Source organism: Carassius gibelio, chromosome B2, assembly GCF_023724105.1.
Source record: "Carassius gibelio isolate Cgi1373 ecotype wild population from Czech Republic chromosome B2, carGib1.2-hapl.c, whole genome shotgun sequence".
Taxonomy (NCBI): domain Eukaryota; kingdom Metazoa; phylum Chordata; class Actinopteri; order Cypriniformes; family Cyprinidae; genus Carassius; species Carassius gibelio.
The window spans coordinates 29,220,915-29,365,093 of record NC_068397.1 but is presented as its reverse complement, the minus strand read 5'-3'; the positions used below and the strand labels follow the sequence as shown (position 1 = coordinate 29,365,093).

The window sequence follows — 144,179 nt, the reverse complement described above, 5'->3', positions numbered from 1 at the left end:
CAGGGCCGTGTTTTTAAAGGGCAGTTTATGCTCAAATTATGGGTCAGTGGGCTGCTCAGCTAGCCTACCATTGTCATTAGCCTAAGCTAACCTGTACTGTTTATAGACCTGTTGCAGTTTTAAATAAATTTATGATGTGACATATGGGTCTTCAGCTTTTAGACATGACTAATACAAGCACAACAAAGCACCCAACCCAATATCGCGTGATAATCGTGATCGTGTAAAAAGTCCACACATTTAGCATATTTTTACAATACTAGCCTAACTTTTGCTTGACCACGTCATGTGTAGCCAATACACACACAGTAACTACAGCATATTTACCATGCTTCTCCTACTGTAACCGTAGTTTTACTCTGGACTTTGTAACGCACATAACCACGACATTTACTATGGGTTTACCATAGTAACCATAGTTTTACTCTGGTATTTGTATTTACTAACACACAATAACCACGACATTTACTATGGGTTTACCATAGTAACCATAGTTTTACTCTGGTATTTGTATTTACTAACACACAATAACCACGACATTTACTATGGGTTTACCATAGTAACCATAGTTTTACTCTGGTATTTGTAGTTACTAACACACAATAACCACGACATTTACTATGGGTTTACCATAGTAACCATAGTTTTACTCTGGTATTTGTAGTTACTAACACACAATAACCACGACATTTACTATGGGTTTACCATAGTAACCATAGTTTTACTCTGGTATTTGTATTTACTAACACACAATAACCACGACATTTACTATGGGTTTACCATAGTAACCATAGTTTTACTCTGGTATTTGTATTTACTAACACACAATAACCACGACATTTACTATGGGTTTACCATAGTAACCATAGTTTTACTCTGGTATTTGTAGTTACTAACACACAATAACCACGACATTTACTATGGGTTTACCATAGTAACCATAGTTTTACTCTGGTATTTGTATTTACTAACACACAATAACCACAACACTTACCAGGATTTTACCACAGTAACTGTGTTTTTACTCTACACTATTTGTAAAGCACAGTAACCACTAAGTTTGCCATGCCTTTAATATCTTTTTGTGATGTAATTGTAATTCAGTGTTTTTTCTGTCTTGCAGTTACGTCGGATTACATACTCCACAATAACCTGTAATCCAGCAGATCTTTAAAGAAGCCATCTCTTGTAAAATCTCTCTCTCTCTCTCTCTCTCTCTCGCTCTGCTAGAATTAACAGGGAACTTCAACTCCACGCTCCCAATGCTGATATTGAAGAAGCTGTCAAGGGGGCTGAACAAGTCCTTCAAAGGATCAACCCTTCACAGGTAATGTTGAAGACTCTTAGTTATAACTGATTTGCTTTAATGAACGCATCCTTATATTATGTGTTAATCAAATATTTTGGTCACAGATCATTTTAACACACTGTCTCAACATGTTTATATTTCAGGAAGGCCTGTCATGAGATTTGAATTTGACCATCTTGTGCATTTATGAAGAAGACCAAAAGCTGCAAAGGCAAACACTTCCAATGGTACGTCAGATACATTTTTCTCAGCATTTGATGTTTCTTAAATTTTGGTTCACTTAGCCCATCAGGAAGAACACTCAACAAAGAGCATGTTGTAGTAGTAATAATTAATCCAATAATCATATTATATTGCACAAGCGTACTTGTACAAAATTCTACAACTTTTACTCCTACTGCTGTTATTGGCCATTACCACAGCTCCCATCAGATTGTGCCCATTGTAAGAGTGTTTATATCATGAAGTTTAAATGAAGTCCATTGTATTCTTTATTAATCTTTACAAATTGGTGCCGCCTCTTCCTCTTTCAACAGTACATGATATCTGTCCACACCTCATAGTCTGCCTTTCTTTCTATGGTGATGTTACTGAACACATCTGTCGTAGAAGCAAGAGAATGGAAATCCTAGTTTAACTTTTCAAGTGCTACAAATCAGATCTTCAATGAATTTGGGCAATCAGATCACTTAAAGTTGTTCACACAAAGACCAATAACTATAATGAGAAGTATTTTAGCATCCACACCAACAGACAATACTGTACAATTACTGCTATGCACACTGCAGTTACAGTATGTTGTATTCTGCCATTTGTTGTTGTCAGTGTTTTTGTTGTTCATAATGTGATAAATTATCTTTGTTTCTTCTTGCAGGATTTCTCACAGATTACTTAATCATTCTTCATCAGCTCTTCACAATATCAGCCCATTCAAAAGCTTCCAGATCTTCCTCTCTTGTGTGACACATCTGCTCTCAGTCCTTTACTGCCAACCTCTACATTCATCACTCCAATCTCTACTATAAGCACTCCTGTATATATATATATATATATATATATATATATATATACACATAATAATAATTATTATTATTAACCATTTATTTGTTTTGCATTTATTCACAATAGAAGCAAACAATGATTACAGGATATATGTTTTTAAAGGTGATAATTGTAAAATATTGGAGCATTGTTCTTAATCATTTTTGCCTATTTGGTTGATAAAGGGAAGAAAACAATATATTTTCAACTGTAGCCTTGATTATTCTTTGGCATCTTTTGTCAAGATTTCTGTAAACAAATTCCCTTTTTATTTTTGAATATTAAACTTATGTTTTTTGAAGGGAGTTTCTGTAGCTATTTTGTTTGTTTGTTTTCACTTAGTTACCTCTATGCATTTTTTTTTATCAACTTTTCTTTTTTTTTCATAGTGGAATAAACTGGAGAGAGACTGTTCTGGGCACTATGTTTATCTGCGAAAAGTTTGACATATCAATAAACACTGTAAAATGACTAGACAATGAGTGATTGATGTCATGATGTTTGTTTGTTTGTTTTCTATTCCTATAGTTCAACTGGTGGATCTAAGAATGGCAAGTTTTTAGGGTCCATTTCCATGAAACGTAGATGTGATAAATTGTTTACCTTTAATACACTATAAATACATTGTAAATATTACAGAAGGAAAATTGAGTAGTAGAAAAATATTGTGTTTAAATAATCTTCAGAGGTGTTTTTTTTTTTTGAGCAAATGAAACATTTTGACATTTATTTTTCACACAGTATATGCAAACTTTTGAGTTTAAGTACTGTACACTAATATTAGTGTAAACAATGTAGCCTATTCAATACAATGGGAATCATTATACCTTCGTTAAAACACAAAACAAAAAAACACCTTTAATCAACGTATTTCTTGCTGCATCAGGGTAACTGCAGCTTCTGTCCATTCACTACAGGAACCCGGAAGCTCCCGGCATAAATGACCATATATGTACAAGTTAGTGTGACGCCTCTGCTCAACTGGGTTGCCATTGGCTTTGACGTTCCCTTGGCTCTCGCAGAACTCGCTGTGATTGGACTATCTTTTAACCCAAATTATAAACCGCTTAATGTTGCAAAGTCCGTTTGACTGTAATTATTACGTCAGTAACACCTTCAGTTAACAATGCAGTGTTGCTATGTCGTGAGAAATTACCTCTTTACCGAAATCGTAACCCTAACCCTAAGCACAACTCCAATAAACTCCAAATACCAGCGCTAATATTACTCGCGTTCAAACGATAGAATGGCAGAGGCTTATGGGTAATGTAGTTTAAAATGTTTAATAATTAAAAAAATGGGAAAATGCAATCTTTTTTAACAAAGGGTCATCTAAACATGTTCATTGTGTAAACATTAATGACATATTTAAGAGGCAGGCTGAAATTCGATATTTTACTAAGTGCACTTTTTTAAACACCTTTATACCACCTTTCCATATATGTTTGAAAACTCTGTCCAACATTATTTAATTAGCATAGCATAAGTAGTTGTCCTGCCAATTTTTTCTTTGACACTATAATCAGACTTTGATTTACAGCCATTTGAAATTTAAATTTTTTTGCTCTTCTAAAGGACTCTACTGGGCCCTTGAAGATGGAAGGGCAGTAAAACATACACATACCTTTTCTCATCATGGACAACAGACTGTGCTGAGTCATAATTTTTAAGTTTTTCTTTTCAACAAATTGCCAATATGTAAGTTGTAAGTCATGTTTATCTTAGAATAAGAATAGAACCATAAAAATATACATCAGTGCCTATTTGGAATAGGCTCCAAATATTGAATTATATCAGGTGCAAGGATACAGTATTGAAAGTAAACAAAGACACTAATTTAAACAACCAATACATACTGTGACACTTCATTGTACTTTCACAGTGTCAATGTGTCATTCAGTAAGACAAGGTACAGAGAGTGTGTAGTTTATAGTGCAAAGCCATACAATTCATGCAATGCAAAGAATCATAATATTAAGAGCTAATTTGTGTCTCTGTGTAAAATACTCCTCATATTTGTCCTCCTCGGGTACTAAACATCAGTAATGTGCATGCTCATCTTGCTTATTATACAGTACTGGATTCATGTTGATCTTTCCCTTGTCCATCACCTTCAGTTGTGCATGAAATTCCTGCAGCATTATAGTCCATGCAGTATCTTCTAATGCAGCTTTCAGCCTGCCCTTCATCTAACTGAATGTCATTAATGTAACCAAATGTTCATTTCTTAATTAAAACACATTTATCTATTGTTTACAAAATTAAATGGTGTATTTACCAAACACCATTCTTAATATAGAATATTCACCCTACTTTATTATCCAACACCATGTGCAGTACTTTACTGGAGGATACAACATAAATACAACTAAAGTAGTGTATTAAGACAAATGATATACAATTTTTAACAATATTAAAAATGGGTTATGTTAAAACCATGTTTTTCTAATCAGATGAAGCCATGCAAATGCATGCATGGTGAAATGTCTTGAGCCCCAAAGAATCACATCAAGTTTTTAGAGATCTCCTGCTTTTCTTCCTCTTCTTGCTTGTCCATGTCCTGGACTTATCATAATCTTCCATGTCATACATTTTTTTTGCAGTTGTTATGCAGCACCCTACAGCACAACTGATGAACAAAAGACATGTAACTAATTTAAATCAAATATCTTTATTGTCACAATACAATGAACACAAGTATACAGGTGATGAAAGTCTTGGGTGCAGACTGCAGCGTGACAGTATGGATGACAAATGAATTAATTCATGAATATATATGAAATACAAATTCTGAATATATATATATGCAACACACATATATAAGGGACTCAATTCAGGTAGAGAACAATATATGTTAAAAATTATGCTATACAAAGAGCATGAATTGAAAACAATAATAATCACAGTACACATACATCTCTGCAGTAAAGCACGGTATGAATTAGTGCAAACAGAATGTCAGGGTGCATAATAATATTGAGTCCAGTCAGCATAACTGATAAGAGTGCAGGGCATATGAGGTTGGTGGGGTGTGTATGGTTTTACTGGTATGAGTTCAGTTCAGTCTGATTGCCTGTGAAAGGAACTTGTCTCACTGTCTGCTGGTGTAGGTTCTGTGATAACGTCTGCCTGATGGTAACAGTGAGAGCAATCCATGGCTCGGCTGGCTGGAGTCTCTGACGGTCCTCCTCACACTCCACCTGGTCTAGATGTCCTGGAGGGCCAAAACATGTATTTAGGTTATGGTAAATCAATAAACAATATATAGTATTTTTATTTATAATTGTTGCACTGGACTTAACATTGATTCTTGTTGGGGATATTGGCCAAAAGAATCCCACCACAACTAGCTCTCGTTGTTTAGCTGTGATGTTTACTTTTACAGGCCGTAACATCTGAGCTGTCGCAGTAGAGCGGTTTGTGAATGCAGTCTTCACAGCAGATAACTGATGGGTTCAGGTAGCAGTGATGCACTCGGTGGCCATTCAATTGATATCTTCATCAACTGGCTTCATCTTAATTCAAACAAACAGACAAAACAATAAGTCAGCAATAACAGCAATAACCATTCTAGAGTAATAGTGTTGGTGAATACAGTTGCAGGTGTCAGTACTCACCATATTCAGTCATTTCCTTCCCAAATCACAGAGATGATGCACAGCTTATTTGCTCATTTTAGGAGCTATAAAAAAGATGTATATGTGAAAAACTATAACTGCGGACTTGAAAAGTCTTTTGAGAGATCAACATCAATGTTGTACCACACATAACTGCATTGAATTCAGACATACAAATTGAAATGTGAAACTTTTCACCTTTCTGTCTTTTCTTTTGGGGCACAAGAAGTCCATGTTCATTCCTCATTTCTTTAGGACTGGTTTGACTGATTTTCTTTGCGTTTCTGGTCTTCAGCTGTAAAACAAGAAAATATTTATTGACCCCATGTTTAATCATTATTGTTGTTTTAAAATATAAATAAAGCAGATATAATTATATACTTCAAGCACAAGTTCCTTGGCAACTCTAGTAGGCTCCTGAGTTCATCTGTACACATCAGATTCAGCGTCTGAGAAAATACCATCATGCAAACTCTCAGTTTCTGCCTTACAACAGAGCATAAAAGAATGTGTGAGTGAGGGAGTACAGCATGAAGATGAAGTGAAAAAGGCAGAGAAAGGCAGAATTTTGTGTATAAATTTAACAGAATGAGGGGAACATTTAAGAGATTTAAGAGAACAGTATTGTCTGTTGGTGTGGATGCTAAAATACTTCTCATTATAGTTATTGGTCTTTGTGTGAACAACTTTAAGTGATCTGATTGCCCAAATTCATTGAAGATCTGATTTGTAGCACTTGAAAAGTTAAACTAGGATTTCCATTTTCTTGCTTCTAAGACAGATGTGTTCAGTAACATCACCATAGAAAGAAAGGCAGACTATGAGGTGTGGACCGATATCATGTACTGTTGAAAGAGGAAGAGGCGGCACCAATTTGTAAAGATTAATAAAGAATACAATGGACTTCATTTAAACTTCATGATATAAACACCCTTACAATGGGCACAATCTGATGGGAGCTGTGGTAATGGCCAATAACAGCAGTAGGAGTAAAAGTTGTAGAATTTTGTACAAGTACGCTTGTGCAATATAATATGATTATTGGATTAATTATTACTACTACAACATGCTCTTTGTTGAGTGTTCTTCCTGATGGGCTAAGTGAACCAAAATTTAAGAAACATCAAATGCTGAGAAAAATGTATCTGACGTACCATTGGAAGTGTTTGCCTTTGCAGCTTTTGGTCTTCTTCATAAATGCACAAGATGGTCAAATTCAAATCTCATGACAGGCCTTCCTGAAATATAAACATGTTGAGACAGTGTGTTAAAATGATCTGTGACCAAAATATTTGATTAACACATAATATAAGGATGCGTTCATTAAAGCAAATCAGTTATAACTAAGAGTCTTCAACATTACCTGTGAAGGGTTGATCCTTTGAAGGACTTGTTCAGCCCCCTTGACAGCTTCTTCAATATCAGCATTGGGAGCGTGGAGTTGAAGTTCCCTGTTAATTCTAGCAGAGCGAGAGAGAGAGAGAGAGAGAGAGAGATTTTACAAGAGATGGCTTCTTTAAAGATCTGCTGGATTACAGGTTATTGTGGAGTATGTAATCCGACGTAACTGCAAGACAGAAAAAACACTGAATTACAATTACATCACAAAAAGATATTAAAGGCATGGCAAACTTAGTGGTTACTGTGCTTTACAAATAGTGTAGAGTAAAAACACAGTTACTGTGGTAAAATCCTGGTAAGTGTTGTGGTTATTGTGTGTAAGTAAATACAAATACCAGAGTAAAACTATGGTTACTATGGTAAACCCATAGTAAATGTCGTGGTTATTGTGTGTTAGTAACTACAAATACCAGAGTAAAACTATGGTTACTATGGTAAACCCATAGTAAATGTCGTGGTTATTGTTCGTTAGTAAATACAAACACCAGAGTAAAACTATGGTTACTATGGTAAACCCATAGTAAATGTCGTGGTTATTGTGTGTTAGTAAATACAAATACCAGAGTAAAACTATGGTTACTATGGTAAACCCATAGTAAATGTCGTGGTTATTGTTCGTTAGTAAATACAAATACCAGAGTAAAACTATGGTTACTATGGTAAACCCATAGTAAATGTCGTGGTTATTGTTCGTTAGTAAATACAAATACCAGAGTAAAACTATGGTTACTATGGTAAACCCATAGTAAATGTCGTGGTTATTGTTCGTTAGTAAATACAAATACCAGAGTAAAACTATGGTTACTATGGTAAACCCATAGTAAATGTCGTGGTTATTGTGTGTTAGTAACTACAAATACCAGAGTAAAACTATGGTTACTATGGTAAACCCATAGTAAATGTCGTGGTTATTGTGTGTTAGTAACTACAAATACCAGAGTAAAACTATGGTTACTATGGTAAACCCATAGTAAATGTCGTGGTTATTGTGTGTTAGTAAATACAAATACCAGAGTAAAACTATGGTTACTATGGTAAACCCATAGTAAATGTCGTGGTTATGTGCGTTACAAAGTCCAGAGTAAAACTACGGTTACAGTAGGAGAAGCATGGTAAATATGCTGTAGTTACTGTGTGTGTATTGGCTACACATGACGTGGTCAAGCAAAAGTTAGGCTAGTATTGTAAAAATATGCTAAATGTGTGGACTTTTTACACGATCACGATTATCACGCGATATTGGGTTGGGTGCTTTGTTGTGCTTGTATTAGTCATGTCTAAAAGCTGAAGACCCATATGTCACATCATAAATTTATTTAAAACTGCAACAGGTCTATAAACAGTACAGGTTAGCTTAGGCTAATGACAATGGTAGGCTAGCTGAGCAGCCCACTGACCCATAATTTGAGCATAAACTGCCCTTTAAAAACACGGCCCTGTCTAACGTGATGCAGAAATACTGAAATAATTAAAACAATACGCTTAACCACGTGATATCATTACAAAAAGAAGAAGAAAAAAATATATTTACCCTTGCTTACCTGTTTGAAGGTGTACGCGCATCAGGTGAACTGAACGAGCCTCGCTGGTGACGTCACTGCCGCTGAAGATGATACATGTTATTTGGACGCATCTGCTCTCCACCGAAATTAATGGGAAGGATTGGCGTATCATATGCACGCAAAAATGGCATTTGGCGTATGCATTACACGCAAATAGAAAGTGTAAAGTCGTGTTATTTATACGCAGACTGATGAGAACGGGTTGAATATACACTGAAGAGACTAATAACAAAGTTTGAACATGTATCTTTAAGATACTAATATATATTATTTAGGGGTTAATAAGATTAAACCTTTTTAGCTTTTGTAGGGTACCACGCCAGCGCCAGCTTTGTACCAAGAATGACATACGAACATCAATAACCCGGTCTTCCTTTCTGGTGTTGTAGTACTTTTAAAGTTTTCTCGCTTGTGAATGACACATGATGTAGCCCAGCGGTTCCCATTTCCAGTGCTCACGCACATATTTTGTATGTCTCACTTAATTAACACCCGATTCAGATGACCGACTCGCGAGACAAATAAGCAACTGGAGCTTCAAAAACAAGCCCAAAACAAACCCAATATTATTTGATAATTTATTTTCCGCATTATCATTTATTAACAATAAATGAGCCTGCAACATATTAAACTGAAACCACTGCTTTATTAGAAAAGGATAAACTGAATAGGAAAAAAAGGATAAAAATAAATAAAAATCAGGGAACTGCAACAAAGCGGAGAGAACGCACTTTCCTAATCTCCGATCACCTGTGAGGCTGAATCGGATTGGAGAGAAGGAAAGGACAAAAAGACAAGAAGGGAAAGACAAGAGCATTAAGGGTAGCTGTAACATATATTTAGCTTAATTTAAAAAAAAAACGCAACCCGTGCTGTTTTAACGCGACTTACAAAAAAAATAAAAGCCCAAAGTCGCATATTATAAGCGGACTTGGCAACTATGCTCTGGTATTTTGGTCTGTGAGCATAAATTTGATCAGGGGGCGTGGCTTTGAACGGCGATCACAGGAAGGACGTTTGCTTTCAGTGCTATCACGCTAATGTTAGCACTTTCCAAGATCTCCTATTGCACCTTTAAATGACATTATAAAACTTTTTTTTATTTTAGTAGTTAACTAATGTTAACAAATTAAACCTTTTAAACTGTTACCAAAAGGGTCTCTCTTTTAATATCTTGGCAAAAATCACACTTGATAACAATGAAAAAACACACTCTTTACTGCAATATTTTATTTCAAGGAAAAACAAATTGAAAATAAAATTAAAATATTATTACAATTTAAAACATCAATTTTTTGTTTTAATGTATTTTAAAATGGAATTTATTCCTGTGATGAAAAGCTGAATTTTTAGCATCATAACTTCTAGCATCATTCTTCAGTGTCACATGATCATTTTATTATGCAGATTTGCTCAAGAAACATTTATTATTATGAAAACAGTTGTGCTGCTTCATATTTTTCTGAAAACTGTGAATATCCTGATTCAGTCAATTATTCATGTCAACTGAAGTAAAATGGGTTGCGAATGGAATTTCGTGTTAACGTTAAGAAAAACCAGCAAACAACATCAAAAGTCATAATTGGGTTCATCCAGGACAGTACGGCACAACTACAGCGCTTACAGAAAGAAGCCCAGCGTTAATTCTTTATACACCCGAGCATTACACGCCGGCTAATTTAAGATAGAGGCAGATAATTAGATTCAGGCAGCGTTATTCTGCACATTTGGTATCTGTGTTGTATCACGCTCGGATCAATACATTCTGGGAGCAGAAAATGATAGTCATCTCCTTATCATTTTCCATTAAAATCCCCTTTTGATAACATTTCATCACAGGCTGGAAGGAAAGAATGAGAGAGAGAGAGAGAGGGAGAGGGAGTGATAGAGAGATAAAAAGAGAGTAAAGGAAAGGTTTTTGTAGCTCCATAAAAACAGCTTTATCTCCTCTGTTTGCCCCCAAACGCTCCAAAAACAGACCGCACTGGATTATGGGCTATAAATTATATTAAAATCTCTCCGTTGTAGTAATTTCATTTTCTCTTCTAAAATAAATCTCAGCCCGACAAACACGAAACACTGGAAGTCAAACAGTTTTCTGGGAAACCTTCCTGAGGTTACTTCTGAATTAAACGACTCTATTGGCAATTATTTATGCGAGTTTTAACTCAACATGACTTCATTACATCCGAACGACTGCACCGTAAAACAGATTTAGGACTGGAACAAATTTAGATGAGGATTTTAAACAATGTGCCACATATATCAGCCAAAATCTAGATTGTTTGTGGTTTAAACCTATGCTTTATCACCAACCACAAATTTTCGCAAAAGCAAACTTCAACAAGACACGTGATTTTTAAAAAAAATGCACGTTATTCAACACATTAGCAACTGTATCTCACTATTTGTCTGAAGCATAATAAACTGTCCGCACAGAGATCATAAATGTGCTCAGAAATGTGGACTTCTCACAGGTTTTTGCATCAACACGTTAGGAAGGCAATAAATGCAATTACAGCTGACTTCCTACCCTCCATTACACTTACATTAAACAGCTATTATGTTATATGACTTTACCTTTTATATATAGCTTTTCTGTCTAAAAATGTAATTGTGACATCATTTCTCAGAGCCAAGATCTGCCTTCTTTTTCATCACCTTAAGGGCCACATTTGTACACATATATACGCTGTAATTAAACAAATTAATTTACTTGAAATTCATGATATTTTTATATTCAAAAGGAACGATTCTGGAACTGCCAGAAAAGAAAACTAATCTCACTGTTCTGTGAAAATAGTCAATTATATTCTACCAATCTAAATAAGTCTCTAAATTCTGCTCACCAAGGCTGCATTGTTTTAATTAAAAATACAGTAATATTGTGAAATATTATTACAATTTAAAATAGCTGTTTTCTATTTTAATGTATTTTAAAATGTAATTTATTTCTGTGATCAAAACTGAGTTTTCAGCATCATTGCTCCAGTCTTTAGTGTCACATGACCCTTCAGATATCATTCTGATATGCTGATTTACTGCTCAAGAAATATTTCCTATTATTATCAATGCTGAAATTAGTTGAGCCGATTCATATTTTTGTGGAAACCATGATACATTTTGTTTTTCATGATTCTTTGTAGTGTCATTTTTGATCAATTGTGGGTGCTTGCACAAAAATGTTTTGACAATATCAAAAGCACATGCAGAGAATCATCACATTATAGCAATCATCATAAGATATTAAATGCAAAAAAGTATTTGGTCCAATTGATGACACTATGCAGCAATTTTCATGCAGCAATCAAGTAAAAACAACTGACTTTCACAGTAGATACTAAATGATGTGAACGCTCTTCTATAAAGAAATCTTCACATGCACTAATAAAGCGTAAGCTCGCCATAATAACAGAGAAAGGATTACACCTAAAAATAAAGGAAAAAACTTTAATTTTTTTACTTTTTATCCTCTATTTCTTTAGAAAACCATCTGCTGGTGTTTTAAAGAGTCCAAAAAACATTTGAAGATCTGAAGGACCTATAATGGACCATCAAGAACTTTTAAACAATATAGCAACTTGAAAATCCCAAAGCTAAAAACGGTTCTTGATAAGAAGAGTCTTCAACCACTGAAGAACCTTTTGTTTTTAACAATGTACTTCATATTTTGAAGAATGGGACGTACTTTCAAATGGATGTAAAAGTTACTGTACTATAAAACAGATAGGCACAGAGTGACTATTATACTTCATAGTACAGCCTGAAGGTCTACAGCATGCAGTCCAGGTTCATTACCCACAATTCCCTTCTCAACAAAACCAATATTCCCTATAACATCTTTCATAATCTGACATCATGCTAAACAGTAATTACCTCAATGCTTCACCTCGCTCCTCTCTTTGCGCTGTCACTGAGTGCCGACGTTAGTCTGAATAACAAGCTTTCACGCACCTACTCTCCCGGCACGATCCAGGCACTTATTGACAACCCTGATTAAACGTGTGCATGTGAGCGCAGGTCAAAGGGAAGCCTGTAAACATGCTGCTTGGGATGATTAATGTTTACCACTGTGGCTCTCTTCTTAAAACCAGTTGATTTTGATAGAGTTCGCTGTAGCTTAGCTAACAAAATTATAATCCAATAAGCATAAATATGCATGAGACAAACAAATATGGTGTAAAACAGGTCTTTATAATTGCACACTGACCTATTTTATGGTCTGCCATCCTCAGATTGTTTGTTGATGTGCATTTTGAGATTGCCTTGAAGGGCACATATGATGCTGGCCTAAAATTTGGCCAAAGTAAGTTTCTTAGAAGCAACATAACCATACCTATTGGCAACAATATAAAGGATCATGGCTAGTAATACACACCATTTATAACAAGCTTTTCATTTGTATAATGCCTTAGAATGCTGCCTTTGTATAAAAATAAATCATCTTAAACAGCCTAAAGAGGTTAGTTGGTCTACCAATCCACCTACTGAAAATGACTAGACTGGTCTGTTTGGTTGGTTGGTTGGTTTTAGAGATATTTTACACACTTGGAGGTTTAAAAGATACTGAATATGTTGGGATGTTTCAACCCAACTTTGGGTCAAATATGGACTAACCCCATTGTAGGGTTAATGTTTTCAATTACATTTTGAGCCGAAAATTTGGGTTAGTCTGTATTTGACACAAAGTTGGGTTGAAACAACCCAGCATTTTTTAGAGTGTTGTATTTATTTTGGTGTGTGATGCTACTGGATGAGAACTAAATTGAACTAAATTGAGCTTGATAGTGACAACTGTTTTCTGTAGAGATGCTTTAAAGCTAAATAGAATTTGTTTCATGGCTAATGAACTTTGCAACAATGACACTGTTATTGAACTGATTTGAATCAACACTATTGTCTTTTGTAGAGCTCCTTTATAGCTGAAATTGTATTTATATAACTTTGCACTATTATTGAACTAAACTGAATCAACACTGAACTGAGCGGAGTAATCATACTATTAACCTATAACTAGAGCTGTGTTTGCTTCATAACTATTAACTTTGCTACATTCACAGATGTTGCACTGAATCTACAATGAATGAAATTTAGTTGAATGCCAACACTGTTGTCTTTTTAAATCTGCTTTACAGCTGTATTCATTTCATAATAACTGACGAACTTTGCAACATTAACACCATTATTTGTATGTTTATTACTGTGAAGATGATTTGATATGATCTGTATTGTATTATAAAGTGATATATATAAACAAATGTGTCTTGACTTGTCAGCTGGTAAGGTTGAGAGACCATCTAAACCATCATAAACCGGCTAAAGCCAGTGAGCCACATTAGGCTGGCTTTTGCTGTTCTTTTAACAGTGCTGTGAAAAAGAGTAATTGAAATGTGCATCTAATGCTGTTTTCCATCGATTTCACCCTCGGCCTATTGTGGCAAGACTTGCAAACTCATAGAGCACATTTCATAGCAGTAATTTAATGTCAATGTAAATGATAATCTAACAGCACTGTACTAATAACGTCCCACTGAGACGGCAGTCAACAGAGTGTGTGTGTGTGTGTGTGTGTGTGAGTGCATTTGTGAGTGTGACAGGCCTCCTACGCTGATTCATCCTCCCTCTCGCACCCTCCTATGGGCATAAACCATTATTCATTTGCGCGGTGTGTGCGTGAGCATGTGTGTGCCTCTGAGCGTGACAGAAAGAGGGAATATTTTGAGCAGAAGAGGGGGGGGGGGACGCAGATACTCACAGAGGAGTGTGTAGCTTTAAATGGGTTTTCAAGTTCAATTAACATGACGTTTTTAATGAATTAGACGACTAAGTTTTCTTTCACTAATAAATGAAATAATCATAGAAAACCTGGGCAAGAATCTGCCTGTTTAAAATGCATATGAAATATATTACATCTCTCCAGCGCTGCTCTCAAATCAAACTAGAGCTTCGGTCAAGTAAGATGACCTGCCTAAGACTAAAGAGAAATCCAGAAATATCAGCTCTTTTACTAATTACTTACAAATATTTACGAATATATATATTAATACTGTATTATACAATTAAGATTGGGTTTTGAACAACTAAAAAATGAGATTGCTTTAGTATCTCATTGGGATGAAATGCAAAATGAGACTTATCTCATCTCATTTTTATCCTGAAAAAAGACCCCATAAATCTCACATGCTTCTTCTAGAATTTTAGAATAGGTCTCATTATGAACTCAAACATTTCTCATCAAATTCTTCCACAACCAAATGATCTGAGATGCGTTCCACATGCATTTTATAGTTCTACACTCTAAAAAAATTAAGTTTCCAAAAGGTTTATTCTGTAGCGATGAAATAGAAAAAACATTTTTTGTTCACCAAAGAACCATTCAGTGAACAATTCTTAAAAGAACCATTATTTTCTTATTGTAAACAAAATAACAAAAATAAATAAAAAGAACCTTTTGTGCATTGGACAGTTTCCATGGATGTTCTTCATGGATCCATCGATGCCAATAAAGGACCTTTATTTTTACAACAAAAATATATTTATTTTTGTCTAGAACTATTATGCAATTTGATGAAATTGACCTTTCTTAAATTTTTATAAGAATCCATGCTAAACCACATATACTTCCTAAAGCATCATGTTCTGATTTCTCTTGGTGCATTCATTAAAAAAAAAAAAATGCATTCTTGCTCAAGTAAAGCACTCAAATGCCAAACAAAGAAATACTGAACCTTTAGTGGGTTCATGATTTCTTTAAATGCATAAATTAGCACGTAATGTAAGGTTCACATTTTGCTGTGAATGAGAAACCACACACCAAATGTTTAATTTGACATAATGAAGATGCACGTCGCGCATTGGGAGCTCTTAGTATGCATCATCTGTGCTCAAAGCGGGGCTGCCCTACTTCTGAGAGCACACACAAAAATACGAGGTGATACATAAGTGGGAGTGAACACGGTACATCTAGTATCCTTTTTAATGTCATGTCAAGCAGAAAAGCACAATGCAAGAGAAATAGAACGAGAGGTCTGACAACATCAGATGGGTCTGTATGACATCTGACATGCATTGATGGAAATCAGATGCAATCATACTGAGCGTGGTTCAATATAATGTGGTTCAATATAAGGTGTATAATGCAACAAAAAAATAAATTTGATGCTTATATTTTAAGTTAAAAAAAAATTAATAAATGCTAATCAGGTGCACAGGGTGAGCCCGCACAAACATACAATGCATCAGAGTACTAAATGAGAATTAGACCATGTTATTCGAAAAAGAGTGACAGAGGTAGGTTTGAATGGTATCTGACAGTATGTAGCCTACTGATGGAAATTAGTTGCAATAGTACTGACTGTGCTTAAAAACAGTGTGAGGGAGGGAAATGAGAGGATGAGAATACACAGTGTACATGATGAGTAGATCTATGTGCTACAGAAGTTAGGCTTTTATATTTACAGTAAACATTGAACATTTTCTTTCATTCCTTAAAATTGAGAGGTGGATTAGACTGACATCTAACATTATGCAATGATGAAAATTTGTTGAACCCATATCCAGTGTGCTTTAATATTGCATAAGTGAACGCAAAAAGTGAAAATATAAGAACTGGGCTATGCACAGTGTGTAAAGAACAAACGTGCATGTAATCTTATCTTTGTAAAGTCATAAATACCAATATGCAAAACTACAATGCATTAGTGCATTCCATGAAAAACAGATTATGTTACTCTTAAAAAGACTTTGGCTTGAATTCAATCAACGCATGCTGTCAGATGTCAATCGCTCGTTATCGTGCTGGCCGTCGTATAGGAGAGACCAAAATTAGAGCAAAAGACCACGCTCTGTGCGTAACGAATAAATATAAGCGCAACAGAATATATTAATGTTTAGAAGCAAGCAGTCGTGAACAATAACGAGGCAACGTATGTTTAGCCCAAGCCCAAACCAGCCATTCAAAAGCATCATTACCTTTGTGCATGCCTGTATAACGGTCCTTGAGGACAGTCAGTTCGTGGATCTTTCCAAACTGTTCGAAAAGAGGTTTGAGGTCCTTCTCCTCCAGGTTGCGCGGGATCTGTCCTATAAAGAGCTTGATGGCATCCTGGTCTTTCATGGTGCCGTTGTCGGGGTGGATGGAGATGGGCTCTGAGCCGTTCATGGGTTTGGGGAAGGTGATGTGCGCGTACTGGGGCTGGTGCGGGATGAGGAGCAGTGGTGCCGCTGCCTGGCTCGGTACCGCCCCCGGTCCAGAGAGGAGCAGGCTGGCGTGGGCAGGCTGAGGATGCTGCTGAGGATGCTGCTGCCTCCTCGCTTCAGTCTGGGTGAATCTAGCCATTCTGCGCGCAGCGGAGAGTGCGATAATAATAACAACATACACACGCACGCACACGCGCCGGGAGAGAGTACGCGCTCAGCTGGAAACGCGACGCTAGCAATCTATTCGACACATGCCACGCTCGCGCCCCCCGCACCTGACGGGAGGAGGAGATGAGAGCCGTGCGCGGTCACGACTCAAATGCGCGGGCCCGTAGCGCCACCTGCCGACCAATAGCCAACTACCCTACTACACAGACAGACTTTCTTGAAACAGTATTGTCTTGAAAAATAAAATTTTATGTATTTACAATTTGAAAAATCACTTGTGCGTCCAAAATACTAAATAAAATAGAAAAAAAACCCATCACCTGTCAGTGAGGTTCCTCAGGGATCAGTTCTAGGATCCCTCCTCTTCTCCATATACACTAGCTACATCACTGGTGCATGGTTCCACCTGCCATTGCTTCTCTTCTTCCCTGCCACTCCGACTCTACAGCATCAATTCAGATTCCCGTTAAATGATTTCCTCATCATGTTTGGTAAGGAATCTTGACTTGCTGCAATCTTTATTGACCAGCTGACTTTCAAAGACCAAATTACAAAACCGCATGATCATGCAGGTTTGCATTGCACAAAATCAGAAAGATCAGGCCATCCCTCTTGTCCCTTGCCCTTGTCATTTCTTGGACATTTCTCCCTCCTACTTCCACTCACTCTTACAAGTCTACATCCCCTCCAGAACCCTGAGATCTACAAGTGAATGATGCCTCATTTTACCATCACAGAGAGGCACAAGTTTCAGAACATTTTGTTCACTGTTCCTGGATGGTGGAATGATCTTCCGAATCCCATCCGGAATTCAGAATCCCTTACAGTTTTCAAGAGACATGCATATAAAGAGATGCAAAAGCCTCTAATTGCTGTCTGAAATTTCCTTCTAAAATTAGTATTTTATCAGGCTCAGTTATTTCACTTTAATTGTATAATTTCATATGTTGATGGATATTTTATTTTACAATGTAAATATGTTATTTCAAGCATTACTGTAAAGTTAAAATATAAACAGACCTGCACACACACATGTGTATATGTATGTATGTATGTATGTATGTATGTGTGTGTATGTAAATAGTTTTTTTTAAGATGACGTAAAGCTATATAAAAATAATAGTCCATGCTGCATACTCCGGTACAGAAGGTGGCGGTATGAACCTGACAAGGAATGATTGCAACTCGCCATTAAAATAAGAGAAGAATGGCGCTACTGGGCATGCGCACATCAATACAACGTATTATTTACCAGTGGACAAAAATAATTACTGTTTTTTTTTCATTATCGTAAGGGGTAGGTTTGGGTTTGGGGTATGTGTAGACGTTAATAAAATACAATCTAATTGGTCGAAAATTAATTTAATTTTTCGTTTCCCGTCGTAGCTGCATCCCGTCTAGACACAACCGAGCAACACACTAAACCGATTGAACGGTTTCGGAAGATCACAAACTCTTTCTTTGACTTGCTGAACTTACCCTTTAGCCAGAAAGTGAGTCATGTCTGTGAATTACGCCGCGGGACTCTCTCCATACGCGGATAAAGGCATCTGCGGCCTCCCAGAGGTGATGTTTACGTTTGTTGCCGTTAGCCTGCTAACTTAAGTTAGCTAGAATTAGCTTAATTTAGTGCACAATAGCGTCATATTTAATATTTGCCCTACGAAATGTACTGTTATTCCATATGTAAAGCTTTTCAGTCTCTGTAGACATACGTGTGTAAATATGATAACTGCACGGTTCATTTCGCTAACGTTACCAAATAAACCTAGTCAAAAATATTAGGCAGTCGGTGAATGAATATGCTAATTATAAAAACATGAATTCTGTACTTTGATTATACCACAGTGGAGGAAGCCATATGATAAAAACCACAGGAGTTACTGAATAATTTAATATATATTTTTTAATAACAATCATTTTAATAACAAAAGATTTTTTTCCCTGACAGGCAACAACTGTGTGACTGTTTATGGTTGCCGAGCAACGCCATTAATTTGAATCCAGATGAGCTATTATCGATTGATATAATGTTATAACTACAAAACAATAGTATACGTTTATTCAACGTATTTATAATATAAATGAGTTATGTGTGCATATTATATATTTGTATGTATATGTACTTTAAAAACAGTAAACCATGATAGATAGATAGATAGATAGATAGATAGATAGATAGATAGATAGACTCATGAGGACTCATGTCAGGATGGGGACATAAATTGGGGTCCCCATGGGTAAAAAAGCAGAAAGGCTCCTGTAGGTTTAGGTGTAGGGCAATAGAAGAAAGTACAGTTTGTACAGTAAAATCATTACGCCTGTGGGGAGTCCCTAGTACAAGGACAGCTGACCAGATGTGTGTGTGTGTGTGTGTGTGTGTGTGTGTGTGTGTGTGTTTGCAGGAGTTCGACAGCCCAGAGGAGCTGAAGACTAAAGTGGAGACACTGGCCCAGTGGATAAAGGAGTCACAGTACATGGTGGTGCATTCAGGAGCTGGAATCAGCACGTCTTCAGGGATCCCAGACTTCAGGTACTGCAGACAGACCTTCATTGTTAAAATCAAAGTTAATAATTTGAACTTTATTTTAAAAAATATTTTTTTTATATAAAGTGTATAGCCTGAATGCAATGTAAGTCGCTTTGGATAAAAGTGTCTGCTAAATGCATTAAATTTAATTATATATATATATATATATATATATATATATATATATATACATTTTTTTTTAAAATCAAAATACAAAAATGAAAATACCTAAATATATACAGTATATTGCAAATTGGCCAAAAATACAGAGAAATGAATTTTTACACACATACATATAATGTGCAAAAAAGGTTATAATCACATTTCATTCTAATTCTGTGACATTGCAATCTAAAATCTAAAATAAGGCTTTTAAAGTGGAAGTTAAATTCACTTAACTAAAAAGGAAAATAATTAAATAAATACAGTCAGTGCTATCATAAAAATAGACATAGTTAAAATTCTACATGTCACATTTACTGTCTAGCTACAAATATTTCAGCAAAAGGCTTGGAAGAGCAAGGACAATTTTTAATATAACTCCGATTGGATTATTCTGAAAGAAGACAGTCACATACATCTAGGAGGGTGACAAATGTACTTTGGGGTGAACTATAGTCTACTCTTGCTGTTCATCTGTTTTTTTGGTAGATGGCGCTCCAAACTGCAATTTTCAAACCATGAAAGAGGCTGATTGTGACTCTCAGAAAAAGCACCATAAAAGTAGTCAGTCTCACTTTTTTTTTTTGCTTTACATATAGTTCAGCAATTCACTGAAAATCGTGACTTCTTTATAGCTCTCATTTCTTTGTTACAAGTTTCTTTTATGTTCACAATACATGTAATAACTTCAGAAAATTGCACTTTTTTTATAGGCTTTAGTTAACTGAAAGTAAAATGAAAATGAAAGCTATACATTTATTTACTTAGAATACATTTAGAACATATTTACCTGTAATTAAAACTATATACATATTTAAAAACTAATAAAAATGGCTAGGACAAATCAAAATGAAAACATTATACAAAAAAAAAAAGAAAAAATATAGTAGCATTTTAAAAATTATAATAGCATTTAAATGATACTTAAAAAGATTGTTGGCATGCTATTCTGACCCCAGCCTGACTGTCCAATCTGTGAGATGCATGCTTCGATTCTGTTCCAATGGTGGCTTTGACGTCACAAAACCAAATCAAAAGAAAAAGTGAAATCGTTACTTTGAAAGAACACTCAGATAACCTTTTACACATCTGATAAAAGAATAAATGAATGATAATTCTACTCTCTGTGTTTTCTGTTCTTGGGCCGTTCCTGAGTAAGGCCTAAAGCGCTGTACTCTTGTGTTTCTTTCCTTTTCTGGACATTTTTATCCCCAGGTAAAAAATTTAGACAGACAGTTCTCATTGTCATTATGTGTATGGATTTTTGCTTGATTGTTTTTTTAGTAATTTTCTTTCATCTCAATGATAATCGGCCTTATTCTTGCAGTTTATCTTATATCCACAGTTGTTTTTACATATTAACAATTAACTTGAGTATTTCATTTATATTTTATTGATTCATACCAAAAATTGGGGATAATCTCCAAATCAGAATAAAATATAATAATGATAATAATAATAATAATAAACGTAATGTTTCTAAAATGACAATCATTTTGTATGCAGAATATTTAATTATTTTATTAATAAAAAAAAATTATAAATTTTTTTCCTATAAATTTGGGATGAAATATGGCAGGCGTTTTACATTGAACATTTTTTATTTCATTTTGTTTTTCATATATATTATTTTCTTACTATCATTATATATTCCATATGTCATATATATTTGCATACATGTATTTCAGTTAATTTTATTTTAGTACATCCAGTTAAGCTAAATATACAATTATAAATCTAGCCTCGACAACTAGCTTATAAAATCATATATTTATTATTTCAGTTAGAGTTTTTAAAAGGTTTTTTTTTCTTCAGTAGTGTGTGTAGTGCTTTTCCACACTGCTGAGCTGAGTTGACCTCGTTTCACTTTGGTTTACTTTAAGATTTGTGTTTGATGTACACATTTTTAATGTTCCATGAATTTCATGGATTCACCTTCTGCTAGTTTGTCATTGTAATTGCTTAAAACTGTGTGGAGGAGGTTTAATTTTAGAAGGTGCTGATGTCCCACTGAGTGACACCTGTTACATTTATTCTCCTCCTTTCACCCAGCTGCTTTTCCTTTCTTCCCCTCGTTTTCATTCCGTCGGCTCGTCTGACTCATTATCAGAAGAAACGTGTTTGATGCGATGGGCATCTGCATATTTTTCTCCTGTGTTCTCTCATATGAAATCTTCATAAGAACACCTGAAGACTTTACTGTCACTTTTAATCATTTTAATGTACCCTTGCTTAATAAAAGTATTGATTTAGGGAAAAAAATAACTAACCCTAAACATTTGAGAGGGTAATATTGATTCAAAATGTTTGCAAGAAATAAAATGCATAATCAATGCATGTTTTATAAAGTGTATTTCATTAAACAGAAATGCAATTAAATTATTGAACGATTTGGCACGATGTGAGGGTGAGTGTAGAATTTGTGTTTATAGTTGAACTATTATTTTAATATTCACACAGACACAGTCTCACTCTAGCCTTGCTTCAAGGGAACCGTTTGACACATTCTCATGGTTGAATGTTTTAACATTGTGCAGGCATTTTCATCTAAACAGCAGTGCACAGGAATCTCCTTTCAATTTCATACTGCATAGTGAAGAGTTTACTTGGGACATATGTAGACTGCGTGCCCAAGGACTGTTTACTGACCGCCTGCATATTGCATACAGAAAATGTCAAGAGCTTTCTCAAACGTTGATCTCCAATTTGATTGCTCGGCTTGACTCTATTTCAGAAAGTCAGTGCACAGGTTTATATCAGTGCACCGGGAAACAAAGTCATCAGAATCTAAGTTTTTGACATTGAGTCTTTGAAAGACCGTCAAAAGAGACACTTAGTGAGTAAGCAGACAAGATTCTCATCTGATTTCAGATTTACACTCCTCCAAATGCCACATTAATGAAAAGCTAATTGTGTTTGACGGCTAACATGTCAGTCAGACGCCCTCTTTCTGACTAAGTGCGTGATTCATGGCCAGAATAAGCTCTTGTGTACAAGACTTTGATCAATAGCCTAAAGTCTGGATAGGACTTATTTAGGGGTTTATGTAGTACTTGTAAGAGCTTATCCAAGTTTAGTAAGAACAGAAAACTTTTGATAAGTCGTGTAGGGAAAGCCGCTGCATGTGTGTAACTAGGAAAGCATGAAAAAGCAAACCAGATTTCATCAGAATTGGCTGTTGTGTGTGTGTGTGTGTGTCTGTGTGTGTGTTGATACAAATTCCCAAGTGCACAAGAGAGAGATTTCTGCCCGTTCAAGTGAACTTTTGTGTCATTCCTGTGGATAGTAACTCCATCCACAGTTATTGAGAGTGGGGAGTTGTCATCATGGTACAGAGCCCCTCCCCTCGATATCCCAAATCGATACGTGACTCCTCACTCTTATATTGGAAAGCGTAGTGAACAGTATGAGCTGCCGGCTTGCTTCTGGCAGAGCTTAATATTTCTCGTCTAAATCCAGAGGAGAAGCGCTGCACCACGTCTAGGACATCGCTAGGTATCGCACACCGGATGCTCACAAGCTCAATTTCCAGCTAATTTAATATAAAACTATGGCGATGCTGCTCTGTAGCACAGCAGGAATTTGAACAGCGTCCTGAGTCGTAGCTGGGCGCAGCGGACAGATGCTGAAACACCATAGAAAACAATGTGATCGAATTTTAAAGACGTGGCGCTGTGCTTCTCGTCCGGTGTGCGACATCCTTAAAATAAATAAGATTCTGGTTTTCAGGTTGGCTGTCATTTGTCCGTCCTCTTCCGATGTGGCCAATGTGTCGTCTTGAATGAGACGCAGCACAGGGAGAAGAGATGACGTGGTGATGCTGATCTGTGATTTTTAATTCTAGTGTATGCTTTCTTTTAAACTAAATCATTAATAATTATTATTTTAACTTGATCCAAATAAATATTTTAAGAAAAAACAAATACTTAAAAAATCAAAACGACAGTGAGGACGGTGTCACGGCTTTAAACCGGAAACACCGTCTATCACAGCAAGCCTACTCAGCAGTGCTCACTGAATCACAGAGGGAGAGGAGGATCAGACAGGAGACGAAGTCATTTAGTTCTTTCTTCCTGAAGTTCACTAGTTTCTTGCTCCAAAAACAGTTCTATATAATCATTTTCAAACCTGAAGCAACACAAGTATGCAATGTAATTCTAGAATAATTTGCATCTATGCATTTCATGGTTATTTTTATCCAAATGATCATGCATCGCATTTTAAAGTATGCATTTTATCATGTCTTTTGACTGGGAATCAAACCTATCCTATGACTGTGATGTTTCTGACACCATGCCCTATGTTTAGTATATAGTATCTATCCAGACCATTGTTCAAAAACTTGGGGTTGGTAAGATGTTTTAAATGTAAGAAGTCTCTTCTGCTCATCAGGGTTGCATTTATATGTTCAAATATACATAACAAAAAAATAGTAATATTGTTAAATATGATTACAATTTAAAATAGCTGTTTTCTACTTAAATATATATATTAAAATACAAGTCTTCAGTGTCACATGATCTTCAGAAATAATTCTAAAATGTTGATTTGATGCTCAAGAAACATTCCTGATTATTATCAATGTTGAAAACATTGTGCTGCTTACATTTTTTGTGTAAAATGTAAAAAGATTTTTTTTTTAAAGGATTCTATGATTTAAAAAATAATAATTAAATAATTTTTTTAGCATTATAGATGTCTTTACTATCACTTTTGATCAATTGAATGCATTCCTGCTGAATAAAATATACAGTTTGTAAGAAAAAAAAACATGATGCATACTTTTAAATGGTAACATACATTTGCATGTTAATATGATTGTGCACATATTTCAGAACTAGATCTTTTTTGTAGTTTTGCTTCGTTTATAGATTTTATCAATTTTATGATAGGAATTGAGTTTTTAAACTGACAGTATGATTTCAAAGTACATCAAGCCTTATATTTCAAAAGATCAAAAAGATTCGATTTTTCAGGATATGAGCCAGACTGTCTCTGTGCTGTTTGTGTTCATCAGAGGTCCTAAAGGAGTGTGGACGATGGAGGAGAGAGGCGAGACGCCTCACTTTAACACCACGTTTGAGGACGCACGTCCCAGCCTGACTCACATGTCCCTGCTGCAGCTGCAGAGGACAGGACACCTCAAATACCTCATCAGCCAGAACGTGGACGGCCTTCACCTGCGCTCCGGCTTCCCCAGGTAATGATGGATTTTACACACAAAAACATCCAGTCTGATTGGCTGGCTTCATGTCGTTCCCATGTCTCTCATACTGTCTTGATTTAAGTTCTGACCTCTGTCCTGCCTGTGATGTCAGATATGATATGTTAATTAGCTCTTTTAATTTTCTCTTTACACAAAAAATGAAATCAGCATGTCTTGTTCTAGGCAAATTACTTGAACTGTTAGTGTTGAGTTTAGGATATTGACATTTTATTCTGGTAGATGTAACTAAAAGCCCTCAGTCATAATCTAATGTATTGTTTTATTCTTTTGTTATTTGTCAGGCTTATTATTGTTAAATAAAACTATCTTAAGAGAAAACTTTAAATTACTTAAACATTAATTAATAAGAATTCACAGTAACTGAAAAAAGGAAAGGAAGGAAATATTTATTTTTTTATTCTAGTTGATGTTTAAAAATAACTAAAACTTTCATATTTTAAAACTTTATTAAATTAACAGAAATGACGTAAACAGAAATGACTAATTAATATTAATAAAACAGTATATGAAAAATACTTAACAGTGATTTCGAAATAAACTAGGCTTAATGGAAATGACAAAACTAATAGAAATTACAAAAACACAAATTACACACAAAAAAAAAAAATCTTAAAGAACACTTAAAAACTAATCCAATAATAATAATAAAAACTTTAAGGTTATATGAATAATAAAATAACACGGATTTGTATATAAACTGATCGAAATGTCATAACTAAAAGAAATGAGAGCACAAAAATGTAAATGAAAATATAAAAAGAACTAGTTCAGTTCTTTTATATTTTTCACTAAAAATAAAGTACTAAAATGATAACTTAGTAAGAATTAATAAAATAAAAAAAGAACGAACAAACTAATTACTAAAACTTTAAGTGAGTGAAGTGACATTCAGCCAAGTATGGTGACCCATACTCAGTATTTGTGCTCTGCATTTAACCCATCCGAAATGCACACACACAGAGCAGTGAACACACACACACACACTGTGAGCACACACCCGGAGCAGTGGGCAGCCATTTATGCTGCGGCGCCCGGGGAGCAGTTGGGGGTTCGATGCCTTGCTCAAGGGCACCTAAGTCGTGGTATTGAAGGTGGAGAGAGAACTGTTCATGCACTACCCCCACCCCCGATTCCGTCCGGCCCGAGACTAGAACTCACAACCCTTCGATTGGGAGTCCAACCCTCTAACCATTAGGCCACGACTTCCCTTAAAAAGAAATTATATAAAAATTTATAAAAATAAAAACTAATTAAAAATATGAATAAATCTTATAATATATATGTTATACTAAAATATTGATTTGAATTCATAGAAACAACCCTCATTCATTTGTGATCATTTTCTCATCAATTGCTTCTTTTTCTCTCATTCTTCTGCTCTGATTGGGTTTGTTTACTTCTCTCTGTATCTGCTAGGGATCGATTGTCAGAGCTGCACGGGAACATGTTTGTTGAAGAATGTGAGAAGTGTGGCAAGTATGTAATTGTTCTCTGAACGTGTTCGTGAAGTCTGTGTGCACACGTCAAGAGCAAGAATAACCACATCACCTGATGCAGTTTAACTAGTACACGACTTTCAGGACTGTTTTAAACTGGTTCCTGTGTTACTGGTTGCCAAGGGTTCATTACAGATTAAGCTCAGTCAAAAGCATTTGTGGATCATTACCACAAACATTATTTCCATTTGTCCCTGCTTAAAAAAAAAAAAAATCAATTAATTAATAATATTAATAAGAAGACAAAATCTGACTTCCAGTGGACATAAATGGGGCTAGTCTGTAAAGATAAAAATGCTTTGTTTCCTCATCAAAGCAGATTTGGAGAAATGTACTGTATCGTTCCATCAGCTCAGCAATGGATCCTCTGCAGTGAATGGGTGCCGTCAGAGTCCAAACACCTGAAAAAGACTTGATAATCCACAAGTTATCCACACCACTTGTGTTTGTGATGTTTTTATCAGCTGTTTATAGACTCTCTTTCTGACGGCACCCATTCACTCCAGTGGATCAATTGCTGATTTCTCCAAATCTGTTCCCATGAAGAAACATACTCATCTAGATCTTGGATTGTGTTTGCTGAAATATCTTCAAAGTTTTTATCAACTGTAAGACATTTTGACTTGGCGCTGTTTGAACACTTTCAAAACATTGCTGTTTATTTGTCAAATTCAGATTTAAAATCGAATCCCACACAAAATATAATCCCACCAGTTTTGAGCAGAAACGGGTAAATAAAGAAAACTAAATCTGTTTACAGAAAAGTCTTTGAATTTACAGTCTCCAAAAACATTGATTCAGGTTTATTTTTCTAGTGCACACTACATGTTTTACATTGAACGTGTGCATTATTGATTGTATATGAGCATCATAGCATTGTGTCTAACAGATAAAGTTGTTTATCAGTATTGATCACTCGCACAAATCTCTATTGAAGGAGGCAAGGGGTAGTGTGCAGGTACTGCCAATGTCACAGCGATAAGCACTTGTGCCCTGGGCTGTTTCAGGCAATATGTTCGGGACACTGTGATTGGAGTGATGGGTCTGAAGCCAACCGGACGCTACTGCGATGTCACGCGCTCAAGAGGACTCCGATCTTGCAGGTGATTGTGCCATTTTAGAGCAATGGATCATAACACGTCCATCATGATTTTAGATAATTGTGGGAGCCAGAAATTCATGCCATGCGCACACAATGTATTAGGGAATTTATCATTTATTTATATTATTTATAATAGCCCTGGTATTTACAAAAGACTGCAAGTCACTAGTCCAAACAGGTAATTGATATTGACATCGATGTGCTGGTTTCTTCTTAAGTTCACATACTGCCTTAAAAACACAATGTTCATGAACTGACGAAAACCGTACAACAAGATGAAACTCACAAAGACCTCTGTCTGATGTATCTGTACTTAAAACATTATTATTAATAGTAGGAAGCACGCACCCTGCGCTTATGCCCCTTCAGATTTCTATGCCTGTCCTGAGCTGTTCTGTGTGTGTGTGTTTCTGCAGAGGGAAGCTGATCAGCACGATATTGGACTGGGAGGACTCACTGCCTGACAGAGACCTGAATAGAGCTGATGAAGCATGTCGGTAAGGAAGAGAAGTGTGCTCAGCAATACAGCGAGACGGACATTATATAGCAAATCAAGATAAAGGTGCTTGTTAAAAACAAGACAAGTAGCAGTTACAGGTTTAAAATAAGATTTGTGATTGACAGGTGAATTAAGGAAATGCAAATCAAGGACTATTACTAACTTTACTATTCCTTTTATGTATAACTTGACTAGTTGATTGCCGGGGGGGATGTTTTTTGTTTGTTTGTTTGTTTGTTTGTTTTGGATTACTTGAAATAAAATGCACATTAACTAGACTAAAATACAATAACATGTATAGAAATATTTGTAAAAAAAAAAAAAAAGGTTCAAAACGTCAAATATAAAGTACATTATCAAAATGTATAATTCTTGTTTTACTGTGTTTTTATAAATTATTTATCCATCCATCATTATTCGTTTTAGCAAACAAAAAACTATTTCCTGAAGGAAAAAAAAAAAGGTAATTCAAGAAAAATCATAGTTTTACTCTGATAACGTCACAGCAGGAAAGAAACGATGATTGCGATTTCAGTTCCATGCCGATCAAGTCCCTGGGGAAGCACAGAGCAGTAAATCATGAGTTAAGAAATTGCAAAACTACCATGAATTATTGACATAATTTATACAAATGATAGATTATGGACTTTATATCAGTACATCAGATTGATCTCACTTCCTGTACAACGCTGTTGACCATCAAGCTTGTTGATGTGTTGCATGCAGATGGTTTAGTTAAACAAAATCAAAACTTTTAATGACTTCAAACTGCTTCAGTTTCAGGGCTAATAAATAGATAGAAGTGCTCAGTCTTGATCATTGTATCAACAGCACCAGATCCATCTTCATCATATTACAGCGAACCTACTGCAGTCTCAAAAGACTCGCACGCATACAAAACATCTCACAACACCTGCTGCACATCTGACCTGCCACTGTCCTCTGGGCTTCCACATGCTCTCGAAACCCACTGGAGCTTGAAAGAAGAGAAATGTGACCTTGGAAGTAGAAAGCGCTCTTTATTGTAATGCACAACAGTGACAATTTGAGTCCCTCCAGTGATTTTATTGAATATAATATGTTTGATCTTTGGTTTTAGTCTGTCAGGAGTTCAATTTATGACACAGTACTACAAAGCTGCTTGTTTCTCTTTCATTAATATAATATATTTCCTAGTTTACATTGAACATTGGAATGTGTGTTATTAAAGGAGTAGTTCACTCAGAAAGTGAAATGTACTCCCTCTCTGGCCATCCAATATGGCAAGGAGTTTGTTTCTTCATCAGAAAAGATTTGGAGAAATCTAGCATTCCATCACTTGTTCACCAATGGGTCCACTACAGTGAATGGGTGCCGTCAGAATGAATGGGTGCCGTCAGAGGCTAAACAGCTGATAAAAACATAATCAAGTCCACAATAATGCTTCAGCAAGAAATATGTATTTATTTAGAACCCTTTTGACTTGTAAACAGTGTTTGATCTGTGCATATTGCTCTCCTGATTGAGAAAATCAGAGAAAGCAATATTTGAAATAGAAGCAAGAGTTTGAATTTAAAGGGGGGGTGAAATGCTATTTCATGCATACTGAGTTTTTTACACTGTTAAAGAGTTGGATTCCCATGCTAAACATGGACAAAGTTTCAAAAATTAAGTTGTACGTTTGAAGGAGTATTTTTGTTCCCAAAATACTCCTTCCGGTTTGTCACAAGTTTCGGAAAGTTTTTTTCGAGTATGGCTCTGTGTGACGTTAGATGGAGCGGAATTTCCTTATATGGGTCCTAAGGCACTTCTGCCGGAAGAGCGCACGCTCCCGTATAGCAGAGCACTGAGAGCACAACAGACTTCACTGATCAGAGCGAGAGCGTCACGAAATGTCACAAAAGAAGTGTGTTTTTGGTTGCCAGGGCAAGACAACCCTGCACAGATTACCAAAAAAAAACAGCATTAAGGGACCAGTGGATGGGGTTTATTTTTACAGAGCATCAACGGAGTTGTGCAAGTGTTTGTGTTTGTTCCCTGCATTTCGAAGATGCTTGTTTTACAAACAAGGCCCAGTTTGACGCCGGATTTGCGTATCATTTATTTCTTAAGGATGATGCAATCCCAACGAAAAAGGGTCATGATCGTATGTTGGAACCGCAGGCGGTGAGTAAAACTGCTTCAAATATCTCTGCCTCCTTGTTAGTGCGTCCGCCTCCCATGCCAGAGACCCGGGTTCGAGCCCCGCTCGGAGCGAGTCGTTGCTGCTGCTGCTCTCGTTCAGTTTCAGCCTCTGGATCTGATTCTGGATCATAAATAAACGACTGAATCTGACTGTAAGCCATGGTTTGTTTGGGATGATGGTTTTTCCCTCACGGTAATGTCACAGCTTCCAAACGCTCTCAACGCAAAAGCCTACTGGCGCTCGTGATTCTTTAGCTCCGCCCATACGTCACGCCTCCAGCCGCTCGTGTTTTTCCGGGAAAAATCGGTACAGACTATCTTTCTCTTATGAATATAATACAATTAAAGACTTTTTGGAGTTATGAAGGATGCAGTACTACTCTATAGGTACTCAAGATTAACAGGATATTGAGTGAAAACGAGCATTTAACCCCCCCCCCCTTTAAAGACGTCTTAAAGGTGCAGTAAGTCATTTCTCAGAAACACTGTTCATATTTGAAATCACCAAAACAAACACGCCTCTATTTAAAAGGTCACTCCCCTATTTTGAAAGCTCCGCCCCAAATTCACAAACATGCTGTGCAACACAGGTACCTCCCCCACCACGAGTGGACACGCCCCTTATTGCTGATTGGCTACAAGTGTGTTTTGGTGCTCAGTCCGATCCACTTGCAACAGTGTTTCAGAATAGAAATCGCTTCCTGCTCATTAAATGATGGAGCAGTTTTGTTTCTTACAAACATGCTGCTTTTCACTTCACAAGACATTAGTTGATCGACTGGATAACTTGTAGATTATTGTGACATTATAACCGGCTGTTTGGTCTCTGATGCTGACAGCACCCATTTACTGCAAAGGGTCCATTGGTGAGCAAGTGTCATAATACTACATTTTTTTTTTCATTGGCTAATAAATTAATTGAAAGGTGACCACAGCTTTACAGATCTATCTTTTGAAATCGTTTTAGGTAAAAGTTGGTCTATAGGTTTCACAGTGGAGGCACAGCACACTGAGATTGATAGCGTGACACCGATGAGTTTCCCACGACCACATGACATTCGAAAACCAATGAAGCACCTACAAGCTCCAGTTCAGACTTAAAGAAGATTTCTGTTTCTCACTTTTGCTGTTTCACTCTTTCAATTTTCTCTCACAGTCTGAGGTCACTTGTGGTTTCTTTTTGTAGATGTCTCTTGCCTGCTGCAATCATTCACTTCTTCTGAATTTTGGATGCTGTGGTGAATCCCTTTTAGTCATGCATTTAGGAAGCTGTTCTTAGGTCTTAGCAGTTCATGAGGAATTAATTTAGCTTTTAGAGAAACAATTTCCATAATGTTGTGTGCAGGATAATTATCTCCTCACGTATAATCAATTAAACATAAGTATTGTTCTAGAGTATACTTTAAAGTTAATGATGTTCAGCTAAAAAGCGAGTTCAGACAGGCTTAGAAACGGTGATGGCAAAATGCAGAGCTTTGAGGCTATTACAGTTCATTTCAGGTCTGTGAATGTCTTACAGTCTTTTCTCCACCGCTGTTGCTATTCTGTGTTGTTTTCTGCAATGTCAGGATAGCAAACAGTTCAACACTTGTGAATGAAAAATTAAATAATAATAATAAAATCAACTAGCCATCGAACAATTGATTAGTCAACCATTGTGACCCATTCTGCTTATTTCAGACGTGTCTATATATATTTAATTCCAGTGACCAGGCCATTAATTAAATGTATTAATTTATTATTAGTAGTAATATTATACAAAACAAAAGTGCATCCTTTTATTAATTAAAGAGTATCGCAATGTGTGTATTTTATTTATGTAATTGTGTTCAGAATTTTTTTATTTAAAGATCAATCGCGATTAAATGCGTCCAAAATAAGTTTTGTTTACATGATGTGTGTCCTGTGTATATTTATTATGTATATATAAATACACACATATGCGTGTATATATTTAAGAAAATATGCTAAGTTTATACATTTAAAATATTTATTAAATTAATATTTATATATAATATCCATTTATATAAATATATACATGAAAATGTTTTCAAAATATATAATGAATTTCTGTCCATTTATATATACATAATAAATACACACAAAACACACAGGACCTATGTAAATTTATAAACAATATTTTGGATGTGATTAATTGTGATTCATCATTTAAAAGCACTAATTTAAGGTAGTATGTTTTGTGTGTGTGTGTGTGTGTGTGTGTATATATATATATATATATATGTGTGTGTGTGTGTGTGTGTGTGTGTGTGTGTGTGTATATATATATATATATGTATATACACACACACACACACTACATTTAAGTAAAATGCCATAAAAGGTGTAGTGTTGTTTTTTTACTATTAGAAATGTTTATCTGACATATAAATATTAGTTTAATATTGATTTAATTGCTAAAACTGAGCAAAAATAGAGCTGGATAGAGGCTGTATCAAAACTCCAAACCCACATTAAACATTTACAAAAAGTTTAGCTATAATGAAAATACAAAATAAAAGCTAATTTAATATATTAACAAATTATATGTTAGTACATAATGCTTAAATAACACTGAAAGGCTGTACAAAAAATATTACATGAGATACATTGTTCTGAATTGTTGTTACAGATATCAAATTTCGTTATTTATTTTGTGTAGAATTTCTTGTGAGGTGTAACTGAGACATGTTCTTGACAGGTTTTTGCATAATAATGATACAGATATGCATCAACAAAGGAACCATGTGATGATGACTGCAATCACTATGAACCTGATCGGAACAACAGGATATTTGTGATGAATGGTTTATTAGCTGTATAATGTTAGGGTTATAAAGCCTTTTATTGGTCCTAATGAAGCAGGAACAGAGCGTTAAAAAGAGCTTGAATGCAGGAGCTGACATTAATGTGTGCATTATGACTGTATGTGAACAAACTGAGGCCAAGACTCGTGTGAGCGGCACCTATTCACTGATTGTGAGAAAAGAACAACAGATCCAGAAGCTGATGCTCCACGTCTCTTTTCACAGGCGAGCTGACTTGGCCTTGACGCTGGGAACATCTCTTCAAATTAAACCTAGCGGAGATCTGCCTCTTCTTACCAAACGCTCGGGAGGGAAGCTGGTTATAGTCAACCTTCAGCCAACCAAACATGTACGTCTCACCAACACGCACGCCTTTCATGAAACGCTTCCTTCAAATTCATTTCAAATCTTTTTTTTTTCAGCATTAAAAATTGCTCAGATGTGACATTGAAGCAGCACAACTGTTTTCAACATTCCATTAACATTACAACACAACATGATGAACTTCATCGGTATATTAGAATGATTTCTGAAGGATCATGTGACACTTAAGACTGGCGTAATGATGCTGGAAATTCAACTTTGATCACAGAAATAAATTACATTTTAAAATCTTTTGCAATATAAAACAATTATTTTAAATTGTATTAATATTTAACTTTTTTTTTACTGTATTAGTAAATAATAAATGTAGCTTCGGTTAACATAAGAGCCTTCCAGAGCATCACAAATGACATGCAGATAAAAACATATTTATAACCAGAAATTAGGAATTTGTACCATAACATTCTATCAACATTTCCTCAACCATTTACAGTTGTTCCAAACCCGCATTCATTTCTTTCTTCAGTTTAACACAAGATGATGTTTTGAATAATGTAAGCAACTAAAATGTTTCTGGCCACATTGTTGTAATTTGTTCCCTATTGATTTAATTAAAGCAAAGGAACAAATTAGTACAACGTGGCCATCATTTACTAAAATGAGGGAACAAATTAGCACAACATGGTCACAATTTACTAAAACCAAGGAACAAATTAAGTTACAAACAAAGGAATTAACCAAGCAGTTGCTGGTCCCCATTGACTTCTACAGTATGGAAATACAATGGAAGTCGATGGGGACTACTAGTGTCTTTCTCTTAGTCCTGACCCACATGCAAACACAATTAGCAGTTTGAAATCTATGAACACAAGCTCAGATTAGTGTTACTCAAAAGCACAGCAGCGCTAAACCCCGTCTGACCATTCGTGCTTAGTATTAAAACAATTTTGATTAAGAAGCTTTGCAGCTTCATCAAAGGCTCGGCTGGATTTTCTCTTAAACTCGTCTGTCGTTTCCTTTCTGATCTCATCGTGTGGCTGGAATGTGTTTTAATGGATTCATCCTATTAATTTGTAGAAGTTTTGATATATGCCCATGTTTGATTCATTTTCTTCTGAAGGTTATTTTTGCCGCTTTTACCTCATTGCTTCTACTTCCTGTCAACTTCTCAGTTCTCAAATTGGATTAATTTTTTTTATAAATCTAGTTTCAAATTCAAAGCCTGACATGCATGCAATGTGATTTCTTCCACGTGTCAGATTTTTGGAGGGAGAGTTTATGGTATTATAAGCAGCTTAATTTGTAGAGAAATAGAATTTGACATTTATTGTGTTGTTTCGTTATGTGTCGGTAATCTGACTCTGCTGTGATTGATTAAAGTGTGCATTTATTCAAAGTAAATTAGTATTTCACGCAGACGGGAAAAAAGAAAAAAAGATGTAATTTTCAAGAAAAAAGTTTGGGGTTAGTAAGATTTTTAATGTTTTTGAAAGAAGTCTTTTCTGCTCACAAAGGCTGCATTGCTTTGATTAAAAATATAGTCAAAACAATTTCAATTACAATTTAAAATAGCTGTTTTCAATGTGAATATGGTGTAAAATGTTATTGAACGCTGATTTGTCAGCACCATTACTCCAGCTGATTTAAAAACAGTTGTGTTGCTTCATATTTTTGTGGAAAGTGTGATGTATTTCATTTTCCAGGATTCGTTGATGATTAGACAGTTGAAAAGCACAGTATTTATTTGAAATGGAAATCTTTGTAAAATTAAAAATGTCTTTTACTGTTACTTTTGATCCATTCATTCTTAAAAAAAAGAAAAAATGTAAACATTCACTTTTTTTCCCCTGTGATTTTTTTTCTCCTGTAAAATGCAGAAAGTAATTAAAAAAAGCATGATAAACAATAGTCAAGTAGCAGTGGTACATCTGGAGTCACACGATAGCTGTGTGATGGATTTCAGCGAATAACAGCTTGAAAACTCTTGTATTAGTTCAGATCTCTCATGTTGTTTTTGTAGGACAAACACGCCCACCTGCGTATCCACGGCTATGTAGACGAGGTCGTGGGTCAGCTGATGAAGCTGCTGGGATTGGAGGTTCCAGAGTGGGCGGGGCCAACGGTGTGTGAAAGCTCAGGCGGAGACCTGGACATCCTCCCATTCGGAGCCTGGAAAAAGGAAGTGAAGGAGCTGAAAATAGAGGAGAATAAACACGCCATTCCAAAAAAAAGAAAGAAGAAAGAGCAGGCTGGTGAAATAAACTGCAAGACCGATGTTAAAGTAGAAGAAGAGACCAAAGAAGAGGGAAAGGAGGCAGCGTTTAGTGACTCTCAACCAATCAAAACGCAGAAGTCGTCCTGTGAGGCGCATCCTTTAAACGGCTCCTCCCACAATCCTACAAGTTCTCCTGCTGTGAATGAAACGGGCGCAGAACCACACGAAAAACACTGAGCAGCCCTCTTCCTAGAGCCCTATCACAGTCAGACAGAAACTGAATCACAAATCTCAGGAAGTGTGCTCACCACCACGTACCCTGTGTTTACATCATCACGAGGAAACCTGGACTCAGGCCTGTTAGATGAAGTGAGGTGATGAAGCCATGTCATGTGTACCATTACAGCTAGTTAGTGGATAAATTAGGTCGATGTTTCTCTGTTTGTCAGCTAGTGTGTGGAGTTTTTCTGGATGGAGGTTTTGGAGAATCATGGTTTTGTACTGTAAAATAGATATATGATCTGCACTGCACAAAACATGTCCATCTTAATTCACCCTAAAATCAAAACATTATATTCTTTTTTATAATAGGCTGTATAACAAATACTACTATTTTTTTTATTTTGGGGGGTGGGGGGTTGCTTAATTGTCATGCCACATTGAAGAAAAAACATTTATGCAGAATTGTATTTTATTTTTTTCAATGTTTTGTTTTATTTGGGGGTGAAATAGGATCCAGGCAAGCTTTGTGAGGTTCAACTTTTAAGGAAAGAATGTGGATTTAGCTTTAGCTATTCATATTAACTGTGTAACATGTAATGCTTGGTAATGTCCACTTCTTTAGCCACTGTTTTTTTTCTGTTTTTCTACTTTTTTTTGTAAAGAACAACCATTGTATAAACAAGATGCTGAAACTGTAACCTGACTCTTATTTTATTTTAAGATGTAAAATATGTTTTCTGTCCTTGTCTTAAGGTACTGAAGGCACACTCCATTTCCAAAGTACCTCTTATCCAAATTAGAAAAACAAATGTGACCCTGGACCACAAAACCAGTCTTAAGTGACAATTCTTTTACATTTAAATGTATACATCATCTGAAAGCTGAATAAACAATCTTTTCATTGATGTATGGTTTATTAGGATCAGACAATATCTGGCCGAGTTTTGAAAATCTGGAATCTGAGGGTGCAAAAAAAAAAAGTAAATACTGAGAAAATTGCCTTTGAAGTTGTCAAAAAGAATTCTTAGCAATGCATATTACTGATCAAAAATGAAGTATTGATACATTTACAGTAGGAGATGTAAAAAATATCTTCCTGGAACATTTTTTATTTTGAGTAGATTTTTTGCATAAAAGAAACATTGCTACAAATATACCCCAGCGACTCAAGACCAGGGTCACAAATCTGAAAATGTCTTTTCTGAAAAATTATAGGGAGACTTAAATATAGGCCTGTGTGTGTGCAATAAATTATTAGTAATTCGTATAACTTGTAGACTTGCTACCTATTCAGAGCATTCCAAATACATTTTACATTTGGTAGATGCTTTTATGCACAAATAACTAAAGGGGTTTCATTTTGCTCCCTTAGAAGGCAGCTATTTGCACACGGCCTCGTCTATCATCTCACTGAACGGAGCAATGCAGAAAATATCACCGCAGCAAAGCAATGAATTCTCCTGACGAGCCTTTGAAAGAGCTGCATTAAATTACCGAGGAGGGTTTTGGAGACGGACAGTGACCGCCACGGCTGATGAGTGGAGGACAGTACAAGTCGAGCATACATCAGCTGCCGCAGAGACTATTAACACGTCCCTGAGGTGCCATCAAGACTCCAGCTACTTCTGAGACAACAACTGAAAGCTCTCTCTGTAACCCTCTCGTGTCTCTGGCTGTTCAAAAGCCACTCATGCAGAAAGGCCGAATGAAACGAAAGCTGGATAAACACAGAGCTCGTGTTCTGATCGCTCCGGGGACCAGAGCTGTTCCGGGGAAGTCAGCAGACGCTTCTCTTATGATCAAAGATGACTGAAAGCTGAACTGAGAACTACTAGAACAAAGTCCTGGTATGGACTGGATTCCTTCCAGAACTCTCTCGTTCACTGCATGAACCCTTGAAAGTCTGCAGAGATTATTTCGACAGCACCGAGCCTTTAGTCAACAATAGTTCTGACAAATTCCCTACAGAGACCATGAAAGGGGGGATATGCTGTCTTAGAAGAAGCCTTGTCTAGTTTATCCACTGTCGTCTAAATGAGCAGACGTCACAATCGACTAGTGATTATCAACAGATCCATATCATGTATGTCGGTCGGTTTCTGCTGTGCTGTAGGAAGCAAATTATTATAGTTCATACCGAGTTATTGTATTTCATACTGAAGCACAAATTAGTTTTGAACGTGGATGGTGAAGTGGTTTAATGCTTGAGGCTCAGAAAAGGCTGCTTGATCTGGATGATAAGAAATGCACTGCAAAACTTTTTCCCTCAGTATTTTTTGTCTAAAACATTCTTAAAGGAAAAGTTCACTCAAATGAAAGGAATAAGGAAACATAGGAAAGTTTCTTCATCGGAACAGATTTGGAGATATGTAGCTTTACATCAGTTGCTCACCAACTGATCCTCTGCAGTGAATGGGTGCCGTCAGAGTCCAAACAGCTGATAAATCATCACAATAATCCACAAGTAAATCATGCACATCAGTCAATCAGTTAATGTTCTTGTGAAGCCAAAAGCTGCATGTTTGTAAGAAACTAATACATCATTAAAACGTTTTTAACTTCAAACCATTATAAATCTCTTTTGCAGAATCTTGTACAGTGTGCCAGAAAATGACGCTGTAGAAATTGCTGGAACTGTTCTCTGTTGGCAGAGCCCTGAATTGCCATGTTTCAGATCAGACTGCCTGCTGTTGAACGGTCGGAGAGCTTGGGTCATTTTCCAATCAGTCCTGACCCCCTCCTCCAGCACATCTCAGTATGGACATCTGCGCTCCCCTCTGGACTGTTCGAGCATCCTGGTGCCTCCGCAGCATACTAACACCTTCCTGCTTTCTCAGCCAACAACCTCGTCAAGAGCTCTCATGGCCATCAGCAGAAAACTCTACGACTTCTGCCTCTCAAACCTGCTCCCTCAAAGTGGGATGGAAATTAAAGTCTCTGTTCTTGTGAAATATGTATACTTCAGTTGATTGCAACATTTGTTCTTAACACAAGACTTTGCTAGCTTTTATTCATTTATGTTGTTTTGCAGTTTTATATGAATCTCCTTATTATATCCCAAATTAACACCTAATCTCATACATGCATTTATCTTAACTGACACAGTAGAGTCTTTAAACAAAGAAGTCATATTTGATACATGAAGACGACTTAATTATAGATGATGTAAACTTTGCTGAAAAAAAAAGCATTTAATGTTTGTTTTACTGGTATAAAGATCGCATTGATTTACATAACAAGCTATTACTAAAATTACATATTGTAAGGTTTTATTGTTGTTGGTATTATTATTTTATATACTTATATTAGTATATATAAATATTACTAATTTATAATAGTAAAGATAATAGGTTAATTAATCTATTTTTATTTAATTCAGTTTAATTAGCTATATTATTTCATTTAAATATTTATCTATATAAAATGCCATATACTCATAGAAAACGTTAAAAACATATATTACTAGGTATGGCTCGGTAGGTTCGTGAAAACTTGGTTTAAATTATTAACAGTATAAAGTCTATTGTCTGTGAATGTGTTATTTTAAATGTAAAAATATAATAAAAATTCAATAATTTAGCTAACCCTCCTGTTGTGTTTTTTTTTTTTTTTTTTAGCACGGTACTAGTTTTTTGTTGGGGTCAAACTGATTGCTTCCATACAATTGGTCAAAAATCATAACTATGAACATCAACAACAAAATCCCCTTAAGATTCATGTAAAAACCAAACAGAAAACCTCTATCATAGCTGTCAGTCAGAGACCAAGAACTGACTGCATTACTACTTGTTGTGACCATTTGTACACCAATTTATTGCTATCTTCCTCTACCTTTGTGTGTGTGTGTGTGTCTGCCTCTCCAACCTTTGTGAGGGATAAATGGGTTTCTCGCTTCTTTTCAGAAGTGCAGCAGACTAATTGAGGTACTAAAAACAACCTTATTTTGACCTTTATTTAAATTTCATTTCAATTTGCATGGAAACCAATAAGGGCCAATGGAGGGGCCAATTTGAGCATAACATAAAAAGAACTTGTACAACCTTTCCAAAACACATTTATGTGTTGAGACGTAGGCCTATTTATAACCATAAATGAGAAATGGTCAAAGAAAAATAATATGACCATTATTTTGAGCAATTTGAAAATTGAGCTGACCCCAACAAAACTGGGGGGTTAACTAGCACAATACATTTTATATTATTTATTTCATATAATATTCTGTATTTATATTCATTTATACAAATATATGTAATGTACCCAATGTGCCCATTTATACTCAAATCCTCAGATTTGCATGACTGAAGTGTTGTCTCTATGATGTTGCTCCCCTGCTGAGTGTGTAGGAAGGTGTGTGACGTCACGATCACACTGCAGCACTCGTGGAGATGTGCACTGAAGTGATAAACATTCACTTTAGAACAAATGCAATGCAGTCTCTGAGTCAAAGCATAGCATTCTGCTAAAGAGCTGATTAGATTAGAGAAACACATCATGTGCATAAAAGTGGTCTCCGGGAGTGGCATCAGAAACACTGTGGCACACTACAAAATAAATCATCTGGAAATATAACAACAACACGGGCTTCAGCAAAGCACATCAGACGCCTCCCTGGCATATCCCATGATCCTTGGCATGGATGCAGTCACAGTCATTCGCTCTCAGCAACAGTAAGACTCAGAATCCCTTAAACCAATTGGGAAACCACATCACTTTTGTTGTCGCCAAGATGCCATGAGCCATAAGTGTGGCCATATCTCACAGTGAAAAAACCTTCCTCTGTGACAGCGGGACCCTCTACCTGTGGCACGCGGCCCCCAGACAATTCAAACTTCACTGAAAAGGTTCACATGATGTGAGAGCACAAAAATCAAACAAACAAAGCAACTGGAAAAAATATTGGAACAGTCTTGTGCTTCTTTAAAATGAATGACCTCTTCAGCAGAAGGGGTCTCTGTTGGGACTTCCTGCTTTCCTGTTTGGAAGCTGTTTGTGCAAATGCTTACAGTGCGATGCTGGTTGCAAAATACATAGGAACATTGAATATGGTGCTACCATTTTTTTAGGCAATCTTTACACGGGATGTCTTTTGATGAAATTTGCTGAGAGTTTCTGTATAAATCAATCAAGATAAAATGAACAATCTGGACTAAGTAAATGGGAAACAGATTGATTTTTATGTTGACGACTTTTCCAAATGCAGTTTTGGAGTTTAGAGTCAGTTTAACTATTGCAAATCTTGCCACGATATGACTTTGCTCATTTGTTACATCTGCATAATTTTTTTGCTATCAATTCTAACCTGTCGAAGCCAAATAGCAGAAAATGTTTTAGTTTCTCTAGTAAGCACAAACTTATAAATTCACAAACTTTCATATATATATAATCATGTTATAATCAGTATTCGAAAGGTACAGGATTCATTATCATCCATTTGATTCATTCACGTTTAATATTCACTTGAGTTTCTAAAGTGAATCTTTATGCCTGATAATCTTGTACTTTATGCCCAATTATGAATTTATCATGCCGTGATATGGATTTAAAATTGCTCACTTTGAGGCGTAATTCTTTATGACAATCGAAGGCACCAACAATTAACCCAGACTCCTTCCTTTCAAAGCTGCACATGCATTATCACCTGTAATTATGCAAAAAAGCTTAAAGCGGTTAAAATAGAAGATTGAAGGTGAGAAATGTCAGGCACTCATCAAGCTGCGCGAGCTGATACTGTGGAGGTGTTTAGCTCGGCTGAATATTCATGTGTTGTCCAAGGTTCATATTTAAAGTGGTTAGTTGGAGGTGGTTTTACTGACAAGTCCCAAAAGAGCACGGGCAGCTTTAAAAAGCCACACTTGGAGGGTCATGTTAGAATCAGGCCAGTCAAATCTGAGTAACTGAGCAGAGATGAGACTGTAAGTGCTGTCCACAAGATCAGCAAACGTCTCAGTGGCACACGTTGCAAGCTCTTTTACAGACATGATATGCCAGTTTTGCCACCGCTGGGACGATTAGCTCAACCCGTTCTGTCCCAAAACAGCAAGCTAACGGCCCCATTAACAGATGATGGCCTTGACGTGGACAGCGGCTCTCTTGACATCTGCAGAGAGGATGGGATGTTCTAGAAACTCAGTCTGGCAGGTGTTCTGTAGAGAGGGGATAAGGCTGAAATGTGCAGTGTTCCGATATGAGTCCCTAGAAACATGATTAAACAAATGACCTAGATGCTGTGAAAAAGATACAACAGCAAGGTTGCTTTAGGAAATAGATTTTTATCTCACTTTTTCTAACACCTTTAATTAGGTTTAGGTGGAACTAAGTACTCAGTATTGAACAGCACATATAACAAAACATTGTCACAGTCATGTTTAACTTTTAAAGGGGTCATCGGATGTAAAAGACACTTTACATGTTGTTTGAACATAAATGTGTGTAAGTATGTGTACACATCCACACCATAATGATAAAAATCCAACAAGTGTTTTTTTTAATCCCTATTTTAAAATCTCCTTTCTCAAATCAGGCTGTTCTGAGATTCCTGGCAGAATGACGTAGTTCTGCACAGGCCCCTCCCACAATAGTTGATTGACAAGGTCGTCTTACCTTAGACCCGCCTTGAGTGAGCTGTGAGCTGCTTCATCTACAGAAGAAGTGAGTATAACATTTTTTATGAATCTTTGCAAATCGCCTTCACTAATCATGTGCTAGTTAGTACGTTTCGCTGCTAAAGTTTAAAGTATGCTAATCATTTCATGGAAGAGAGGGGCGGGGTCAGCAGAGCTCATTACCATTTAAAGCAACATGCAACAGAACGGGTTGCTGTAAACAGAGCTGATTTTGACAAGGAACATTTTTTTTTTTTACACTACCATTGAGAAATCTTTTCCTTAAGAACCTAAAGATTCATATCAACTTCTGAAAAAAAGAAAAAAGAAAAAAAAAACTACATCAGACTCTCTGAAATACTGGAGTGAGACACTGTAAGTTTCATTATGTACACTGGCAAGAAAATTAACAAGATTCTTTTAAGAGATTTCCAGTTTACTTGAGGAGGTCAACTTGAAGTACATGTTTTCATGTTTTTAATCTTCTTTTGAAATTTAATATAACACCATCTATCAGTGAATCAAGCAGGACTTCATGTACTAGTGACACAAAACCGTTTTGTGAATCTGACACATCTGCTCAAATCAGAGTCAAAATCTTTTTCACATTCACTCTTATGTTGCATAATTGTGATAAAAGAAAACGATTTTGGTTTCCAAGGTTTAAATGTTTTATATTAAGATGTATCTGTTGGGAACATGATAATGACATTGACAGCTTCTTCTTTTGCTTTTCCATTTACAGATTGTAAAATTGGTATAAGGTAAGATACAATCTGATTTTAAGATACAATCTGTCTTTTTTTCTTTCCCGTCTTTCATTTCCTCAGTTCTTTCTCACAGTCGACTGATCTCACCTCTGCTTCTTTTTCTTCTCGTTTCTTCTCATCTGTCAGTCCATATCCTGCTCTTTTAAAATCATTCTCTATCTATCCATCTCTCACTCTCTGTCTTTTGTTAGTGTCTTGATCTGTTCATCTGCTTTGCTCTCTGTAATTCTACATAAACTGTGATTAGTTTTTCTTCCAGTGCATAATATTAGACGGTAAGACTCGGGGGCATTGTCATGATTTCATGTTGCTATATCATGAACAAAGCCACAATACTTACAGATGTGGGACTAACTTTGGCTGGAACTAATGAAAATGCTTTTGGCATATTCAAAGATGCATGCCTTCTTTTTTTTCTTCTTTTTTTTTTTGTGGCCATATCAACAAGTAAAGTATTCACATTTATTCACAAAAAATAAATAGATATTGCTTGCATGTGCACAGAAGCGTTTGCATTTTGCTATTGGAATCTCTTTAAATTAATAGTTTACAAAAAATGTAATTTTATCACTTTGTTTAGCATTACATCACTTGCTCACCAGTGCATCCTTTGCAGAACACAAAACAAAAACACAAAGCATTCTGGATAAAAACAACCATCTTCTTCACATTTAAATATATATTTATTGTGTAAACAAGCAGGTCTCACTGACTTTCAATGAATAACGAGAAGCCTTTATTTCAAATTATAGTGCAGGAATGAAATGTGAATCTATGGCTTTTTTTACTATTTAACAGATATAGGTTGTGTTTGACAGGGTCATACAAATCTCTCTGCAGGCATTTAATGAAAATGTGCATAAAGACTCATAGGCATCACCAGAAGAACATAAAGGAGCCGGTGTGCCATACACAAGAGTTTTTACAACACCATATTATCCTTAGTCGATACCAAACCAGTAAAATCATGATTTCAAAACCCATTTCTACAGGAATTCAGATATGAACATGCACAAGTGTTAAACATCATAAAAATGAATAAGTTCCTATACAACAAAGTCATGCAGGCTAGCTTTCATTTTTACATTTACTTAAGATGAACTAGCTTGGTTTGCGTTAATATTGCACATTCCAAAGACCACTTACCAGATACTTTGCATCTGGCCTATAGTGCACAGGAGCGTGTTTATATCCACACATTACATTCAGAAGCAGCCACCTGTCAGTCAGGCACAAAACTGAATTGCTACTTAGAGCAACTGGCCAACTGTGTGATCCTGTCGTGGGCTCTTCCAGTTAACAGCTCACTGGAGGGGAAGATTGTAAATGAATAATGCCTTACAGCTGTCATATGACTCTGAATATAGCACATACTGTATAGCACAAGTTATATGGACTACTTCTGTGGTGAGTTGCATGAAAATGAATCTATATGGGTTATAAATGACATGAGGGTGAGTAATTGTAAAATGTGTCCTTAAAATACAATGGAATATTGCATAAAATAATTACGGTGCCATGCATCATATTTAGTGAATGAAATCCAATACTTGTTCCATATTTATTTTAGCGTGCTGATTTAAAAAACAGTATCTGTTTTGCTCAAGCACGTCACGCTTTCTCACAAAATATGATGCCTTTTGTAGCACCTTTGCTTTTGACAATCATTTGTAAGGTGAAGAAGTCTAGTATTATTCCTTAATCACCAGAAAAATTGCCACAAAGACATGTCTAAATCTGAGCAAGATTACAACTATTTGTTGGGTGTTCATGTTTACATGTATGAATGATTCTGAAGATGTTATTTCATGCCTAATCCAGATTTCAGGGTTAAAACTGTGGTCAGAATACAGAATAGATATTTTCTGCTCCTTCTGTGAGTATTTTACTACATCCAAACTGCCAGAGATAATTACAGATTTTATAGAGGGAAAAAATGTATTAAATGCAATATTTAATCAGATTTGTCTACTCTGATACATTTTTGACTGCTTTTGTTATTTCTTATTTGTGAAACAGTACATTATGGAATGTTTTATTGATCATTTTGAACTCAGCATCACCAAATTAGGTAATATTAGGCCTTTTGGTGTGTATAATTGATTAGAATTCAGCATAATATTTTTTTTTTTTTTTTGTAAATGCAGGGCTGTGCTATCAACAGGTTATGCAAAATCAGCTGAATTAGTTATTTTTCCTTGTGATATGACTAGCGTTAGTGTGGTGTCGTCTGGTGTTGGTGTGTGCGTCACCTCTGCTCCGATGGCATGGATTGTGTCTGTAAATGTTTTCTTGATCTTTTCTCCCTGATGTGTGAACCTTCAGGCCCAGATGAAGAATCAATATTTGGCCAGCTTCTCTAGGTCACCGCCACAGAACGTCAGCAACAAGAGGAACGACAAAACAGTTTGTCTACCTGTGTAAGTTCACCCAAAATCAAATGGAAGCCTATTTCAATTTCTGTAACATGGATGCATTTTCCATTGAAATTAGATATATGGTGAATTCAGGTAAACTGGGACTCCCAATAAATCTCCCAGTTAACCAGAAGTCACCCCTATTTAATGAAGTATGAGTTCATATTCATTGGGAATCTGTAAAAAAATATGGTCTGTTTTGCTTCATTCCTCGAGTATTTCTCCAGCAACATTATGAGATTATATGAAATGCAAATTATGATGATGTTTCCCTCTTCTCAGATATTTCTCCTGTGAAAACTATCCAATCAATTTCAAATGTATCTCTTCTAGAGATCCAGAAGATGTCAACCATATAACAGATTTGCCAAGATGCTAAATGCACAAGTCATCAGAATGAACTCAAATATTTCTCATCAAATTCTAACACCTTTTTTTTTAAAGAATAGAATTAGAATAGAGAGCGCTAGAGTTAGAGGGTCAAATAAAGATGGAAGAGATGTGTTTTTAGCTGAGTCTTGAAGATGGCTAATGACTCAGCTGCTCGGACTTTGCTGGGATTATAATGACTATAATCAATGATAGTCAAGTTTATAATCTGATTAATAAATATTATTAAAAGTACTTTCTGAGTGACTGATACCATCTTTGTCATGGAATACACGCATCGAGTTGACAGTTTTAACATACACGTATGTACATTTATTTGATTTCCTTTTTATATCTTGCTTTTAGTATGGTTATAAATGCCACTCAAAATGATATTCAAACTCACATTAGACACTTTTAACATTGAATAAAGCACATTATAAATACTGAGATTATTATTGCCATAATTTGCATATTGATGTTCCATCGCAAAAAATAAAAAATGTTTCTAAAATAGAAACTTTGCGTGTGGCCACTGCGGCTGGTTAGGACAAAAACTCAGATTAACATGGAAAGATACCTTTCATCACATGTCGTTGTGCTCGTGGATAGGACAATGTTTTACACTATCAAATGTCCAAATTTTGTGTCCATTTGTACACAGAGAAAAAACTGAGACAAAGTCAATACTAAATTTAGACACACCTAAAAACTCCCTTTTTTCCTTAAATAATGTGGATGTGCTTTCTAAAAATACACCGCAGTTACTCCATACATGTGGAGGTCTGTAAATATGGGCCATCACCATGATTACACAATTGAAGCTTTGAAGGTTTTTGAAGCTTTTTGTAATGATGAATGTAAGAGAGCAGCCTTTGAATAAAAAAAACTTGTTTCTGTTTTTCATTCTCAGAAGTTGACAGATTTTGAGGTGGTGATGCTTTTCTCACAAATAAACTGGAAGCTACAATAACCTCTGCTGATTCTGTTTCTTGCCGGCTTGTTTCTATACTTTTAAATATTGTTTAGAGGATAAAAAGCAGTAATGTCATGTCCTCTGTATTTTTCACGATTGTGTGTGTTCACATTTTCCTGTCTTGATCAATGAACTATCTTCCTAACAGTTGGGAGCCACAAAAAAAGAGACATTTACTGTGTGACTGGGCCTGAATAGACAAAAGAGCGACTGCTGCTGGGCAGAAACAGACAGATAACACCGACAGCCATCAGAGAAAAACAGGTAGTGTGAAACCACAGGACTTTTCTGCCTCTCATCTGAGGAAATCAAGTGATTTTGGAGCTTTGTTGTGATGAAAGCTCATGTTCTTCAAACACTTGTCTGAAAGGATGGTGTTTTTGATTTCCCCTTAAATTATAGCTCTTTTTTAGTCCATCCACTGCTTTTATTCAATGGCTTCAGTGTGTTTAGAGAAAAGTCAGGTGGTTGAGGTTCATTTAGATGAAGACTGGACTGAACAGTTTTTAAAACACTATTGCAGACTTCAGAAATGATTACAGAGGAAAACTTCATTTCTACACTACCAGCCTTTAAAGTTGTTCAGAACCCTACAAACTCACACAAACACACGTGCATCGAGACAAAATGTGTAGCAGCAAATATTGTGTCTGTCCAGACTGTGAACCAGGTCAAAAGTGTCAGCCATATTCATATTTAGAAAATAAAATAAGGAATTATCTCACACTTTTCGACTTTTTTTTTTCTTCAGAATAAAAGTTTATATATTACAATTGCAATTACATACCCATCTTACAAATCTGACATTGTTCCTCTTATAAACCTGCAGTTGTGCATTTAAATCTCACAATTTCTATTTTTTTTTTTTTTTGTTCTTGGAAATCTACATTTATGTCTTGCAGTTTTTCTTTTTCTTTTTTTCCCCTCGACAGAGTTTAAATCTCGGAATTTTACCATTTTCTTTAAGATCTAAATTTACATCTCACAATACTGGCTGTTTAAATTTTTTAAACTTGCAATTGTGAGTTTAAATCTCACTATTTTTACTATTTCTGATAGTCTGAGTTCTCATCTGGCAATTTACATCTTGCCTCTCTCTCTCTCTCTCTCTCTCTCTCTCTCTCTCTCTCTCTCTCTCTATCTCTATCTTTCTCTTGTTGCAGCACAGAATAAAGCAGAAAACTTGTGAGATCAAAATAAGACAGAAAATTGTAACTTTTTTCACACAAATGAACTGCAAATAGTTATCTGTAGCAATTCTGAGTTTAGATTCTTGCAATTCTGTTTGTATCTCGCTGCTTTGTCTTTTTTCACTTAGAGATATATTTACATCTCACAAATCTGACCTGCAACTGTGAGTTTAAATCTCACTATTTTTACTATTTTCAGAAGTCTGAGTTGGAATCTGGCCATTCTGATATTTTATCTGAGAATTAGCAGTTTACATCTAACTCTATGTATTTTTTTAGTCACTGTAGGTGCGATGTATGAAAAGTGCTGGGCTGCTTGGTGTTTCAATGGATTCCTCGTCTATGGCTCCAACCTGTAATTGAATTAACTTTTGGGGGTACTGAAGTGTATTGAGTGGGAAGCATATAAAAAGGGTTTCTGTTGCTTTTGATATGATGGCAACGTGGCTTTGCATTTTTTTCTTTAAAAGGACACAATGGATAAAGCAAGGTAGAAAACGCATAAGTTTGTAACTTCTGAAATTGTGTTTGGGAACAGAAAGCGTCGCTAACTTGGGAGTGGTGTTATGAGTGATAACTGACGATGTGTGTGGATGTGGAAGCAGTGGTCTTAAAAGATTAGATCATGTTATCTTGGACAAAATGTCAGTTAGACGAAAGTGTTTAATTAAAAGTAAAACCATAAATGCTAATGTTACTTGAAATAAACATTCACATGAGTCTAAACTTTTTAGTAGGGTTCTAAATAACTAAAACTAAAGCTGACTCAGGACAGTGTAATTTGCTTGGCATGTTACTGCCATCATTGTTTTTTAATTTTAGCTGAATCATGAGACAAATATAGCCGCTTTCTTTGTCACGGCTGAGTTGCCAAAGAGAATGAAATCTCATGTGACTGTCCTGCTTGAAGAAAGGTTAAATGAAAATGAACTGATGTGTTTACAGCAGAAGAGCGAGAGAGCAGAGATGATCCGCTTTTCCATTCTGAAGTGGATTTGCCATTTAAAAATGACGCTCTTGCGAATCTGAAGAATGCAGCAGCTGTTTGATTAAATGAAGCTGTTGTCTTTGTGTTTTCTTTTTTTTCTTTTTTGTAAAGGTCATTGATGCTCTGCTGTCAGTTTAATCAGGAGCTCAGAATATCCTCAGGACATAGAAATATAACTATTATTCTGTGGTATGATTCGACAAGATGGTGAAGTACTGTTCAAGTATAATAACAAAAATAATATTAAAAAAATAATCAAGTAAATTATCACATTTCCAATTAGCAGCCAGAATGTTTTAACTAAATATAGTTATATAGGTATTAAATATATAGGTATAGTTAACTAAAAAAAAAAAACTTTTTGTTATTTGGAATAAAATTAGCTGTAATAAAAAATAAACCAAAATTACATTTATTTCACATTTCTTATTTTCATTTAACTTAACTTAACTAAAACTAAAAAGACAGACATTAATAAACTATTAATACAAAACCAGGGTTATAGTTTAGTATATTTATTATTTACCAATATATAAATATTATTGAAAAAATATTTTATTTTATACATTCAGTTTAAATGTATTTATTTAATTTTCTTTACATTTTTATTTTTATTTTTTGGGCTTTAATTTGAAGAGGGATCAATATCACAGCACTGTCAGTTCAGTAGCACCTGTAATATGCAACACAACAAACAACAAACACGATAAAAACAAATGACCTAAAAAAAAAAAAGCGTCTCTCATAATTAGGCAGAACTGAACATGAGACACGATCTATCTCTCTGCTGCTAATTAAAGTGAGGTCTAACCTTTAACATTATGAAGAAGCATGGAGTAGATCCTGCCACTGGCTTTGCAACACATGCACTTACTACAGGAAACATCGGTAACACTTTATAATAACTGCACACTATTAATCATTAGTTAAGCGTTAGTAAACAGATATTTCATAATTTATAAAGCATTAATAGACAGTAATAATCAGTTTATAAATGCAGATATAAATGCTTTATTCTTGATTTAAAAGCATATCTATAATGTGTAATTTCATACTTTATTCATGATCAACTTATCATTTCTCAATGAAGTATATAAATAGTTTATTAATCATTTACTTACAATTTCTAAGTGATCTTATGGACCACTGACAACTCCTTAATAACTGGTGTGTAAATAATGCTATGCTTAATTTAAAAATGATAAATTGATCATTAATAAAGTATGAAAAAACAATTATTAAATACATTATAGATATGCTTTTTTAAATCAAGTATAAAGCATTTATATCTGTATTTATAAACTGATTATGAATGTCTATTAATGCTTTATAAATGATGAATTAACTGTTTCCTAATGCTTAACTAATGATAAATAGTATGCAGTTATTATAAAGTGTTACCGAAACATCTGTGACTATAACTTGAATATGCATAAAAAATTAAATTTTTACACCAAATTATTATTATCTTTATCAATCATTATTACACTTGTACAGACTGTACATATTTGCTGCTTGTTCCAATTCCCGCAAATTCCATAAAGCGGTCACGTTTCTGCACATCACACAGGACGTCTCCTGAGCTCGTGTTGTGAGTTTCACACAGGTCAGGTGACGTCACACGCCTCTGCCCTCTCTCTGAAACTGGCACATGAAATACACAAATAATTGCATTTAAAGGCTTATCGTAATTGCTTCGTGTGCCCCGTCACACAGGTCAGGCCGTGACCTTTCCGTCTGGCCTGGCTGGATGATAGTGATCTGGTCAGAGCGGCTGGTTTAGCTCAGTCTTCCACAGCTCTGGACATGGCTCTTGTTTCCCCGCAGACGTCAGATCTGATCAACACACCTGCAGTCACGCAAAACACTGCCTGTCTGCTGGAAAACACAAAGGACAATCTCTTTCATTTTTCTGACAGTGAAACACCTGCGTTCTGAGAATTCACTGAGCACTGCTACAGATGAACAGGGTTTAACTTGTATCGAGATTGTTGTTTGCTATGATAAAACATTCAACTGATCACAGAACAACAGACGAACAGAGACCAGCCTTTTGCATTCAATCCATCAGCAACTGACAGTATATTGTTTTCTCTTCTGTTATTTTGGGTTATAAATGTCTACTGAATCTACTTCCAGATTTTATTCTCCACTAAATCAGGCATAGAAAGAAGTCTCTTAAGCTCACCAATGTTGCATTTATTTGATTATATACCGGACAAAAATACAGAAGAAAATCAGCATCATCACTCCAGTCTTCAGTGTCACATGATCCTTCCGAAATCATGCTAATATGCGGATTTGCTGCTCTATAAATATTATAATCAATGTTGAAAACTGCTTAATTGCTCGTTATTTTTGTGGAAACAGTGATTTTTACTGTCACTTTTGACCAATTGAATGCTAAACTAATTTCTTTCAAATAAATTCATCGTTTGTGCATCCATTCATCCATCATTTTGTCCAGAGTCTCTAGACCTGTCAATTATACATTTCTGGATTATTGGAAAGTTTGTTGCTATGCTGATGTTTCAAAGCTCAGGAGGGTTTATGGAGGGAGGATTTAATAATGTGTTATTTCAGTGCCAGATTTGTGTTCCTCCTGTAATTCGTTTGATAGACACAAATGAGGCATTAGCTGTCATACAGCAAGAGTACGGAGCTATGAAATGAATGTGAAGCAGCTCAGATCATTTGATCTTTCCTTTTTGACTGCATCCTTGGAAATCCTGGTTATCCTGAGTTTGAAATGTTGAGATAAATATGAGATTATTATGGCAGTTTTCTCAGTAAGACAATCCAAAAAACCAAGAGATTTGAATAAAAATCTCCATTTGCTCATTATTTATCTCACTGATGTCTAGGAGAAACAATTCAAATCCCAACATGTCAGTGAAAGATGGGAGACAATTAAGAAACACCTGGAATATTGCTTAATGCTAAGCAGATGACAACATCTGCTCAAACTAAAGTAAAACCATAAATCATATAGTAAAGTATAAATCAAATAGAAATTGGTTTTCAAATTCAATTGCCCTAATGGAAGCTACCTTCTGCTCTTCATCCACGAACACAATTTCTTCAGTGTCAGTCTGGAATAAGAAGCAACCAAAGTTCATTATATGAATTTTACCAAGCCCGCTGTGTTTTTTCTTTAAACGTCATGTAGGTTGTCAGTTTATGTTGACATATGCTATTCCTCTAATGCTATTCTTAAAATGGAAATAATTTGTGTCTGAATGGAATTATAGAGTGAGGGAATGCGAGATCATCAGCTGTGTACCACAGGATCAATGTTCATTTAGGTCTAACTAATGAAGCTGGATGTGTAAGCTATTCATAAAAAAAAAAAAAAAAAAAAATTTGCTATCTGTCTGTTCTGTAAATCAAAGAGCTGTTACAGCCAGGCTCATTCGTTAACACAAAACTTCTTCACTTGTTTGCAGAAACTTACTTCAAGTTTTCGGTTTATTCTGCTAAACCTTTGACTTGTTTTGGCTTCATTGAAATCAAATAATTTTCTTTGCTGAAACGAGGCCAGTAATTTCCAGTTCCCAGCAAGCACAGGGAGAATAAATCTTATAATGTTGTCATTGTAATTTCATGAGAAAATATTTCTTCAAAATATCTTCTTTTGTGCTACACAGATAAAAGTAACTCATACATGTTTGGAATGACAGGAAGGCCAATAAACGAAGACTATTCCATTTCCGATGCCCACATCAAATTAAGTTCTGCCAAGGAGTTATTATTGTTATTATTGATGTATTTAAATTAGCCTGGCTTGTGTCAGGTCTGCTGCAGGAATGGGAATGTGATGATGTAGTTTCTGTCACACGTTTCTCGCTTGATGAAAGCCATAAAGCTTCATGCACACAGAATAATAACACGATTCTGTTCAATGGTGTCCTTTTGGAGAAAATGTTCACTGCTCTATGCACAAGCATGCCCTTTTGACTCACCTTCATCACTGTGAGCTGTCAGTCTTGATTAAGTCTTGGCATGTGCACAAATAGATTTCATGTGAGAAACACGAATTTGGTTCATGAAGGGCTCTTTATTAATTATGTGTGTCAACTGACAATACATTTCTTCATCCTTGCATCCATTTTCAGTCATCTAGGTTGCATTTAAATCAGTTTCAGGTTTTACAGCTGTGACTGGAGAATAATACGCACATCTAACCCCTGAGACTCCAGTGAACTGGATCTTGTTTATATTTCAATTTCTTTTTAATTTAAATATTCAGATTGTGATTGTGCCGGTACATTTAAAACAGGTGGCATGGCATTGCTTCACAGCAGAGCTTGCAGCTGATTTGATTCTGTGGTGAATCTTAAATGTACTTGCATGTTACCTGGAGCTCTGGTCGAGATTGCTGAACACTCTGTGTTGGAAGCTTAACCTACATTTGATGAACTTCAGAATAAAGCAGCACAGCAAACGCACAGGCTTTGGTTTGATGCCAGTTAAACTAGAAAGCAGCACAGCTAATGTACAGTAAAAATGCCTTGCAGTTCCATTTTAGACATAATTACGTGTGACTGGGCTCTTTGTTTGTCACTGTGACATCTTGAATAAAAAGCAGTTTTAACAGCTTCACGCATTACGTTCTTTTCTTTACAGTCACCTTCTATTGTAATGGACCAGTAGAACAATTGGTAATTATTATTTATGTATCATATTTTAGCATTTTGAATTGAAAAGCAGCATTCTTTGTGTATCATAGGTGGGGAGTTTTTTTTTTTTTTTTTAATTTTTTTTTTGCAAGCTGCGTAGTGAACTGTTACCATTTTCAGGGCACCATTTATTTATGTATTCATTTGTTTATTTGTTTGTCTGCTGTCCACTTATTTAAAAATATTAAATACATATTCATGTTGTTAAATGTTTATCAGTTAAAAAACTGATTGTGGAATGCAAAGTCAATTCCTTGTTTAGTGTACACTAAATGTTTTAGCTAATGTTTTGTGTATGCATATGCATCCAAATAAAATAATCAGAAAAAAAAAACATTTGCCTTAAAAAATGTTTTAGTTTATTTACACTGAGCCATATACAATTCAACAAAGTGAACCATTGCACTTGACTCAGATGATGTGTCAAAAGTGGATTCATATGTGAGAGAAACCCTTTTTTTTTTCTTGAAAAGGACACATTGCTTTCAGTCTCCATCAAAAAGAGTTATTGTATTCAGCATCTGCATTCAGCAGCATTGAACTACATAGAACTGTACAAATGGATCAAGGACAGCCTAGAAAACACTTTCTCTCCTCATTGCTTTATCCTCTGAAGGTCCACAAAGTTCATTCAATATTTTTCTTAGCTTTTTTTCACAGAAAGAGAGAATAAACTCGGTCACATTGAGTGAGTTGCAGGCCTGAAGCTCAGCTTTTGGAAACACTGCATATCCATGGAGACGTCGGTTTCTTGAGATGTTTGGGAAGGTCTGAACAACAAATGCAGTTCCATGCAGTATCACGGTCTCATATCACACTAGCAGTCAGGAGTTTGGACACACCTTCTCGTTTCTTATGATCACTAATATCAGTATTTTGCAATAATGAACCCCACATGTTGCTCACAGAAGAAGGAGTCATCACAGCTGCTCTGAAAATAATGTGGCACAAAGTGCAGTGTCATAAATGTACATTATTTTAAATAGAAAATATAAACTAATTATAACAATTCTGGTGCAATCACACAGTGAAAAAGAGTCCATAGAGAAGTCATCAAAACCATGAAACACAAATGTGTGAATTATGTAATGAAGGACGAACATGTAAGATGAACACATCAATATCTCCTTCAGTTCACCCATTCAATAAAAATACATTCAAATAAATACATTTATTAAATTTTTAATCATTTTAATTACAAAATGTTAAAAATAAAAATGCATTTAAATAATTTTAAATAAATACATTTAATTTTTGTCAATATCTACTAATTTTCTTAATATTTTTTTGTTTAGCTAGTTTGCTTATTAAGAAATATTTCCTTTAACTTGAATTGAAAAAAAAAAAAAAAAACTATGAAATAGTGCTGAAAATAAATAAACTTGTAGGGAGTGGGGGTATTAAGCAGGGGCGTCGCTAGGCCCTTTTTAGGGGGGCTTCAGCCCCCCTAAACTTATGCCCAGCCCCCCTAAAAATTATTTGATTAATTAATTAGTGATCGCTTCAGTCCCCTTTAAAATCTCATTTGAGACGGTGGCAAGCTGCATCAAGTTCCGGCTCCTCCCCTTATCTGAGTCTGCATGGATTCAGCGCGTTTTTCAATCCACAGTGGCGCCGAGCAGAGCGAACATCAGAGAGTACAAGGTGTGTGTGTGCGTGTGCGCGTGTGTGTGCGTGTGGTGTGTGTGCGTGTGTGTGTGTGTGTGTGTTCTCGCATCCAATACCAGTACGTCTTCGCTGCGTTCACTTTCAGCCTTTATCACAGATGTGTGACAGATGTTTTTTCTTCCAACAAAAATGAAGCGATTAACACCCATGAAAACATACTTTAGAAAACAATCATGATTTATTTTAATTTACTTTTTGAAATTGAAAACATATTATTGTGTATTTCGGCATTACATTATGCAGCCATGCAAAATAAATTATTAACGACACACATCATTGTCTGAAAGTACTAAATGGCACAGAGAGAGAAACATCATGTGGAGTTATTTTGTTTTCTATTATTAAACATAATTTTGTATTAAGTAATAATTAATCATTAGTGTATCATGATACATATATTAGAGTAAGAGTAGGCTAAAGGGATCTGTGTTTTTTTTTTTTTTTTTTTTTAAGTAATTGATTTATAGAAGTGGCAAATTGATAATGATGTTATTTTTAATAAATATAAATAAATATAGAACAGATTAAACATATTGCCAATAGACAATTACATTAATACATGTTTTGTCTATATTCTTAATGAATATTAGCTGGTTAGTTAAATGATTTGAAATGAAATAAATGTTCAGGGGCTGACTTGATGTATAACCAACCGTATTGTTGATTATAAAGGCTAAAAAGCTAAAAATTAATAATAATAATAATAATAATAATAATAAAATATAATAATTTATATTTCATTGTAGATGGATATACAACATTTTTTTTGTCATGCGGGAGTAGGTCTGCAAATGAGCAACAGTCAGGTGAGAATAGAACAGACAGCCTCACACACACAATACCACTGTATTCCCAAGATTCATTGCAGTCATTGAACCCTTATGTTGTTTTAATTTTCTGCCAATTTCCACGTACATTTCATAAGAAAAAGCAGTGGTATCATCAAAGGATAAACATGAATGTCCTAATACTGAATCAGGAAGTCTTTATTGTAAAAAAAATAAAAAAAATAAAAAAATCTACATTCCCAATTCAAAATTTTCCAGTGACTGGTCACATGTAAAAAACTGTATTAGTTTTTTTTTACAGTGTTGTATATGGCTCAGTCAGTACTTATACTCCCATATATGAAATACAGGGAATACAATGGAATAGTGGATTGCAATAAGGTTAGTAGTATACAACCCTACCCTAATAGTCAAATAATATTTTTTAATCATACCCTTATTGGGGGCTGAGCCCCCCTAAAATCAAAATCTTAGAATCGCCCCTGGTATTAAGAAAAAAAAGTTTTGGAGACCGTGAGAAACAAGTGCGTCCAAACGTTTGTCTGGTAATGTAGATGTAACTATCATATGCGCCAATGCGATTCTATTTCAAGTCAGCAATGTCTGATATTTGCAAATCCACGTTGCTTAAGTATACGAAGATGTATTCAAAAGTTCAAACTAGTCTCAGTGTTTTTTTGTTTTTTTATCCTCGTTGGTAAGGTCACATCCCGATCTCCATCTGCACCACGGACACTGCGGGCGGAGCCTCCGCCACCTTCTTCCTCCGGTACACCAGCTTGGCCAGGTTCCGGATGGACGGAGTGGCTCTAAACAGCAGTTTCTTGAGGCCAGTGCGGTACTCCTGGCGGATCAGGCAGTACAGCACCGGGTTCAGGCAGCTGTTGGTGTGCGCAAGGCACACGGTGATGGGGAACGCGTAGGCCTGCGCGTTGTAAAACGCGTTGCTGAACGGCACCAGATCGAATTTGATGAGCACCCCCCAAAGGGTCAGCGCCTGGTTGGGCAACCAGCACAGAAAGAACGACAGAACCACGATGGTGACCGATTTGGTGACTTTGGAACGGCGCTTGTGCCGCCCTCTCTCGCTGTCCGAGCCGGGGATTCCACTGACGCGCCGCCGCAGAACGAAGCGCAGCAGGAGGAGGTAACAAACGCAGATGATGACCAGCGGAATCACGAAGCCCAGGAGGACCTTCTGGGTTTGATAGAGACCTAGAAGCAGCTGCGGGTCCCAGCTTCCGGAATCCGAGAAGCGGACGAGGCACAGCTCGTCGTCGGACACCTGTGCAGTGGTGGAGTAAACCGCGTGAGGGATGGTGGCCACCACGGACACGATCCAGATTCCCAAACTGGCCCACTTGACCTCAGCCGAGGCGGTTTTGGGACTTTGCATCCGCAGGGAAGAGGACAAGGAGCAGTAGCGCGCAACGCTCATGGCTGTCAAGAAGAACACGCTCGCGTACATGTTCATAGTGGTGACCGAGCTGATGATCTTGCACATCACCTTTCCAAACGGCCATCTGAAGTCCAAAGCGGTGTCCACGGCCCAGAACGGAAGAGTCAGGACGAACTGCAGGTCCGTCACGGCTAAACTCATGACGAAGCAGTTGATGGACGACTGCTTGAGTCTGTGGCGCGACTGGAGCAGGTAAAGCGCCAGCAGGTTCCCGACGAGCCCCAGCGCGCACACGATCAGGTAGACGAGCGCAATCACGACGCGCATGGCCACGTTCGAGCTGTCGCCGTAGAGCTCCGGCGCAGACTCTCTGGAGAGCAGCTGCAGCCAGCAGCGGAGAGACAGGTTGTGGAAAGCGGTCCGGTTCGACAGAGCATCGCCCTCGTCCAGAGACGGTCCACACGCGGCTAAACCCGGCTCCAGCGCGCTGCTGTTCCCTTGCATGGCACGGCTTTACGCACCCATACGATTTCAAGAAGATTCCATGTGCTACGCAAATGTGTACCTGAAAGGCATCCTACAGATGCAGCATGTGATCCTCATGCGCGTAAACTCTTTATTCCTATTTTTATGTACGGTTCTTACGTGTATCTGAGCCGCAGCCGCTTCTCTCTCCTCTGACTCTGCGCACCTGAATGAGCTCATGGATCATAACCGGCGTTTATATAGAGGAGACTGGCTGCTGGCAGATCGGGACGTTTTCACTTGCCATTGGGGGAAAAAAAGAGTAGTTTATTTTTATGTAACCTGAAAAGGCTGTAGACTTATAATTGGTTTTGGATAAAAACATCTTCCAAATGAATGCATTTATATTCCACAAAACTAAAATTCCACAAATACATAGAAAATGTACAGTGTAGCTGGCATAAAACACGTCTATTAATTAGCTTTATTTTACTTTTTGAGTTAAATTATATAGCGAGATAAATTATATATATACATACATACACACACACACACACATATATATAGATACTTTGTACATGCAAGGAGAAGAACAAAATTGATTGTCTTTTAGAATTGTTAGAATTGTCATTTTATTGTCATTACTGTTTGCAGTTTAATAAAACAATAAGAATGCGTATTCCAAATATTGTATACAGTAGAAAAAAAAAAAATATTCTGGTTAAAAACAAATAGTTTCAAATCCACTTAATTGTAAAAAAAAAAAACAAAAAAAAAACTAAAAAGCAAACTATTATGCATGATTTCCATCTAACATTGTATTCCCATGAGAAAATTTCAGACTCGTCAGTGAGATGGCATCTGACTTCGCCTGAGCTTGCTGGCCATCAATATCTGCATGGAAAAATGGGTCAGTATTCAGACTTCACAGCGTTAGAGAGAGAGATCTGAGGAGGCAGTGATTCTCCGCACGCTTTCAGCTCTTCTGTCCGTTCTCCTGCTCAACATGACTCTTTGAGGACGAGTCTGTAATCTAGAACACAGCACTCGCCCTGGGCTCTGAGAGACAGTGATGGATCATGGTAGAGGTGGAGGACCAATCAACTTCCCTCAAGGTGAGTGATGCGTTAATTGAGTTCATTCCAGGACAACTGGCTCCCACTGTACCGATACATTTAGTCCAGATGAACCCTGATGAGCATATTCTGAAGAATGTGAACAGGATCCTATTAAATAATCAATCTGAAGGATCCGGGATCAAACAAGAATCCTCCAAGTATCGAATTAGAAGTGGGTAATTACTACTTACTATAGTCAGTTGCCATTTTTACAGTCCCAAATTACAATAATTGAAAATATATTTGTTTTATGGTACACAAATGAGCTGACACCTCCCTGATGTAGATGAGCTTATATCTTCATGGGAACAGATATGGAGAAATGTAGCATTCCATCACTTGTTCACCAATGGATCCTCTGCAGTGAATGGGTGCCGTCAGAATAAGAGTCCAAAAAGCTGACAAAAACATCACAATAATCCACAAGTGATCCACACCACTGTGTGTTTGTACGATACAAATCAGTGCTGTCAAAATGAGCATGTTAACACAGGCAGAGAACATCTTTACGACCACATCAAACCGGAGACTTCTCAGACGCACACTTCACTTTGCCTTAGCGCTAGGTGTGAGTCAAACTAGCACAGAAATACTGCAGGTTAAGGAGGAACTTTAGTAGAACTTTAGTAGAACTGTGGCCAGATGTGATGTTGTCAGGCGATATGACAGTAAAAATTTACTTTCCTGTCTTGACGGCCGTTATACTGTACTTGTAGCACATGATTCTCAATTGCACAAACAAATACAGTGGTGCACACTGTGGCTTGTATCATTTCATATTAAAGTGTGAATAAAACTACGAGCATGCATGTCAGATCTGTGTCATGTTCAGCAGCAGCAGCTCTTAAAGAAATAGCAGCCAAATCTGCTGTGATGAATACTGTTCATCAGTAGAATTGGAATCAATGATACTTGCCTTCAAAAAAATACTTTATGTTCTTAATGTTGTTTCTACATTAATTTGAGGATTGAATGTGAAATCTGGTTATAAAATGAGAATGAAAAGATGAACGATTAACCTCTAAAGATGGATACCTTTTAACAAAATAATAAGTAGATCTCTATAAACTTCCTGCTAAAAGCCCAGGCTTGGATAAATAAAATAAATTGAGCTTTTGCGAAATTAAAAAATGATTGTTTATGTGATCCACTCGACCTGTGTCGATCATGAGCGTTTAATATCAATGTCAAGGAAACATCATCCAATGACACCGGAGGTTATTTAATTACACCTGCAAACATCTTAAAAATATAAAGAAATAGGAAATAAATACATACAGTTAAATTTAGTCAAAGTTTTACCATAATGTTGTACAATTTTAAAACCTTTATCTTTGGAAAATACAATTCCACTAACTCATTTATCTTTTACCAGTTGATCAGTACTATTCTCAAATATGTAGTTTGTAATGTAAAACTAATAATACACCAAGTAAAACAAAAATGTATAAGCCTAAAGGCAGAAGAAAAACAAAGCTGCTCATTCTGTCCAAGATTGTTCTGTATTTCCTGAAGCTCCACACGTTGTGCCAGCGGCCGCCTGCGGTGCAGTTTTGATGCAAAAGCACTGACACCGTGTGAAACCAGTAATTGTGATTCCTCGCCACCTCTCCTTTACCTCTAATGTGCACCACATCAGTAGCTGCACCTGAAACTCTGGTGCATGTTGGAGGGAACGCTGGTTTTTAATGAATGGAAAGCAGCATGTGCCCTTGACCACTCCTGATGCGCTGATGAACACTGAGGTCTGGAGATGTGCAATACTCCACGGGTCCAATTATACACATATTGTGATAGTCAGGCAGCAGCTGCCTGGAGGAAGAGGTGGAGCGAGAAAGAGCAAATACCTGATTGAACAAATGTTCACATTCATAGCCATTTTAGGGTTCATATCTGCTGCATGTTGCATGTAACACTACATGGTCTGTGTGTGTGGTTCATGGAGCAACAAAGGTTAAAGTTGTTTAGTATTCAAAAGCCGAGTCAAAACACTCAAGGGAGTTCTGTGCAGAACCAAATTAAAAAAAGAAACAACCCTTGAGATAAATATTTAGGGCAATAGATGCAGAGGAATGACTATGCTCACTCACTGATGCATATTGCACAGAAAACATCTTTCTTGTTGGTTTCATGCAGTTTATGCAATGAACGCTTGCAATAGTCATTTTGTGCTTGAATTGCCAGGTTATTTGCATTAGATCTTTGTACCATATACTGTAGCTTGTTTAAGGTATGTTTTTGCAAGTAAACTTAAGCATCCATGCAATATGTATATACATAATCATTATTTGTATTATTTTTCCATTACAGGCTTTAAAGACAAACCTGCAAAACTTTACACTATATTATTTTTGTGTGTATGTTTTCTGTACTATTTGTGTGTGTTATTTCCATAACTTTTTGTATGCTGCTGCATTATTATTTGCATTATTTTTCCAATTCTTGTTCGTTATAGTGGTGTAATCTATTTAGATAAAGCCACAATGAAATGGCAAGTAAATTAAGATGTTTACAGATGTTGATGAAATGAATGCTTGAGGATGAAATAATAACTAGATTTGCCAAAGTTTGCCAGGTTAGTTGCAACTCTTTGTACGATATTCTGTGTGCATTTGTGCATCTGTGATTTGTATTTTACCCAATTTGTTTAGTTTTCTGTACAACTTTTGCATGCTTTCCAGTTTCAATATATTGCTGCGGTTAGATAAACTCATACCTAAATGTTAATAGCAAAACATACTATTATACATACATACATACAACAAATACTGTGGTTGGCTGCTTTGCATGTCAATCAGATGGTCACTTCCTGTCTGTGGGTGTTTTTGGCCGGAAGGATCTGCGATGAAGTGGTCAAATATTTACAAATGCTGCTGCAATGAACACTTGAATAGCTACTAGATTAGCCATAGTACTTGAATCAGTTTATGTTAACAAATGTTCATGCAATGAACGCTTGAGGATGACACAGGCTTTAGATTTGCCAGATTACTGTATTTACATGACATTTGTACAGTACAGTTTAAGGTGCATTATTTTCAAGTAAACTGAAGCATCTATAAAATATGTACATTTTCGAAACATTTTACATTTTTAAAGTTCCATTCTGTAATCGCAGTGTAATCTCTTCAGATAAATCTGCAGCTAAATGGCACACACAAGCAAAACAAACAGCAGTTTGCTGCTTTGCATGTCTGTCAGACAGTAACTTCCTGTCTGTGGATGGAATGAGTGGCGGCGCCTTGGTCAAATGTCTGATAAAATGTTTGTCAATCCATGACATCACTTCCTGTCTTTCTCAGGATGTGTCATCCACCTCAGTGTGGCAGCGTGGCCCGTGATGGGATCTCTGTGATGATGCTCGCCATCTCTGTAGCTGTGGTTGTGATGTAGAGGGTCCATGTCGGCGTACTCGGGCCTGAGCCGAAGCTTGCCGTGGGTGGAAGACGACACGTCCACGTCCCTGTTGACTGAGTACACCTCCATCACCGAGCGCAGTGACCTGGACTGAACTGCAGGAGAAAGGGAAGAGTAAATCAGGCCTCGACACAGTGACTCATTGCTGCATGTTCAGTGCGTTCTGTCTCCAGGCTCCGGGGTTTTTCACAGTCAAACATGCACATGTCAGTAGTAAATCTTTTCCTTTGTATGTACATAGCATTAAACGCTTGCCCAAGAGTGGATCCATTATACTGTACATGAGTATAAAAACAGGACCTTGCCATATTAGCTTCATGAAAAAGAACATTATGTACCGTCATACATGCAGCACTCTTCAGGGTTATTTCTGTCATCATTCACATAACCTTCAGGGTCCGACCAACATGAGGATGAGTAAATGATTTGAGTGAAAATAAATTTTTAAGTATAATTTTCTTATCAAACCCCATTTTTGGCTGAATATTGTTCTTGCGTTGAGCTATGTGACATCACAGGTTCCTCTGATTTTTTTTTTTTTTTTTTTTTTTTGGTTTCTGGGTTCTTTAAAGCAGGGGTTTCAAACTCTTGGATGACACCGACTCCAAATATGGTGATCCTCTTGCTAAAATATATAACAGACTATATATTTTAATTTTTAAACACCCATGCATGAGAAAAATATGCTATTAATAAATTAATAATATGATATTTTAAGCATATTTAATAATAAATATGCTTAAAAAGATAAATATATTATTTTACTAAATTAAATAATATAAATAATTTTTTATAAAAAAACTATTTAAATATATGTGTGTGTCTGTACACAATTTAATTATACAGGTAATAATATCAAATATATTTATTATAAAATGTAACTATATATTCTATTTAGACCCTTTTCACAAACTGTGATGTTATTGACATTGTTAATCTAGAAAGTTTTTTTTTATACTATAATTTTTTTAAATACTGAATGTACATTTATAATAGTGTATATACATATATTTAAAAAAAAGTTAACAAGTTTGTATTTCTAATACAATGGCCGAGGGAGCAATGAAAATTGGGACATTTTGTACATTGTATTGTGTGATTTTAGTATGTATTAAAGTAGTATTTAATTAAAAGTTTAAAATATGTTCACATCTTATCAAGCTGACTGTATCCTGAAACGAATGTATCAGAAATGGAACCAAGCGGATTACGAGAAAGGTCAAACATGAGGAGATAAGAGAAAAAGTTGTGCCACATGAAAAGTCTGTTCACTTCAGTGCTGCCATCTCCCATAAGACTTTGACCTGTTAGAGAAAACCTGAATATACATCAGGTTACACCTTGATATGGAGTGTCTGTATTACACAGATGAAAATCAGCAGCTTATATGTATGCCTCAGATGGTAAACATAGATGTCTGGTAGTTACACTGTTTTCTGGAATGCATTCAGAAGTATAATGTGATGTAAATGCACTCTTTCATGTGGCCTGCTATAAGTCAGTGTTGACTGACCTTTCACGGGGCTGAAGTCCCCGGGGTCAGCGGCCCTCCTGTGTGAGATGGGCTGGAGGCTCGGGATGAGAATGAGAGAGAAGGAAAGGACCAGCACCTAGGAAAAGAAGGAATATTAAACGAGAGGAAGTAAATAAGCAAGTCCTGCTATATTGGTCAGCTGATGACCTACATCCTTTAAACAGCTTGCTCCAGGAAAGATAAAAAGATGCAGAAAAACAAGGATGTTATTTACTTAAAACAGCAATATTGCAATATATTTTCTCATATACTTGAGAATTATTATATATACTGTTCAGATGTTTTTGAAACATTGCATACTCTATTTCTCACCAAGTCCATTTTTTTTTTTTTTTGCAGTAAAAGGTAAAAAATATTTTTCAATCGTAAAATAACTTTGTTCTATGTTAATATATTTTAAAACTAATTTATTCCTGTGATGCAAAGCTGAATTTTCAGCATCAGTTTTCAGCAATCATTCAGAAATCATTTTAATATGCGGATTTGCTGCGCGATAAATATTTCGGATTATTGTCAATGTTGAAAACAGTTGTGCTGCTTCATATTTTTGTGGAAACCATGATACATTTTATTTTTCATGATTCTTTGATAAATAAAAAGTTAAAGCGAACTGCATTCATTTAAACAGAAATCTTTTTGTTATGACAAAAGTCTTTACCTTCACTTTTGATCAATTGAATGCATCCTTACAAAAACAAAACAACAACAGTAGCGTACATTACTAAATTATAATATATTCAGTCCTTCTTTTGTTTACTTGTTTCCTCTGGACATTTTTCCCCTAACTTCTTTCCTTTTCAGCTCTTTCATTCTAAACATGTTTTTGAGATGCTGTAAATCATGAAGTCTGCTCTATACACGTCAGCAATATTGTAATATCCAGACACTTCATTTATCTTCATGGCATCAGTGTTCATTTTAATTCAAACAGCCTCTCGATGCCTCACTTATGAAATGATTCATTCATCTATTCAGGCAAGGATTTATTATTAAAGGAGAATGTAATTGTATCGAATGATGCATCTCGACAGAGAGCGGACAGAGACGAGTACGAAATGTCCTGCAGAGCAGAAAGAGACAGTTTATGAAACACAAAACAATGATTATCTTTCTTCTGGTTGCTTCCTTTGACTGTCAGGAGTATACAAAGGAGTATGTGAAGAGCGAAGCTCAGATCATGATACAGTATATATATATATATATATATATACATATAATTAAAATATAATTAAAACTATGCTAATGCTAAATACAAGACTATACTGACTAACTAAAGTAGTTAATTTCCAGTTATTTTGTCATTTTTTTTAGTCACATTTTCGACTGACCCTTTAAAACCCTTATAACTGTTTGAGATTTCTGACTTGTTGCTAATTTTATTTTGTAAATTCTGTGCAAAGTTTTGAGACATTGTTGAGCTCTTCTGGAAGGTGGCAGTGAGATCAGTCACTGATGTAATCAGTTGTAATGAAGAAGAAGAGTGAGTTAAGGCCTATGTGTCACCCAACATTTACTTTCCTCTTTTTTTTCTACCTTTTCTGCAAATGCTCACTTTGAAGTTTGACTTTGATTGTGCTTTAGTTATAAAAACACTTGGTGCCGATTCCTTCAAAGGTTGGAACTTCCTTCCTTCCTTAATTTCTTTTCCTTTCTTAGGCTCCTCCTCCTGTGCTGTCATCTTACCAGGATGCATGTTCCCGTCTGAGCCGGTTTACAGGAGCCGTTCATCACCAGAGACTGCAGCCGGCGTAACTGCTCCATCAGAGACCTGACGGACAGACGGATGGAGAGAGTTAGAGGAAGAGGTAATGGAACTTCCATTTGATGTGAACTTTAAAAGTGTAAAAGGGAACGGCTTCATCTAAGGACACATATGCAGCATGTGGGAGGATGAGTGTTTGGAAAATGTCTGCAAGGTTAAAATAAGTTTTGAAGTTCAGTCCATCAACCCAGATGTTTCTGTAGCTCGTCAATATCTTCTTCAGAATGCTGTTAATTTGGAGCCAAAAGGATTAATCAAGAATCCTCAAAGTGTAAAAAAAGATCCTACACGGAAATTCAGAATAAATTCTGATTATATAAGTTTAGATACATAAACATAAAAACACCCACTTAACCCAAAAATCTTTATGGTTAAAGGATTGTTGTTTAATTTCATTTGAAAATTATGATTCATTGAGAATTTTTTGACATGGGACAGAAGATATTTTAGGTGAAAAATGGTACCGTAGGACCAGTAACTTTTGGATGATCGCGTTATCACTTCGGATGTCACTAATGACATCAAAACTCCCTCAATAACAAAAGAAAGATGGGTTTCTGAACAATATATGTCTTATGAGCATGTAAGTAGCTGATATGCCATTGCTCTTATCACAGTTATTTTACATTACAAAAGTTTACCCATGCTTACTTCAGACATACAGTACATTTCTATTCATATCAAATAATGGTTTAAACTATAACTTAAAGCTATTTATAGGCAAATAGACCAATGCAGTTTCTGTTTTAGAATCTTTGCCAGCATAAAAATTTATTTACAGATATGATATAAACACTCCTACAATGATAATTCATATTTTAATGTTGTCAGGGCGGATTTCCTGGGAAACAGCATACTTCATATAGGCAATACATATTTATATGGATAAAAAGTCATTCAAAATGTAAATATGAGATAAATACAAATGTAAAAACGTGATAATAGTATTTACAAACAGCAGGAGGGAAAGCAGTGTCAAATGCGAATGATAATAAGCATCTCACTGTGTGATCTTGCATTGTTCAAATATCAAAATAAATAGTTTTATCAATGGAGGAGATCAAACAGGTTGTATGTCATATTATAAATCAGGAATTGGTAGAAGCTAGCCAAAGATGGCATGAAAATTGTGACATGCATTCATTGTACTGTCAGACTGTAGGAAAAATGTACTTTCTTTTTGTACAATAAGCAGTTTCAGTACTGTGTTGGGCCACTTGATGTCCAATGTGAATCCAGATCCTGAAGCGAACCATTGATTTATAGCCCTGTCAGAGAGGAGCCGATCTGATATTGTTGTGAAATGAGACTTACGTGTTGGTTTTCTCCAGCTGGAAGACTTTCCTCTGTAATTCCTGATTCTGAGTGCTACAGGCAGCCATCCTAGACCAGAGTATATTGGCCAATTACTCACAGTGATAAATCTGACCTACAAACAGCAGGCGTTCACATGCACACAAACACTCCCTAAATAGTGTATATGGTGCTGGATGCATCAATAACATTAGATGATAATTCAGTAATAATTGTTGGAACAGTTGTTCTCATGAAGAAGCAATACACAGGACTGAATAAATTAAAGTAGTTCTACATTAAAGGGTTTGTTTGCTGAAAAATTAAAATTAAAAACTCACAACAGACACGGAAGAGAAGACAATGCTGAATAAAGTCGTAGTTTTTGCTATTTTTGGACCAAAATGTATTGTCGATGCTTCAAAAAATTTCTAAGCGACCCTCTGATGTCACATGGACTACTTTGAAGATGTTTTTCTTATCTTTCTGGACATGGACAGTATACCATACACACAGCTTCAATGGAGGGACTGAGAGCTCTCAGACTAAATCTAAAATATCTTAAACTGTGTTCAGAAGATGAACAGAGGTCTCATTAATGACATCATTTTCATTTTTGGGTGAACTAACCCTTTAACATTACAAGTTGTATTAAATCGGAGGATAAATCTCATCCGCTTCCTAACTTTCTAGCTTAAAAAATGTATTTTGTCTTTCTGTTGGTGTCCTGATTAGCAGGATTTATTGTCAAATTCAAAACTAGACGTTTTCTTTGAGGTCAGTACAATCCCACAGGTGTTTGTTGGCATCAGACGGTGACGTTCAGACGACTGATTTGTGAATGTGTGAATAAAAACAGCAAGATGCCTGGGGTGCTTTTAGTGACTGCAGCGCCGGCTGTGAAATGAGTTTGTCCTTTGGACAGATAAACCCACGGGCCGTTCCTTAAAGGGCAATTTCATGCCCGAAATTTGTGCAGCAGTGTGTTCTAAATAATTTCTCCAGCCTCTCGGAGGATATTGGATTCCTTTGATCCTAAGTTGAGATAAGTTCGAGCCTGGATTTTTTTAATGACTTTCAACCTCAATTTCAACTTTACTGCAAGTTTACTAATGAGTTTTTCTTTGATGTCATATTCATTAATTCAGTCAGACTGTTTACTTGTACAACAGACAGGCCATCTGAGGTGAATGCTTTTATTGTACACAAGTCAGGTACATACTGTAAAGCCGTTCACAACAGAAATGACCATTCAGACTTGGGAGCCGGTACTTGAGGCAGTAAAACAGTAAAATTGTGAAATATTCTGATTGTTTAAAATAACTGTTTTCTATATGAAAATGTTATTTATTCCTGTGATGCACAGCTGTACAGTATTTTCAGCATCACTACTCCAGTCTTCAGTTTTTTGCTTTTCAAGACCCATATCTGATAATTATCAATGTTGAAAACAGTAGTGCTGCTTCATATTTCTTACGTGTACAGTACATGTAATTTGATGTATGTATTTATGCATGTGTATAATCACCTGCCCTCCAGTCCATCTACATATTCCTTCTTTTTCTTGCGGCTCTCCTGCGCCGACTGCTTGTTGCGGATTTTCCTCCGAATCTTCTTCAAAACCTTTTCTTCATACTAAGAAAGTCACGAGAGGACAGGCCAGAATAGACGGAATATTAACATGAATTCATCTTGAAATGAAAGGGTTAACATTTCAGACATTTATTCTGATTTGATTAGGTCTGAAACCTCAGGCAGCACGTGAATCAAATCAAATCAGTGTAATCTTGTCATTATCCATTATCCTAGCACTCTGAGGCTGAAAGAGGAGTGTTATTTCGATGAGAGGTGCCTTTCATCACTGACTTCATTCATCTCAGCCTCTGTAAAAGCCTCTTTCCTTTCTGCTGATGTCTGATCAGGCTTCCAGCAGTAAATATATGCTTGTTACTGTGATGATACTGCAAGTGGTCATGTGATATTATGACACCATCACCAGGAGTATGAAAGATGCATTATACCTCAAAGATTTTATATATATCAAGATGGTCCACTCTTATGAATGGGAGAAAGTGCGATGCAAAATATGACAGAATAAGTCTCATCATTTAAATAGACAAGTCACGAATCATCAGATCAAAAACATCACAGAAATCCACAAGTGCTTCACATGACTCCAGTCCATCAATTAATATCTTAAGTGACAAGCTGCATGTTCATAAAATAACAAAACCATCATTAAGGCATTTTCAATTTTAGACTCAGCCGTGGAGTCCATAATCCATGATAACGCTAAAAAGTCCATCTTCTGTTTTCTCTAACATCAAAATTCACCCACATATTTGTTTAAACCTGTTTTGACTTGTAAATAGTGCTTGATTTCTTTATATTTCTCTCCTGATTCAGATGAGATTACTTTTTGACTGGAGAAAAATCTTAATGATAGATTTGTGTTTTTTTTTTTCAAACATGCTTTTTGCTTCATAATAAATTAATGGATGGACTGGAGTGGTGTAGATTACTTATGAAATATTGCAATTTTTTTAGCAGCTGTTTGGACTCTCATTCTGACGGCACCCATTCACTGCAGTGCATCCATTAGTGAGCAAGTGATGGACTGCTACATTTTTCCAAATCTGTTGTGATGAAGAAACAAACTAGTCTACAATAAGGGTGAGTAAATAGTTTTAGCTAATTTTCCTATAATTTTTTCTGTGAACTATTCTTTTAACACTGTTGGCTTTAGATGGCAAATTTGACTTTTCTTTAAAGGTTTGGCTGGATTAGCTAGTTATGGCAGAGTTTCAGATAGAGGACATGGTCTAAGTGTTCAACAAACCTTGTTAAGTGGCAGCTGGCTGGGAAGACTGACTCCTTCCTTGGCTAAAAGCTTTTTCTCATCTTCATTGAGAAGCAGTTCTTGCTGGGATTGCTGGGTGGAGGGTTTCGACTAGACATAGAAACACATTTCGTTTCATGTCCTTTCAAATTTGTATTGCATGTATTATAATTATTTCTTTTGAGAGCAGCTGTGGATATTACTAGACAGAGCTGCAAAGTGCCACACAAGGACAGTATATTCAGTCTCAAGTATCAGTGCACTGCATTGAATAATGACAACAAATCCATTCAGACTCAGGCATTCAGAAAAGTGCTGCACAAATACATATGTTCACTTGGTTTTTTACAGCGTGCATCACATAAATCAATAACACAATGCTTTGTTTAATTGGTGGTGGTCTATACACATGTGCTGTTGCATCGTCCTTCATTATGCATTTGTGTGAAGATAAAAGTTCAACTTTTAAAGGCCACAATTTTTACACTACATTTTGTTTTTCATCAGTTTTTTATTATTATTATATATTTTTTAATATGTCTAGACAGAGGCTCTGATGCTCACTGAAGCTGTTTATTTAATATTAATACAGTAAAAAAAGTGATTGTGAAATATTATTCCAATTTAAAAAAACTATTTTGATATGAATTTGCTATGAAGCCGACTTTTCAGCATCATTACTCCAGTCTTCAGTGTCTCATGATACTTCAGCAATCATTATGATATGCTGATTTGCTGCTCGAGAAACATTTCTCATTATTGTCAATGTTGAAAACAGTTGAGCTGCTTCATATTTCTGTGGAAACCATGATATGTATTTTGATAAATAGAAAGTTCAAAAGAACAGCAGAAACAAAAGTCTTTACATAGAGACATAAATATTTTTCCTGTCACAATTGCTGAATCTTTTGTGTGTGTGTGTGTGACAACTGCTTGTTGCAATGCATTCTGGGAATGTTGTTGAAGAATGCATGTGAAGCCCTTGATTTTCTAAAATCACAATTTAGTACACTCTAAAATACTACTGTACTTTAGTCTTTAAAAGTGTAATGTATAATTTAAAGTGTTAATTGCTTTTTCTTTGCAATTCAGAATAAAAATAAGGTAAAATCCACACCAGATTCTTTTTCAAACATTTTGGAAGAGACCTCTTTTTTTTCTCTCTCTGTCTTGTATTTCTTCCTGAGTTTTTCCACATCTCCTGTTTTCCAGTATGAAATCTGACATCTCCGCTGCTCTCTGTCTCTCCTCTATAGAGCCGGTTGTCATTAGCATCCGTGTGGATGTCACACTAGCTGTATATTTCACAGCAGAACAGTTGAGTCACACACTCTACATGATGTCTGTTTGTGTTCTCTCAGTACTCACAGCTTCTGCGATGTTGGAAAGCAGCAGGTCTTTTACGGTGAGCTGGTAAACGGTGGCTGGTTCATTTCTCTGCACTGCTGATGTGCACTGAGAGTCTGTCAGACCTTCAGAGAACAGACAGGCCTCCCAATCTGCTGCACACACACACAATGCATTTACATCACACCATGTCTAAAGACCAACAGACAACACAGATCTTTCATTTCCTGAGTGCTTGTTAGCGCACTGCTGAGTGGTGTTCGGGTGCTTTCTAAGGTGTTGCTAAGGTGTTCTTAGCACATTTATACATGGTTGCTACTTTTCTTGGGTGTTGCTAGTAGTAGCTAAGATGTTTTTATAATTTTTTAGCACATTACTATTTGGGTGCTACTGCTCTAGAGTGTGTTTTCACACAGCTTTGTTAACTTACTGTGGTCGCATAGATCCTGATTTTGGGAAATGCACCACTGGGTAGATTCAGGGCTTTGCTATGCAGTTGCATAAGGTGTTTGGTAGCACTATTTGGTTGCAGCTGTTCTGTGTGATTGTTAGTAGGGGTGCACAAATGTATTGCTAATAATTAGTATCACCAATTGTTTAAAAGCAACCAATGATCAGGGCCGATTATATGCTCTCAATCAAAAAGGGGCAGAAAAATGTGTTTGACCCTATGAATCGCCCATATAGCTCAAGCCAGGGTTGATCCACAGTTTTCCTTCATCAAACATTATTTGTAATAGGACTCCCATACAATAATCACAAACAGTTTTTGTGTTTTGTTACTTCTGATCAGGGGCGGATCTAGAAAAATATTGATGGGGTGGCGAGAAGGGGGCAGGAATTTTTGAGGGCATGCGAATATATACTGAATTTAGTCACAGTTTTCACAGTTTGATAAAAAATTGTATATGTGCACACTACAATAGGACACAGGCTATCATTTACAAACTTAATCTCATGCAATCAATGTCTTGCATTTGAAACAGTTTATATAAGAAATAAGTGACCATACCCCATTAAGCACCACCACACTCACTAATGCATACAGTATGCATCGACATGTAATAAAGCGCATTACGAAAGGTTCAGTGTTATCAATATGTCAATTTATTATGAGAAACACAATATTTTAACAGCCAATAACATTTCCAGCTGGGGAGACTCAACTGATTTTCTACAGTTTAGTGTTAATCATCATCTAACTCAACCAGTCAAGAGCTACATTTAGCCTCAGATGTTATATGAATATGGTCCCTGAAGCATAGGTTTTATTAGCTGACAATAATAATAAATAAATAAGCATTATAGGCACAAATACAAATGTACTTTTAGAAATTGTTTTTGAAAAATATGGTGTTATTGTTTTGGCAAGCTTACATTAAAACTTCTATGAAAATGTGTGTGATATTTCTTTAAAATAATGTTTTAGTATATATATTTTTAAAGTAGGCTATATTTTACTGTGCAATTTCTTACATAATTTCTTTGAGTTAGACCAAACTTTTATTTTGGTGGGTTGTAACCAGAGTTTCTGTGTTTTTTAATGAACTATTATTATTAACTATTAGGCCTACTTGACGTATAGCATACTCTTCTGTGCAATAGTACTATATTTCTGTTTGAATTTCTTCAAGTTATACCGAGATTTTATTTTGACAGGTTGTCGTAAAGACATTGCCATTTCTGTCAGTCTGTCTATACGATACGAAAAAAACTAAAAACTAAAAAAAATATTACAGTATATTAATACTTTGTAAATTATTATTTGAAGTAACAAAACCATTGTTAATTTGCAGTTGCCATGGCTACAAGACCGATGATTTGTGGTGTTATTGATAAAACCATGGGTAATTTTCGTAAGGGAACCTTTAAAAAATACTTTCACATGAATGTGTCTGAAAGTGATAAACGGCCTCATTTTTACCTAAATGATTTATACTTTATTTTAATATTAAAAATGTATAAGGTGTGCATTGTAGCTGACAACTAAATGAACACATTACAATTGTTTTATGACTGCAAGTCTTTCTCCTCAAATGCTATTGAGCTTTATATTTGCGTTCAGCCCATGTGAAAGAGTAGCATAATTTACATATGATTTACAGATTATTTTAATAAATATCAAACATTTAATTCAATTGTGCATTATAGCTGACACCTACATGAACAATTACAGTGTTTTTATGACTATAAGTCATTCTCCTCAAATGCTACTGACGTTAGAAAAGTGTATACCAATATCTCATGTAACTTTAGGGATGGTCCCTAAATTTGAGACTCGTCCAACGTCAAGCCAACTTTATGTCTGTTTTTTTTTTTTTTGTTTTTTTTTTTTTTTTTTACTTTTAGTCTTCTTTTCTCTTCCCTGGATTGAATTTATCCATCAATCATGAACATTCAGCCGCAAACATAAGGTGCGAGCGGTCGTGAGCGCAGATGGAAGAATGGAGGAAGTTTTTTTTGTTTGTTTTGGAGCAACTGGGATGGTGCGCCCTCTGGGAGTTGGTGCCCTGAGTCAGTTCGGCAGTTCGGAGCGAGATCGCGAATCATTTGAATTAGTTCGGGAGTTCGTAGCGGGTTCGCGAATCATTTGAGTCAGTTTGGGAGTACGGAGCGGGATCGCGAATCATTGAAATCAGTTCGGCAGTTTGGAGCGGGATCGCAAATCATTTGAATCAGTTCGGGAGTTCGTAGAGGGATAGCGAATCATTTGAGTCAGTTATGGGGATCGCGAATCATTTGAGTCAGTTTGGGAGTACGGAGCGGGATCGCGAATCATTTGAATCAATTCGAAAGTTCGGAGCGGGTTCGCGAATCATTTGAGTCAGTTCGAGAGTTCAGAGCGGGATCGCGAATCATTTGAGTCAGTTTGGGACTACGGAGCGGGATCGCGAATCATTTAAATCAGTTCGGCAGTTTGGAGCGGGATCGCAAATCATTTGAATCAGTTCGGGAGTTTGTAGAGGGATAGCGAATCATTTGAGTCAGTTATGGGGATCGCGAATCATTTGAGTCAGTTTGGGAGTACGGAGCGGGATCGCGAATCATTTGAATCAGTTCGGGAGTTCGTAGCGGGTTCGCGAATCATTTGAGTCAGTTCAGGAGTTCAAAGCGGGTTCGCGAATCATTTGAGTCAGTTTGGGGATCGCAAATCATTTGAATCAGTTCGGGAGTTCGTAGAGGGATGGCGAATCATTTGAGTCAGTTATGGGGATCGCGAATCATTTGAGTCAGTTTGGGAGTACGGAGCGGGATCGCGAATCATCTGAGTCAGATTTCAAGTCTTGTTCATTTTGACACAAAATTCAAGCAATAAATGAATTTTTTTGGTGCTCTGAAACGTGACGTGACAGATGGCTGTAGTAGTCCTTCAGTTCAAGTGTTCAAACATGAACATATGAAGGTATGTTGCAAGAAACAGCACAACTTACTGAAATGTATCATGTTTAGTGTAATCGATCAATCAGTGTTTCAACCAAAAGAAAGATGTCAATAAAACAGCTGGGGAACAGTACGCCATTTAACATTGCTTTCACCACAGGAAAGTTATCAAGTTTTCACAGTTCGCTGATTAGCAATAAAAACACTAGAAATAACTTATTTACTGTTAATCATAAATGTAGCCTCTGATTAAATCTGTCATGAAGGAAAAATAATAGCCTTTTTGTATGTACAAACATTTTTAGTGTGATTATTATATAAATGGAATAATAGTTTTGTTGTTAATTTTAACCTCTATTATGTACTTAAAGAGAGATCTCCCTGTATAGTTTCCAGCATTAGTAGTTGAGAGAGATTCTTTTAGTATCAGTCAAATATCAGTACTGGCTGAGAAATCAAGTTTCTGTTCATTCCTAGTTGATATTTGGTTGATAGGCTGTTTTGAGAATTCTTGTACAATAGAAAGATATTTGTAAACAACAGTTGAACACAGAAGACTGAACAGTGTGACATTTGCATATTAAAATATGTAATTGGTTTTAAAATCACATTTTCAGATTTTACAATTAGTGAATTACTGGGTGCTTTGTAGACCTCAGACCTGCATGAGAGGCAGAACTTCTGCTGTGGTGAAGCTGTAAGTAAAACTCAGATCAGTTATTATAGTCTGCTTCCTGTGGAAGATCACAGGCTTCTCCTGTCTGCTGTAGAATTATAAGTGTATTCATTTGGACTCTGTTCAGATTAGTGATTCTTCATTGCATTTACTCAGGCTTTGAACTCTGAAAGCTTTAAAAGTCTAATGCGTGTTCTGGTGGTTTTGCAGGCCCTACAGGTTTTTATGATTGAAAGAATAAGTGGAAATTCAGCAAATTCCCACATTATTTGAAATAGCTTGCAATTTTGCCTTATTTCAGCAATTTTGAAGAAAGTCAATACCAGTTAAAGGGTAAGTTCACCCAAAAATTTAAATAAAGCTGCGTTTTACTCACCCCTGAGGCATCCAAGGTGTATATGACTTTCATCTTTCAGGCGAATCCAGTCTGAGTTATATTAAAAATGGTCTTTGATCTTTCAAGCTCTATCATTGCAGTCAGCGAGTGTTGCATTGCTTCAGTCCAAAAGAAGTCAAATTAAATGTGCCCATCCATAAAAAAAAGTGTGTCTCACATGGCTCCGGGGGGTGAACAAAGTGCTCCTGCAGCAAATCGATGCATTTTTGTGAAAGAAATATCCATATTCTAAATGTAATAATCACTTTAATCTAGTTTGCGCTCACTGTTGTAAACTTAGCAGTTCTGGGAGAATGACGTATGGAGGTCAGCTTTGCACATGCTCTGACACAAGGATTTGTAAAGAAGGATGTCGAAGCATGTCAAGATAAGCCAGGAGGAGACTGGTTTCCTTTGCTATAGTAAGGTAATTCTGCTTCCATTGCTCCTGTTAACAAACGTTGGTTTTCACGAGACTCACCAGTGCATGCGCAGCGCTGACCTCATACTGTACATCATCCTCCTGGAGCTGCTTCCGATATTTTTTTTTTTTTACAAAAATGCATCGATTCACTACTTGAGGCCTTGTGAGACACTTTTTTTTATGGATGGGCACTTTTTATTTAATTTCTGAAGCAATGACTGAAGCAATGCAGCACCAGCTGACTGCAATGATAGAGCTTGAAAGATCAAACTGATTTTTTATATAACTGGATTCATCTGAAAGAAGAAAGTCACATAGACCTAGGTTGCCTCGGAGGTGAGTTAAAGGCAGCCTAATTTACATCTTCAAGTGAACTAACGATTTTATCAGTATCCAATCTCAACTAAATGTTTGTATGTGTACCTGCAGGTGTATTACAGAAAATGTCTTTGTGAAGTGAGCATCAGTACAGCCTACAGCGTTAGTACTTAAACAATATGTACCTGAACAGAAAACCTTTTTTTTTTCTTACCAAGTTGAATTTTTTGCATAAATTCTAGTGTATAGTTTCCCTAATATAACCTATTTTTATACATATTTACATAAAGACACCTCAAAGAAATAAATAAAAATAAATCTTTTGTAGCTTTTGTGTGGCAGTGTTATTTTAGTATCATTTATATCATATTGTATTCTTTTATTTTAATTTGTAAAAATTTTAGTCATTTTGAGTATTGTCATTTTATTATTTTTTCTTTTTTTAACTATGCTCAAGTAGTTTTTATATATTTGTATTTCAGTTAAAGTTAAGATAAACTTAATTGAGAAATGTTGCCTTTGAACTAGCTGGAATATAGTAAGTTTTCTATAATTTATTTTATTATTTTTTTCAATTCATGTTTGAAGTAACAGTGTTTAACTGTTTGAAGAGTGAAATCTTACCCAGATCAATGGAGATATCAGGCTCTGTGTTTGTGACAGGTGTGTCTCGCTGATGAAGATGCTGAGGAAGAAGATGAGGATGCTGAGGGAGGAAGACAGTGTCAAAAAGCGGACTGGTGGGCGGCGGCGGGCTGTCCAGGTGGTCAGAGGGGGTGTCATCACTGATTCCACTGTCAGAGGGTGAGGGGACCCAGGGAGGGGAGCAGGACTGTGGCACGCCATCTGACGCTTGCAACAGTGAGTCCAGGAAGTTATCAACAACACCTTCACCATGACACAGAATCTGAAGGAACACAAACTGTAATGTGACTCATTCATAGATGATAAATGCACACAACTGCATCTTAGCAGAAACATGCATACACAGTCGTAATGCACAAACTAAAACACACACAAGACAATATTTCAGATTAGTAATTGTATGCATTGCCTTTTGTGTCTCTGAAGTTAATTATCTTATGTTACATTTACTTTAACATGAACTAAAATTGCTCTCAAGAATTTTTTTTATATCTATATATATCAAAAGTTTTTGTTTGTTTGTTTTTTTGTCAGTTTTCTTTGATGAATAAAAAGTTAAAAAGAAGAGCATTTTTGTAATATATATATATATATATATATATATATATATATATATATATATATATATATATATATATATGTTTGTTTTTTGTTTTTTTTTACATTGTACACTTTGTACATTGTACACTGAAAGCAATGTTTTTTTTTTGCAATCATCATATCAGAATTATTTCTGAAGGATCATGTGACACTGAAGTCTGGAGTAATGACACAGAAAATTCTGCTTGATCACAGGAAGAAATATTAAAGTATTAAAGTAGAAACAGTTATTTTAAATTGACTTCTAAAACACAAAAAATATATATTTAACATAAAGCTTTTGCATCTGGATGGTGCCTTTGATGTCTTAAAATGCTGTCCATGTACGCAGCTCCCTATAGGTTTTTGATTTACACACACACTCGGTTTCATATCTGACACAAACACATATACACACACACACAAGTTGACAGATAAATTTGGGTCAGACATATAAAATGCTGTGACTGTGTTTAATGGAAGCCTTCCATGGTGTCTCATTAATTAAATTAGTTAAAATAACTGAAAATAAAATGCTCTCAGCAGGAAGGTTGTGTTGTGATCCATCACATAAACTCAGGTCACAGAGAACAGATGTCGGTCCACTCACGCTTTGATCTGTGATTGACCACACAGGGTTGCCATGGTCACCACTGCTCTCCAGATGAGGGATCCTATGAGGCTCGAGGAGCAGGTCTAGGAGTTCAATCCCAGAATAACCCTGAGATATAGAGGAAAGATGAGAAGTTGGAGGAAGAGGGGAACAACAACAAAGGCAAGCCATATTTTAAGTTGCTTTCGCACATTAAACCTCGTAAATTACTGTAAAGTAACCAGACTGACTTGGTAAATATACAAATATGCAGTTCATACAAGCCAAATCAATCAATAAGAAGGAAACAAAAAATTCAATATTAAAAGGAACAAATATAGTAAAATAAAAATATTTAAATTAAAAAACAGCAAAGGAGCTCAAAGCTTGAGGGGTCATTTCTGAGGAGAACACAATCTTCTTAAAAGTAAAGCTTTCAAAAGAGTGTTTTTGTACCAATGCCAGAACCTTTTTTTGGTTCCTCAAAGAACCTTTCAGTGAACATTTCTTGAAATAACCATTATTTTCTTAGTGTAAAGAACATTTTAATGCTCTAAAGAAACTGTGTCCACTATAAAAAGCCTTCTGTTCAATGAAAGTTTCCATAGATGTTAAAAGTTCACGGAACCAACAGTGATAATAAAGAAACCTTATTTTTAAGAGTTTAGAGGACTTTTTTGTGAGCACCCAGAGCACTATGCAACAATATGGTGATGTCTTTGTTATTTCTGCACGTCTGGGATCCTAAATGTAAGAATTCCCTTCACAATTTATAAAGAATGAGGCAGGAAGCTGCTCCGACTGTTAAAGTTCAACCAGGTCATCATACTGGCATAAAGTATTCATCTCAAAGCCTGCGATGTTATTATTAGCACTGTAGCATAGAGAACACCCACAGAAAATGACATTTGAAACAGCTGACAGAAACATCTCTCCACAGGCCTGGTTACAGCATAAAGCAGTGGGACGCCATCAGATGTGTCAGGAAATGACAAAATAAAGATTGAATCCATGTGACCGGGCCATGCACCTGATATAACGAGCACAATGACACAAAAACTTGTCTGTCATGCTTTACATCTGACATGATGAAGATGTTTGAGCCTCCTCATCAGCTCTGCTGACTTTAAAGACCCATGCAAAGTCAGAAAAGAAGAGAAATACAACTGAAAAAGAATATCATGCACTGAACAACATCTTGATGTGCTAGATTTGAAAGCCAGGAGTGAAAAATCCTTCTGCCAGAGAAAATAAACTCAACGCCAGGGCAATTAGAGCATTGTGTCAGCGTTGCACACACACAGAAAAGATAAGCTTTAAGTCACTGTTTTATTGCTTTTCTGTTTAAATTTGTTTTGGTTGATAAGCTGTCTCTGCAGAATTGCATTAAGTTATTGGTTGTGTTTATAGCAACATTTTCTCTAAACTTCTAAACTTCTCTTTTTATCTTGGTAGATAAAGATCTTGGTAGTCTTTGCTACATTTTATTAATGCCTTTAGGAATAAAAATCATAAATGAGATCATTTCTATCTTTGATCGCAATTGCTTTTTGCAGACAGCAATTAGATTAAATATAAAGATATTTATTCAGAGATAAAATGGAGATGTTTGCTCATTGTAAATCTCCTGCTATTAAATTTAATCTTTGAAAAACATGCCTCAAAATTGTGTTCAGAAGATATCAAAGTTTGCAGTCAAAAGTCTAAATATGAACTCATCAGGAGATATCCTCCATCAAATTCTATGAAGACCAAATTTCTTCTATGCATATCAATTGCATAGAGATATATTTAATACTAACTTATTTAAGTATAATTCAAACACTGCTATACATTTTTATTTGTATTTATTTTGTACTTTCTGTTATAGTATTTTTTTTTGTCAAATTCATTAGTATTGTTCTTCTATTTTGTCTGAATGAAAACGTTTTTATGATTTCTTCATAATAACCCTACTTCAATATCTCAACTGTCTACAATACAGCAATAGTATTGAAAGAAGATCGAATACTTTAGTCTCAGCTGTTCCTTTGATTTTAGGAACATCTAGAAACCTCATATGTCTCCTCTAGAGTTTTAGGCTACAGTACGTATACACGACAACGATGTAGTCAAAAAGCTTTTCCCTTGAGTTTCTAAAATGTTCCACGTATACACAACGACGTTTTCAAAATGATTCACAATTACACATATAGTGTATGTAAAGGTGTTACATAATGTGAAGGTGGCAACAGATTCTACAGTGAATATCATCTAAACCTCAGTCTAGTTTTCAATCCACAGTTTATTTGTGTTTCATTGACATAATTCAGAGCAATTGCCCTGCTATCGGTGGCCACAGCTGTTTTCACTGTAGTGTCTTAGACTGTATATTTATTTGACTTCAGCTGTGTGACTTCACCAAGCATTGAAACCATCAACCAACTTAAGTATTACTTTTATCTTCCGTTTAAACACTCTCCTTTTCTGTCCCCTTTCTGACCTCTATCATGTGTTTCCAACTTTTCTCTTGACAACACTCTAACATCACACACAGACGGCAATGCAATCTTGCTAACCTTCATCCTACATCTCTACATCTTCTTCTGCACCTCTTTCTCTCTCTGTGGGTCTCTGGAATTGTCAGTCAGCTGTAAACAAAGTAGACTTCATTTCTGCCTTTTCTTTAAAATCCACACTCAGCATTTTAGGCTTGACTACAACCTGGATTCGTCCAGAAGACTCCTCAACCCCAGCTGCTGTATCGAACCATTTATTTTTCTCTCACAGCCCCCGTTAGGTTGTTGGCTGGGGTGGGGGCACTGGTCTGCTCATTTCTAACAAGTGGAAATTCTCAACCCACTCTCCCATGTGCGATTACTGTCACAGCTCCTATAAATCTCCAGGTTGTGATAATTTACCCTCCTCCTGGGCAAATTCTAGGGACCTTCCTAGAGGAGCTGAATGGGTTGCTGTCCTCATTCCCGGAGGATGGCAGTCCACTTTTAGTCTTTGGTGACTTCAACATTTATCTTGACAAACCTTATGCGACAGACTTCCATTCGCTCCTTGCTTCATTTGATCTCAAACAACTTACCACTGCAAACATGCACAAATCAGGCAACCTGTGATCCATCAACCCCTTTACCGGTTACTTTTAGATGAAACCTACTCTCCCTTTCCCCCTCCCATCTTTCCTCCGTAGTATGATAGCGTCCTCCTTTCTTCCCTTACCTATACATTTCTCATCTCTGGAGTGTGAATGCATCAACTGACACTTTCTGCTCTACTGTAACCTCTTGTCTAGACAATATTTGTCCTCTCTCATGTGCTGCCCCTTCTAACCCCTGGTTATCTGACGTTCTTCGTGAGCATCGGACCAAACTCAGAGCAGCAGAGAGTAAATTTCCACAACATTCTCATTCACCGTTCCTGGCTGGTGGAATGATCTTTCCACCCCATCCAGAATGCCGAAATTTTCAACACTACTTAATTTTCTCTTTATTTATTCCTTCCCTTTCTAGCTTGTACTTACTTGAACAATGCCTTACATTTGGTATTATGAGCACTTCCTGTGTCTGTTTACCTGTTTGAAAAATAATAGCTTTATGTATTCCCCAGTTGTACGTCACTTTAGATAAAAGCGTCTGAAACATGACATGATTCAACAGCACCCTGTGACCTACTTTGCACCGTGGTCATGTGCTTTTGAAGTGAAGATAAGCTTATCTCATCTGAACAAAGTTTTATATGGTTTGTGCTAATGGCACAGAAGAGTTACACACAAAGCTACGCTTGACTAGTCAACCTTTAAAGAGCACGAGACAATTTCATAGCTGGCGGTTTCGAGGACACGGAAGGAAACTGGTAAAGTGAGACTCCTCAAACGAGAGCAAAGCTAGGCTCGTTTAATTGCACTTTGACATCAAACAAATCTAAGAAACATAAAAGGCATAAACACAACAAAAGAGCAATGCCCAAACTCCAATTCCAGTTGGGAGGTCTTTCATAAACTGATTGCTGTACTAAATCAAGATTATAGATGGCAAAGACGTAATCCACCGACACAACAACAGTTTTCACGGATGAGTGTGCATGGGTGATTACGACATTTTTGTCTAATAGTGTAGATTTGTTTAACTTTTTATGCATCGTCTGTTGTTAATGGAAAAACTCTGAGAGGAGCCTTGGGTTTTTTACCTGTTTATGTGTGCGCTGGGCTACTAGGCTAAATAGGAAAAGATAATAATCACCGGCGATTGCATTATTGTCATTTCCACAAGCACTGTAGGCTAAATACACTGGTTCATTAACACCTCAAATTAGTAGACTGCTTTTTTTCTCAATAACTGAGATGTGAAAAAGGTGTGAAATGAGTTTAAATGTAACTGTAATCTCACACATAGCTCTTCTTTTTCGTAAGAATGAGGGGAATTGCCAAGAACATGCATCAGATACCTCAATATGAACTAGGGCTGTCAATCGATCACAATTTTTAATCTAATTAATCACACCCTTTTTCTGTGATTAATCGCGATCGCACACTTCATGAAATTAAGCATAGACCATGTATCTTGTTTCCACATCATAATTGCTAACAGTATTTCATTGTTTAGACATTTCGGAAAGGTCATGTCACACTGAAGACTGCAGGATTTGCTGACGAAAACTTAGCTTTGCATCACAGGAATAATTTACATCCTAATGTTTATTCGGTAACAGAACAGATATTTTGCATTATAATAATATTTCACAATATTACTGTTTTTATTGTATTTTGAGCAAATAAATGCAGCCTAGGTGAGAATAAGATAATTTTTTCAAACACATTAAACAATTTGTATTAATCCAAACTTTGTGTGTATATTTAGCATAAAATTAATTTAATTTTTCAAAGCAAAAATTGGCAGGCACTGCCAGTATATACTCAAAATATGTTAAATGTGTAAAAAAAATATTTTTGAGGATGCACCCGGGTGGTCCCTTTTTACTTTGAGCCTGAGGTTAATTCTTCGGGCCTGAGTTGGGCTGGTTCACCAGTAACATTTTTCAAATAAATAAAAATGGCACTTTACCTGAGAATGACCCTATTGCAATATGACACAAACAATGAAAATCAAAGTAAAAGCAAACGGAAGCAATACTTCACCTTGTCTGAGAGAAGTGCCATGTTCCAGGCACTAGAATCACAAACAGAAATACAAGCGTACAGAAGAAAATGGTTAAGATCCAGAGAGAATATCTGAGTATGTCCGTTTGAAAGGCGTCCTCCACTCAGCTGTGTTCCTGAATCTGTTCTCTGTTCTAGGACAAAGTTGAACCTCCTGATAATGAGCTGATGATTCAGGTGGGTTGTTAATGGTCAGAGGGCTTTGACTGACAGGTTAAATCAGACATGTGAGGATCTGCATTCTGTTTATCAGTGAGATGATGATGATGATGATCTCATCAAAATAAATAATAAACATGATCAAAGAAGAGGATGAAATCACTGTTTGACTAAATGTAAATTAAGTGGAACTACTGTATGCAAGAATATTTTCTTTCTAGACATTTTTATTTCACAGCTCAAGAGACTTTGAAATTAGAATGTGCTGAATATTTACTCAACTTCTGGCCATCCAAGAAGTATATTTGTTTGTTTGTTCATCAGAACAGATATTTATCAGTTGTTTGAAGTTGCTTAAAAAAATGTCTTGATGGATTTGCTTCTTAGAAACACAGCTGTTTCCTTCACACGACATTAATTGATGGATTGGAGTGGTGTGGATTACTTGAGGATTATTGTGATGTTTGGACTCTCATTCTGACGGCACCCATTCACTGCCGAGGATGCATAGTGAGCAAGTCACATAATGCTACATTTCTACAAATCTGTTCTGATGAGCAAACGAATTTGAAAAAATTACTTCTTTAAGAATATGTTTTTAATTTCTCAGAAAATTCCATTGAAAAGATAAAAATGAATGTAAGTCAATTGTTGACATAAAATAAATCTGGATAGATTATTTGAGAAATGGTGGAGTTCATATTGAGATGCTTGACTTTTGAATAAGGCTTTGGTATCTTGGCAAATCATATTGTTGAGATTTTTACTATTACATTTAACATCTAAGGGTATTTAATGTCAATTTCATTGTATTGCTTTCTGGGAAATATTAAAGAGAGCTCACTTGTGATTTTTATATCTCAGTGAGATTACATGGTGTGTAGACTCGGAGTGTGTATTTACAATCCTCTTGCAGTAATAGCACACTGCATTTGCATGAACCTGTGTATTCATGACTGATCTTAAGGTTCGGCACACGGATAAAAACAAACCTGAAACGAAACATGTCTTTAACAGTGTAATCAGCGCAAGCTTATCCTGCATTTGTCCCAGCTGTTATCACAGAGGATAAGACAGCTAATATTGAGAACTGCACATTGTTCTGCTCATAAAAAGAAAACGAGGAACGTGTTACATAACTCCACTTATGCACAAACTCCAGACATATTTCAGTGATTATGTATGTCGGCTTGCAAAAATGAGCATACTATTATTATGCAAACTTCTATATCAACAGCCTCAGAAACAATTTTAACCACACTTAGCAAATGCAACTTATTAGCAACACATAACACATTACCAATTGAAGAGTTAAATATTCATATTCATATTATAAAAATGAACAGATTGTTAGGTTATGTTTTACAAGAAAATACTACTACTATTTCAAAACGTCATGCTTAATACAAAGTGTTCCTTTATGTTTTGTTAAATAATTGCGAAATTTACTACCCATGTTTTTAAAGTGGAAATTGTTTTTAAGTGTACATAAATGCATATTTAATACAGCTGGACCTCTTTGCACAGGATCTATGACGTGCTGTAAATTATCACAGAAAATGATGTCAACTCCTTTTTTGCAAAAAGAAAAAGCATTTACAGAAATGAATATGCAGTGAAAATCTTTGGGAAACGGTTGCCCCATGAAGTCTACTAATACTGTATATATGTACATATATATACATATGCATATAGTTCTTCTAAAACTGCATTCGAGGTCAGAATATATTTAATGGTGCCTTTAGGACATGCCTGCTAATAAGCCCAACATGACCACAGACAGAATCTGGGCACTCTTTCAACAAAGCTCACATTCAAGAGCAAAGGTCATACTGACTCTGTCAAGGAGACAGAGCTTTTTTGCTTTTTGTAAACTTTAAGCAAAGGGTATTAGGATATTTGAAATTATTAATATGTCCACCATATCTGTTTAGAATTGTTTTGGACTGTTTTTCCACTTCACACAAGATAGATGGACTGGAGTGGTGTGGATAACTTGTGGATTATTGTGATGTTTTGATCACCTGTTTGGACTCTCATTCTGACGGCACCCATTCACTGCAGTGCATCCATTGGTGAGTAAGTGATGCACTGCTACATTTCTCTTCATCTGTTCTGACCTGTTTCGGCTAATTTTTATTCAGCTAATTTAAAACTATTGAGGTTATTAAAACTAATAAAGTTATTTTACATCAAATCCATCATTTAAGTCAATTCTGCTATCGTCTTTCTACCCTCATGTCGTTTCAAACTCACAACACAAAATAGGTTATGATAATGTCAAAGCTGCTCTAACACATACAATAGAATAACATGCTAATCAGAGGCTATGCTATGTTGTACTATAGTTGTAGTTTTAAAAAGTATTTTTGCCTTAGTAAATGTTCATGACCACCGCTGCTGGTTTCCCCTCAAAGATGGTTCTCAGTATGAAAACAACAGAAGTCAAGAAAAACATATGTGTAGTTGTGTGTGTGTGTGTGTGTGTGTGTGTGTGGGGGGGGGGGGGGTTATAGACTAGAAACCAATTTAAACCACATTGACAATATGCTTGAACAATGTTCTGGCTATGGCATCTAATAAATCCAAGGAAGAAAGAATCTCCAGGTTGTTATATTACACAGAGTCCTCATCTCCCACCACAGCTGGCATGAATTTTTGAAAACTGTTTGGCCGAATACAGTGAAGAAAAACATTGTTGCTGCCAGATGCTCTTAACATGTTTTATTGTCATGTGATTTCATCAAGATGGAAGAAAGGTTCAAAGGTCGAGACAGTGTGAAAGCAATTTTGAGCAAAAAACAATCAACAAATGAATACTTAAACTGAATGCTGAATTTTAATTACCTTCTTATCGAGGCAGAATTCTGTTATGAGCAGACATTGGATTTGTACCAGTCAAACCAAAACCATGAGAAACAAAGAAAGAAAGAGAACAAATGGTTCCGGCAGTAAAATAAAATATAATTTACACTTATTTTATTTCAGCTAGCTGCCAATTCAGCATTTCATTTTAATTTAACTTTATGTTTTTATTTTTAATTTATGTTATAGTTAAAAATAAAATATTTTCTTATTAAAATATGATAATATATATATATATATATATATATATATATATATATATATATATATATATATATATATATATATATATATATATATATATATATATATATATATATATATATATATATATATATATGTAGTAGTAGTAGTAGTAGTAGTTAATCAGACAACCCAACTACAGTTTGATTGATATTATGCAGGATTAAAAAAACAAACATGATTTTTGAATTTTTTTTACTAATGGGGGTTATCTGTTATCACAAATGAACTCTTCACACACACACACAATATATATATATAGTATCTCAATTAAATTAAATTATCAGTTCACAAACAGAAACCACTGACTCAGTTGAGTGTTCTGAAGCATGTTCTGCTTCAGTTTTATGATGGATGCCATAAAATATGACCACATTTTTATCTGGCATATCAGATAATAAATTGCACAACCTTAAACAAAATGATAATGCTGACTCATGAAAGTGATATCACAGCAATCCCCTGAAATGACCTAACCAGATGAAGATCATCCAGGAAGGGCTGCTTTTGTTAATAGGCAACGTTTTTCCCCTATCATAAATATGAATAAACTCTTCTGACGTTCCTTCAACTGTAACACTGCACTATTGATCTGTGGCTCAACAGCTTCACCTGCTGGCCTTATCGGCTCATAGAACCTATTGAAAATAATGTAGAAAATTAATATGCAAAACATAATACTTTCGTGGATATTATGTAAATTAATATCCTCAGAAATTCCTCAAATTGATAAGATGAACCCTATGTAAACAGGTGGCAAGTGCAGAATTCTCAAACTAGAGCTCCCATAATTCATGGCGGCTCCATCTGCGCATGCGCGTGTGTCAGACGGGACGTAAACAAGCTACAGGAAGTGCAGCTGTTACATTGATCATAGCGGGTTTGTGAACGGATTCTTTTTTAATATATTTCTACTTGTTCTCTAAGATTTGGTCGGAAATATGGTGTATTTTCTCGCTCATGCAGTGTTTTTGTCTTTTAATAGTTTGTAAGGAAGTATTTGTCCATTAAATCCGAGGTTCGTTAGCAAGCATGCTAGTTTAAGAATGCGTTACATTTAAATGTTATGTTATTAGCGCTGATGGTATCATATGTTTTTTTTTTTCCTCATTGCTAAAGCATCTTTTAAGTGCGGTTCATGTATTGTTTTAACACGTTTTGAAGGTATTCTGTCATATATGGTCTGGATTGTGTTTTCATTCAATGAAACCGCTACTGTCAGGAGAGATTTATTCTGCTCCTAAATCGAGAACATAGTTTCTTCATGGTCTGTCAAAATACAGTTAAATGGCTTCGAGTGTGAGAGTTAAAACCGTGCAACTCTGTTCTCTATGAAATCTGATTTCTTTAGGGGTTTTTATTTTTATTTATTTATTTTTTTGGTTGTGGCAGGGGAGGGCCCACATTTTGTATAATACATAAATGTGAAGGTGACATTAAACGTCAGTTGTGGGACATAAATCTAAAATTATTGTTTATTGTAAAGTAGGATTCTTTTAGATGTACTTTTTAATTATCTTAATATTTTACATTTGTTTAGAATAGGAAAAAAAATAAAACGAATAAAATAACAAAGATTATTAAAACTGTGAGAAAAAAGAAAAAAAAACTAATGTCCATGTTATTTGACACCTAGTACCAACGTGAATATTATTGATGTAAGTTTTTAGGGAATTAAACTATGCTTAAAGTCATCATGAACTCATAAATTACCATATTTACTGTCTAAATATAAAATAAAGTTTATTTAAAGCTTTGTCTGGTTTGTTCCAGTTTGTACTTCTCCACCAATAAAACCATTTTTACTGCAGTGACAGAAAATTCACGAGGTTTTGAGATGCAAAAATCCTCATGGTCACTAGAGGACAGTGATTAGGCTGTATATTATCTGATATAAACATCACTCATGAATTCAAACAGAGTTTACATAATGGGTTTTGAGAGGCATCCTGATCATTTATTTAAAGGTTAACTATTGTAAGATCTAATCGGACAACAATCTGATAAGAACACTGTTGTTTACAAAACACTGCTGCCATGAGGGCACAATGTCTGCAAAATGATCTTCAGCAAAAGCGACATAACAAACTGCCATTCTGAAATGGGATTTAAAGTGTGAAAATTAGAAAAAAAAGTCTGTTTTTCTCTCTCAGGTGATATGGAGAGGTGACGTGTCATCAGAGCCAACATCCAATCCTAGGTCATCGTGCTGCGAGGAGCCAATAGCAGGGCAGCGCAGAGATGACAGAGTGCTTCCTCCCACCCAGTAGCAGCCCTGCGGAGCAGAGGAGGGCGGAGCATCCAGGGGGCGTGGCTCGTACCCCGAGCTCTGAAGAGATCAGCCCCACTAAGTTCCCAGGTCTGTACCGTACAGGTGACCCTTCACCCCCTCATGACGGGCACCACCATGAGCCGCCCGACGCGGTGTCCGATGACGAAAAGGAGCACAACAAGAAGAAGAACAAGTTTAAGAAGAAGGAGAAACGCAGTAAGATAAACACACTCACACACTGTGTATTTTCACTCAACAATGCCCTTATATTGACACTTATATAAAGATGCAAGTAGCATTTATTGTAAATAAAGAAATAACTGGAACACTTTTCATGCTAGTGTAATTTTGGTATCATTGAGATACTATTATAGTTTTTTGGTCCTTTTTATTGCTTTTTTGAAATATGTTAACTATATATATATATATATATATATATATATATATATATATATATATATATATATATATATATATATATATATATATATAATGTATATGTATGTATGTCTATATATAAATAACTGTGTAACAATATATTCGTTTTAAATATACAGTTCATTTAGTAGCTAAATGATAATGAAAAATATTGCAATTAGCTGAAATAAAATGGGTTTACATTTCAGATAAAGTTTGTTCCATTTCTTTTTCTGTTTTTAGTTTTAATTAACTATAATAATCCTGTTTCATGCAAAACATTAAACAAAGACAGTTGTTCAGTTTGAATCCCGTGTAGCATTTGAGCTGCTCTTGATTTTCAATATTTATTATTTCATGCCATCATATTCAAACATTGAGTGTCTAAATTCCTTTTAGAGCCACTGTAGATGTTTGCACAAGATATCCCTGAATCTTTTGTGTAGAGAAATCTGTATGACGCAAGTTTGTAATGGGGCAGAGCCAGTATTCACAATATATTAATATAACTGACCCAAACTACCATTCAAACATTGGTGTCAGTATGTCTTTTATTGAAAGAAATTAATACTTTTATTCAACAAGGATGCAATAAATTGAACAAAAATTTCAGTAAAGACATTTATAATGTTACAAAAGTTTAATGTGTCAAACAAATGCTGTTTGAACTCTCTATTCATTAAAGAATCCTGCAAAATATATCACTATTTCAACAGAAATTTGAAGCCTTTTTCAGCATTGTTAACAAGCATTTTTGAACAGCAAATCAGCACATCAGAATGATTTCTGAAGGATCATGTGTGACACTGAAGACTGGAGGAATGATGCTGAAAATTCAGCATTGTATCACATAAATAAATTACATTTTAAAATAAAGTCATTTTTTATTTGTAAAATATATTAACATTGTTATACTGTCTATTTGATCAAACAAATGCAAGCCTTGAAGAGACTTAAAAGAGACTTCCAAAAACATAAAAAAATGATTACCAACCCCCAAATTTAGAATGGTATTTTGAATATGAAATATCATCAAAGGGCTAGTGAGATATTGTTTTTAACTGTAAAACCCTGCTCTAGTTGATCGTATGGACTTCTGCCCTCAATGTGCACATGTTCCAGTTTCTGTGCAGCTTCAGAGTGAATTTGTTATTTTCCTGCCGCTATATTTAGCCTCCCAGCAGCAGCCTATTGCACACAAGCAGGAAGTGCTGGATCTTTTAAAGACACACCCTGTCCATCCCTGTAGGTGTGTTATAGGAGGGGCCGGTCATGAGCGCTGGCTGTTGGGGTCAGAGCCGCGTTAGTGAGTCAGTGTCAGGACAAGGAAATGGATCACTAAAAAAAACAGCTGGCACAGGGGGATATCGCTAAAATGTAAGGTGACCTCTTTAGAGCAGTTTTTAGTGTCTTTCTCTTGCCCTCGTTTCATTCTGCTAGTTTCAGTCTCACCTAACCTTGAGAGACACAGACGATGGGACAGTAAAAATTGCACAGACGTTAATAGGGCTGTTTCTTTTTAGCATCAAGTATTGGAAGATCTCTCTTCTCTTCACCTTATCTCTTCTTTTTTATCTCCTCTCCCTTTAGCCGAGGGATACGCTGCGTTCCAGGAGGACAGTTCTGCCGATGAGGCCGAGAGCCCGTCTAAGATGAAGCGCTCCAAGGGAATCCACGTCTTCAAGAAGCCCAGTTTCTCCAAGAAGAAAGAAAAAGAATTCAAAGTGAAGGAGAAGGGGCCTAAAGAAGAGAAGGCTAAAGACAAGAAGTCCAAAGACCTGACGGCAGCGGACGTGGTGAAACAGTGGAAAGAGAAGAAGAAGAAGAAAAAGCCCAGCACCGAGCCCGAACCCGTCGTTGCAGAGACAGTTGTGACATTCCGGCCCATCTTCGGAGCGCCTTTAGCGGAAGCGGTGAGGAGAACGGCGCTGTATGATGGGATACAGCTCCCGGCCGTCTTCAGAGAGTGTGTGGACTACATCGAGAGCTACGGCATGAAATGTGAAGGCATCTATCGTGTCTCTGGTACGGCCCTCTTCTGCTTCCTGTGAACTCAAATCTCATGTTTATGTTTATTTAAAGAATATTCTGGGATGTTTTCAGTTATTGCACACAATAATTGTAACTTGCACAAAATGTAATTTATTTTTATAATTATTAAAATGCTGACCAATATATATAATCTATTGACACGTTAATATACATTTTAATCAAAATGATTAAAAACAGACTGTTAATGTACATATAATATACTTTATAACAAATGAGTGATTCAACATTAAGCTAAAAATCACAGATAATATTCCTTTAATCTTATTTTAAGGGATGGCATTGTTACCATTAGACAAAATGACTGACGAATTTCCTTTTCTTTTCTTTTTTTACCAACCATTTTTATTTTCTCAATTCTCAAAAAAAAATTTTTTTTAATTTTTTTTTTAATTGTTCCTACCTTAAAAGTGGGCTTGGATCACTTTTTGTTCCACTTTTGATAACATTTTATTCCTCTTTCTATTTATGATGTTTAATTCAATAACCATTTAATACCTCCCTTCACTTGTGCTCTGACCTCACTTATATCTAAACAGACAATAAACACATGCCGCTTGCCAGATTTAGTTTTGTCTGCATTGAAAAGTCCTAATCATTGCCCCCATGTAAATCATCTTGCCCCCATGTTGTTCCTGCAGGTATGAAGTCAAAGGTTGACGAGCTGAAAGCAGCGTACGACCGTGAGGAGTGTCCGTGTCTGGAGGAGTATGATCCTCACACGGTGGCCAGCCTGTTGAAGCAGTTCCTGCGAGAGCTGCCTGATAACCTGGTGGGTAAAGAGCTGGTGCAGCGTTTCGAGGAGGCCTGCGGGCGGCCCAGCGAGGCAGAGAAACTGCAGGAGTTTCAGAGGCTCCTGGGGGAGGTTCCTGCGGGGAGCAGACTCCTCCTGGCCTGGCTCATCACTCACATGGACCACGTCATCGCCCGCGAGACGGACACCAAGATGAACATCCAGAACATCTCGATTGTGCTCAATCCCACCGTACAGGTGAGTCTGTGATCTACAGGTGATGACCCATGGCTTGATGGGATATGGGTTGTTCAGCACTAGTAGTGGCATGTCCATCTGAAAATGTATTATATATTAATCAAATCTTCTTTTTCATCATGCTGAAATAATTTAGAATTAAATACATTTTTATAAAAAATATTTTTTTTTAGTTCTATAGAAGAATATAATTTTTTTTATTATCATAGTTCCAATCAGATCAATCTAAATAGTAAAAAACAAAAAATCCTTATTGACAGCATTTTTAGTTTATTTATTTTTAAATCTAGTTTTTATTTTCCAAAAATTAGCAAGAGTTGCTTTTTATGTTTCATGTATTTCATATCAATCCACAAGCTCTTTCTTCCCACATAAAAAAAGAAAAAAAAGATGAGCCGAGCAAATATAATTTTCCATTTTTCCATATTTTGTAAATATTCCCTTTATTTTTTTTATTTTTTTTTTATATATAAATGTAGGTTGATTTGATTCCATTTTTACTCTTATAAAAAGGGTTTGAATTAAATCAAAGCATTATTTTTTGAGTTTTCCAACTATTAGCAAGAATTGTTTTATACTATTATCACTAATTTGTTTCTTGTATTCATAATCTTTCTTAAATATAATTAACAACACACATTTTCCATGTGCAATATTTTGTAAATATTCAAGTATTTGCAAAAAGTGAATTTTGTACCCTGGATGGTAGATAGTAGAGGGTAAAGAAGTGAGTGAAATGAAGCCTTGTCTAATCATCACTGATGGTGTTTCAGTGTATGGTTTTGGATGCATTTCTGCTCTCAGACTGAAGGTTGTCCTACTTTATAGTCTCTCAGGACTCATGGAGGATAGAGGTACCCTCATGCCCTCATTTGAGAGAGGACCACAAATAATGCAGAGAATATGATTGGGCAATAACTATATATTTACCTCCCATAAACAGTGGTTCACCATTCCTGTATGAGACCGAATCAGATCTTTGCTCTCTGGTTTGTAGATCGGGAATCGTGTGCTGTACGTGTTTTTCACTCACGTCCGAGAGCTGTTCGGTGATGTGGTTCTGAAGCCGGTCGTCCATCCCCTGCGTTGGTCCAATATGGCCACCATGCCAACCCTACCTGAGACCCAGGAGAGCATTAAAGAGGAGATCCGCAGACAGGTGGGACTCAATACAGCTATAAAATAAAAGAAGTCGATCAATCTCACAAACCTGGCTAATGGTTCACCGTTCAACCCAAAACTTGATTAAAAGATGATGGAATTATATTTTTGTGTAATGAGTAATGCATCTCTTCATGCCATTTTTGTCATTTTGAGATCCAGATCGCATGATTTACCTGGAAGAAGAAGCTGTATGATAGACAAAGTTTAGTTTTATGTTTTACATATGATTAGTTTTATTGTGTCCAAGGCAAATGTGACCCTAGAACAAGGAAATGCGTGTGATATTCAAAACAGGAGATGAAGCCAAACTTTGTGAGTGAGGAGAGACTGGAAACAAAACAGATCTGGAGCAGAGGAAATAAAAAGAGTCCTGATGTGTGTGAATCTGTAGCTGCTGTCACATGACTTCAGCAAGATAACCGTAACACTACATTTAATGACTCAGAGGTGGATCTTTGTGAGAAACATTCTCAATTTCGTTAATTAGAGGTATCGGCTTTGTCTCAGATGTTTCTCATAAAAACCTGTTGAAGGAATAAGACACATTCATATGAAAATCTCTGACTTTGATTGCAGATTGCTGAACACCGTTTGAGATTTAATTTAGTAAAGACTGGGGTCCTTTTCTCAGGAAAAAAGTCAAAGCAACAAGAAAAAAAACTGCATCATTTGCTCTAGGACAGCTAAGTCTTGTTTGTGAGTCAGTGAAATTTCGGACACCAAAAACTGTCACCGAAAGAGCAAAAAAAAAGCGCATTTTCGGTTTCAGCCGAAATGGTTTTGGAGAACTGAAATCATTGACCAAAAACAGTAACGTTTAAATAGCGGTTCTCCAATGGCACATATCATATTTATCTATTATTATACGTTTAACTTAACCTGTTAGTGATGTTTTATTTAATATGTGTTTAAATAAATCTGTTGAAAACTTGATTTTGTTAATATTTATATTTCAATGACGTATTGGAACAGAAAGCGTATTCTAGTTTTACATGCAATTTAAATGTTTGTACACCCAGTTTTTATTTTAAATGTTTATTATGCATTGGTAGATTATTTCATTGTTAAATAAACATTATATTAGCTATCTGTAAATGGAAACTTCTTCTATTTCAGTTTCAGTAAAAGTCGATTTCAGTGCATCACTAGTGATTTGCACGTGTTTTTCTGCAGGAGTTCCTCTTGAACCGTCTGCACCGAGATCTGCAGGCCGGTGTGAAGGATCTGTCCAAGGAGGAGAGACTCTGGGAGGTGCAGAGGATCGTCACCGCACTCAAACGCAAGCTCCGCGAGGCCAAGAGACAGGCAAGACATCAGCAAACATCTCCTAATGAGTCTGTCTGCGAAAGAACCATCAAATACAAAAGGGGCTTTTCCTTACTGAAAGAATAATGGTGACATTTGAAGTTGGAAATGTTATCAACTCAAAATACAAATAGAAAGAGAGCGGTACTGGCTAGAATTAATGGGAAATACACAATGTGGAAGAATTTACATTTTATTCTGTTTCTTAAATATTGCGAGAAATAGATGGAGTATTGTAATGTCCTATATCTACACCTATACTTACCTCAAAAGTAGCATGTAAACCACTTGTTGTATTGTTTTTTTTATTTTATTTTTACCCTGCATTTCTATGTAAAAATAGATGAAATTTTATATTAAAAATAAAGAACAGAAAGAAGAGTGAGAAATGAGTGAACAAAAACCACAACTTTTTTATTAAAAGAGATCAGATTTAAAAAAAAAAAAAAATTAATCAAAGAAAAACTTGAAAGATGTTGTTTTAATTAGTTGTTTATTTATTTATTATTCACAGTAGCTATGTCATTTAGCATAATTATAAATCATAAACAAGCAGAGTTAGGAAGAAACTGGCCACTAAAAACAATTGTTCCCATTGTTCATCATGCCTCTCTTCTAGAAAGCTCCTCACGTGTTGTTTGATTTCTGTCCCTCTGAATCTGCAGGAGTGTGAGACTAAAATCGCGCAGGAGATCGCCAGCCTGTCTAAAGAGGACGTCTCAAAGGAGGAGATGTCTGAGAACGAGGAGGAAGTCATTAATCTTCTCCTGGCACAGGTGAGGCCACCTGCTCGTGTTTCAGGTGCTGGCTCGACTCTGAAACGGCTACACAGATAAACAAATCAGCTGGTCAATTGTAAGCATCACGGTACTTTGCATAGTATTCGCCAGAGCCGTTTTTTAACACAGAAACACATAATGTGCGGATGCATGCATGCACACCTAAGCAGCATGTGAAACAGGGCTCTTTTTTCTGTCATTTTGCAGTTCTGCTCTGCAGTTTTGCTGCATACTTGCACTTGTGCACTGTTGAATTGAGATGCAGCCGATGATTCTTTCAGTGGTGATGTTTTCTCTACTGCCCCCTGCAGGAGAATGAGATCCTAACAGAGCAAGAGGAGCTGATATCACTGGAGCAGGTGCTGCGTCGCCAGATAGCCACAGAGAAAGAAGAAATTGAGCGACTGCGTGCGGAGATCGCAGATATACAGAGGTGAGCGTTAACACACAGGCAAAATGATCAAATTTGTTGCTAATTATAATAATACATATTCATAATCATGGGATTTGTGTGGGAAGCAACATTTTTGAAAAGTCTCTTCTGCCCTTCAAGGCTCATTTTCTGGTTTATTTTCTGCTTGAAATGACACACAAACACACACACACACACACACACACAGCCGTCAGCAGGGCCGCAGTGAAACAGAGGAGTATTCATCAGACAGCGAGAGCGAGAGTGAAGATGAAGAGGAACTGCAGATGATTCTAGAAGACCTGCAGAAACAGAACGAAGAGCTAGAGGTGAGAGCTTTGTTCATATGTTCTAACCTTTTAGGTCCTAACCTTTTTAGTTAATGTTGTTAACTTTTTCAAGCTTTCCTATTTGTGCTTGTTTTGTTGCATTGTCTGAATTACATTAGTTTATAATAAAAATGATAATAATCATTATTGTTATTATTCTTATTATTAAACGAGTCCTTAAAAAAAAAAAAACTTCAAGTTTTAGAATCTTAAAAAAAAGAAAAAAGAATCGGCTCTCAAATCTAACTGGATAAACCATGTTAAAAACTGCTGAAAAATAGTCAACATAACAGTTATTTTAATATAATTCAGATAGTATCGTTTTTATTAATATTTTGAATTTTAATGTTTATATATAAAATTTAGTTAAAAAAATATATTTTCAAATTTTTTTTTTTTTTTTGTCATTTTTATTAAACACTGTTTTGTTGAATATTGTACAAAAAAATAAGTATTCTAATACATAAAGTTCAACTAAGTTAAAATTTGAAATGTTGAATTCAAGAAGCTTCCGATGGACAAATTCAAGTGCCATCCTACTTTTTTTATACTCAAGAAATATATTGTTTTAATAGAAATATATTGAGCCGCTTGGCTTCTGTAAATGGCTAATTACTTAATTATATTATTTGCTTCTTAGCATTTGGCATAAACTACTCGTTGAATTCTATGCATTAGGCTCATCTTTGTCTTTGTTTTGTGTCACTGCAGAATAAAAACACTCATCTGAATCAGGCCATTCACGAGGAACAGGAGGCCATATTGGAACTGCGTGTTCAGCTCCGCCTCCTTCAGACTCACAAGCTACAGCAGGAGCTCATATCCCCGCCCACTTCCGAACAGGCCCCACCCTCCCAACCCAGCCCAGAGGAGCGATCTAGAGCGGACGAGCCAATCAAACGTGCCGCAGCGGTCGCCATAGAACCCACTGCTGCTGCCGCCCCAGCCAATGGGAAGCCTGGAAAAGATGCCATGAAGCCATCGCCCAGCAAAGACAAGAGGGAGGCCAACCAGTAAACCATCTGACCATCACTACACCTACGCTTGTGTTAGCTCATCACATAACTGTGACATCTTGGGTCAAGGGTCAGCAAGGTGAAGTGAGACGGTCGTTACACTGGGAGAAAACTGGACAGCAGAGTACGATAGCGAGATGTGATGTGTAGGTCAATAGGTCTAAAGACAGGCGAGTATGGGAAACATTTCTGATTGGTCATCGTCACAATGGAGTGAAATTGGATTCTTTTGACACGTTTAAGCTTGTATGTGAAATTGCAGCAGCACAATCAGATCTTTTGTGAGTGCTCAGATTTGACCTGCCCTTTGACCCCCATCTAAAAAGATAGGCTACTTCTCTTTCTAAATAGTTAAGAGTATTAGGGGTTTGTGTTTAAAAATCCCAAGTTTGTTAAAACGTCCAGGTTGATTTTTACTCAAATCAAGAGAAAAAATAGGTATTATATTATATTATATTGCATTAAGAAAATTAATCTTATTATTTTTTTATTTTTTTTGGCATTCTAACATTATTTACATTACTATTAAGCACTTTTCTGCATAATTGACATTATCTTAATTTAAATAAAATGTCATTCTCATGACGGAAATAGAAAAAATATTGATATATTATTTACATTATGAAATATATATCATATTGTATCAAGTATGTTGTACTGCTTTTATGCAGATTTAAATAGAAAACTTGTGCAAATTGTTCTTAATAGTCATTAAATTAATGTCACAATGCATAAGAAATTTTTTTTTTAATTTTCTTTATGCAAACGTATTTTTATTTTCTATTTTGGGTTAAAATATATGAAAGCCTGTTTCCATGGAATAAAAATAAAGTGTAATTGCATCTCCCAATTTTGACAAAAAAGGTCAGAATTGTGAGACTTTTTTCCTCACAATTCTGAGTTTACGTCTGACAATTCTTCTCTTGCATTTTACTTGTTTTCTTCAGGATTTTGAGTTTACATTTCACAATTCAGTTTTTCCACCACATAAAAAAAAGAAAGAAGAAAAGCTAGTTGTGACTCAAAATTCAAAATTCTTTGTTTCCTGCAGTTGCTAGTTTAACTCATAATTCTGATGGAAAGATTCTAATTTTGATAGATGATTTCAAGAGACAACGTTTCAAGATAAAAAGTTGCTATTACCTTTTTATTTATTTACGGCATGAACAGGCTTTTATATAAATATGAAATTTTTTTCTTAAAATAAATACTTCAAGCATTTCATGAAATACTAATAGGATGTTATGATTCATCCTGTGTGGAAGCACCAAACCACAGGTGACGAACATCCATATCTTCTGTGTTCACATTACATTTAGTGCAAAAACAGTCATTTCAGGCAAGCAGTTATACTTTTTTTTGGTTACAAATGCATTTTATTTATGCAGTTCTGCTCATAATTAAATCCCGAAGGAGTAAATACATTGAGAAATATCCTGGATGTCTGTTGCCAATACAGAAATAAGGAAAAGAGAATTCTTAATGGGCTGCCAGCTCTCCAGTTGTGGGTCCAGGTCTAGAACCGAGATCAAACTGAGTGAAAATCAGTGAAATGAAGTGCCATAGGTGACTGTGTGCAGCCGCACGGAAGAATTACTTTGAAGATGCTCTGGGACATTGTCATACAACTAGATTGTATTTGGAGCTATTAAGATATTCAAAGGAGATGGTTTTGAATGTTTATTATAAATTTCAATATTTAATAATCCTATAGAAACATCTAATCTGTAAATGCACTAAACAGTGCAGATCTGCACTTGTAGAATGAGAACGAAATGATTGCCGTTTGTTGTGGAGTTGATAAGTTTTTGTCAGTTTCCGTACGTGTCACGCAATGTTTTTTAAAACAAATTTCATGAAGCACAAGAATATATTTGATCAGTGATAAAGTTTGAGGGCTTATTATGGGTGAAGTTCAGGTGATCAGAATCAAAGAAAAGATATTGCATGAATAAAATGATTCTTATATTTGAAAGAAAGCTTTTTTTTGAAATATGAACAACTTTTTTTCTGCTCCTGAAGTTTTGGCACCGTTGTTACAGATGTTCTGAAACACTGATCAATAGTCATTTTGGAAACTTGCTCTAGATTGTCACCAATTCTTTTTTTTTTTTTACCACCAATATTCTCTGTTTCATTTTTTTTTGTGTGATTTATTATTATTTTTGTCTAAAGTGCTTGTTGAATGCTAGTGTACTACTGGACTTTTGTATGTTCTTATTCTCTTTCAGATATAACACATTTCCTCCCTCATTTTGCTTTTGGTTTGTTTTTTACTTTACTATCTTGTCATGCTATCAGATCCTGTTTGATTCTAATCCAAGCTATTGACAGACTGTTTGTCCAACTACATTGTATGTGTTGAAAAATAGAAAAAAAGAAAGAAAAGCTCTTATTTCCCCCCAGATTTCTCTCTGTTAGAACTGATCTCAAAGAGATACACACCTGCTCATCTACTTTTGGAAATGATAGTTTTTCATATTATAAACAAAGCTATTATAGCCCATGATCATTGTGGACAGAATGCTGCCATCTAAAATAAAATGATAGGTTGGACATTAATTCAAGTCTGAAGATTTTTGACTGGAACACAGAATATGAAGGTGGAGATCATGCTGCTGTGATTAGTGTTACCACAGTTATGGACAGACAGGACAGGTATGTGGTCTTATTTAACACAAGGTGAAGGTTTTCTCTGTCTAGGTTCCTACTGCAGGCCTTGTTTGATTTACATACTATTCAGTGTACGTTACAGGCTGAGAAAACCTCTGGATACAAAGTCATCTAACCATACTGTGATTTAAACAGCATTCATTTTCTTGTGTTATTGCATATGAATTTGCATGATTATGACTATTATGATAATGAATAGCAAAATATATGTTATTTATTCATGTTACATTAGTAATTTTATTATTATTATACAAGTATATTATGGCTTTATAAAGTATCCACATAATTATGCATTAATCCATCAAGTTAAAATGTGAGCATGGACCACAAAATCAGTCTTAATAAGTCGCTGGGGTATATTTGTAGCAATAGCCAAAAAATATTGCCTATTGTATGAGTCAAAATGATTGATTTTTCTTAAATGACAAAAATCATTAGGAAATTAAGTAAAAATCTTGTTCCATAAAGATATTATGTAAATGTCCTACCGTAAATACATCAAAACTTAATTTTTCATAAGTACTGTCCATTGCTAAGAACTTCATTTGGACAAATTTAAAGGTGATTTTCTCAGTATTTAGATTTTTTCTTTCTGCACCCTCAGATTGCAGATTTTCAAATAGCTGTATCTCAGCCAAATACCGTCCTATCCAAACAAACCATACCATAAACAAATTTAAAAAAGCCCCTTATGATTGGTTTTGTGTTACAGTAAAAACGTAGGCCTTGGTGTACAGACAGACAGATAGATAGATAGATAGATAGATAGATAGATAGATAGATAGATAAAGGTAACTAGACTAAATACTAAAAATATGAAAAAAATAAAATCATATGCAAATAACAGTAATCAAGAGCGTACATTTGTTCAATTCACACTGTTTATTATTATAATTTATATTATTTGAACACTCTCTCTTTGAGGCGTGGTTTATGTCACGTGATGTAAGTGACAGCTCGGTCGAAATTCTCCAGTCGGTTTCCGTTAGCTTTGGGAAGAGATGGTCAGAGTTTGTTTTTTACGGATGAACAGTCCGCTGGCACCGTGATGGATGAGAGTCGACAAAACAATACAGGAGACTGCTAAAATAATGTTTCAGCTGCCCTAACGTGCTTTCCAATGGCCATCAGGGAACTGAAAGTGTGTCTGCTCGGGGTGAGTTGAGATTCCTCCGTCTGCGGCTTCAGGATCATCGACACAAACACACCGACTGACTGGAACTCCTTATTTCTGAGTCCTTTTGTCTTTCTCAACACGCACCGTCACGAAATTCCTCTTTCAGTCATGTGAACCATCGTGATTTGTACATACAATATCGTCGGGTGTTTTATAAGAGAGCTGGAGCTAAAGCTGGACGTGGTTTCGCATAAATTCATTCTTTTGGAATGTTTGCGGCCATGACGTCACCGCCGGCTGTGTTCGAAATGGAATTCTAGCGCGCTGCGCTCTTTACTTCACATTGCGCAGTGTTGCATGTTATTTAAAAATGAACAGAAGAAAATACTACCATACTACTTTCTGACTGTGTCTGCACTATGTATACTGTGCACAGATTTTCTTTTTGCATTAAATACCCAAGCTGTAACAAACTGTGATTTAAAGGTCTTAATGACTTTTCGTCTGAAACTAACATAAAGTTAAAGACATTTTATGCAAAGTTTGATTTAAAATCCATTTCAAGTTGATAACCAATGTGATTAAAGCAAACATGATATAATAAATCCAAATAACAAAAAATGCAGCATACAAAAGTTCAAAACACTTATTCACTAGAAACTGATGTTAAGTGCTTTGTGGATATGGTATTTTGTAAAGCATACTGTGTGTTATGGCAAAAGTATGGCATTCAGGTATTTTATACATTCATACATTTCTATTCCATACAGTGTACAGTATGCATACTTCAGAAGTTACATACTGAAAAAAAAAATGAAATCTCTAATTCTTAATGTCCACATCATTTTATCTAGTTCTTTGATAGTCACACACCGAAAGACATGTAAACATTGATCATTGGTCGTATATTTCATATTTCACAATGTTTCAGTGCTTTTGTTTTTCTCATAATCACAGGACACGGGTGTGGGGAAATCAAGTATCGTGTGTCGATTCGTTCAAGATCACTTTGACCACAACATCAGTCCAACGATAGGGTAGGTGCATCTGGTGAGGTGAAGAATCACATCTGGAAGAGGAAGAATGTGTGCCTAAATATACCTTCATGAGTCAAACCAACAGTTTTAAACAGCTGACTCAGAGTCAGTTCAGTTGTTTCCTCTCAGTTTTGTTTACATCAGCACATGCTGATTTTCTCGGTTATGTTACTCATTACACTTGGATAGAAGAATATTTTTAGCTTTGCACAATTTGCATTTAAACTCTTTTTTCTTTCATATTTTAGTCACTGTTACTGCGAGATCATTTCCTGCTTAAATGAAGACTGTATTACACAGTTTATATACATGTTTACTATAACAAATAAATTCATATGTTTATCATGATAATGTAATCTGTTTTGCAGTGCATCTTTTTTAACTAAGACTGTCCCCTGTGGAAATGAACTTCACAAGTTTCTGATTTGGGACACCGCGGGGCAGGAACGAGTGAGTGAATTTTTATTTTGTTTTATTCATTTAGAAATTGAAGTTTAGGTATATGTATCTTTTATGAACCTTTTACTTATATATATATGTGTTTGTTCATTTTTGTTTAATCTGAGACAGTCTTTTTCTTCCTTAATGTCATAATTCTGTATGAATCTCATGCAACCTGAACAGAGTTTATTAGCTAAAAACTATATCCCATGATTCCATAGCATACAGCTTCTGTTTTTCACCCACATATATACACACACACAGGTTTGGGTTCCTGTCAGTATCTGTGCCCCTTAACACCCAGCCTAAATGAATAGTTCAGAAAGGAAATTATCTTATTTCTGTTTGGAACATCTTGTGAGTGAGTAAATTATGACAAAAGTTTATTTTTTGGATGAACTCTCCCTTTAACACAAGATTAAAGGATGTCAGAAGATTCTAAGTCATCCCTGTGTGGCACATTTGACATCACAGTTGTTATTTAGAGAAATCTCATTTCATTTCCAACATACACACTCAGAGTTAAGAGTTCACTGTAGGTGTGACTCATCGGGTGTGTGTGAGTTTGGGAAGTTCTGGCAAGACTTTGTGTTCACGTCTGTATGTCCAATATTACTGTCTGTTCAGATCACTCGGAAAATATGTGTCTCCTTTTGAACTTTACATCATCTTCTTTACAGCACACATATAAGTCATCCTAATATGCTTTATTAAAACAATACTACAGGAGCTACATTTTTTTTTCATTTGCCTCTAACCCCATGTAAGAGCAAAAGTATTAGAGATGCTTGCCTTATTAAAAAATATAATCATCAAAATGAAAATGTGAATCTTTGAAAGCTCCCAACATTGACAGTGTATATTATATTTTTCTGCAGTTTCATTCGTTGGCTCCCATGTATTACAGGGGCTCTGCAGCAGCCGTCATTGTTTACGACATCACAAAGCTCGTAAGTTGTATTATAGTATGTTTGCGCAATTGATTTTCAAGTTGCTTCTATTTCAAAACCATGTGTTTAAGGTGCAGTACACTGAAATGTGTCATTTTGATTGATTTCATGTGTATTTGTTTATAATCATGGAAGGAATTAAGAAGTTTTGAAAGAGCAATCACAATTGAGATTCTTTGTTTCTTAAACTGATTTCGCATCAATGTCTCAAACTGTGCTCAAACTTTTCAAAACAAAAGTCAAAGATATCAGTATGAATATTTCTCTTCAAATTCATCCAAGATCAAATAATCTGAGCTGCTATCCATGTTTTATAACTGGAATCAATTTTATAGCTCTGTACTCTTACGGGATGACAATTACTGATGCATTGGTGTCTATTTCATTTGATCTCCTCTGGAATATCAGGGGCTGTTTACATAAACGGGCGTTTTGACTGTTCGTTTACATCAAAACAGCGTTTTGGGGACTGAAAATGCATATTTTTGTAAAGAGGTTTCAAAGTGTTTTAAAAAAACTGCACAGTTTTCATTTCTGTGTAAACACCCAATACAGGAATCTTTGAAAACGATGACATCATTGGCGTGTGTAGCACGTGTTAAGTATGTAGACATGCGCTGTATGTGTCGATTTTAAAAGCAAGTGTGAACAAACATTCACAACAGTGGCGGAGTACATGGTACTGTTGTTGCTGCTCAAGAGTTTGCTAACACTTCTTCAGCAGACTGTGGATTTACTTCACCAGTATTACAACCAACAGTCATACACAACATATAATTGTTTCTCTTTTCTGTTATTGTTTACTAAGAAGATGACAGCGCCAACTACTGGCCTGGATTATGTAATAGAGCGTTTTGGGCCATTGCATCCTTGTCGTGTAAACATAGGATCAGAAGCATCTTAGACAAAGTTGATACTTAAATGAAATGTACAGTTTTTTGAAGCTCCATGTGTTTTGTGATGTGTCTGGTTTCTGAAGGACTCTTTCCAGACGTTGAAGAAGTGGGTGAAGGAGCTGAAGGAACACGGGCCGGAGAATATAGTCGTGGCTATAGCAGGAAATAAAACCGATCTGGGTGATATCAGGTTAAACACAAACCTTCCTCTTTCTGAAAATGCATTATACTCTCTAAAGTTTCTTTCCAAAACCTGCAGCCGCTCAGCTTACATTTTCATATTTGATATGTAGTATGTGATCATTTCACCTGAAGTCGACATGAAATCAAAATTGCACATTAAGAGCCGATTAAATTCATCAAAATGTCCATAACTAATGTTCACAACTTCATAAATAAAATGTAATAATTTGCTATCCAGCCAGTTCCTAAAGCGTAAACACAAGTGCTGCTTTCACATTGTGGTGGTAAACAATGGTCTGCGAATGCTGTTTCACTTTAGTTGTGATTATTATAGAGGTTTTTTTTTTGTTTTTTTTGACTTTTCACTTCTGAGAAACTTGGACTTACCATCGTCTCAATGGCAGCTGATCCTTCAAGACCGTGTCACTGTTAATTCAGCAATTTCCATTTAGAAATTTTGAATCACTTTTCCCAACTCTCTGTCTTTGTGTTTGTTTAACTATTCGACATTTGCAGCAGTCCAGTGCTCGTTTACCTCAATCCCCCCTGATGTTTGTGTCACCCCTGTCCTCAATTGAACACCTTCCTCAGGCTAATCAAACACTCAATGATTTCTGAGTGAGCTGATGGTTTACTAATATTCAATGGGGTTCTTTATTTTAGGGAGGTTCCAACTAAAGAGGCAAAAGATTTTGCAGAGTCCATTGCAGCCATATTTATGGAGACCAGTGCCAGAAATGCAGTAAACATAGAAGAGCTGTTTCAGAAAATCAGTAAGTATTACCAAGACTAGTCAAGTCTCCACTCTACATCTGGCCCACTGTAGTAAACCCGAACACTATAGCGTATAGTGATTTGTCGCATCTTCTCCCTCAAGTCAGTATGGATGTTTATTTCTTGCATATTAAGTTTGCATCTTTTCCCCCTGAATTTTTAAGCAGAATTCAGAGTAAAAACATTCATGACATGTTCATGTTCTCATCTCTGTGTAGGTCGACAGATCCCTCCGCTTGAGAACACAGACGCTGACAGCCACGAGTCTTTTAAACTGACAAGGCAGCCTCCTCCCTCCAGCAGACGCTGCTGTTAGACATCCATCCATCCATCCATCCATCTGCAAGTCACTACAAACACCCTACAACATGACTTCCTGTGGTACTTGACCCAAGCGATACATAGATGAGGATCACAGTACACACAAATCAATGTGTGTTAATGTAGGAGTCTGTTAGTCTGATGTGGATACGGTCACATGACTGATAGACACATAATGCAGTAGGAAACACAGCAATTCTGCCTCTGAACCATTTTGTACCAAGTCAGAATGGTTTCTGAATATCGTTTTTTCATGCTGAGCAACTCTTGAGACATGAGTTATCTCAACATGGAATAATTTTCTTATCAAGTCTTTTTAAATGCAGCACAGATTTGTGACAAATAGAAATGCTAGTAGTTAGCCCGAAGTTTACACAAGAATAAGTGCCTTAGAAAATGCCATTTTTATGTTTGGCATTGCCGCTTTGATTCATAAAAACAATAGTTTTAATAGGTTATTTCTAATCTGGCTTTGACCGTTTACGATGACATAGGATCTGATGAAGCCTAGATGAAAGATTGACATTCGCAAATGTGTTAGTCACACACAGTGTTTATTGTATTATGTATTTACATACCACTACTGCTTCATACTAATAAACCGTGGGTCTAATATGTCATTATTGTAAAGCTGTGTGTAATTGCACATTGTTTTTATTTCAATAATTTTAATTAATTATACGGACACTGTAAAATAAAGTGTTGTCAATTTATTCATTCTTAAAATAAATAAAGGATAAAACTGGTTATTGGTAAAAAATGCAAAACATCATTATAATGTAGAAATTTTCCTTTATTAAATGGAAATATGTGGAAATCAGCCACCAGGGGGCACAACTGGCTTTAAAGTGGACACATGTTTTGTTGGTTCTTTCTGCAAACCTCTGCTTACCTGTTGCTGTCAATGTTGAAAAGCCTCAACTGTCCATATTCTCCCCACTAAAATTTCGGAGTTTGGTGATTTTTTTCAATTTGCAACCGAGAAAATGCCGTTCATCTGTTAAACAGGTACACTTGTTATCTGGTCAGATAGTTTGCAAGTAAAACAAACCATCACTAGGTTGATTCCCCCATAAAGGTAAAACACTGATTCAGTGGCACTTTCTCTCGTGAGTTACAGGAATCGGTTCGACTGATCTGTGGCACATGGGGATCATGCCGATGGTTGGGTCATTATTTTTGCAATTCCATTTGGTGACACTAGTGCTTCAGAAATTACACACTTCACCTTTAAGGCTAAAAGCATAAAAGCAGGGTAATTGTGCACTCTTATATAACCAGCCTACCTTGGTGTGGTCGTGAGTGGATTGATTGCCTGTCCTGTGCAGTAGTTTTTTTAATTTAGTAATCAGAATGATCTTTTCTGTCAGTCACACGCAGCACTGGTTCTCCTCTAACAGTTTAGTTTTTTTGTTCATAAATCATCACAGTCATTATTGACAAAGCATCACATGTAATTTAACATTTAATATATCTGTCTAATTATATCTCTTTTCTAAGTTAGAAAGACTAAAAGTTGGTGTGAATGCACATGGATGCCTTAACGTAGCAAATTCAGTCTGAATCATAAGAGCTAGACGAGATCTGGTAATAATGGTCATATTCAGTTAAACATTTTGTAAATAACTTTATATTTGTATTTTTAAGTCTACCTTTTCTTAGTTAACTTAATGTTTCCATTTTGTGATATAACAATGGTATCAAACACACTTTGTACCAGAAGTCATCAATAAACTACAAATGCAGTATGCAGATGTTTGCTTGAAATATTATTGCATATTTTCTTCTTATTTAATTGTTTTTATTGATGAGTATTCATACAGATTTGGACAGTGCTGAAGATGTAATAGTTTTGGGAGATAAAAGTCAAGTTTTTTACTGCGGTGGTCCTATGTAAAGGTTACAGTACAATAGGTTTTATAAATCCCAAAGGAGCAATTTAGCACATAGGCAGCTACAGCTGTCCAATTTTTTCTTCTTTAAAGGAAATACGGGTCTAAACTTTTCAGCACTGTTGCTGTATCTCAGCAGTAGACTTTCCAGAGCAAAATATCTGATTCAGTTAAGTGGGCTTTTAGTTTTGTTTTGATTTTCTCTGTGTGGTGTTTGGAACTGGTACCATTTGAACATTTTAATAGTGCTGTGGACGCTTTTTAAAAACAACATGAACCAGCATTTGCAACACAAAAGTCAAAAGTTTGGACACTTGACTGAACTGATATTTTGCAGTTAAAACCTGTGAAGTTAGTTTTGCAGAAATAGACAATGTATGTACGTATTTATGCTACTATTCAAAATTTTGGGTTTTGAAAGAAGCTCAGTACGGCTGCATTTATTTAATCAATACAGTAGTACATTAAAACTGGTTTTATTGTGAAAAACAAAAACCTACGTTTTTTTATTGTAATGTAATATATAATGTAATTTATTCCTGATGCAAAGCTGAATTTTTTTGCATTACTCCAGCCTTTAGACTGCAGTCACATTATCCTTTAGCAATAATTTTAATATGCTGATTTGCAGCTTAATAAATATTTCTTAATATTTTTTTGGAAACTGCCATTTACTTCATTTTCAGGATTCTTTGATAAATATAAAATTTAAAATAGCATTTATTTGACATAGAAATCTTTTGCGACCTTATAAATGTCACTTTTGATCAATTTAACTTCGGAATAAAAGTATTAATTTCTTTACAATTAAATTAAATCTTCCTGACCACAATCCTTTGAACAGTAGTGTATGCATAAATATATTTGTGTATATATTAATGTATTTGTTATTTTTATTTATTATTTTGAAGGAAGAGGATCAAACAAGTGTACAGCATGCATGAATATATGAACTTTTGACAACATAAGCATAGGGTTTCTTTGAGGTGAATGGTATTTAAATCACATCATTAGGGGGTACCTCAGGGTTCAGTGCTTGGTACTCATCTCTTTACAATTTCCACAAACATCATTGGCTTCTTGTACATTATTTTTTACCGCTGCACTGACAACAAAAAATTCAACAAATTTTTTGCACCTTAGGTTGCTAGAGTGTTTTGAGTGGTCGCCAGTTGGTTGCTTACTGACCCAAGTCAAAATATATATGAAATTCTGATATGGCTCAGCTCCCTTCTTTAAAGCTTATGGGATTTTTCCTGTTTTACCATCCCCCAGTTGGAAATGGTAAGTCCAAACCTCAGAAAAGTAATTGCACACCGCAACAAGCTGTACAATTTGAGGTTTCATGTTTTTAACACAAATTGTGTGGCATGGAACAAACAAGCTACAGGAAAGATTTTAGGCTTAGTAAATGCCCCTAATTAAGACTCTTCTTTTTCCATCTTGTTTGTCACATCACAGTAGAAGACAACCAACTATTTTCTCTTATACACTCTTATAAATAAAGCTTCTTTATTGACATCTATGGTTCCATGAAGAAGCTTTAACAACCATGGAATCTTTCCATTTTGTTTTTATAGTTGAAAGGGTTATTTAGACTGTTAATGTTATGCCAAAAATGGTTCTTTTAAGACTTGTTCACTGCAAAGTGTGGTATCTAAATTGCACCAATGGGGAACCTCAGGGTTCGGTGCTTGGTCCTCTTCTCTTTACAAGTTCCAAACACATCACTGGGTCTCAGGCACATGAATTTATACATATTACTTGTGCACTGACAATGTAAAACCTGTTCTTTAGCTCCTTGCTATATGGTTGCTAGTGTGTTTTTAATGGCTGCTTACTGACCCAAGTCAAAGTCTATACATGTATTTCCTTATACACGCATATGGTTGCATGAAGAAGCTCTAACAACCATGAATTCTTTAACATTCCTCTTTTATAGTAGAAAGGTTCTTTTAGATTATTTATTTTCATTCTGATTTTCTGGGCCATGATATTGTGTTTGCGACATCTGCTGGGTCAGAGCTATGTCAAGCACAACTCGATCCGATGTTCAAGTATTGTTTTGATTAGGAACCTTTGGAAAGCCCTTGAAAAGAAAGGAAATGGAACAATGTGTCTAACTCTTCTTGCTTCCTATTGCTTCTGCCATGAAAATAAAGGCTTTTGTTCTGTGCAGATTACTTCTTAAGCTCAGCTAACTCTCTGGCTGACCCCGCAGACCCTCTTTCATCTCAGGTAAAACAGCTGTAATACCTGAGTGACCTTTGTGATGGCCAGAGGTGATGCAGGTGTTCTTGGCCGGTGGGTGTTTGTGACAGGTTGACGTTGGGGTTTATTATGCTCGTCTCCACACTTCTTGTGTCTAACAGATCCACGTGCGGACGCCTACTGCTTGCCTGGACTTTCTCGCTGATGAGACAAGTGGGCGATTCAAGAGAGGAGAGCAGAACAAAATAACTTGTGGCCAAATGTCAGTAAATCTTGTAGCCTGCATCACCATGGGAACGAGCTGGGAAGAGACAACAACAGCGGCGACGTCGGACCGGGAAGCAGGTTTTTTACTGCTCCGTGTCTGCTGTTTCCTGAGATGATCTTTTTATTCTTTCTCAGAAGTTCAGATGTTATTGTCATGCATGCTTTGACTATTTTTCTACCTCACAAAGCACCTGGAAAATGGCTCTATTTTAGTCGGAGCCATGCTTTTAGAAGAATCTCACTTAATGAGTGTAATTTTGAGTCTTTGCACACCGGCATGAATGGATGTTAATATAGCATTGTGTGCTATATGGCAGTTATCATTTCATCTCTGTCATTGCAAGCATGTTCTGTAGATGTATGTGGAAGCAAAGGTTTTTCGTCTCCTGCTCCCAGAGTTCAACTGGGTTCAGTAAGTGTGAGAATGCCCCGACAGAGATCATTAGACCTGTTGTTTAGGCTGCTTGTTAAAATATCATACCGTGACATTTGCTCAAACATGTTCGGTGGCTCCTGCTCTTGTTAAAATAAAAGTTCCCAAATGAGGAGAGCAAGTGTTGCCTCCTGTAAATCAGTGGTCAGTGTTTTTGTCTTAAACAACACTGAATTTGAAGGTATATACATTAATGTTTCCTGTTATGTTAAAAGTTTGATAAAGCAGCTTGTTTTTGAGCTTTTTTATTTATAGAAACTGGTGTCAGTACATATTAAATTGATTAAGCACAGCTATTTTTGTGTTTCTAGAATTTTGAATAAAACAGTATTTCATAATAATTACTATTATAAATGAAGTAAGATGATGGTTATTGAATTAGATTTTTTTCATATATTGTAAAATTGCATTAGCAAATGTTAAATGCATATGTTAAATTGTCCACAAAACAAAATTCAAGCATTTAAACATAGGCCTTTAGATCATTTTTAAAGTTTATAATGGATTCAGACTTATAATATATAAATATTAGAACAGATTCAGTCCAACCTAGAGATGACAGAGAAAACTGGCTTTAGATTCTAATAAAAATTAGACTCCTCAAAAAAGCGTTGATTTACTTTACACATAAGATTTAATTTGTTAACATTCGTTTGGATGAACTAACAATTAACAGTACTTCTACAGCATTTATTAATCTTAATCTTACCCTTTTACAAACACATTTTTTAAATAACGCATAGATAATGTAGTCAGTTAACAACAAACTGTTTAATTTATGATGTTCCGTATGACACAACCTTCATAAAAGATGTGCATTTTTTTTTTTTTAGTTAGTTTGTGTATTCTGAACTATTTATTTAAATGTTTTCAGTGATATCACTGCAAAGTGGCAGCAAAAAAAATAAAATAATTAAAAACAATCAACTTTTGCTGCACAAAGAAAGTGTGAAAACATAACAATGTGTCCATATTTGGATATTTCTGAATTGGTCTGAAGCCATTACCCTCTCTGTGATGATAGACTTTAGATCTGTAAACACTATCATCAGCGCAGAATGGGCCGCAGTTGGACACCAGCTTTTGTTATGCCACAGTTAAAGTGGATGATTATCTCAGTTGTGTATAATACTTTCTGCAGATAAAAGTACAGTCTATAATTAATATCTAAACCCCCTCATTGTTTCATAGAGAGATACTGTGGACAAAGCCACCAACCCGCTTTTGCAAGCTCATCTGTGCATGATGAAGACTTTTTAGATGATGAAATAGAAATGAAAGCGTAAATTGTGTGACAGTAGCTCTGCCCATGATGCATCCTGGGAAATCAGAGTGAATGTGATCAACGCTGTACTTTCATAGCCATAATGCTCCTCACCTCTCCAGGCAATTAGTTAATTGCATTTTAATGTTAAGCCCAGACAGCAGATGAGAGACGCCAGAGAGAGAGATGGAGAGAGGATAATAAAAACGCCATACCTGGGGATGTGCTGCTGAACACAATTTGTATTTTGCTTTAAAAAGGAGAAAGACACTTTTCTCTATTCAAGATCATTTAAATAGATGCATGTAATAATTACTCACATGGTTCTAAATTTCATTTTCTGCTGTTTTGGTTGTTTTGTAGTGATTTTGATGAACAGTTTATGGAATAGTTCACCCAGAAATGAAAATGTACTCACCCTCAAGCCATCCAAGACATAGGTGTGTTTGTTTTTTCAACAGATTTATATACATGTAGCATTCCAACACTTGCAGCAGTGTGCAGTGAATGGGTGCCGTCAGAATGAGTGTCCAAACAGCTGATAAAAACATCACAGTAATCCCCACACCACTCTGTTAACATCTTGTGAAGCAAATAGCTTTGTGTTTGTAAGAAACAAATCCATCACTACTGTGTTTTAACTTACAATAGTAATTTCTGGCCAAAATACGAGTCCATAATCCATACTTCTTTTTGTGCAAAGTCTATCTCCTGTTGTCCTCTCACATCGATATCCATCCATATCTTTGTTTAGAACTGTTTTGGACTGTTTTAGCTTGATTTGTGTGTATTTTTCTCCTGATTCAGACCATATGACTGGAGAAAGGAGTGCAACAGGTTCTATTATGGATAGAAGACTCGCATTTTAACTGGAAGAAACTTAAAAATTGTCTTGATTTATTTATTACAGACATGCAGCTGGAGTGGTGTGGATTACTTGAGGATTATTGTGATGTTTTTATCAGCTGTTTGGACTCTCATTCTGACGGCACCCATTCAGTGCAAAGCATCCATTGGGGAGCAATTGATGCAGTGTTGCATTTCTCCAAATTTTAAAACTCATCTACACCTCAGATAGCTTGAAGGCATTTTCTTTCTTGTGTGATCTATTTCTTTAACTGAGCCAATATGTATTAATATAAATAATTCAGGATTTAAAAGATGTCATAATGTTTCCTTGTTTTTTCTTGACATGAGCTAGCCATACGTTTACATGCACAGACCTGAAAAGATTGTGTGTCTGCTGTGACTTTAACATGTGCTTTCTCCAATCAGCTGACTTTTGGAAAAGTTGTCTGCTTTTGCGTGAACAATATGGGTGTGCGTTTCCATAGTCCTCTCTCCAAGTTTCCAGGGAAACAGCAGATCAGAGAACAGCAAATCAAACACAATTATGCATCATCTCAGAGCATTATTTCATTCAAAACGCTTCTCTCTCACTGGCCAGCTATAAGATTCCACCAATTGTGAATAAAAGACAAAAAAAGGTTTAATTGATGAAGCGCTTTGAACAGTGTCTGTTGCTGAACGCTCACAGTTATCTATGCATCATGATTTCCCTGACAGAGAGATGTGGTTTTTCACTGCCCATTTCTGATTGATTCAGTCATGCTATTTTCTGCTGTATGCATATTACAGTATGTGAAGTATGTAATGCCTATGATCCTTATTTATAAATGTATTGGACTGTTTTGGCTTGTAAACCGTGCTTGATCTGTGCATATCTCTATTATAATTCACACAAGGTGATTTTTTCACAGCTGGAGAAAGCAATATTATGCAAAAAAGTTTTAGCTGAAATATTTTATCTGAAAGGAATGATTTGAAGTAAAAAAAAAAAAATGTCTTGGGTTTGTTTCTTACAAACATTCAGCTTTTGGCTTCACAAGACATTAACTGATGTACTTGAGTGGTGTGGATTATTGTGATGTTTTTATCATTCACTGCAGAGGATCCATTTGGTGAGCAAGTGATGTAATTCTAAATTTGTTTGGATTTAGTTGGATGGCCTGCAGGTAAGTAGCCTACATTTCCAGATTTTTTTTCTTTCTTTTATGAGCTAACCTAGTCAATATGTGCTCATTTACTGACTATTTTCATCTTTACTTTTTGCAAATATTTTTTAAATATAATGCAATAATATACATGTAGTATTTGGTAAGCAGTTTGTTCTGTTCCTGTTGCACTCCTTAAGTAGTAGGCAGTATACAGAAGGCTATACTAGTATTCATTCCGAACTCACTGACGGACTGCGAGTAATTCCAGAGTGGTGCGCGTTACCGCACGCGCGCACGGTGCGCTATTAAAGCCTCGAATCCACGCGCAGTGCCAACACACAGCTCTGTCCTGGAGTGAGAGGTGAGAGGAGCAATAACCCATGGATTGAAGCGAGGACGCTTACTTCAGATCCCCACCCACAGACCACTTCACGTAAGTTCAACCGAAATCCAACAGGGTTTTAATACAGGAACAGCTTTGAAAAAGTTCAAATGCATTATATATTAGTATATTTAATACATATGTTTATAAAAACTAATTATCGGAGCAAAATATCTGAGTATCAAACTATTGCTCATCATAATGTGTTGTGCAATATGAAAAATAGCAATCGCGTCAGTTTTACCGCGTTATAGCTGTTGGAAATTATTGTCAAATAAGGTTTTTGCGAAGCCTATATGTTGAGTTCGTTGAGTTCTTGGAGAACAGAAAATGCCATCTGTTGAACATTTTTTTCTCTTCAAAAAATATACCAGGTCCGCCAAATATATTCTATGAAAAATGAGAACGTAACTAATTAACACTTACAAAATGCTTGCCTTTATTCCGTCACTGCTTGTGGGAGGTCCCATATTCATTTTATTATTATTATTATTCAAAGTTTTAATGTAGTCATATATATAAAAAAAATATATTATCTGTATAATCACATTAAAAGTCTCTCATGTGCCAATTTAGACGACGCATATGTTCGTTTAAATAGACAGCGACTGGTATTATGAATATGATTTACTTTTGATCAGGTAAAGTCTTTGCAGCTCCGTCTTACTTTTGCGCTTTTGCAGTCGCAGAGTAAATGCTGCGCAGTCCATATTTCACATCACTGCGGTCTCCACACGTTACCACTGACCTGAAGTGCAGCTGTTGCGCAGAGGACTCTTTCAATGAGGAAAAAGATCCATGCATCAAGTGTATGGAGAAATTACGTAATAAAGAAAGTGTTTTCAACGTTTACAGAGCCAGAGACTCGCACCAGGAAAAAAAATAAATAAAAAATAAATTAAAATTATTATTACATTTTTATTAATTAAATTAATTGTTGTTTTATCAGTTAAATATTTAATATGACTAATTCAACTGACTTCATTTGGTTATGCCAGTAAAAATAATTGTTATGGGTCAGATCAGGAGGAAATTACTCACTAATGTGCACAGATTCAGTTTTTTTACAATGCAGAAACGTCATTAAATCTTTCAGTCTCTTTAATATAACCTCATTGTAAAGGTTGCAGTACCCAATGCAGTACATTCATGGACCCCAGGTGTCCACAGACCTCTGCTTGAGAATCATGGGAATTGAAAGTAAAAACTGTATATTCAAATGTGTGGCAGGATATTGTGATACTGGAAATACAACAAAAATCAATATAGAAATATTAGGTAGTACTTAATGCAATGATGTCTAAACCTACTATGTTATAGTGAAGTCAAAAATAAAATGTAATATGCCCGAATTAAACTGAATTGCAGAAGAAGAAAAAAATCAATTTTAAGATGAGAAAAGGGAGAAATAGCTAATTAAGTTAAAGTAATTTTCATGTTTTTATTTATTTATTTTTATGCTGAGTGCCTGCACTTACAGTTAATAAAATGCACACATAGTGTTCATTAGCTTTTTGAAACCATCTGTGTACATTCTGCATATATTTCTTATGTAAATAAGCTTTGTGGATTGAATGTGTAATGAAAGCATGATGCTGAGCTGCATCTCCACAAGGTGACAGTGTGCAATTGATAACAGAAAAGGAGACAGGTGTCAGTTGTCTTTAACAATTGCTTTTTAGTGTTAGCAATGTGTTAACATAGTATCAGAATCTTCCAAGAATCCACTGGGTGACAGTGTACGCAAAGCAGCGAGGAGCTGGACAGAATTCAGTTTGTATTTGCATTCATGAATCGCAGGTGTCGGTGTGGGTTGATGATATTTCGTCTCACTCTCTGTGCCCATAGGGTGCAATTGCACATCTCTTCCAGACCCCACGGAGAGATGTGGCTGCTGGAAAAGATCCGCGGTTCAGTAGAGGGAAACATTCTCCGGCAGGGAGACTCGGCTGACAAACAGAGCAAAGCCCCCACCTACAGCAACGTCCTCACCCCTGACAAGATTCCAGACTTCTTTATTCCGCCCAAATTGGTGTGCTGCCCTCCAGAAGAGGAGACGCCAGAAATGAAGCCAAAAAACGGGCTCCATTCTTCCTCGTCAGAGCAGACCATATGCTGCAAGACACCACAGGGCAGTCCGCGCAGCCCGCGTCTCATTAACAAGCTGGCTGGAGACACCAAGAACTTGCTCAAAGCTGCAAACCGCCACATCATCCAGATTGAGAGCGCAGATGACTTGGTGGTTGGGGAAGTAGGGGATCTCAACACAAACGCTGATCCCCAGTCTCAGACGGCCATGTCCTTGCCCTATGTACCCAAAGCACAAACCTCTTATGGTTTCGCTACGCTCATGGAAAGTCCTCACACGAGACGTAAAGAGTCCCTCTTCCATAGTGACCCCACAAGCCCGCTCACCTCGCCCAACACCCAACGCAAGTCACAGGGCAACCACTTAAACCCCAGCGACTGTAACGCCTCCCATTCCAACCCCTACCGGTACTTCAGTGGAGGGGAGAGCGACACTTGCTCCTCGGCTGAGTCCTCCCCGTTCAACTCCCCTCTGTTGTCCCGTTCCGCATCCCTCATCAAGATGTTCACCCACGAAACCCAAGCCAAAGTGTCCCGAGCCAAGCGCTCCTTCGGCCGGCACAGCTCTCTCTCCACAGATGAGTGCAGCTCTGTGGAGACAAGCCCGAATATTCAAAGGCGCTTCCGTTGCCCTCCTTCTCCGGCATTCCGAGGACGCAAACACGGGGGCAACATGGATCGCTTCACACAGCACACCGTCAACCTCCACAAGGGAGGAACGTTACGCATCTGCACAGACTACGACATTGACGCTGCCAGGCTTCACGTCCGCGTGCTGGCGGCCGAGGCCCTCTACGATAAGCAGTACGATGCAAAGAGCATCAACTGTTGCGTGGCTCTGTACCTGAACCCGGGAAAGCTCCAGAAACAGCGGAGCACTATTATCAAGAACAGCCGCAACCCTGTCTTCAACGAGGACTTCTACTTTGACGCCCTTCCGGTTGTGCAGGTGAAAAACCTCGCCATCAAGATGAAGGTAGTCAACAAAGGCACCAGTCTGAAGAGAGATACCTTATTGGGAGAGAGGGAGGTACCCCTGAAGGAGTTGCTTTCTGGGATCTAGAGGTCAGATTTTGTCCTCCAGACACACCAATGCGGTCTTCACCTAACAGAACCAGACAAGGAAATATCCCAGCTTTGAGTCCTCAAAGTGATTCGGTCCCTTTGGTTGCAGAACTCTCCAACTAACTGTGTGCAGCTTCCCAACATGTTTACCAGCAGTGAGAGTGTATGGATGTGCAGTACTGTATGTGTCAGATATTCTGTAGATTTGGCCCTTGAGTGTACAGGCATGCTTCGATTGTATTCCCAGGGTTTGTTGAGACCAGTGTCTTCTTGATTCCAGACCCTGTTGGGTCTCATTTTTGTAGACACAAATAGATAAAACAGCTCCCCATCCACATGGTGTATCTTGACAACAAAAGCACATTAGCTTTTGTAGACTGATGCTTTGAAGTCACTTAAGGCCAGATGCAAATGCATGATTCATCAGCCGTTTGAGCCTTAAAATGAAGAGAATGACAAATATATATTTGTCTCCAATATTGCTATAATAACAGTGTTTTGCCTTATGCCTCTTTAATTCCGCTCTTGAGACTGTGACATTTCTCTCAATCACACTGTAAAACTGGACTTTTGATGTTTTCATTTTTTTCTTTTTGAAAGCTGAATCTGTGCAGTTCAAAACCACCCTTCAGCCTTATTGAGTGACAAGCTGCTCACTTTGAGTGACACAGAACTTTAGAAAGGGCGTGATTGGACAGAGCATATGACATCATCATTTCTGTAAATAGAAGGCTCTTTAAATCTGCTTCTGTGTAGCTGCATCGGAAATCATTCCCTATTACCTATAATGTTGACTAAATATTACGCAGTTTGGGAAAACAGTTCAAAATACTACAGGAAACAAATGTGCCAAAAATGACCATGGTATTACCATGTTTATTTGGACATGCTTGTGACAATGCTATGGCATTTTTTGCAGTTACTTGGATTGGCATAGGTTCTTGGGCATGTTACATAGTTTTGACATGTACTATGGCGATTTATATGAAAATGGTAATCATGCAGTAACATAGTATATGTCAAAGTATTGTAGTATTACGATACCTGATCTAATACTATTTCTTAACCATGGTAATATCATTGTTTTTTTTTTTTGTTTTTTTTTTTGGGCATATACTGTGTAAATATATTGCTTTTGGACAACTGCAATGCTGATACCATAAAGTACCATATTTACATGGCAGTCTTAACTCTGATTGCTTCGCATGGCCCACATTTTTGTATATGTAACATGAATATATCATAGTATGCTTTGAAGTACCATGATACTGTGTATTTCAAAATATTGCTTTACCATGGTACTGTTTTTGCAAGGGATATACTAGTAACCAAAAGTTGCAAAGGTTGAACTGTTATACCGAGGCTATGCTAACATACACAATGCTTGCAAAGAAGTTCTTCAGAACAACAATGTACATGTTTACGTTTCTGAAGGACATTAACGGTGCCCACTAGTGCCATTTTAGCTTAAATCTCAGGTTAGGGAACATATTGCATTTTCGTATGTGTGCAGTTTAATATGTTGTTGACTTGCAACAGTTTATGGTGCATTGTGGGTATCGTTTAGTAAAGTATAAAATTGTTCAATAAGATGGACAAATATCCCCCAAGGAAATATGGAGTTTTTTCATACAGCGTCTATGTTCAGAAAGTGTTCAGATGATTATTCTTTTATTAAATATGTGCACAGAGTTTTGGCATGTTTATAGTAGATGTGTTTGTAGATGTTTTCCAATGGGAGCCGTTGCATGACAAAATGTTCAAGCCCACATGTTTTCTTTTCTATTGTTATTACGTCAGATGGTGAACATGTAAGATATAAGCTCACATCATTTCTTCACGTAATCCCCTATATTGGATCCACAGCACAACACTATTTTGTATATTGTACGTGAAACTCATTTTTACCACAGAGCACAACAGTGACAGTACATTCATTCCCCAGTTTTGGACATGTACTTCTCTCATTCATTTTCTCCACTGGTAAATTGAGAAAAAGGTGTTAAATGCCAATAGGCTGAAATGAAATGTCTTGGAAAGTTTATATCTTACAGTTAAAAAACTGAAAATGAATTTTCACCTCGCCCTAAGGTTTCACTTGAATGCTGTTGATTAAAGCTGAGTCAGATCGATTTGGAGTTGTATAAGACACTGTAATGCGTCATACATGGCAAGCTCTTTGTTTGTCCTAAAGAGTGTCCGGTAATATTCCTGAGAGCTCTTCAATCAGGTTGCCACACTCTTCGGTTCTTAAGTGGATTCACACAATTGCAGTGCTATTAGAAGTGAGACAGATTGTTTCGCAGTTTTGGCTTCAGCTCAAGGAAACACATCTGTGTGTTTTTTGATGAATCATTTGCATATCCTTAAGAGTGAAGTGTGTAATTTATGTGCCACATGCGACACCAAATGGAATTGCAAATAGTTTTTCATGTTTTGTTTTTCCAATGAAATGTGAGTGATTTCCTTGTGCAAAAGTTTCTAGGGAGTTATTGTTGGTTGCCACCTTTGAAAATCAGCTTTTGATCAAAGATTATTAAGATTTGTATTTATTTTTATTTTTTTGAGTAACATGCAGATGAATCATGCACAATAAAGTTGCAGTCACAGTAGCAAAATTTCAGCAAGATTTTGCATGCAAAACTTGGCCCATTGTCAGTAGTGTAGCAATGTATGAATTACATCTCACTTTCAAACCAAACATCTTGCATGACCATTTTTAACCTGTTGCAAAATGGCTAAACCTTTCTTCCACATGCAAAATTCCCTTTTAATATGGCTGGATTTTGACTGCAAAAATGTTAAACCTTAATGCTCATTAAGTGCATTAAGAAAACAGTCAGTTTTTAATTAATCTTGACTTCAATTGCTCTTTTAGATTTAGTTTTATGATATAGCACGTGGCATACTGTACATTTGAATGATCAGTCTTAGTGCTATACAGTCTTTCCCTTTAAATGCAGTTATGTTGTAATTTCCGCTTTCCATTTTTCTTTCATTCATTGATTTGTACCCGGGCATTTTCTGCTCAGTTGAGTTACCATCTTTCATCATTCATTGAAAGCACTTCCACGTCACTTTTGCCAAGCTGAAAACATGTATTATATAAAAAGGGGGAAAAGGCACTTTGAGCAAACGGTCTGCAATTACATGAATCAGTCCATGGGTGCTTCATGGGAATTTTTTCCACTGTACTCTATACTTCGAGGGTACAATGATTCATTTATTACATTATTTCCATTTCTATTTTCAGTGCTCTTTCAAAAAAAGCCAAATTAGAAAGCCTTATTCCTGTCGGAGATCGAGCTCTTTTTGATTGGCAGAGAATTCAATTTAGAAGATGAGAAACAGATTCCAGAAGGGATTCAATATGGGGGGTGTTAAATCACATTCATTTCCGCAACCATCTTCCTGTATGTGAGATTAAAGTGTCTCGCACTTGTGTTTCGGATAAGTCATGGAAAATGAAGTGCCTATCCACTGTACTTGATTCCCGTTCCTTCCCTGAGCCCGTCACCAGCCGCAGCGTTCCTATGCATGTGTAGATAAACACCCCTCACCTGTGATGTGCCGACTCAAACCCGGAAAACAACATTCATAAATAGTGTGGTGTTTCGCTTGCTGTTATTCTGAAGACAGATGTGGTTTGGATTAGATGCACTATTGTCATGCCGTTTTAGCTTATTTCCAGTGGTTTATTCTCTCTCTGTATCTCTTCTTCTTTTCCAGACTGATTTTCTATCCATATCTTTACTGGGATCATGCTATTGCTTTGTCTATTTTCTTACTTTGCTCAATAAAAGTTGTGTATATGGTGTACAACGGTTGATCTCTGTTCTTTAACCTTCAGTTTTGAATCCAGTCCAGAATGTTTCTAGAGTGGGGAAAATGATTTTATGTGTATTTTCTGCTTTTCGTGTACACATACAGTACATTTTTGAATAGACACTTGTATAGACATACAATTTCAACAAAATCTAAATCTTTAGAGACATACAAATCATTTAAGCTTCAAAAAATATCAAATTCATAGTGTTGTTTTATTGCATTTCTATTCATTGTACACTCATAACAGAAATTAACTGTCTTGAAACCTTACATTGAGTCTCATCAGGATTTCATTTATATAAAATTTTTCCAGATTTTAACGGATTAATCACTAAGAAATGTCCGGCCCAATTACAGAAATAATTTTCTGTCCAGATTTTTCACTGTTACAGTTTTTAATTATGCATATTGAAGGAAATGTTCGTATGTAAAAGGTACTTGTAATTGACTAATTGTGTGTGTTTTTACTTTATTTTTATTTAACAGTTGCTGAGATGTTAAAATTGAATGCTATACATGCAAAAGCCTACAGAAAGTGGATGAGACCACTGCAAAATGTGGTAACTGTTGCCTGTTGACGATTACCGATCTAGTCTAATCAAATAAGAAAAACTTTCTTTAGAACATCAGTACGTTCTGTCTGAGCCTGAGAAATCATAATTGGACACATTATGTGTTCTGGGCTTGTGTCCAAATGGCAGATTTGCTGTTTGTGTTTCTCCAGGTGCGCTGACGAAACATCTGAAGATGCGGTTTATAGTGAAATAACAAAAAATGTGTACTTTGCGATCACAAAAGTAGGTTTGCACAGTGTGTTTTCTGATGGTTTGGTTTCATCACACCGTAAAACCTTCTTGCAGCTGCTTTAGTCTCCAACAGACCTTCTGGCTAACCATATCTGAGATGTCAGATGGCTTCTTTGAAAGCAGCTTTTCTTTGCTGCCGTCCTATAAACCTGTGGCTAGAGAAACACCTGAGATGCTTGCTGCTCCTTCAGATTCGTCATTGGTTTCTCGGTATCTCTGGTTAGCAAGGTCAAGTTATTTTTGTGTCGTTAGAATGCAAACAGCTGATAAAAACATCACCCACAAGCAGTGTTGGGGTAATGCATTACAAATAACGGGAGTTATGTAATCAGATTACTTTTTTCAAGTAACTAGTAAAGTAAAGCATTACTTTTTAGTTCAAAAGAAAATATCTGAGTTACATTTTCAAAAATGTTCCCATTTATTGACTGGTGAGTCTCCTGTCCCCATATTGGGAGAAATAGGAAGTACAGAGGCGTTGTGTAGTTCTAGACTAAATGTGAATGTGCATTAATTCATCCCACTCGCAAAACAAAAAAAACAACAAAATAAAACAGATTTAGTATTCATCAAAATGAATTAAAACTCAGAATATGATGCAAACCTGCAATAATTAAATATGTTAAATAACACAAATGTATCTAATGCCATTTCATTAACTAATGTCTTTGCTGCTGACCTTTGATGATTCAGTTCAAGCATACTAATAAGCAAAAATGTCTTCATTTTAAACTTGATAAACTAACAATTGTGCTTCATTGTTTTTTTTATTGCTGAAGAGTGTTGAACCTTCTTCTCCTGTGTTCTTCTGTACACAGAATTATAATATTAAAAACAATCAAGCCTTGCTCATATTTAAAAATTAACATGAAAGTATTGCAAAAGTAACGTAAAGAATTACTGTCCATAAAAAGTGACTAAGTAACGTACTGTAATTAGTTACTTTTTTAGGTAATAACGCAATATTGTAATGCATTACTTTTAAAAGTAACTTTCCCCAACACTGCCCACAAGTAATCCACACCACTCCTGTCCATTAGTTAACATCTTTTTGAAGCTTTTCAACTTCTGGCTAACATTTCTCCAGATCTATTCTGATGGAGAAACAAACTCATTTACATCTTGGAATTCTTTCAATAAGATATTATTATTATTATTATTATTATTATTATTATTATTATTATTATTTACCTTCTTTGCATACACACACACACACACACACAGAGAGAGAGAGAGAGAGAGAGAGAGAGAAAGAGAGAGAGAGAGCTGTGCTAACAAAAGCCAGTGCATGTAAACTGATAGGTTGCTTTTATTTCACTGGCAGCCTATTTTATCAAAGTTAAAACGGTGCTTAAGTTGCTCTGTTAAATCAATTAGGAGGACAAGATGCAAAGAAAATGAAAGAATGATGTGCTGTTAGTAGCATAGCTCTGACAGATCCTAGTTTATTGGTAGAAGATACAAGACAGTTAGGAATCTCAGGACAGTTTTTAGAGAAGTGATAAAGTCTTTTTCTTGGCTTATAACCTCATAAAGTGTTTTTGGATTAGATTTCAGAGTTCTTTCTACTAGTCTTTCTACTTTCTTATAGTAAGTGAGTTTGATGTCTTTAAATGTGCTGCAGAGAAGTGCACAAGTGGGACAAAAGAAAACACTGAAAATAGTTCAAAGGAAATTTCACACACACAAAAATGATATGTGCATTATATATAATCAGTTTTTTTCCATTCAATTGAACATGCTTCATGCCGAGCAAATCAGGTCAGAGAGGTACAAACCTCTAACTAAGGCTCAACAAGTCAAGAATCAATTCATATTACAATAAATATTACATGCACATAAAATGTGTTACATTTATTTCAACAATGCACTGAAATTAGAGGCGCTCTCGAGATGTAACAGCATCATTTTGCATTATGAAGGCTCATAGACATAAGTTATATTTATGCTAATTATAGCTTTCATGCTTGTCTGTGATTGATTGTGTCTCATTATGGAAGAAATCGTTTGTCAGTCTTTCAAATGGCTTTTCTGCCATATTTTCAACAACAGCCAACTGAGAAAAGTCGGCCATATTGTGTTATGGATTGTGGGCTTGGCCGAGGGTTTCTATGGCAACTGCGCAGAACATTTGCAGTCCGGTTTGGAACCCAGTTGGTCGGATCTGTGTGAGCAGTATGTTCCATTCATCTGCTTCGAAACATGTTTTGAGGGAAGCTTCTGGAGCGACACCCAAGACAGATGCAGAATTTGGTCCGGTTTAGTCTGAACTAGACTTTTCGGAAATAATTATTCTCTATTCGGTTCATATATTGCCAACATAGACTTTTACTTAATTACATGGCTTTTTACAAAGCATTTCAACATTCTCAGAATAAAAGGAACAAAACCTGTCACTGGGGCAGTACATTTTTAACAAGCACACCTTTTGTACCTAAAGATACATATAAGTACCTAAAGTGTACATATTAGTACCTAAAAAGTGTCCCTTTTGTACCTGAGTGAAGTTGAAATTGTTGTTATAATTGCCTCAGCTGGTAGACAAGCACAATAATACAAAAGCTCTGTGGAAATAGGTTTTGTTATATCTGACAGACTAGGTAATGAATCAAAACCAAGGTTGTTGTTTTTTGAATAACTGATTGAATTATTCATATTTATTTATATTAATAATGAAAATATGTGTTGTTTTTTAGATGTTTTTCTTCAGTGGCAGCAATACGCTGTGTTTTCCACTAACTGGCAACCGGCCTGTTACAAATCAGTGGGCGGAGTCACACATACCAAAACAAAAACAGACATTCCGACACAGAATACATTGAAAGTAGAATAACTGTCTGAAGAGACACTGAACTTGGCATGTTTCCTAAATATCTGTGAACATACTATGGTATTTTTATGCTTCGGTACAGTCAACAACAACAACAACAAAAATTACATACAGAACCTTTAATCATGAACATTACTTATCAATAGAAAACTTTGTAGAGTGTTGATGGTGTTGCTTTATGCTTGCCAAGGTTTTCTGGTGGTAACTAGGTGTTTTGGGGGGATTTAGGCTAGTTGTTTAGGTTTAGTGTTGATCTTTACTGGCCCGTCTTCAAGTCTCTGTTATTCTGATCTATAAAAACGGTGTCCCTTCTTAAGTATAAATCTGTTGGATTTTATAAATGCATTTTGTATTTCACATATGCATTCATAATTCATAATGTATTTTCTGCCTGCTGTGTCTCTGTTACTAGGCCGTGTTGGAAACACAGTAGTAACTTGGTTAACTGGTAAGAATACTCCTCCACCAAGTAGAAAATGTTGCTATGGCAACAAAGGAACCATTGTCTCCCGATGCAAAGGGTGAATGTTCTGAGAGAGGCCATCTTTCATCTGATCACATGAGCCATAAAAGTTCAGCGTAACTCACAGAAGTTTAGGAAATGTTTCCTCTAAGGCTTGTTATGGTCATTAAGCAGACGCTGTGATCTTTCACCGGTATTCCCCGACGCCGCTCACTGAAAACAACTGCATGTTTATTCTTGATTGGCTGAGCCAATATGGACTCAGTCGCTTTCAGAGTCAATGCAAAAGGGCATTAAACCAACATAAATGACTCCGAGGGGAGCGAAACTGCAGTCTGGAGTCAAACCAGATGCATTTTAAGAAAAAAAAACCGCAAGCAAACTGAAAATGAAGTTCACTGGGACTCTTTAGAACTGAGAATTCTGTTGATTTTTTTTCTATTTATTTATGAGTGATCAAACATTCATGAACTTGGCATGATTGTGTAAAATGTTTTTTACAAATAAATATAATGAAGTTTGTTTGTTTGTAGTTAGTGTTTAAGAGTTTGTTTATCGTGTCAATCCTGTCCTGTTAAGTTGTTTAGTTTCTGGCCTAGCCGTTGTTTTCCCCCTCGTGGGTTTTGTTTTCCCCTTTTGTATTTAATAAACCCTGTGTGTTGTGATCCCTGTCTGCACTTGAGTTCCTCCCTTGCCAACCCTGACAGAATGAACCGACCAAAAAGGAACTCAGCAGGCAGGAGGTCCCCCGAGCTCCAACACCTGTTGGAGTTCCGTCGTCAATGTTGGATGTCATCCCCCACCGACAGGAAGGGGGTCACCCTCCCATACTCGCCCGAGGGGGAATGGATCCTCCAAAATTATGCCCGGCTGTGGGAGAGCATCTCCCAGGAGGAGCCACAGAGGTCCCCTCCACCTACCCAGCTGCCAACGATCCCAGAGGGTCGTGCCGTGGCAACCCTGGGGGATCAGGCAAGTCCCTCCCAAAATCCTGAGGCACCTCCCACTACCTTCAATCTCCCCAACAAGCGAGGGAGACGGTCTTCATGGGAGTCAGCTTCAGAGTCTTCGGCGTCCGAGTCTGCCCTGCCCGAGACCAAACTCCCCCAACCCGCCTCTGACCCAGCTGTGGCCTCTGCACCGCGCCCAAGGAGGAAGAGGAAGAAGAAGGGGCCTGCCGGTCCTGTGACCCTGTCTCCTCCTGAGCCAGCAGCGGTGAGCGCTGGCGTGCCCGAGCCAGCAGCGGTGAGCATGCCCGAGCCGGCAAAGAAGAGAGCTGTTTTCAAGTCTGCTGTCGTGAGAGCGGAGGAGAGAGCCGCGGCCGACTCTGCAGCAGAAACTCTAGTACAGTCTGTCTCATCTCGTAAGGAGATGCCAGTTATCATAGCGGCTAAAGCTTTGTCTGATTATTTGTCCCGTCTTGTTCAAATATTAGAAGTCCCCGTCAGTCCTGTCTTGTCCCCTGACCCTGTCCCCAGAAATCCCGAGTGTCCAGCCGTTGTCCCCCCGTGTCCTGTAGATGTGGTCCCCCCGTGTCCAGTAGATGTGGTCCCCCCGTGTCCGGCTGATGTTGTCATGTGTCCTGTTGTCCCCCCGCGTCCCGTTGATATAGTCGTCCCTCGTCCAACTGTTGTCGCCCCTCGTCCAGTCAATGTAGCCCCTCTTCCTGTAGAGGTTGCCCCGTGTCCTGTGACCCCTCCGGGCATGTCCTCTGTCAGTTGTCCTGAGACCCCTTCCCACCCAGACCTGCCCGGACCCCTCGTCGTCAGCCTTCGTCCCGTCCTCCTAAGACTCCTGCACCACCCACCCACCCTAGTCTGTCCCTTATGAACTTTGTGGTCCCGCCTCCTCCCCTTCCCTGTTTGCTTTTTTTGATTTGTCACCCCAACCCTGCCATTGTGTATTTATGTTTGCCTTTGTTGTTATTTGTCATGTCTTGTTGGTTTGTGTCTGTGTCCCAGTCTGTCATGTCAGTCATGTCCTGTGTTTGATGTTCCCTTGAGGAGCATCTGGAAGCCGCTCCTTAAGGGAGGGGTTCTGTCATGATTCTGCCCTCGTGTCCTTGATTTTTCCCTAGTCTTGAGGCAGGATCATGACAGACCCGTGTTTTGTGTACAAGCACATGGCCTTGTCTTTAGGCCATGTGCTTGTGTTGTCTCGTTCCCTTGCCCCGCCCCCCTTGTTATCCTAGTCTTGTCGTGATTGTCCTATCTGTGCCACCTGTCGTGTCTTAATTGTTCCCCTATTTAGATCTCCTAGTGTGCTCTGTCTTTCGTCGGTTCATTGTTCCACATTTGTGAGTGTTTACCAGATCGTGAGTGTCTCTAGATGTTTCTGTACCTTTGAAGTCTTTGTATACCATGAGTGTTTGTTTGTAGTTAGTGTTTAAGAGTTTGTTTATCGTGTCAATCCTGTCCTGTTAAGTTTAGTTTCTGGCCTAGCCGTTGTTTTCCCCCTCGTGGGTTTTGTTTTCCCCTTTTGTATTTAATAAACCCTGTGTGTTGTGATCCCTGTCTGCACTTGAGTTCCTCCCTTGCCAAACCCTGACAGTTGCCAAGTTTAAGAAAACTGCTTGTTTATACTTGCCGCAAGTAAACCTAATTTAATCTAGGTTATATTTCTTTTACATTTCAGTTTTGATCATAGTCTTTGAAGATGATATGCATATTTGATTGAACGTTGACATCACATTTTAACAATGTACAATTATATGAGTAATTGAATTATATTATTTGCATGCAGCATTGTTTTCCCCTGCTGTCTATGAGCATCAACACAGACCTGTGACCCACCAGTCCAGAATTACTGATCTGGAGCTGCATTAAATGATGTGCTGCTCAATTTCCAGAAGGGTCTTTCTGTGTCGAGTGGTCTTGACATCTGTAACTTTCATTCTCTTGAATTCCACTTTTCTCCCCAGCTCTCACTGTGCCATTACTGTAAATAGATCTGCATGAGTGTATGTGAGTGGGTTTGTGCACATGAGTGTCTCTGTGTGGTGTTTGTGTGTGCATGTGGGCATTTATGGAAACCATCTTGATACACATATAAATAACATGACATATCCAGGCATATCCATTCTGTAATGTTTGAGCTTGCAGAAAAGAAACCATCAAAATATGTTTTTGAGCTACAATATGTGATAAATCCATTCATTAATTCTGAAAGGCAGTTTTGCAAATCTCAACATTATTTTCCTGTAAACGCACAAGGCAAGATTGTATTAATGAAACATTGCAGCTTTTTTTCAGTTTTAGGTTTTAATTTTAGGTTTCAGATTTTCATAGTTCATTTTATTTGAAAAGATAAAAGTAGTGCTCTGCAACAATTAATCACTTTTTAATATTTTTCATAAAAATACATGCATAATAAATACAGTACTCACACATATATTATGTGCACAAAAACGTATTTAAATGCAATTAATCACAATTAACCACTGCCCAGCACTAGATAAGCTAAATTTGACTCATATTATACAGGAGCATCTTAATAAATTAGAATGTTGTTGAAAAGTTAATTTGTTTCAGTAATTCAACTCAAATTGTGAAACTCCTGTATTAAATAAAACCAAAGACTTAAACTACTTCAGTCTGTCTGCATTGAATTTATTTAATACACGAGTTTCACAATTTGAGTTGAATTACTGAAATAAATGAACTTTTCCATGACATTCTAATCTATTGAGATGCACCTGTATTATAATTTAAACAGTAATTATAGAAATAATCATGAAAAACTAAATAAATGTATTGATAATTTCAGTTATTAAGTCTTAGTATTTACATAGTATTATGTACTTTTGTCTTTTTTGTATTAGTTTTAGGTTGATTAATTTTAGTACTTTAAACCAGGTTTATTAAAATGTACAAGATTTTGTACTAAAACCAAGCGAAAACAAAATCAACTTTAACTAAACTAAACTTTTAAAAAAATATTTTTAATTAGCTGCAAAGGCAACATTAAAATAAAAGTTCATTACAACTAGACATTATAAACTACAAACAATTACAAAAAAGCACAACAAATTAACTAAAACTTTAAAATGAAAGCAAAAACAGAGATATAAATATAAATATAACTATTTCAAAATGTAAATACAAAACTATAATAGAAAATGATGCTAAAATACCCCTGCTTTTAACTTTAATTTAATTTATTTCATTTAGCTGCCAGAAAAAAACATTTTGACTTTTTTTTTGTTTATGTCTGTCCATCAAATTTTATTTTATTTTATTTTATTTTATTTTCATGACACCCCCAACATGAGGATAATAAGTAATATAAATAATGAATACATATGAGATTGTTCATTGGACCACCTTCTACCAGTCTGGTCAAGATGAAGACGTGGATTTTGTTCCGAAACTGAAGTGCTGGCTTACAATAATACAAGCGAGAGCAGACAATAATTCAGTCTAAATTTGAGCACTAATGTAAAACACAGGGCTCAACCTACCGTGGAGAAGGAACTGGTGCAGGCTGAGAGTTGTTTGATTGGTTAGAGTTCTCCTCCCAGACGCCTTTGAGTGTGTAGATGAAAGCTCGCGTGGTGAGTTTTGATGATTGCGAGGCAATGGTGAATAAAGGAGCCAAAACGCAGCCGCACACCAATCACAGCCTAATCAACATGAGCAGTGCGCTATCTGCTCTAAAGGCACAGGATTCAGCTGCTATTTACAAAAGATCAAATGCTGCTGGCCGCTCACTGATATTTCGGTCAAAGCACAGCGCTGTGTTTTTATTAGATGGCAATTTAGATTCGACCCCAGAGCTTTTGTGTCCAGCTTTTTCTGGGTGCTTATGACCCACTTTATATCCTGAAGTGTGCATGCATATAAATACATAGGTGTGCATGTTGTGCCACGCTGATTGTGTGTATTCAGACAATTAATCAGAATGTGTATAGATGAACAGTCTGGTCACGAGATCCCGTCAACAAGCAGTCGCTTACTTTTTTGCTTGTGTGTTGATGCCATAGCAACTTGAGAAGATATTTTGTTATTTTATTTCTAATTTGGGTATGTAGAATTGATTAAATGGATATGTTTGTAGGCACTTCAGCTCAAAAACCTTGGTTTCCAGTTAATGATACAACTTGACCTTTAAATAGTTTCATTTAAAGCAACCATATGAACATTCATGTATTTTTGTGACTTTGGAGCTCCTAGAGTTAAGTGAGTGGAATTCAGTTTCGTGATTATATAGCTTTCACATTTATAGTAAATAGCTGTGTGTGCGCATTCGTTGCTGCTGTAAAGCGCTCCTTTTGCAGGATTTCGTACTCAGCTCATCAATTACAGAAAGCCATTCACATTATTAGAAGTCAGTGAATGATCTGAATGATTTTGAAACTGACATAAAAAAAAAAAAACTTACAGTTGCTTTAAACAAGTGACATTGTGTTTAGAGGATCTGTAGGCTATTGGCAGTCATTTCAGTGAGAATTTCTACATCTCGCCTATGTAAACAATATTTCATAATCCACAGATAATGTGTGGGACGAGGCTTTTCTTGGCAGGCTCCTCACTTCAAGGTGAAGTGTGTGATTTCTGTACAACTACTGTAAGCATCGCTGTTGGATGAGCCAATGTTTCTGAAACGGAGCAATGTTTTGATAGAGCTGCAGTCTTTACTCTCTTAAGGAAAAGCTACTTACACATGTTTGCTGCATATTAAGAGGAAATTACACACATCATCTTCAACATAATTCACGGTGATCCAAGCATGAAGTGCTGATATTACAGCTTGTGGCATAGAATTATTTGTATCTGAGTTTATATTTGATATAAAACAAGTGTACAATTATAACTATGATTTAGTTTAACATATTGTAATTCTATCTTTGGAAGGCAATTGGCTTTATTAACTTAATACACATTTCTGAGCTTATTGTGAATGATTGATTATTTGAAAGAAATCTGCACCATTTATATAAAGATAAAAAAAAAAGTAGAATCTAATTAACTACCGATGGAGTGTTATGCTAACCAGTGGATTCTCTGCAGTGAATGGGTGCCGTCAGGATGTGCAAAAAGCTGATTAAAACCACAATAATCCACAAGTAAATCACAGGACTCCAGTGTATTGATTAATATCTTGTGATGTGAAAACCTGTATGTTTGTTAGAAACAAATCCATCATTACAATATTTTTTTTTTTTACTTAAAGGCTTCTAGTTAGAAATATGAATCCATAATAATAAGACTTCCTTTAATGGAGAATGTCCATCCTCTGTTGTCATCTCACATTGAAAACCACAGACATTTGTTTTGGACTGTTTCGGCTTGTACGCATTGCTGGATCTGTGCATATTTTTCTCCTGATTCAAATGAGGCTCTTTTTTTTAATAATGGACAAAGTAATATAATAGATAAAATACTCATATTTTAGCCAGAGGTTTTGCTTTAATGTTCGTTTCATGCTGTTTTCGTCAAGTCAAGTTTGGACTGATGTGAGTGTGAGTAAATTACATTTGGGTGAAGTAACCATCTAAAAAGAGCCTCAGTAATCATGTAAAGCATTTTCAGTGGTGGAGAGCAGACAACATTATTCAAACATCATTCCATAGACTATCATGCATTTTCCCACAAAACTAGCACTCATCTGCATTTAAAGCAGGCATATTCAGTTTCAGAACTGCTCGGTCATCATACCAATGAAGAAGTGTCTGGCTGTGCTAACAGTTCATGAGTGTATGATTATGTGATATTGATTTGTCCAGTGTGCTGGTTATGTGGGATTTGTCCTCAAGTTCATTTCAAAAGAAAATTCCCAAAAATTTTTTTATCAAATTTAAATATGAAAAAAACATAATAATAAAACTACAAAAGATAAAAAAAAATTATATTGCAGTATTAAAAAAAAAAAAAAAGCTAATTAAATGAAAAACAAGTGTGAAAAATAAAGCCAGTAAATATTATTTATGAGTGAAGATAGGACAGTGGGAAAAGTGTTGCTTTGAGTCCCAGCTATTTGGTGAATGGAATTAGATGGCAGGAAGTTTTTTCTTTTTTTTTTAAAGCTTTTATTTTTTACCTGTTGACCTTTGAAAGTTGCAATTTCTCGGACATAAATAGCTCACGTTGAACAGTGGCATCTCTGCATGGGGCTAATAATGCACATTCAGGCACTGTGAACGTTTGCAGCTGATGTTAAATTGTGTTGACCGGGTTTATGAGTGAATTTGTTCTCTTTTGTGTGTTCAGTTCGTTAGAATCATTCATATGCTATTATAGTGTTTGTCAATATCTTGAATTAAGTTTTATTTTTCACATTTTCTTCCATTTTTTAAATATCTTTTTTAAATTATGTTTTAGGTATTTTAATACTCTAAGCAAATGATATATTGCAACTAGCTAAAATAAAGTGTTTAGGTTTTTAGATATTTTATTTTTAATAAATTTTGTTTGTAGGTGACACTTTGTTTCAGCAGTACTCTATATAAAAGTAGAATCACACAACATAATGCAACTGAAAAATAAACAAAAGAATATGTAATTGCATTTCTTTCTTTTTTTCAGAAGGGAAAATGATACAATCTTAACATTCATGGAACGTAATGGGATTCCGCTGGGTTGTCATGGCAACCTACAGAAGCAAACACCTGTGAATTAGAAGCGCTCCACTCGCCCTCCGCCAACAGGAAGTGCTTTAATTAGAGCCAGAACAGGAGAGCGGAGGGGACAATGTGCTTCATTTCTGCAACCCACCAATTAACACCAGACATCTATCAAATCACATAGAATTAGATCCCGGCTCAACAATTCTGACATGTGCCGGAGAGCGAAATTATGCTTAATATTCATATCAAAACTCATCTTTTCTAAGGCGAAGTCTCTATTAAGCGCTCATCTTTTGATTATGGGTTTCTCTACAGATGTAGATGCACTTTTCTTGTTGGGATTGGAGTTCACAGCGTGCGATGACGTTATCACGATCGCTAACTAGGACAGAGAGTAAATATTATAATGGGTAATGATATGAACAGATAATAGACAGGGAAAAAAAGTAAGAAACTTTAATGATGTTATGACATGCTTTTCAAAGGGGCAGCAATTTTTTAAAGCGTTTCCACACATTTTCCACCCTCTTTCTGAACCCAAAATAAAATGAGTAATTTTAAAGGTGATTTTATCTCTTCGAATTCAATGCCTTCTGTTATAAAAAAAAACATAGTTCACCCAAAAATTGGCAGAAATTTGCAAATAAATAACAAATAAATAAATAAAAAAACTCACTCTCAAGCCATCCAAGATGTAGATGAGTTTGTTTCTTCATTAGAGATGAAGCGTTTGGAGAAGCATTGCATCACTTGCTCACCAATGGATCCTCTACAGTGAATGGGTACCGTCAGAATGAGAACATAAACAGCAGATAACAGCATCACAATAATGCACACAACTCCAGATCAATTAAAGTCTTGTGAAGTGAAAAGCTGCATGCTTGTAATAATCAAATCCATCATTAAAGATTGAACTTTTTTATCTTTAAACTGTTGCTTCTGGTTAAAATACCAGTCTATAATCATAATAACCATTTCTTCATGATAGAGTCGTTCTCCTTTTGTCCTCTCATATAAAAATCCACTGACAACAGTTTTGGTCTGCTTGTGCATTTTTCATAAAAGATTACTTTTTCACTGGAGAAAGCAATAAGCCAGTAATTTAAGCCAGAAGCAAAGGTTTAAAGTTTAAAAATAAGTAAATGATGGATACGTTTATTACAAACCCACTGTTTTTCATATCACAAGATGTTAATTGATGGACTGGAGTGGTGTGGATTATAATGATGTTTTTATCAGCTGTTTGGACTCTCATTCTGACGGCACCCATTCACTGAAGAGCATCAGTTGGAGAGTCATGTAATGCCTCATTTCTCTAAATCGGTTCTGATGACGAAACAAACTCATCTACATCTTGGTGAACAGTAAATTGTGTCACGCTAACATACATGACATGAATCAGGCACAATGCTGGAAATAAATTTCAGCCATGCACTCAATTGGTATCCTTTGGAAGTCAGGTAGTAGATGATGTGTATATGTAGGTGTGGATGTGTTAATGTGGGGGCAGTCATTAATTTCAATTATGTTATAAGCTGACAGAAGTGCAGAGCCACTCATTCTTGCAGCCTTCTTCAATGAATAATGTTTTTGGACTGGTGAGGAAGTTGTGCAAATGTTTTCACAGTCTACTGAGCTTTTTGTCACAAAAGATCAAATACAATTATATTCCTTGTATGACTATTTGTTCCCTTTGGATTAACCATCAAAACCACAGTTGCACCGCAAGAGACGCTAAACCAGATTCAGATTCAAGCAGCTGTGAGAAATGCATTACACTATAATAAGTGTGTGGTCAGGAATAACGCTACAAATTATATATCAGCATCATTAAGGGTTCACTTCCACCGGTTAAAATGGATTGTTTTAATACTAATTGGAAAGTGCATACTGGAGTTCACATGAACTGGAACTTTTGAAACAGACCTTTTTATCTTCAGTAAAAAACTTTGGAATCAAACTCTGATGTCAAACTGACTCAGGATCACAACAAAAAGGAGTGAAAGTGGCCTAAAACTCAAGCCATTCTGAGTTTGACATTAAAGTTTGCTTTTTTTGCAAGACTTGTGGTTGCATTATAAAAAATGGAAATTTTCTGTCTAGTTTCAGTGCAGAATTTCTCCTAATGAGCATGCTGTGCTGAATGCGGCTGTTTCACTTAGACGGACTGATGAATCAGCCTCAAATAAACACATGTCCATCCGTCCTTACTGCACCTCGCTTCTGATATCTGCATATGTCAACTGTGCTTATCATTTGAAATTCAGAGAAGATGGATACAGTATATGGTAGATAGTAGGCCTAAAAAAAAATAGTTTCTCCTGGAAAGCAATAAAATTCCTGCATTTCTGAAGAAAATTACCACAGTGATATGTATGAAGGCACAATAGGAAGAATTGTGTGAAATGTCATTATTATCTTATTTTGCTTTGTAATTATTCTTGTTTTTTGTGTTTTGAAACAGTGGAGTTGTAATGTGAATGCATATTTATTTGCATAAACAGGGCGCAGTGTTCCGCTCACAGGAAGACAATTTAGAGATGTGGGGAAAGTCAGTTCATTTAGAGTCAGATGTTATTCCAGTAACCACTGATGAGTGATGGAGTTGGTCATTCATTAAAAAATATGTCAAAACTGAGACAAATCAGTACCTGATTATATCCAGCCCATATGAGTCATTTGTTTGTGAATCGGATAAAAGAGGATTCAATCATTTTTATGCCCTTAAAAGAAGCAGCTCATAAGAGTCATTTGTTTCATCAGTCTGATTGTTTGCGCTGTATGTTTTTGGTTCACTAAAAAGAACTGACTTGTAAGTCAACTGTTGTTAATTTTGACAAATTGACAAAGAATTCTTTTTCATGAATCAGACAACACTAGTTATGAGTTATGTGTTTATTTCACTAAAAAGAATCAGCTTGCAAGAGTCTTTTTTTTTTTTTTTTTTTCGTGAATCAAGCTACTGTTTGTGCTGTATGTTTTTGATTCACTAAAAAAGAACCGGCTCATAAGAGTCATTTGTTCACTAAATATGAATCTTTTTAGCATTTGTATACGTGTTTAAGTCAGCAAAAGGAAACTAGCTGAATGCTGTATGTTTTTTGTTCGTTTTAATTGTTTGTGAATCTGAAACGTTTTTGCGCTGTAGGCAATCATTTTAATTCAATAAAAGGAGCTCAGAAGAGACATTTGTGTTGCTTGTTTAATTTGTCCAACGGCTGTCTAGAAACCATCCAGAACAAGTTTTCCCAGCTTAAATGTTTCACCAATGTCTGATAAACAGCCTTAGTTTAGTCTTCTCTGCTTGTTTACTGCGTTCTTCTCCTGTCAACAACTAATCCATGCAATGATTTCTTGCCTAAAACCACTGGGTCCAGAACTGAGTGTCTGTACACAAAGATGGTGGTCTACAAATCATGTACTTCTGATGGGTCCTGTGCCAGTCGACCAATGTATACATTTCTCCAGGTACTGTATGATGGATCTGCTTGCACATTCAGAAGGTTTATTGGGGAACAATATATACTACTATTTTAAAAACGTAGTATTCCAAAATTAGTATTCCATTCCCAACATCGGCGAAGAGCCAGTGTGTCCAGTGTTATTCCGGTCAGAGCATTAGGTCCTCCCGAATCAACCCACTGGCTCTGTGGCTGCTGAACTGATGGCCATCTGTGTTGTGTCAAAAGCACCAAATTAACCCACACAGATAGCAGTAATTGCTCTAGTGTGTCCTCCCAAAGGGTTTATATGTGTGTGTGCGCACAGTTTGGCATCAGGATTCAGGGTTTTCTCTTGTTATTGTGAAGCCGTGTAGAGACTTTCTCCTTATCTGTAGTAAAAACACATCTACTTGTTTATTTGGGTCTTATTTCTGTGGCATGAACAGGAATGATCAATGTAATTTGAAGTGTAGTATCACAAGTTTTATCTATTTTATTTTTCCCCATGCTCTAGTGACTATGTTAGTCATGGTTTCTTGTGCCAGACCAGTTTAGTTTTCCACTTTCTCTTTGACCCTTAGACATAAACAGGCTATTTCTGCTGACGTGCCTTAATGAGTGTGTGTATCACTTGCGCTTTACTGCTTTTCCTCATGAGCTGAGGATTTAGAAATTATAGAAATAAATGAGTCCGCTTCACTAATTGACTTATCATTCTAGTTTTTACGTAATAGTCTGTTTTATGGTTTAGTCTCAGTTCCATTGCCACACATTTAGATTTCTTAATTATGCTTTTAATGACCAATAAGAGTGTAGCACTTTTCAGAGGTATTTTAGTATTATTTATATATGATAGTTTTTATTCATATTTAAAATTGTATTTTATATTTTATGTTTTCATTTTAATTGTAGTTTGTGCTTTTGTTTAATAATGTTGCTGTTTAGCTTTTTTCTTTACTTTTTATTATGCTTCCAGTTGTCAGTATGTAGTTCTTTTTTGTTATTTTAGTATTATGTAAATACTATTATATATTTTATTAATATTTTTAATTGGCTTTTATTTTTATATTTTCAATTTTCATTTTTATTTTAACCTAATATTTTAAGTGACTTTGTCATTTTTATTATTACTTTTTTAAATATGACTATTTAAAGGGGGGGTGAAATGCTCGTTTTCACTCAATATCCTGTTAATCTTGAGTACCTATAGAGTAGTACTGCATCCTTCATAACTCCAAAAAGTCTTTAGTTTTATTATATTCATAAGAGAAATATAGTCTGTACCTATTTTTCCTGGAAAAACACGACCGGCTGGAGGCGTGACGTGTGGGCGGAGCTAAAGAATCACGAGCACCAGTAGGATTTTGCGTTGAGAGCATCTGGAAACTGTGACATTACTGTGAGGGAAAAACCATCATCCAAAACAAACCATGGCTTACAGTCAGATTCAGCCGTTTATTTATGATCCAGAATCAGATCCCGAGTTAAACTTAATTTTTGAAACTTTGTCCATGTTTAGCATGGGAATCCAACTCTTTAACAGTGTAAAAAACTCAGTATGCATGAAATAGCATTTCACACCCCCCTTTAAGTATTTTATTTCAATTGTAGAGTAGTTATGTATTTTAGTTATTAATTTTAGTGCTTAAACTTATTCCAGTTAGTTGCCAAACAGGCAACATTTTTCATTTTCAATTTTCAGTTTCATTTTTCATTTAAATTTTTCATGTAATATTTAAATTGTATTTTTAAATCAGTTTTAAAGGTAGAATTCCACAGATTTGTCCTAATATCAATCATGCTTCATAAACACACTCTCTTTTTTTCCAAAGCAATTAAGTAAAGGCCTATCTCTGTATTTCCCGTGTTCACTCTGTGAAACAGAAATTGTTCACGTAATCATTCAGTGGATGTTTTGTCCTCATTAGGAGACGTGTGACTGTCGTTTACACTCATTTAGTGTTACTGTCACTAACCTTCCCTGTCTTGCTTAATGAGTGTGTGGCACATCAGTGCCGGTATTCAAAACACCCCCCATCTCCTTTTCCTTCTGTGCAGTTTTTTTTTTCTCCCAGAGATGTGGACTTGGAGTTATGAATAGTCGAGCTATTAGTGATGGGAGGAAGAACAGGACGCAAGAACCATGTCTCGTAAATCGACCACCAACAATGCTGCAAACCATAGCAGTAAATGTTTTCCAGGGAATTAAAGTTTGAAGATGACTGGAACCACAGAAAGGAAATGGTTACCTTTATTATCCTTTTCCCTCCCCTCCTGAAAAAAGAAAAACGTAGAAATGCTTAGAATTTAAGACAGGTGGTTGGGAAATTAAATGCGTCCAGAAACATGCTATATGTTTACACCAAGTCTTGTTGAGAAATAGTGCTCTTGTGGTTTATTTCGGTCAAACGTAGCATCTGAATGTGATTTATAAATAAGCCAACTCATTTAGTGTGTTCTTCAGCTTCATATGCTTCCAGCTTCAGAGTTTATTTCTCTTTCTGTTCATATTAACATGGCTCTGAAGAGTCAAACTGTAGATTGATAAGGAATGATGTCCTTTAGCGTGAATAATACAGACATAGTCAAAACATAATGCTCACATGAAATAATTTATTCATGTTTTTATCATTTTTATTTACAATATTTTATTCCTGTTTTTATTTTAGGATGGGTAACCGTAACAGAAAAAGTCTAAAAACATGGGAAAATTTATTATTTTTATTTATTGTATCAATATATTATTATTATTAATAATTATTATTATCAAGTAGCGCTATATTGGATATTATGGTTTTTACTGTAAATATACATTTTAATGGTTTTCTGCTTAACAGTGGTAAAACTGATTATTTTATTTATTTGTATTCTGTTGTATTACTTTTGCTTTATTATTATTATTATTATTATTATTATTATAGTTGTGTTTTATTTTATTTTTCAATGAGTGCTAAAAATAATTTTTTTTTTTTTTTACTCTCAATATCAATGTTAATTTTCCCCTTTTTAAATTATTTCTATTTTTTTTTAGACAAAGGTAATGGGTAAAATTTCCTCACCCATGGTAAATGGTATTATTTTATTTATTTTTCTCTTTCAGATCAGTTACTGTCATGAATCTTGTTGCAAAGATTTTTTTTTTATTATTGACGTTCATCACCTGACACAATAATGACAAAATGCATGTAAAATATGTGCAACAGGCTGTGCTCTTTCAAGGCATTGAGCATGCTTTCACATTTTCATGCCTGCACAGAATATATTTCTTCCCTGACTGCAAATTAGCAGGTTAACAGAAGCAGGTGCTGAAGCAATAAGTTCAGCATCATCAGACGAAACTGTACCTCTCTCCAGCTGTTCTACTCTGTGCCTGTTAAATCAGCTCTGCATTTCTGATTATGTGTCTATTTGAGTGTGTATTTATGTCTGTTTACTCGCTGGCTGTAGCGAGCTTTGTAATGTACTGCATTAGAAAAAACAGCAGGAGGACTATATGAGCAGAGCGGCGCTTCTAACAACTCAATGTCAGGACGGATTTCTAGAACATGTCACACTGCTGCAGCTGGGAATTGTGTGGTCATAGCATTGTTTTTGTATAGTATGTACTGTACTTGTGTATTCTTGCATATTTCAGAGTGAAACGGGATCTTAAACCAAAAATGTGGGGTGATACTTGACTTTATCCATCAAGAATTTATTAATCATGGAAAACTGGGTGTTATGAACAAGAATGGATGAAGATTGGGAAAAGTAAAAGGGATCTGTGATGTCATTGGAAAGGAAAAGTTGTTCTAGAGGTAGAGCAAATTATCGTATTTTCATAAATGATTACAATGACATAACTTTTTATTTTTAAAGCCATAGGCGAGGTGTTTTGAACTTTAAATTCTTAAAATAATCTCCCTAGCAAAGTAGGAATATACACAAAAATCTAAGGTTGCACAACTGTTTTCAACATTATTAAAATCAGAAATGTTTCTTGAACAGCAAATCAGCGTTTTAGAATGATTTCTGAAGGATTATGACTGGAGAGTAATGATGTTTAAAAAATCAGTTTTGACTCACAGGAATAAATTGCATTTTAAAACATACTCACATAGAAAAAACTTATTTTAATTTCTAATAATATTTCACAATTTTCAAATTTTACTGTATTTTTTATCAATTAAATGGAGCCTTGATGAGCGTAAGATGCTGCTTTCAAAAATCTAGCCACCCCGAAGTTTTATATGATATTGTATAAAGCAAAAGAATGAAAATTAAAGCCATTTTAGAAGATTTGATGGTATATAGAGCATAAAAGTGATAAAAGTAAACAAGTTTGACTTGCTGTTCTGAATACAAAGGCTTGTTCATAAGACTCAATGAAAAGTTCAGATGGAGGTTTTGGCAGAGGCGTAGTAACTGTTATAACTAGACAATTTCGCCACCCTCATTTCTGTGCAGATAATCAAAAGCCACTTCTTGAATGTGTCTCCACACTTGTCAAATCATTCCTACGCTCCTGGTTTGGGTGGTGGAGGCATTCTGGGTGAATTACTAAAACACTGAAGCAGCTCTTTAGACACACATTTGGTGGAATCATATTCCTCCTGAACTTGGTTTCTAAAAAGCGTTAAATAAATCAATATTTCTTTTGACTGGTGCTTCATTTTCCACGCTGAAGTGTCATGAATAGGGATCGATCTAGATCCATCTTTCAGTCCGGGGAGGATATGATGTGTTTGCCTTGGGATTGTTGCTGTTTGCATAAGAAGTGAATGAAGGCTGAAAATAAAATTATGCAAGGCTCAAAGGGTGTGATGTTTTCATATATTCATATTTGAAAGTAATCCAGAGATGAATTATCCTAGACAATAAGATCTAGGTGTATAATATTTTCATATTAAGATGAGAATTATGACTACGAGCTGGAGCTTCTGTCACATGGAGAGCATCAGCTGTGCCACTGGCTGTGTCACAATCACTAAGGTGCTAGATATGCAGATATGGTGTCCCAAATATTCACTAAAAATGTAAACGACTGTTAGGCTGTCTTTCTGGTATGATGTATGGTCTTCAAATAAGGAAAAGCTGTTCCTTTGCCATTGTAAATTAAGCTAGGTTAGAGAAATGCTTGTTCAGTGTAATGAAGTCCAGTCCATCCATTTCTTTTTGTAGTATTCGCAAATTGAGGTTAGCCTTTTTGTTTTCACTGTAAATGTCCATTTTAAAAAATTATAATAAAATGTGTTTATTTGTATTTTATTGTGTATAAAAAAGAAATTCTCTAAATTTTTTGATTTTATTTTCTATTTTCATTTATTTATTTATTTATTTTGTATTAATTTCTCTGTGACCATACAGAGGATAAGCGCTTTGCAGAATGGATGCATGGATTTGAATTATATTATTTTTGTTTAGTTTTTGAAATAAAATATTGCCAAGTGTATTGCTTTGATTCAGTGCGTAATTGTGCATTATAAATTGCTGTGGCATTCTTTGAACTCTTGGCACTCTTGCTATTTTTTCTACATCTGAAAAAGTATATTGAGAAATTCCTCTTTCCTTAATAAATGGTTGTGCAATGCCAGCATGCACTTAAAAAAACGAAAAACTATACCTATTACTATTAAGGACTACCCATTGGCATACATATCTAAGTTTCAACTTTTTTTAGGCAGACCTCAGTCCTGTTCTTTTGCCCTTCTGTACTATCCTTTTCTAAATGAGGTTTCCATCAATGCCTCAAGACAAGCAGAACAAGTCACTTGGTTTTATTTCTCCTCACGTTGTGTGCGAGTCAAACTGACACACTCGAGTCGTGGCGCTGTGAGCCGCTGTCAGTCTCATGATCTCACGCTGACATTTCCTTTGAAGCGCGCTCCCATCCGCCGCGTGATGGCAGAGTATTGAGAACATTGTGACGGTGTTTGTCAGAATCAGAATTTCTCTTTCATGTCTCCCCACTGGCAGCTGCTCAGGACGAGCTTTAATAACAATACGAGGAGGACGTGACAAACTGATTTGTCACAAAAGCACAGAGAAATAATATTTATTTATTCTTACATGAAGACAGACGTGTAAAATCCCAGCGTAAGGAACTGAATCAAGGCCTTTTGGTTTTGTTTTAACAAATGAAATAGAAGTGGAGGGGAAATGGAAAAGTTTTAGGCGTGTGGTTGTAAAGTGTGTTTAAATGTGTCCTGGAGGATTGTAACGTGCAGCCGTGATTGAAGCAGCCTTGTACTGTCCTGTCTCAATATATCCAGCTCTGGCTTTGTTTTCCTTCATCTATGGACCATCACAAGCTCTGTTTTTTTGTTTGTTTTTATTTATTTATTTCTCTTGCCATCTTGTTTCTTTCTCTTCATTCGCTTGCCTTTGTCAAATTGAAGTTAACAATGTTGGTATCCAAAAACCCATTTCCTCTTCCTGCAATCTTTAACATGGATGTAGGCTACAGCTGAAAGATGTGTGAAGTGAACTCGTTTTTAAGGACACTACAGATCAGTAGGGTAAAAATGTTCCCCAGTTGATTAACCACAGTAAGGTAGTTTTGAATCACAAGTTTTCACCAGAAATAAAATGTTATGCAATATGAAACGTATATGGACAAACACCTCTGTAAAAACCTTCAGAATATATTTAGGAATAAAACCTGAATGCATGTACTCTACTTTTCAGAAGTGCATGATTAATAAAATGTCTTATGCTCATCAATGCTGAATTTATTAGATCAAAAATATTAAAATAAAAACAGCAAAAATGCATTTTTTCAGTATTCTTTGATTTATTAAAAGTTAAAAAGAACAGCATTTCCTCATTCTCCTCTTTTGTAAGTCTTTACTGTTACTTTTTAAAATAAATTTGCTTGCTGAACAAAGGTATGCATATTTTTTAACAGAGAAAAAGAAAATATGACTGCAAACATTTGAATGGAAGTCTAGTGTTATAAAGGATTTCTGTTTTAAATAAACTTTTTTCTTCATCAAAGAATCCTGAAAAAAGTACCATATGGTTCCATTAAAAATGTTAAGGATTGAGTAAATATTTAATATTACTGTTTCTAACATTGATAATAAATCAGCATATCATGATTTCTAAAGATCATGTGACACTGAAGACTGCAGAAATGGAATACATTACAGTTTACAACATATTCAAGAAGACCATTATTATTTTAAATTGTAATAGTATTTGACAATATTACTTGTTTTACTGTATTTTTTATTATATAAATGCAGCAAAATCTTGCTGATCTCAAACTTTTGAACAATAGTGCGGGCTTCTGGTGTGACGAAAAAATAATTTTGAGAAAGCAACCTTTAAAGATTTGTGTGTAATTGAAATATACAGAAGCAAATACATAAAGTGTAACAAAATAAATCCTTAAATGTGTACTTTAAATGTGTATCCTTAAATGTGTATGTGTACTGAATAAAGCCTTTGTTATGGAGGCAAAATAG

General features: G+C 36.0%; 7 protein-coding genes and 2 long non-coding RNA genes across 22 annotated transcripts in view; 5 read left to right on the top strand and 4 right to left on the bottom strand.

Annotated features, from left to right (window-relative positions):
• Positions 1–2,821, top strand: part of LOC127951122 (uncharacterized) — a 2,995-nt gene extending 174 nt beyond the window's left edge. For 2 of the 4 annotated variants that reach the window (XR_008152599.1, XR_008152600.1), the window contains exons 2-4: positions 1,231–1,327; positions 1,453–1,536; positions 2,184–2,821. This is a non-coding gene — a long non-coding RNA (uncharacterized LOC127951122). Of the gene's footprint in view, positions 1,328–1,452; positions 1,537–2,183 lie in introns of all 4 variants that reach the window. The other 2 variants (XR_008152598.1, XR_008152597.1) reach the window with 2 other exon arrangements.
• The window catches only part of LOC127951120 (CUGBP Elav-like family member 5), a 164,611-nt gene extending 147,294 nt beyond the window's left edge, over positions 1–17,317 (bottom strand). Inside the window, exon 1 of the mRNA XM_052548787.1 lies at positions 16,902–17,317. Within this exon, the coding sequence (XP_052404747.1) occupies positions 16,902–17,268 (367 nt within the window). The 5' untranslated portion in view covers positions 17,269–17,317. The remainder of the gene's footprint in view (positions 1–16,901) is intronic.
• LOC127951121 (uncharacterized) lies at positions 5,006–8,978 on the bottom strand. Of its 7 annotated transcripts, none has more exons than XR_008152593.1 (8): positions 8,910–8,978; positions 7,331–7,427; positions 7,122–7,205; positions 6,349–6,416; positions 6,166–6,262; positions 5,968–6,032; positions 5,653–5,865; positions 5,006–5,564 (listed from the first exon to the last, which is right to left on the bottom strand). It is a non-coding gene; the product is annotated as an uncharacterized LOC127951121 (long non-coding RNA). The 7 variants fall into 7 exon arrangements; XR_008152592.1 differs by having other exon boundaries at positions 7,331–7,534; positions 8,910–8,924; XR_008152590.1 differs by lacking the exon at positions 8,910–8,978 and having other exon boundaries at positions 6,349–6,453; positions 7,331–7,684.
• A 1,122-nt stretch (positions 17,318–18,439) lies between the features above and the next one.
• On the top strand, positions 18,440–36,742 carry LOC127951340 (NAD-dependent protein deacylase sirtuin-6). Of its 2 annotated transcripts, XM_052549188.1 has the most exons (9): positions 18,440–18,594; positions 18,684–18,863; positions 19,703–19,830; positions 25,007–25,189; positions 26,633–26,692; positions 27,720–27,815; positions 28,231–28,311; positions 33,509–33,632; positions 35,628–36,742. In XM_052549188.1, the coding sequence occupies exons 2-9, from the start codon at positions 18,798–18,800 to the stop codon at positions 36,057–36,059; spliced, it is 1,170 nt and encodes a 389-aa protein (XP_052405148.1). In that variant the 5' UTR covers positions 18,440–18,594; positions 18,684–18,797; the 3' UTR covers positions 36,060–36,742. The 2 variants fall into 2 exon arrangements, with proteins under 2 accessions (XP_052405148.1, XP_052405146.1); XM_052549186.1 differs by having other exon boundaries at positions 18,502–18,863.
• A 19,727-nt stretch (positions 36,743–56,469) lies between these two features.
• On the bottom strand, positions 56,470–58,773 carry LOC127951361 (relaxin-3 receptor 1-like). Its single transcript, XM_052549214.1, has one exon. It carries the CDS (start codon positions 58,392–58,394, stop codon positions 57,195–57,197), a length of 1,200 nt encoding a protein of 399 aa, XP_052405174.1. The 5' UTR covers positions 58,395–58,773; the 3' UTR covers positions 56,470–57,194.
• A 3,447-nt stretch (positions 58,774–62,220) lies between these two features.
• creb3l3b (cAMP responsive element binding protein 3-like 3b) lies at positions 62,221–83,977 on the bottom strand. Of its 3 annotated transcripts, none has more exons than XM_052547472.1 (10): positions 83,785–83,975; positions 78,675–78,785; positions 77,465–77,747; positions 71,687–71,817; positions 70,319–70,429; positions 69,008–69,114; positions 67,501–67,569; positions 66,108–66,192; positions 64,404–64,500; positions 62,222–62,985 (listed from the first exon to the last, which is right to left on the bottom strand). In XM_052547472.1, the coding sequence occupies exons 1-10, from the start codon at positions 83,803–83,805 to the stop codon at positions 62,756–62,758; spliced, it is 1,245 nt and encodes a 414-aa protein (XP_052403432.1). In that variant the 5' UTR covers positions 83,806–83,975; the 3' UTR covers positions 62,222–62,755. The 3 variants fall into 3 exon arrangements, with proteins under 3 accessions (XP_052403433.1, XP_052403432.1, XP_052403431.1); XM_052547471.1 differs by having other exon boundaries at positions 71,687–71,820; positions 83,785–83,974; XM_052547473.1 differs by lacking the exon at positions 67,501–67,569 and having other exon boundaries at positions 62,221–62,985; positions 71,687–71,820; positions 83,785–83,977.
• Positions 83,978–87,812: 3,835 nt separating this feature from the next.
• LOC127950943 (ralA-binding protein 1) lies at positions 87,813–100,368 on the top strand. 2 transcript variants are annotated; one of them, XM_052548383.1, is made up of 10 exons: positions 87,813–87,952; positions 89,226–89,560; positions 91,352–91,786; positions 92,452–92,801; positions 93,799–93,960; positions 95,139–95,270; positions 95,936–96,046; positions 96,361–96,482; positions 96,670–96,790; positions 97,502–100,368. In XM_052548383.1, exons 2-10 carry the CDS (start codon positions 89,314–89,316, stop codon positions 97,805–97,807), a joined length of 1,986 nt encoding a protein of 661 aa, XP_052404343.1. In that variant the 5' UTR covers positions 87,813–87,952; positions 89,226–89,313; the 3' UTR covers positions 97,808–100,368. The 2 variants fall into 2 exon arrangements, with proteins under 2 accessions (XP_052404343.1, XP_052404344.1); XM_052548384.1 differs by lacking the exons at positions 87,813–87,952; positions 89,226–89,560 and adding an exon at positions 91,021–91,138.
• A 1,053-nt stretch (positions 100,369–101,421) lies between these two features.
• rab31 (RAB31, member RAS oncogene family) lies at positions 101,422–107,948 on the top strand. The gene is made up of 7 exons (XM_052549737.1): positions 101,422–101,635; positions 102,554–102,633; positions 103,002–103,083; positions 103,953–104,024; positions 105,004–105,110; positions 105,767–105,876; positions 106,096–107,948. The coding sequence occupies exons 1-7, from the start codon at positions 101,600–101,602 to the stop codon at positions 106,191–106,193; spliced, it is 585 nt and encodes a 194-aa protein (XP_052405697.1). The 5' UTR covers positions 101,422–101,599; the 3' UTR covers positions 106,194–107,948.
• Positions 107,949–114,599: 6,651 nt separating this feature from the next.
• On the top strand, positions 114,600–121,613 carry LOC127950590 (C2 calcium-dependent domain-containing protein 4C). The gene is made up of 2 exons (XM_052547735.1): positions 114,600–114,695; positions 116,493–121,613. Exon 2 carries the CDS (start codon positions 116,530–116,532, stop codon positions 117,793–117,795), a length of 1,266 nt encoding a protein of 421 aa, XP_052403695.1. The 5' UTR covers positions 114,600–114,695; positions 116,493–116,529; the 3' UTR covers positions 117,796–121,613.
• Positions 121,614–144,179: the final 22,566 nt, after the last annotated feature.

Bases quoted from the DNA above. Each gene is read 5' to 3' on its own strand.
- rab31 (XM_052549737.1), top strand. From the start codon at position 101,600: ATGGCCATCAGGGAACTGAAAGTGTGTCTGCTCGGG. The intron at 102,634-103,001 runs GTAGGTGCATCT...TCTGTTTTGCAG, and splicing joins AACATCAGTCCAACGATAGG to TGCATCTTTTTTAACTAAGA. The intron at 104,025-105,003 runs GTAAGTTGTATT...TGGTTTCTGAAG, and splicing joins TTTACGACATCACAAAGCTC to GACTCTTTCCAGACGTTGAA.
- LOC127951361 (XM_052549214.1), bottom strand. From the start codon at position 58,394: ATGCAAGGGAACAGCAGCGCGCTGGAGCCGGGTTTAGCCGCGTGTGGA.
- creb3l3b (XM_052547471.1), bottom strand. From the start codon at position 83,805: ATGGCACTTCTCTCAGACAAG. The intron at 77,748-78,674 runs GTGAGTGGACCG...GTGTTCCTTCAG, and splicing joins GGTCAATCACAGATCAAAGC to ATTCTGTGTCATGGTGAAGG. The intron at 66,193-67,500 runs GTAAGTCTCATT...TCTGTCCGTCAG, and splicing joins CAGCTGGAGAAAACCAACAC to GTCTCTGATGGAGCAGTTAC.
- LOC127951340 (XM_052549188.1), top strand. From the start codon at position 18,798: ATGTCTGTGAATTACGCCGCGGGACTCTCTCCATACGCGGATAAAGGC. The intron at 18,864-19,702 runs GTGATGTTTACG...GTGTGTTTGCAG, and splicing joins GCATCTGCGGCCTCCCAGAG to GAGTTCGACAGCCCAGAGGA. The intron at 27,816-28,230 runs GTGATTGTGCCA...GTGTTTCTGCAG, and splicing joins AGAGGACTCCGATCTTGCAG to AGGGAAGCTGATCAGCACGA.
- LOC127950590 (XM_052547735.1), top strand. From the start codon at position 116,530: ATGTGGCTGCTGGAAAAGATCCGCGGTTCAGTAGAGGGAAACATTCTC.
- LOC127950943 (XM_052548383.1), top strand. From the start codon at position 89,314: ATGACAGAGTGCTTCCTCCCACCCAGTAGCAGCCCTGCGGAGCAGAGG. The intron at 95,271-95,935 runs GCAAGACATCAG...CTGAATCTGCAG, and splicing joins TCCGCGAGGCCAAGAGACAG to GAGTGTGAGACTAAAATCGC. The intron at 96,483-96,669 runs GTGAGCGTTAAC...ACACACACACAG, and splicing joins GAGATCGCAGATATACAGAG to CCGTCAGCAGGGCCGCAGTG.